General features: G+C 34.6%; 1 protein-coding gene and 2 non-coding genes across 13 annotated transcripts; 2 read left to right on the top strand and 1 right to left on the bottom strand.

Moving 5' to 3' along the window:
- Positions 1–19,178: 19,178 nt before the first annotated feature.
- On the bottom strand, positions 19,179–106,151 carry LOC145694440 (zonadhesin-like). Of its 11 annotated transcripts, none has more exons than XM_081770666.1 (14): positions 105,993–106,151; positions 101,015–101,179; positions 100,315–100,347; positions 95,043–95,228; positions 84,157–84,189; positions 79,503–79,667; positions 78,466–78,498; positions 73,154–73,339; positions 62,197–62,229; positions 57,546–57,710; positions 56,509–56,541; positions 51,417–51,602; positions 41,411–41,443; positions 19,179–19,348 (listed from the first exon to the last, which is right to left on the bottom strand). In XM_081770666.1, the coding sequence occupies exons 1-14, from the start codon at positions 106,096–106,098 to the stop codon at positions 19,335–19,337; spliced, it is 1,371 nt and encodes a 456-aa protein (XP_081626792.1). In that variant the 5' UTR covers positions 106,099–106,151; the 3' UTR covers positions 19,179–19,334. The 11 variants fall into 11 exon arrangements, with proteins under 11 accessions (XP_081626792.1, XP_081626791.1, XP_081626802.1 ...); XM_081770665.1 differs by lacking the exon at positions 19,179–19,348 and adding an exon at positions 36,841–36,989; XM_081770676.1 differs by lacking the exon at positions 19,179–19,348 and adding an exon at positions 36,841–36,989 and having other exon boundaries at positions 101,085–101,179.
- TRNAQ-UUG (transfer RNA glutamine (anticodon UUG)) lies at positions 56,917–56,991 on the top strand. Its single transcript has one exon. It is a non-coding gene; the product is annotated as a tRNA-Gln (tRNA).
- Positions 78,874–78,948, top strand: TRNAQ-UUG (transfer RNA glutamine (anticodon UUG)). The gene has a single exon. It is a non-coding gene; the product is annotated as a tRNA-Gln (tRNA).
- Positions 106,152–118,337: the final 12,186 nt, after the last annotated feature.

Genomic DNA, 118,337 nt, shown 5'->3' with positions numbered 1-118,337 from the left:
AACTTTGTGGAACTACTACTCTATAACCATCCCCAATCTGGCTCTTCGTTTTCTTTAACAAGATACCATCTCTTAACATATAAGAGTCAACTCTTTCTTTCTTTTTTAATTTACCTATGATTTCTTGAAGATCTTTATCTGACTGTTGATGTGTTTTTAAGGGTTCGTTTAACAACGGCAATTTCCAAAAATTTACAAAACTTAAGTTAACATTTTTACCATTATCTTTTATAACCTCAGCTGTATTAGGTTCGTTAGTATAAAATTCTACATGATTTCCTATTCGCGACAGAAAATCTGCAGCTATGTTAGAGCTCGTCCTAATATGGAGAATTTTGAATTTAAACTGGGAAATTTTCTCCATTAAAGTACCGTACTTCCTTTGCCGTTTAAGATTATGTAGTAACCAAGATAAAGCCTTCGAATCCGTGTAAACTACAAAGAAATTATGCAAATAATATTCAAAACGTTCTAACGCCAAAGATAAAGCCTTCGCCTCCAACTCGTAAACATTCTTGCTCCAGTCTGATGGTGGTATGGCCTTTGAAAACATATGTACCGGCATTAATTCGCCGTTTTTATTATACTGAGATAATATAGCACTGTAGTTTTTCAAGGAAGAATCACAATGAATAACAAAACTTGAATTCATATCCGGGACCTTAAGGATTACCTCGTCACAAAACGCATCTTTAAGTTTTTGAAAAGCATCATCGTGTTCTTTGGTCCATTTAAATGGAACTTTTGCAGAACGCATCTCCTGTAAAGGTGCAATGAGTTCAGCAAAGTTATGTACAAATTTTGAAAAGAATTGAAAAAATGCACAAACCCTATTCAAGCCTTTCCTATTCTTAGGTTTTGGTAGATTTTTAATAGTTTCAAGTCGGTCCTCATCTATGGTCATCGTTCCACGTTCAAATTGAAACCCTAGATATTTTATTCTAGTTTGAAACAAAAGAGTTTTAGAAGGTGATACAGTTAATCCAGCTTCCCTGAACCTACTTAGAACTTCCTCAACCAGTTTTTTATGTGATTCTAAGTCAGGTGTAATTATTAACACGTCATCATAAAATATTTCTAAGTTATCCCCAATCAAGCCGTCTAATATTTTTGACATCAAATAACTCAAAACATGTGGTGAAGTTGATAACCCCATTGGCAGACGTCGAAATTGATACATCTTATTTTTAGTTACAAAAGCGGTTACCTGTTTACTATCCTCAGTGAGCAAGCACTGGTAAAAACTTTTCTTGAGGTCAATCTTTGAAAATATATGGTTATTTGATATGCTAGAAATAACATTTTCAAGATTGGGTAACGGAAAGTTCCGTGTAATTATTTTCTTATTCACAGAACCGTAAGCCACGACTAATCTCTTACTGTGGTCCCTATTCTGGACCAAAAAGCATGGACTGGAAAATGGAGAAGCATTAATCTCTTCTACCACCCCCTCTTTTACTAAATCTTGAATAAAATTATCTAATTCTTTTTGTTTATAGTTTGGTACACTATACGGTTGTAACTTAACTGGAGTTTTATCAATTAATTCAATTTGATAATAGAAATCCTTCACACATCCTAAACGATTCGAAATAACATCTGAAAAAGAAGTTACTAGATTATTTACATAATTTTGTAATTCTGGATCTTGAACTAAAAGTTCCGAAGAAACTTTATAATTACCTTCTGAAGGTGCTCCATTCTGCCCCGAATCAGTAACCTGAAGCACCTCTTGATCCACATAGGTTTCCAATTCAGCAGCCAATTGTTGTTCTCCAAGCGCCTGCTGTTCTGATCTGCAAGTCTGATTTTGTAAGGTTCTAGGGAATCGAGCAGCCTCCTCAGCCCCATTCGAGCATGCTGGAGTGGGATGGACCACGCTATCCCTAGAAGATAAAAAGTTTGTCCGAGGAGTAGACTGTTGCAGGTTAGATGGGGGATTTATAGGAATTATTAACTTCCTAGCTTGGATTTTGTAAAGTCTGTTGGACACATCTATCACTGCTTGATATTTTCGATGGAAACTATTTCCCAATAAGAGATCAAACTCTGAAGATGGAACTATATAAAAGTTTTCAGATAACTGTTGAAAACCCATCCGAAAATATAAGCGAACTCGTGATTTAACTGTCACTTGTTGATCTCCAAGACCTACAACTTGTAAACTAACATCTACTTCTCTGATTTTACACTGTTTTTGCAGATTTCTAAAGAATGTTTCACTCACAAAGCAGGACTCACTCCCTGTATCTAGGATTGTGTTAACTAATTTCCCTTTTATATATGCAGGCACGACCAGAAGATCTCTATTATTTTTATTATATTGTGAAGAATTTATAGTTTGGAAACCAGATTCATTCACCAATGACTTATGTTCAAAATTTCTACCAACAGTACTGTTCCTTTTTCGAAAACGTTTGTTTGAACCCGAAGAACTAGTCAGAATATTTTTCCTAATGACACCTGTATTACCTTGAAATTGTTCACTACCTGATGACGTATGAGTATTGCTACTAGAAACTATTGCATTTTGATTTTGTTCAGGATTTCCGTCTAAACATCTACCTTCTACCAAATTTACCGGTTTACTATTAATACTAGGTTGACTAATTACATTACAAATAGCTGTTTTATTTGTTATTCCCTTATGGGGATTTTTATTCACACTACCCATTACTGGTCCGACAGCATTTCGCAGTTTGTAATAATCGCTACTGTATCTATACATATTATCAAAATGTAAAGCTGCGTCCTCAATCTGTTCAAAAGTCATCGGTACCCCCCTACAGTTGAAAAATTTATGAACCATTGGACTAACCATATTACAAATTAAGTTACAAATAACTGGTTCTTCGAAGTTCATATCCAAGACATGTATTAATGCTAATTTCTCTTCCACAAATTCATACAAGGTTTGATTTTCCCTCATAACTCGGTAAACTCTAAACGCATAAACTGTGTTCTAGCCAAAGGTGAGATGAATTTAATGACAAGTAGTCGACAAATGTCTCCCCAAACTGAACCTGTACCAATCATTGACTGTAAAAGGTAATTAAATTCCCCTTTAGTACGCGCTAAACTAGCTATTAAAATTACATCACACGGTAAATCTTTACTACGCATTATTTTGTCAAGTTTCAAAATGAATTGGAATGATAATTCTGTATTTGTACAGTCTACCAAAGGTAATTGATTAGTCTCGGCCAATAACAATTTATACACCCCTTCGGTTGCTAATTTATTAAAATCAAAATTCAAATGCTCATAACGCATATTATGTCTGTGTACATTTCGTCTATCTAAGCCAGGAACAGAGGAAGAACGTATCCGTGGCCTCCCACGATTTGGTTCAACAAAGTTACTATCAATATTTGACTCAGCATTACGAAAGCAAGGATTTTCAAAAGCTACATAACCTACAAATCCTTCTTCACTACTCGAACTACTACGTTCAAAATTATCAATATTTTCATAATTCTGCCTACTATCCATCTTTCCTGTAGCCAGAATTCAAAATTATCCGTAAATTCTTCTCCTTTTACAAACAACAAGCAAATGCGCAACAACTCATGCCAACTTGTGCTAGGTGCACCCTTAAAAATTTTCCTCTCACAAATTTCTTTTCTTCTCATATATCTCCTGTATATTACTCTGCGCTTTTATTTTTTAACATTACATTCTAATTTAAACAAGTATATAGCCAAAACAAGTAGCACTTGAAGATTGGAAAGTTGTAACGTTGTAAGCTCACACATACAACCGTGGTCCCGTGATCAACTTGTCCACAGGTAAAAGTCAAACCTTGCCCAATAAACAGACACAATTCCTTCCTTTACCTGCATACAAATCAATCACAAGCACACTAGTCGAGTTAGATTTCCCCGATTCTTGTTTTGGCAATTGCAGAGTAAAAACACTGAAAAATAATATGTTTTTTTTTTCCTTGTAGCAATCAAGCTTATTTAGACTAGGAGATATATGTAAACTCTCAAAATTCAACTTGAACAATTTATTATAAACAAAATATATATATAACAACAACAAGAAACTTCCAAACCCCGTAGCAAAACGATTAAATACTGCAATTACTTGAAAAACTTTCCAACAAATGAAAATTCGAACGATTAACATTTAATTTTTCCAAAGTTTACGAAAGTATCAAATTCCTTGAACATTAATTTATCAAAAAGAAACGTTAATAATTTCAAAGATACAATATTACCCGTATACACATTTACTATTTCCATTTACTGAAAATTACTACCATTCCGGCACTCAGTGACAATCCGGATCCACGTGTGAATTAATTTTTCGTTTTCTTTCCCCAAAACTTACAATGTTTCTTGGTTAGGTTAGGAATTACCAGTAATACGTCCACTCGGGTTTTTACTCGTTTATTCTTATGAAAATTCCTACTTAAATATTCTCCCATTAATAATTTTTGAGTTGGCATAATATGTGCTTATTGGGATCCGAACCCAGCATGCGCGATCCGAACCAATATATAATGGGATCCAAACCCAAGAATTGGGAGTCCCATGCACTGCTCTGAAAAATAACGAGAGGACGAATAAATTTCGAATCTCCTTCTACAGCCAAAAGAGGTTAAATAATTCGTCCTCACTTTATTCCCCAGGACAGTACTAAGTACAAACTCAATACTCAACTTTAGTAGAAAATAGCACTCTACTTACCAAAAAACACCAGAAATTCTTTACATATACAAATAATCAAAATATTCTTAAAACACGCTAATTGAAGCAATATTATTCATGTAGTATTAAGCCAACCTTAACGTAATTCCAAACCCTGTTCTTCGAAAGGGAATTTCAATGTTATAACATACGGAAAATGAATTTAATTTAATTCCCCAGACTTCAAACCTAACCCTTACCTTTTCAATCTTCAAGTGACCGAGTTGCTGGGCAAACCCACCCAGCAGCTACAGCCACAAGTGCTGCCATCTCTTGAGATTCGAGGGAACTCCTCGTAACTAGCACTTATAAGTGAAGTGGAAGGGCATCTAGTGAGTAGAAACCGTATTACTTAACTCCTACCTTTACATCCAATATACAAATATAATTCCATCAGAAATCCTTTTTTTTTTCTTTTTTTTCTTCGAGGGAAACGCTAATATACGTTACAAACTGCTTAAGTGAAAGGCCAAACAGAAAATTCAAGAATCTAAAAGTGTCAACAATACACAACACATATTTCTGTCGATGACACTTAAACTCGAACCAATTCAGCATTTGTACTTTTGTTTACATATTCAACTTCCCCATTTGCATAAGAAATGTAATTTTTTCGAGAATATGCAACAATTTAAAATTTGTTGTTCAGTGTAATCGATCCTTCCACCTCGTTGCATAGTGCAGATGTGTATACCCACTACGTACTCCGGTAAACAGAGACAGAACATATAGGATCATTTGTGTAATACCAGGAGCGGAATGGAAAAGCTTTTAATTTTTCAATATATACATGATAATGTGCCATGTGCATTTGCTTACAAACACTACTTCAGGCTCTTGTTTGTAAACATCACCACATACATTTATTACATGAGAATACTAGAAACATCAGACGACGGACCACTGGTTTCTCTTACAAAGCACATGATAAATAAACAGCAGCAGCGCCAACACCACTTTGAACATCTACAAATTCAGAAGCAACCAGCGGATCTTCATCAGTTCAATTGTATCCCATCTACAGACTTGCAGTCGGGACTGGAAGTACCCCCCTTTCACAAGTACTCTTCCACAGAATGGATAAAACATGAGAAAAAAATTCTGAGCAACTTAGAATTCGAATTTGAAGATATCGCACTACAGGTGGCCGAAGTTTCCTAAATATTGAAATGGCCCTTTCTTGTTTATCTGAATGGAATATACATTGAATATACAAAAATTGACGATAATTGGACAATATTCTGAGTTATTTAAAATTCGAATTTGAACATGCTGCTGTGCTAACTAACTAACTCTATGGCCTATGGAACACGGAGGTTTAATGCCGCGTTCAAAAAAGCTCTCCACTGACTTCTATCCTTAGCTAACTGCATCCAGTTTCTACTTTGTATTCAAATCTCTACGAGATGCATCTTAATATTGTCCTCCCATCTGCGCCTAGGTTTTCCTATTGGTCCTTTTCCGATTGGTCTTCCAGTCAAGACTTTGAAAGCGTTTCTACTTTCTTCCATTCTAGCTACATCACCCGCCCACCAAAGCCTTCTAGACTTGACGACCCTAACAATGTTGGGTAAACTATATAAATTATGTAGTTCCTCGTTATGAAGTTTCCGCCATTCCCCATTCCCGTTCCTCTTGGGTCCGAATATTCGTCTCAGGATCTTGTTCTCAAATACTTTCAGTCTATGTTCTTCCCTCACAGTAAGTGACCATGCTTCGCAGCCATACAGAACAACAGGCATAATTATCGTTTTGCATATTTGAAGCTTAAAATTCCTCGACAGAATTCGCGACGACAAGAGATTTTGAACCGCATAGTAACACGGATTCCCTGCTTTTAGTCGACATTTAATTTCTTCGTGAATATTTTCTTCTGTTAATATTGATCTTAGATATTTGAAACTATTCACTTTATCAAAAGTATTATTTAATATTTTAACGCATCCATAATTTGCTATATTCCGATCTCGACGCACTTCCATGTGTTTAGTTTTCTCTGCATTTACTTCTAAACTCATGCCCCTGAAAGCCTTTAATAAGATTTCTGCATTTCTTTCTATTGTTCTCCTATCATCACCTATTAAATTTACATCATCAGCATATGCCATAACCTGGCGAATACCGTTCAACTCTAGGCCCTGGTTGCTATCTTTGATTTTCCTTATAGCGTAGTCCAGAACTAAGTTAAATAATAATGGCGACAACGCATCTCATTGTTTCAGGCCATTTTCGACGTGAAAGGTTGTGGACAAAAATTTTCCTATCGACTTTACTTTGGGATTCATTTAAACATATCTTAATTAATCTAATCGCACTTTACTTTGGGATTCATTTAAACAAATCTTAATTAATCTAATTAGCTATATCGGTATTCCAAGTTCTGTAAGTATTCTGCTCTACAGGTCATCGAACTGTCCCAAATTTTTCAATGGCCTTTCCTTGTTTATTTGAATCGTACAAAGTTTTTCTTGAGTGGACAAAATGGACAAAAATTGGACAAAATTCTGATCTACTTAAAATTCAAATTTGAAGATGTCACACTACAACTAAATAGACCCCTTGGTTTTTAACCCTAATATAACTGGAGTGGAATGGAGAGGTTCCTACAAGCCCTCACGTAGCACGCTATTGAGAAGTCCTTCCTGAAACCGTAGGCAAAAAAAAAATCTATTTATTTATTTATCCATAACCCTACATTAGGGAGATGTATATTAGTATTTGCGAAGACTATTGTCAAATATTTGAGTTTCGTAAATAAAATGGTAGTGGGAGTCGATTTCACTTATTCAACCTAGTTCAACCAATAAACGGTCAGGAACAGAATTTGGCGAAATATATTGTAAGGACATATTAAATTAGGAGTGTGATCATACCCACAACTTTTTATACAGATTAAAAAATCATTTGTTCTTTTCGTAAATAAACAAATAGTTCACCCTATTGTTTTCCGTTCTGATTTTCATATTGTACCACTTTTTCCGCTAGTTTTAATTTTCACCCACAATTTCTTGTATTATTGTCGATAACTAAATTATGGAACCATGTAGTGTTTTTCGATAATTCTGTTTTAGTCCGAACACATATGTTCTTTGACGAAGTCATTACATTACCACGATATTGCATACAATGCGCACTATAGCTAAGACACATTAACGCGAAGAACATAAAAATCTAACAAGTTAAGAATTTAAATAGAAATCGTGATACATTTTTTAAAACCCTTAATATTTTCTTATATTATTGTACAATTGCTAGCTCGACAATCATTATTTTTTAATTCTACATACATAATTGTGTCTTTTTATTTCAAAATCGTTTGCATTACTGTGTGTATCTCGATTAGCGCTCATGTGTATTGACTTTCGGGCGCGAAATGCTACAACAGAAGAATAAAAATGCATATATTTATGTACACAATTACTTAAACTTATATGAAATACTAGCTCTATTTAGTGTTATTCAGAAATAAATTAAGATAATATAAACATGTTAATGTTCTTTGTTGCTATGCCAATTTTTCTACAAATTCTCTCCCCCTTAGCAATAGTCACCTGTTTATTGATTAACGAAGTTTATGTTTAAAGGTAATGTACCCCTTGGTAAAGGTAATGTACCTCCTCATTCTCAAAGAGTATTCGTTAACTAAATATACACATTGAACTAGAAGAACACTTTACTGTTAATAATAAATCCTAATCGTTAGTTCGTAAATACCTAATCGTTAGAAAGGTGGCCAGTCATATCAAGTTAATTTTCAAGTGTATTTATTTCATTTTTTCCAGCTAATGGATTGTTTCCTAAAGTCATTTTAGTTAATGCCAAGTCGGCGAAATAACATTTTAATGTTATCTAATTCCGACGAATTTAAAATGCCATTCCCTTGGATCTTGCATAATATAGACGCTCTATATACGTAATAGTAAAAATGAAATATGCCTTTAACAAAAGTTATTCTAAATAGTGATTATTGTTATGCATCGAAATGAAACGATGCAGTTTGTTTTAAAAAATAGTTGCCTTGACACACGTGCTACGCATGATTTTTTTTTCTTTTTAGGGAACCAATAAGAAATAAAACGCTTATAGTATACTTTTCAAATCTTTAGTATGTCATACATATATGTTCATATATAGGCTAGTCCTTGACAAAAATTAATCAACTTCTTTTGTGCCATTTGAATGTAATTTGTTCACCTTTGAACACCAATGCTACTAAATACATAGAAGAGCGTAATATAATAGTAAATTGTGTCTATGATTTTAAAAATGAAAAATTGTACAGGGAGTCTCAGGTATTTGCTACCTGATCGTATGAGCGTTAGCTGAATCAGCAAAACGACTAATTTTTTAAATGGAATCTGTTCTGATTTCATCGATACGGTACTACAATGGGCGGTATAATCAACTATCAGGTCAAGCAAACATTTTCTATGCAAAACGTTGTGTAGATCAACCACCAAAATCTTAATTTGCTTGTCAGATTAAGATGTTCATTACAACAAAGCCTGTTGAGTATATCTTCTGCATGGACGAACGAGTGTTCAACATTGTACATGAATAAATGGCCAATGAAAATAAACAATAGTTAATTTTAAATATTACGCTGGTGTTATCTTTCATATTTTAATCATAACATTGTACTCTAATGTAAGTATAAATTTATTTTGAGGGGTAAGTTTGCTTATATATTTAATTATTTTTTTACAAATGTATTACCTGAGGTTCAAATTGTTAGATCTTTTAAACCACGTGTATATAGTGTGCAAATCCACAGTGCCTCCACCGAGAATCGAACGCTGCGCTACACGGGCAAAAATTTCGGTTGACAAAAGAGTGAAAGTTATGTTTCATAAAACTTAAATACGTGTTTCACCGTTTTTGTTTTCCCGAAATTCTCAAAATATCTTCAAAAGATCTAACTGTTGCAAGTGAGCAAAAATAAAATATTCTTTGTATTTACGTTTGCTAATATTGATACTGTTCAAAGGCATCCCCGTGGGTCATTTTCCCGTTAGCAGTAGTGTAGGTAACATCGTTGTGATGTAAACTATCCTCTAATGTTCTTTTAGACACTGCGATCAATCTTTTACGTAACTTGTGTACGCCCAGTATAAACTGGTTTTATTTTTAATACTAACAAGTGTTCGTTTTGTTCAATGCTAACCTCCGGAAACTACTGTGTGAATTTTATGTCAGCATAACAGGTAATCACTGGTTAAATAATACTTTACGGTTATCACTGCACATTCTTGAAGCTATTCTACTTCAGATCGACGATTTCAGCTTGCATTTCAAATTTAAATCTCAGGAGAATGTGTATATATTTCTAAGTCACCAACAAGAATAAACGGATTTCCTACATCAAAATGTAATGAGAAACCAGATCAAACTCTGGAACTGCTGAGAATAGAGTCTTGGTCCGACCAGGCGGAAAGAGCTCGTAATACCCCACTGTTCGACTATTCCACCATACAGACAGCACAATATTTCGTGAGTGCACAGCTGGACTTTAGTTTGTGATGAACAGGTCCAGGTGACAAAAAACAATGTCTGGTTCGTTTGGGAGTGCCGTAGAGGAACCACGCTTCTTCATCAGTGAGCAAATTATTAAAAATGGATATGTTCAGGTGCCGAGACTGCAAGGAGAATGTGGTTTTCACACGTTGTTCACTATTGGATGCCAACAATATGTGTGGTTACCTACTTGCTTAACTTTTCTGATCTTGCTATCCTATGACGATGGTGTCTAACCGTTCCAGCGAAAGCAAGAAACCTTTCTGCAAGTTCGTCCTATGCAATACTACTGTCCTCCTCGATGGCTGCTTTCAGGAACTCGTCATCCACCACATGTGGCATCCATTGCGAGGTTCATTCGAAAGTCTCGTATTCCAGAACGGAAATACTGAAACCTTTACTGACGGTTGTGTTCGTTTACGACATTCTCCGCAACATGCATGGCATATGCAGCATATACTCACGGCAAGCGACAGCTTACGTTTCCATTTTGAAGTCAAACACTCGAAAAAGTTATTCGATATCTCCATTTCTTTTAATAGACAAGCTATTATTATAGTATGTGTGCTACGTTTCCTCTATTACTGAAGGTCATTTTCTCTGTGATCACGTGATTAATGGGACGAGATTATATATATATATATAGCCTGTTATGATTTATCTGCAGTAGAAGATCAACTCACTAGAAACAGAAGAAGAGTGGCTGTTTCAGTCTAGGCAAAAACGTTTGTTATAACGAACACGAATAATGAATTTTGCAAGGGATTTCGGGACAAACAAAATCGTAAAAAGTATATTGAGTTATGCATTCGTGGTAGTAAATAAGTGTAGCGGTCAGACTGCCCATCCATAATAACATATCTAAAAGCATGTTCTACGTTCTCAAATAATGGTTTCTCTTTAATGTTTAATTACTTATCTATAGTTCGTTTCACACATTTCCCTTCTGCAGTAAAAATTATTAATTTAGTGTATCTTGTATTGCTTGCATTTACTCTATTTTGTCAGAATAAATATTGTATTATTGTATCTACATTGAAAAGGCATTATATGTTTCTATGTGATATAATATGCATGATTATATGTCAGTAAATAAATTGTTCCGAATCATCAAAATTGGAGCAAAGTAATATTCATATTAATATTCATATTAGTTATCTTTTCGCGAGTTACGATATGATAAGCAAATTATGGATACGTAATCTATCTACTGGTATCACTAAAATTTAATTGCGGAAAGGAAACGATAAAATCATCTCAATTAAACTATCAAAATCATCTCCGAATGTTCTATAAGACAGTATATATTCAACGTTCCATTACATAAATAATATCAACATTTTAATCACATTACGAAATAATACTTTTCGCAACTCCGGATGCACTTTGGATCAAACAGTACTAATCTGGCTAAAAATGTTGTTATTCAGCATATTCCTTTTGCTTACAGATGCATCTAATTCACTCGTGTATTGTCTTCGCTCTAGGCCATAGCAATGTCTGCTATATCATCACTGGTATCGTGAAGCACAAACCCACTGTCATTCTTATCATCAGAAACTAGCACTTCTTCTTGGCTGTTGTCGAGTCTCTCGTCTACTGTGGCACTTAAGTCATCATCAGAAGGTTTCATCGTCCTTTTCACACCACCACATTACTACGTGAAGAAAGCTAGTCTGAGAAAAGAACCTACTCTCAAATGATAAATAAGGTATATATTTATAATGATAAGACACTCTCTACATTCATGGAAAACAGTTTCCTGCAATATTATTGAAAAGAGCAGAAGGAAGTAGAAACATAGCAATTAAATACCCAAAAGATTGAAACACTTGTGAACTGATGTTGCCTAAAGTATATTTCAACAAAAATGAACTGGACTTATGTTCCTACTGAGAAATGGCTAATACCATCTGGTGAACAATATTTCAGTGTTTATATTGAAAACTTATGTTCAGGGATCGTACAAACTAAATAATTATAGAAGTAAGTACAGTACATTGGTGGGACCGAAAGACCCCACTTATAGAAAAGAAGGATATCGATAAAAAAAAACGATTGTTTTTCAGAAATTTCAAACAAATTAGAGAAGTATCTCTACAGAAAAGAAAGTACTGCAGAGATAAAAGTCATTAAATTTGGATTTTCTATGTTAAATAAACAGGAAGAAAATCAGCTTTTGGTCCAGGAGACTTAGATATGGATCCATCTGTTAAAGGATAAGATAGAACCTATCATTCCTATTCTCTATATTTTGTTCGATAGAAATCAATATTTAAATCGGACGTAATAGTACATTTCAACTATTTCTGGATTCGGTAGAGTGTTACGGATGTTGATGATATCTTTAACTAAGACGTTGATTTTATAAAAGAATGTCCATTAATATTTGTTATCTTCTCTGTTTCGTGCCAATCAATCCAAAATGAAATGAACATGCACGAAATCTTACAGAACAACTATATCAAGTATGTAAATGTGGGATAAGGTTCACAGAAAATCAAATCGTATATTAATTCTTGGATTCTGTATTGCATGGTCAAACAAGTCTTTCTTTTCTTTTATTTACTGGGCATTTTCGTCATCGTACCATTCACCGATTTCACTATATTTAATAAACATTAGAGAAAGTTTGTATGGAACATATTCGGGACATAGTTTTCTAACTTAGAGGAGGTGAATTCGCTGTCATTGTCAGGTTTCCTCTCCAAACAATATTAATTTATAGATTTGGGATAGCTTCATACACATATTCCATCAAAGTATCAGATTTCTTACCAAAGTTATCGTAAGACACACTTTTTATTTATATTCTTGATTGGAGAATACATTCACTCTTATATTCACGGCTGATTGTGAACCGAAAGGTTGGAGACGTGTGAAGTCCAGAAATATATGTCGTATATTGTATATATCAATAACATCGAATATAAAGTATGTTGGCGTGCCCCATGATAAATCTTGTAAAATATAACCGATGTGAATGAAACGTATATTGAACCGTCCTACAATCTTTTGAAATAGCACTGCTGTTTTAGACTGTAATAAGCATAACCGTGTTAGGTGTTCCTCATGTAGCAAGTTTTCACATACACATACAAAACGCTCTAGCCTTACTAACTTCGTAGAAGAAAAGTACTTGATTTTGATGGAATCCAGTGTATATTTTGTTTATTGCATCTCAACCATTTGTATTAGTGAAGCTTGACGCGGTAAAAAAAAATAACTGTTAAACCCAACTCCAACCTTTGTTAAAACCTTTGTTAAAAAAATAACTGTTAAAAAAATAACTCCAAACCTTTGAAATTTTCTCATTCAAATACGTTGATTAAAAAAATTTTCTCGATAAGTTTGACAAAATTATCAGATTCTGACGCAATATGACATATTTTCTTAAGTATTTACTACAATAGTTTGACTAAGGAAATTAGATTAAAGGCTATTACCTTCACCGTACTCAGAAACCAAATTCCGTAATAACCCCTGAGGAAATTATTCCAATTTATAGCCGTTAACAGGTTATATATAGGTATTTTCTGGATGTTTGAAGGGCAGAAAACCATTCTTCAATTTATATTTTATTCATGCAACAAAATTCATCCTTTTGCTTCGACGGAAATAGCGAACAACCCGACTTCTCTACCACAAGCAGGAATGAATGAACCTTTCATTGTTCACCAATACATATATGCGAAACATTATTTCACAGGGAAAATATTTTAGTGAGTAAGAAAGGCAATATTCATTTTCTGAACTACAAGTGTGAGAATTCTGCTTCAACTGTCTAGACAATTCAGTGTTTCTTTCTTACACATTACTTCCAAAGACTAAGTGTTTTCATCGATTACTTATGAAAATACTAACAGCACTGGTGCCCTGAGCGACTGTCTGGCATCAACTAATATTAACAATCACCTTCTTATCTCAAAGTTCTAGACTTGAACTAATCTAGTTTTTTACATTGTGGCCAGTAAACTGTGTATTAAAACAAATTTTGTTAACATTTGATTTCCGTGTAGATACAGGTTGTTTAAACCAGACTGCATTTTAAAATTATCTGCCAATCTGCCGATGTCTATGCCAAGTATCTCAATTCGAGGATCTTACTCCAATGTCTACGTAGAAACTACGCTTGTTCTGTTTGTTATATAGTTACATGAAGAAAAATACGTTATAACATAGTCGCACAAGGACTTTATTAGTGACTAGCCCTATTCATTGATTCCCTGGTCTTTCAAACATATGCGTATATGTAGCCATCGGCCGCTATAAACAATGTGAATCTCTCCATTGCGACCGCAAGCATTTATTCTATTGATATGCTGTTGTGAATATTTTTTGTTGGATTAGCAAAGCCATACACTCGATTCCACTTTGTGGGATTGCCCCGTACTACCCCAAAAGTGTTGACTCTTGTGCGTTATATTTTATAAGTGTTTTATAAGTTTTATAAGGCGTATTTGTTGTTAATGGGATGTGAAATGTGTTTACGAGCATTTTCAACACTTATCAAGGTGTTCAATTACCGCATGTATAGCAGTGTTTCGTGTTGCCATTATTTCCTCCAGCTTAACTATATTTCATATAGTACATCTATTTCATAAATATATTATTACTTTACTCAATATGTTTTCATTTCATATGTCAATAATGTCTGCGCGCGTTCCGGTCTGAGAAATTTCCTGGATGTCCACAAGGATTTTGAGACGAGACATCCGAATCTCTTAGTATTTCATTCTTGTTTCATTGTAGATACATGAGAACGACCAGGAAACATTCTGTAATTCATTTCTGGAGTTGTTCTTCAATGTTTTAACCAGATAAGATGTTATGGGTGGACGGCAGGAGCAGAACTGGACAGCGGTTAGAATTTTAAACAATATGTTCTATATATACTATTTTGACGATTTTCCTTTACTAATAAGGTAAGTCAAGAATGGAGATTAATTATTCCAAATCGCGGGTAAATCCCTTTGTTGAGAGATGGCAAGATGTGTTAAGTGCGTTAGTAATGACAATATGTAAACATATTAAAAGAAGAAACAATTGTATTCACTGTGCTTTTTTATGTTCGTTTATATATCTTTCAGAGGATTATATTAAGCATCCGTTTGTATTACTAAATTATATATATGCGTTTATATTAATGTCATTTTCAGGGAAAATCATGTTTGGTATTAAAGTACGTGTCCAGTGGTACATTTTGGTTAATGATTTATTTGCGGAATTGACTTATAATTTAGGCAAGAGAGTGTTTATATGTAGTTAGGCCTGGTCCGTTTCAAGTACGACTGCGCCATTTGTTACATGTACAAAATTTCTTATACCCTCTGCAGTTGATAATTCAACAAGAACTTTGGATACAACGTTAGGCTTACTAAATAGGCCTAAATACATATAAACACTCTCTTGCCTAAATTGTAAATCAATTCCGCAAATAAATCATTAACCAAAATGTACCACTGGACAAGTACTTTAATACCAAACATGATTTTCTCTGAAAATGACATCAATATAAACGCATATATATAATTTAGTAATACAAACGGATACTTAATATACTACTCTGAAAGATATATAAACGAACATAAAAAAGCACAGTGAATACAATTGTTTCTTCTTTTAATATGTTTACATATTGTCATTACTAACGCACTTAACACATCTTGCCATCTCTCAACACGCTTAAAAAGTATGTTCGCCGGTAAAATTTCTAATATATTCGATTCTGGTGCAATATTTCGTATATTATTTCTCAACTTTCATAATCATTACCATTGTTTGGGTTTAAAAGAAATGAATAAAGAGATAATGCTAATGATATGTTATTTTTTATAAAACAAGAGAACCATTTTGAAAATATACTGATATTTTGTGGGAAAATATTTTTATACAATTGGATCTATAAAAATATATCTGGATTTAACTTTCGTAGACATATATTCTGTCATCAAGAACTGTTAGTGAATTTCTCCTAATGGGGATAAAGTGAGCCATACTATACTGTGTCTAAAGTTCAAAATTACCAAAATACTTTGGGCCGGAAATTAGTCAAGCACGAGGAAAGAATTTATGCTTCTCCATTTAAAATTCAATTACCAGTGTCGTAAATTTATTGAAGTTTTATATAATGTTCCTTAAAAAAATACTATATCACCCCAGAACGTTGGGTGTACTTTCTTCGGGATTCGGAATGGGAGCTACTATTTTGGGTTAATGGTAAGGGGTAAATTCATTACAACTTTTAGCATTTAGCAAAGTAACTTCATTCAATATTTGCTATTATTGTCATTGTTATTATTATGATTCCTATTATTATTATTATTATTATTATTATTATTATTATTATTATTATTATTATTATTATTATTGCTAACTTAACTGCACAAAAGCTATATATTCACTTCTCTTGTAGATCCAATTTGTACTTCGTGTTCCCATTTCTGCGGGATCCATCTTACTCTTTTACTCTCCCGTCTCTGCCTAGGCCCTTTTAGTGGTCTTTTTTCCTATGGAGTTTCCAGTTGAAACTACGAAATCGTTCTTATTTCACTTCTCTTTCTTTATTACGAAAGTGTTAAATTTTCTCATGTGTGATGCATGCTATGCAGCACAGTTTATTCATTAAGAAACATAATCATCATTTTTAAAACTATATATGAAACGGAAAAAGAGGCTTAATTTCTAAAATACACAAATGTACGCTTTTTCCTGGCAGAAAAAAATTTCTGTCACAAGAACAACAGAAACTGTTTCTGAAAGGTAATATGCTATGAATCCAGATCAATTTGCAGAATTCCTTCATGGGCCTCAGTTTTCGTGTTGAAGTGTTTCTGGTGCTTACGTATTATATGTATTTGCCATAAAGACATAGTATCGCAACAATAGTTTCTTACATAAAGGTTTTAAAAATCGGCACTAGTGCACAAAGGGATCAAAGGAATGAACAACATAGAAATAAGTAAGAATTAAGAAATTTAACTAAACAAGTTTCCTAACCGATTTCCTGCGAACCTTTGCCTGAGAAAAGTGCCGCAGTAAGATCCAGCAATAGTCAGACAACATTGTTACACTCCACTTTTCTTGATAACACTTTTCTATTTCAGAGATACCCTGGTAAATGTTTCTACCATGTTCGTCACTAACGGTACCAAGGTTATCCAGGAAGTGGACAAAATGGTCGTTGAGAGAAAACGAAGTTTACGTGACATGTTACATCTCATACGGTGATACGATATCACTAGTTCATATACAATATCACCATAATTCTCTGCCTCATCGTTACCCAAAAAGGTCTTGCACACTTACAAAGGACAGCCTTACCATTTTCTCAAAATCATTCAGCATCTCAACAAAATCTTCATCACTCATTAAGTTACGGTTCTACAAATATTTCTTCTTTTATTTTAGCATCACTGGTCTTTGGGAACTTCTATCGCAAGTACATGAACGCACGCGATGTTTGGTCCATACCTTTCAGAACGTTTTTGATAAGTAATATATAATTAATTTATACAAATCAATTATTGTGCAATTTTCAAATTGCAAAATACTAGGATGTGAATGATTCGTCCCTTGCTGAATTAATACACATATCCTTAATAAATGTAGCTGGTAACAATTTAGATCCTTTGTTAATGACTGAGGAACATCAATTACAGAGCTTGAATAGGTTGAAATATGATAATGGGCTAGGTCTTAGGATGAAATAACATCGGTTTGTAATAGGTCCTCTATATGACAGTGGACCAGTTGCTCTCATATCAAGTACACTGAATACCTTCCTAAGAGTCAATTCATTGCAATGAACTACAGCAGGTGTCTTTCAAAATATGATTGAAGCTTAGAGATTATTCAATTTTTGTTATCCGTATTCACAGGAGTTACATCACAAATCACCGCACGTAAAGTCTCTGTAGATTCTGTGCGTTCAATAACACACTTATCTCATGAAACACATTTCGAAACACAACAAAGCAAGCTAACTTTGTCATCTACAAACAAATATGTAATGAATTACTTTTAACACATTTTCGTTTGTAACTGGATATAGTTCCGGTTTGACTTAGTCTGCAAATCTGTACCATTATACTATCACAGGTAGCAGTTCAGAAAGCGTATACAATATGTACTCCACATCAGCCTCTAATTGATATAAAACCCATCATTTTAAAGTAAAGTTGGTCCCCCTGGACAGTACTTAAATGCACAGTTCTTTTATTTCCCACTATCAGGATGACTTTACTATCAATTTCTCCGTGTTTGGTTACCCCACCTAAGTGTTACCAGGATTCAACCCTCCTTTATATATATTACTTTATCATTTAAATCTGGTTACAAATAATACTTCTCGCTCTTCTTTGTGAACACCACCACATGGATTTACAACACACCTAGTGAGAGTACAGCAAACATCAGATAACGGACTGCCAGCACGCTACTGAGGATTCCTTCCCGAGACCTTCAGGTAAAGAGACACCTTCATTTATCTGTAGCCTTACATTAGAGAGCTGTATATTAGTATTTGTGAATATTATTTTCAAACATTTGAGGATTTGCAAATAAATTGTAGTGGGAGTCGATTCCGGGAACTCACTTGTTCAATCTAGCTGCACCAATAAACTGTAAGGAACAAAATTTGTTTTGTAAGAAAATTAATTGTCTTTCTAGTAAGTACATAAATAGTTTATGCTATAATTTTATTTTCTGATATTCACGTTCAATAATTTTTTCTACTGGTTTTCATATTCCCCACAATTTCTTCTATATTCTTGATAATTAAATTACGGAATCATGTAGTTGTTTCGATATTTCTGTTTCTGCGAGAACATACATATATTCTCTGGCCAATTCATTAGGCAACTCAGATATTGCATACCCTACGCACTGTAGCTGCGATACATTAATATGTCATTAATATGTAGAACATAATAATCTAACAAGTGAAGTATTCCAATGAAAAGCATGATACATTTTGCAAAGTCTTTAATGTTTTCTTATATCATTGTACAATTGCAATCTCGTGAATCATTGTTTTTTTAACTGTCCATACATACTGTGTAATTTCATTTTAAAATCGTATTTGCCTTATTATGTATGTCTTCATTAGCACTCATGTGTAGATTTTCAGACTCCGATTGCTACAACAAAAAAATAAAAATGTATACGTTTATGTATACAGCTACTTAAACTTATATGAAATACTACTAATTAAGAAAATTTTAACATGTTAATTTTCTTACTTGATATACCAATTGTTTTCCAAATTCTTTTTTTTTTTTTTTTGCAATAGTTTCCTGCGTAATGCTTTACGAAATTTATGTTTGCCAACAAATTGCTCGGAAGTCCTAATTCTCAAAGACTATACGTTAACTAGATACACCCATTGGAATACAGGAACACTTTCACTATTAATACTAAATCTACTCCTGAGTTCGGAAATACCACAAAATATCATAGGGGCAAAATTTTCGCCAGTTCATATCAAGTTAATTTTCAAGTACATTTAATTTATTCAGTTAACAGATTTTTCCTACTCACTTCAATTAATCTCTAGCAGTCGAAACAACATTTTAACTTTATTTTGATTCCGACCAATTTAAAATGCTCTTCTCTTAGATCTTGCATAATAATGAGGCTATATTTAGTAGGAAAAATGAAATACGCCTATAAGAAATGTTATTGTAATTGTGATCATTGTTATGCAAAGAAATGGAATGTTGCGGTATGTCATCAAAACAAATTGCCTTGACAAACGTGGCACTTTTTTGTTTTAGCCAACTATATATATATATATATATATATATATATATATATATATATATATATATATATATATATATATATATATCTTCGTAAATAGGCTAAGCCTTAAGAAAAGGAATTGTGCTTGTCTTGTATCATTCTAATGTAAGCTGTTCAGCATTGAACATTGATGCTAGAAGAACGCAAAACTGTGTAATGTGAAAGTGTTTCTTTGTTTCAAAAAACGAACAATTGCACAGGAAGTTTTAGTTATGTGGTACCTCATCTTATGTGTGTTACCTGAATCAAAATAACAACAGTGAAAGGAGTGAATTTTGAAATGCAATCTGTTGTGATTTTCTCCTTACGGTAGTTCAATGGGCGGTATACCCAACCGTCAGGCCAATCAAATAATGTTATGCTAATAGTAATGTGGGTCAACGAAAGTCTGCGTTTGGATTACAGATTTTGATGTTCATTACGGAAAAGCCTGTTGAGTATATCTTCTGCAGCGACAAATCAGTTTTAAACATTCTACATGCACCATTGTCTAATGAAAATAAACAAAAGTTAAATTTTATATATTACGCATGTGTTGTCTTGTACATTTTAAATCATAACATTGAAGTATCATTTAATATAAATTTCTTTTCAGAGTCTATTCTGCTTATTTAGTTATTATTCTATAAAAGCAATACGTGACGAACGCAAGTTGTTAGATCTTCTACTATATATTTGGTTTGGTTTAGTCTAACGCGACACGCTTGTACCTTTTGTGGGATTCAATCAACCTAGCTATCCAACTGTACCCCTGCGGGGAATATAACCCGGAACAAGGTGTACATATACGTTGTGTAACATCACCTTTTCCCTGTGTAAGTAATGAGAGTTGGCCTGCACATACGATTCCTTTATGAGCAATATGAGAGAGATCGGAACAGAGAATATGATAAGGAGGATAATAGAAGCGGTCTTATGCTTTCAAGATTTCGTTCTGTGCAATACAGTCAACAGTATGTAATAAGGCCGTGATATGGAGTAAGATTCAGTTCGTTTGGAGGCAACGGATGTTAACAAAATGAAGGAAGAGAAAGTTCTTATTTTTGTTCTTGTTAATGTTGTTTAGTAGAATTTAACTATTAGTGGAAATCAAAATGTGAATATAAACCTAAATAGGTGGCTAACAAATGTATGTTAGAGATGTCGTTTGATTTTGTGTGGCATGAAATGGTATAGTGTAATGTTGAATTGGAAAGACGTTTTGAAGAACTAAACTAATGAATTGTTAAACATGTTCCACACGTGGAGATAGAAGTAATGATGTTTAACAGCCTATAGAAACATTAGTTGCTGTGGAAGAGAAATAAGGTGGAATAACATAAGATGATAATAACATATTACTGTCTATTCTTTGGAAAAATAATTTCCTGCAATATTATGGGAAAATGTCGTTCACATACAAACAGAAATACAACAACCAAATACACAAAAAGTCATAATATTGCTATACAGATGTTGCCTAATATATATAGCAGTAAAGATGAAATGAGAATTTATGGTCCTTCTGAGAAACAACTCGCACAATCTAACCAAGAATGTTTCCGTGTTTAAATTCCAACTTTTACCATTCGGAAATCATTCAAACCTAAATAATTACAGTCGTAAGTACAGTATATCTGGGGTCCGAAAGACTCCATTTATGGAAAAAAGTCTATTGATAATACATAGATTTGTTTTAGAAATTTGAGAAATTTCTCTACAGGAAAGATGAACATATTGCAGGCATAAAAGTAATTCACTTTTTATTTCCTATAAGAACGGGGATATAAAGCGAAAAAGAAACTTGTGGTTCAGGTGTTCCCACGTATGCATCCTAAGGTTCAAGCAGGCAAATTATGCGGGAGAAAATTTTAGAAGTGGGTGAGTGAGTTGTGTGTGTTGCTGGTGCGTTTAAAGGCAAGTGAGTGTGGAAAATGAAATGAAATGAAATCCCGAAGTTTAACGCCCCACGCTTATGCCGGTGAGGCTAAAGGAGACGGTGATAATGAGAAATGAGTGAGATGGTGAAATGAAGAAAGTAGGAGGAAACGTTAGAAACCCGAGTAAACCCACGAGCACGGTGTTTGTCCACCACAAAGTACACACAGCGCGAGCTGGGATCGAACCAGGGACCCAAAGCACCGGAGGTGAACGCTCTGCCAATGAGCGCCCGCAATGGAGTGTGGGTTTGAGGGTGATTGCAAATAAGTGTGAATAAGAAAATGGAGGTATATAAGTGTGAGATCACTAATAGTGAGGAATAGAGTGAGAAAGTTTCATTATATCATTTATAAAGATTTAGCATTCCATTATGTAATGTATTTCCACATTTAAGGTCATACCTAAAAAGTAGTTTAAATGAAAAATAAATTCAGAAAATTTAAAAAGTCAGGAGTATCAAAGCTGCACAATAATATTACAAAAAGGACCGTCGATTGTATGAAGATACTGATAACCCATTTGCTGTAGCTTTTGTGATTAATTTTCGGTTTGAACTGTATTTTGTATTCAATTACTACAGCGTCAAATATTATCAAATTGTTACTTTTATTTTAATATTAAAATAATATATTACATTTATTTAACTTTTTTGTACTTCAATTTGACGTAATGTTACTTATTTTCTTAAATGTCTAGATTTAACACAAATGATATAAATTTTCTGGACTGGATTTGGTTTTAGATAGGACCTTGTTAGGTTCGATCAGGTCTATGATGGTGTAAGTAGCCTTCGAAAGGAAACCTTAAAATCAAATAAAAGTTGCGGGCCACAGCTCTAATATTTTCACTACAATTTCTTAAACTAAAGTATGTAATGCTAAAATTTTATTGAAACATTTATCCGTAGAATACGAAGAAGATTATAGTATGTTTCAGAAAATTTAAATCGGCGGAAAACCCGGCCTAAAATTTAACGAAGTAGTTTTTGAGTTGTTCATAAGCTATGTTTCATGCCATGCGTAACGGTTATTATTGAAACCTTTCTCCCTGAAATGCGAATACAATCGAAGGGTGAATGGACAGAGAAAAAAGCGGAATGAACATCGTAAATATATAAAGTAATTTTAGTAGGTAAATTTCTTTAAAATAAAATGAAATGAATTAATTTATATTTCTACGGTTATCCTATTTAGGCTAAAAGATGTGGGTCATAAATTGAATCATTGAGTTCGTAAACCAGTCTCATCTCCATCGAAATTAATTTTACAGAAGAGACTAAACTAAAATCTAAATTGGAGAATATGATTTTTTTTACATATAGTGCTGTTTTCGTTTTATTACCGTTCAATAGGCTTGTTTACATAACATTACATTATTTTGATGACATAATAACCCAATTTGTTTCATTTGAAAAGCAAAATTAAAAATTAGAGATGACTTCTTTTCGTGCAAAACACGAAAATGTACTTTACATTATGATAAAAAAATCTAAATATTATTAATTTTTCACTTCCAGCTTAAAATAAATGTATTATATATATATAACAGATTACATGGACATGCTTATATCTGGTCAGTGTAGTAGTATTAACAGTTAATGAAAAGTTAAACTAAGCCTATAAGTTATAACATTCTTTTAGATCATGGATGTTTCAAACAAACTAAAAGTGTAGATTTAGAAATTCTCTTCTAGAACATGACTATCTGTGGTAGGCTACAAAGAAATTTATTCACAGGAAAAGTCAAGTTGAATGAACTTGAGCACTTTCTTGATGTCTAATTTCTGGTTTAAGTAATGGTTAAATTTAGAGGTTGTGCTTCCTTCACTGGTAATGGAACTACTTCCAGGGTACGTTTTTTTTCAAAAACAGCAAAGCTGAATGTGCATGAACCACCAATGAAATGAGATACCTTAACTACACCAGAAGTAGAGGTTTTGGAACTGCATCTGTTGTGATATGTGTAAGATGACAAAATTGTTGATATGACAAATAATTTCAGTTCTCTCTTAAGGATAAATTCACGAAAACATTTCATGCTGCACTTGAAAATGAAAAATGAAATCTTATGCACAATATGTGCAAAGTAAATTTTTTGAAGAAGCAAGTATGTTTCGGAGGTAATTCGAAAAAGACTCAAGTTATTTCTTGATTTTTCTATGTGTTATGAACAGCATTAAAACATAGATATCACTAATACTACTACTACTAACAATAATATGATATTCTATCTTATCTGCATTCCTCACAGTATCTCTCAGGGATATATTTTTCTTTCTTTGTAATAAATTGTTAACCCTTCACTCTTGCTATTTATGTGTTTCAAAGCCTTTTATCCTTCCATCACTTCTTGTGTACACCATCTAAAACTACTCTTATTTGCATCACTCGTGTTGTGGTAAGCACAAGACAGCATAGAACTCAATAAACTGTTCGGTTCTATGTACAACATCACGACAAATGGCTAACATCTGATGGAGTGTGGTGCCATCTGGTGTCATATTTGCAAGTTTAGTTTCTGAATTAGTCATCTCCAGGTAATGGTATGTTTTCAAACTAAATCGAAATTCAATGTTCAGTATTTTATACCTAGCGGAGGGAGAAGACTTGTTTTCAGCTTAAGTGTGAGTCCACATCGGTTAAGCTGAAAAATGTAATAATCTCAATTTTTGCAAAATGTGGAGATGGCTGGTTTCAAAGCCGTAGGTTCAATTAAAGTGAATACAATAAAGTTTATATTGTTAACTATTTCACTGATGTTCAATTCTGGAACACAATCATCAAATACTCTTGCTATAACCACTAGACCATTGAGAACTTACAAAAATAAATAAAAGTAATTCCTATCAGTGATATTGGTAGCGTTATTTGTAATAGTTATAAAAGTACAAACCAATGATTTTGTTTCTAAACGGCAAAGGCAGAATATTAAATGTACATTTATCCAGGCAAGCAAATTTCAACGTTATGGCTTAAGTTTCAAATACCTTCATATCACGTGCAAAAACCGAATATGTACGGTAAACAGAAACATAGTTCTTTTCTAGGTGAAATTAGATCATCTGATACAGCGAATGCTATGAATACTTGCAACAGTCATACAAAAATGTTTTTGGGACGCTTTCTGAGTGAAAGATTTGATGACCATTCCAACCTCTTCGAGCTTCTTTAGCTTCCTCTTGAAAAATGAATATCTTTTCCACATGAATAATTAAATACTTCAAGGAACAAAAGTATGCCATTATAGCAATTGTAAGAACAATTTTTCCAAAGACAAGTGTTTACAAACTGTTTTAAGTAAAGTGAAAGTGATAGTTTAGTTTGGTTATACAAAATAAAAGTTGTTTCTATTTCTATATCCATGATCATTCGAAAAAATCTAGAAAGAAAAACTTTTACTTCTCAGGAACGAAATTGTTGTTCTCTAGAGAATACAGTATGTCACATGGACTATATCTGGCAATTTCTTTGTCAATTCACACAATAGGGCTGCTGAATACTTTATAATCAGATTACGTATCTCCTGCTTACTATTCTAGTTGAAGTTAACACTTTAACCGAAACACGGAATTTGAGACCCAATGGTTAATTTTAAAACACAATGGTGACACCCCTGGTTGTTCGTCAAAGTTTAAGTTTATTTGGCCCTTTTATTTTATACTTTTATATGTTTTTATTTTATACATGTATATGAAACGCTTAAATACCTTTCAAATTAAATATAACACAAAATTGACTGAGAGACTTATAGGTCTCTCAGACCTCTGTTTCTCATAAAGATACTGAAACTCATGTTTTGGTTAAAGTATTAACATTAAAGGTATATTCCAACTATTTAACACAACTTCAAAATTACATCCTACGAGATTTTATTTCGTTGATGGGAAATTCTTCTAAATCTCACTTACAATCAACCTCATCCCACTTCCTTATAATCTCGCTCAATCACCATCACTCTTAAATATCATTATGCCCTCACCCTCAACCTCACCCTCCATCACACACACACTCATGTCGCCTTACATTGCAGTAAATCATTATCGATGCCTTCATTCTCCCTTACACTCACAATCAATGCACTTCATCATACTCACACTTACTTACCCACACTTTCAATGTAGGAATAATACTTACCAACACTTTCAAATAAGTATCTAAATCTGAATAAACTTTGCAAACTTTTGTAGCTGAGAAAATAACCCTACTCCCAATCGTATACTTCAGAGCTAGAAGTCCCTGTTAATCAATTGCATTTACTACGTTCAGTACAATGCGATGAATAGGTGTTAGTAGAATTCGTATTTTCACAAGTATCGGGAGCTTTTTCATAAAAATCGTAATCACTTAGTAATACAATTTAACACTTTGTAATATGAGAGTGGTCATGTTAGGTAATATCTGCAATATTCTAAAGGCTAAATGAAAATTAACATATTTTAGGTTGATTGCTTCATTCCAATGAAAGTTACTCACATTTTGATTGTTAAAAGAAAATGAAGGGAATATAATCGCCAATTCTCCCTGTAGGAAGTAGACTTAAAGTAGCTGTGTTTGGTCTACAAAATAATAAACTGTTGATTTCGTTCCGTTAAGAAATGTAAAACATTTCCTTTTCCTATTGTTTGGAACGTATTATTGTAAGACTATAAAAAATTCAAGACATTCTTTAATATTACACCATAACTGAAAATGATGACATGTGTGCTACCGAAGATATGTAACTTCACTACATCTACTGATATATTTTTTCTTTCCTTTCTGTCTCTACGTTGATGATATTAACGTTCGTTTCATTTGTTGTTTAAATAAACTGAATAAAGGAAAATGCCATTTTCATGAATGACTGGGAAAAGCCTCTCTCTCTCTCTCTCACACACACACACACACACACACACACATATATATATATATATATATATATATATATATGTAATGTTGAAGACAGTTTGTGAGACATTGTACGAACATTAGTAGGCATATAACAGTGCTTACAGTCAAATTAAAGAAAACGATTCTCTTTTGATTAATTCTGGGTATTCTATTTTTATTACCACATCTTCACATTTATACTCCAAGCCATCTTTGTCCTTGGGTGGACCGCGGTGGTTCAGTGGTAGAGCGTTAGCTCTGGTGCGTGGAGTACCTGGTTCTATCTCAACTTAAGGCAAGTGAAATTTGTTAACAAATAACGTGTGCTTTGGTTTCCTTTGGGATCTCCCGTTCCCTCCCACTTTCTTCATTCCACAATTTCATTAATTTTCCATCGTCCCCTTCTTCTTTAGCCTAGAAGGCATAATCGTTTGACGCAAAAATCAAAGATTTTCTATATCTTTGGGTTACCTCCAAGCATTTCATGTAAGCTCTATGTAGTCAACTCAAACACCTTTTGCTTTCATACTTTCCGGATACGACTCCTGGATATTCCATTCCGTTCAATTTTACTACAATAATATTACCTACTTCGAGGTCATATTTTGTTACAGATGCCGGTGTTGGAACTGGTTTGGCTTCAGTATAGCCACAATTCTTAGTCATGTTTCCTATATGTTCCTAATCAGGATTGTCGATGCTGATGTCGCAGTCACCTCCTGATTTCAAGCGGAATATGTCATCTTCTTCTGATGTGGTGTTTTCCAATACTTGTTTTCGTTTTAGAATGGTGGTCTTGGCTGTTTTTCAAGACGCTCCCCTTTTTTTGCCCTTTTTTCTGATATTTGTTGTTGTCCACAGAAGCACTGGTATTACTAGTAGTGCCGAAAGCAGACACACTTACACTTTGCCCTGATGGCACTTGGAGTTTTTTCCTCCTGGTATAATATAATTAAAATAAACCATACACATTTAAATAGTGGCATATTTGTTGTGGGCAATCAACAAATATCTATTTATGCACTGATCATCAAACACGTGGCTACAGGTTACTTGAGCCCATGGTCTTAAGTAACCCACATTTGCAGATAATGTCTAGCAGTTTTACAAATGGATCAATTAATGAAATATTTAGGGCACTAACAGTCCTAAATTTGCTTTGATACTAAACTAAGTATAAAATGTATGCACTTATCTACAGTTTTAGGCTATTCCTAATATCTGCAGACCAAAGAGCGCAGCATGAAATCCACTTTGGTGTAAAAAAACTTTGGTGTAGATTGCATTAACAGTGACTTCCAAACCTTCCTAGACTCCCCTGCTAGTGTTGTTGCCTACTAGCCAAGCAATGAACTACGTAGTTCTACTGATATTGAGAGTCCACAGAGAACAAAACAACACTTCTTTGTTGGGCTCAATACGGATATATATATGAGTGTGTGTCTGTCTGTTTATGTACCGTTATGGTTTAACTGCAAAAGAAGCCCACGTTATAGAAGCGAGAAGGAAAGAATCTGTTCGAGTGTGGTCAACAACGAATGTTAAACATACACGAGAACTTAAATTCCGAAGCGATTTCGTTCATGCAACATCGTAAAAATATATCACGTTATGCATTGGTGAAAGTAAATAGGTATAACCGTCAGAATACACGCACTGAATGACATTTAAAGACATCTTCTATATCATCAAATAAGGATTTATATTGCATATTTAATTAATTCTCTACAGCTACGTTTGCAACTCTTTTATCTGCTATAATAAAGTTCACCAATTTAACATACATTCTACTTTTTATATTCACTCCATTTAGTCAGGCTCAGAATAAGTATTGAATTTTTGCTAGTGGTTTAAAAGACCATTATATGTTTTTTGTATTATTATATATGACTAGTTACATTGTTCCGCGTAATCAGTTGCAAAATTAATAAACAGAGGAATATTCATATTGTTATCGAGTTGCAATATGTTAATTATAAATCATTGAAACATAATATATATATTCCAATCATTAAATTGTACTTGCGTATTGAAAGCAACAAAAGCCTCTGAAATAATACTGCAATAAACGTATATAGAAAAGGATGTAAATAACGTTCACATATGATATATATGAACATATCTATACTCGTAAAGAATGCGTACATTTGTTGAATTTTTTTAGGTGTATTTAACTTCAATAAAATGTAACACTCATATGTTACAGTAGTAAGTGTATACAAAAGAAAAACGTAATCAGTTAGCGATGAAAAAACTTGGATAACACCAGTCTTCCCTGCTAACGGAGAAAGGCTTTGGAAAATACCATTATGTGTTTCAATCTCAGTCTGATAGCCACAAAATAACGAACACATGACCATAATTTTCATTCCACAATAAACGGTGCACGTCTCACACTGTGTCGGTAATGAGAAAACACGCTATGCTTCCTCACACAGACATGTAAATATGAGCGAGAGATGAGACGGTATGTAGCTCATTACTGCGTATGAAATTTAAGTATTCTCTGAGTGTTCCGTAGGACAATAAAGTTTCCATGTTCAGCTATTTCAACAGCATAAACAAGAGATTTCTAACTCATGATTTGTGAATTTCAGGATGCACATATATACCTCTGAGATGTTCTCAATTTTCTTTCTTTATAATATTTTCTGAATACAGCTTTCTCGGCCTCAATTGCCTTAGCATTGCATTTATGTTTCTCTGCACGTGATGTGTGTAACCCATTTTAGTTTTTGTTATATCTATAGAAATCTTACTTCCAACAATTTTGAATTAACTGAGCGTTAGAATCAAAATAAATTCTCAATTAATGGAGATAATACAGCCTTTTATTTACATAACGTACTGATTACCCACTCGGTCCTTAATTTATAACCGACCTCATTCACAAAAATATATTAATCGTACACACTCTGACTGAAGATTTTAATAAACCCTCATTTTAACACAATCCAGTGTTCCCACATTGAGTACAACATTTACTTGCTATTCTAACACGGAGGGTCTGAGGTTGCCCTTGACAGAACCCGATTTTCAGAGTTTTAAATATAATCAATGTTGGCTGATATGAAACTAATGCCGATGTTAACACTTTCGATACTGGGGTAATTTTACCTTGTTTATTCAGTACCCTTGCTTTCTAGGCCCTTTTTAAAAATTATAGTTCATTGCTAAATAATAATAGATGCACTAAAAATATTGCAAACAAATTTTTGCATTTTAGATTTTAATACGAATGTGTAATTTAGTGATAGAGGAAGGGGTAGTTGGCTACACTGCTGTTTGAAATATGTGCCTTTTGAACTATCGACAAAAATTTGCACAATAGAAAAACAATATTCCCGCCGATTGCGAAGTGCGAGCAGTGACAATGGTGTGCAATAAGAAGCGGAAAATCTGAGGGAATACTTCTGTAAAATTAAATAGTTGTAGAAATAAGATATTCCACTATTTTATTGCAGTCAAACACAGAAAGTTGATCACAACAATCAACCTGCAAAAGTTCGTTTACTCTTCGCTGGATGTCAGATAAATAGTATTTCTTCAAGGACTGAGTCTCAGTCAGAGGTGGATATAAAGGTAAAAACTGGGGGCAGCCACAACCCAGATTACGATACATATATTATGAGTTTACTATAAACTTTCAAAAATATCTAAATAACAGCTTAAATTATTATTGTCACTCAAAACACTTAGGGATAGACCGATCCGCCACTGGTATCGATAAGCATTTAACACGGCTGACAACCATTAATAAGTTACATAGAGACTACTATGTAAAAAAGCGAGTTGGACTCGGGATCCGGCGGTTTGCAATAAACAGACAACCCGCGTCTGACTCGGGCTTAGAATCGAAAGTGTTAAATAACCATTTCAGTGAACAAATAGCTGTGGAAATACCAATATATCCAAGGTATTCTTTCATATATGTACTGTGTTATGCAAAAATGAACTAAGCGCCAAACTTTGAAAATCCACGTAAATGCGACGATTGGTTCCTGATAAGCATTAGAACGTTTGACACAATCGAAAAGAGAGGAAAACCAACACCTTTCCCCCCCCCAAAAAAAAGAAAGAAAAAAGAAATATAATTTCACTTTTGATTACGGCAACATTAATGCTGAACATCAACCTTTATACGTAATTTTCTTAAAAGTATGAAAGTGGCGCTTAGTTCGTTTCCGTAGGACACGGTACGCTAGCAATAACGTATGAGAATACATGGTTAACACGAGCGAATTATACTGCTAATTAGCCATTTATACGAAGTCACGAACAAGATGTCATATTGTGTGTAACCTATCACGTAAAAATATTGGTCGGTGTAGTTGAAAATGGAATTTTGATTGAAAATTTAAATATTTTAATTAGCTATTTACAAAAGAAAATTATTAACGGGTGAAGACTTTTATTAGATCTACATATAGAGAAAGAAGGGAATGATACAGATGATGTAGATGATGAATGTAAATTATTAATATAAACAAGAGAGAAGAGAAAAAGTATAAAAGATTTATTTAGTCAATGTAAGAAGAAATTGGAAATAAAACTTTAAGTAATATAGTGTTGTGTGGAACGAAACTTGCTGATCATTATGAATGATTAGATCACTTTAGAGGTGGAGCACAAAATATTGAAACGCGAGATTTATCCCACTATTTCTTCCTAACTCATCTGGGTATTGTAGGCATGTATTTATAAACAATTGAAATATGACATTAAAAGAGAAAAGATATATAATACGTAATACAGAAGATAAACGAAATAAAAAAACTCAATGAAAACTTATTGACTCTTTAAATTCATATCTAAAGGTTCAACAATGTTAGCGAAAACTTCAGAACCAGTAAAAGTTACTGAAACATTGAGTTTAAGAACAGGTTATCAGAAGAAGAATGATGAGGTTTATAATCATCATTTGCAATGTGTTCAAGTCTAAAACCTGAGAAGAATAAACTCACTCTTATAGGAAAACAGATGATTTTTAATTATACATATATCTCGGATAATTACATAAATATATAAATAGGTCAATAATAATATTGAGTCTGGGACAAATATGTAATTAAGATTGCATGTGAGCTTATGTTATACTAAAGATTACAAACATGATAAATAATTGAGTATTATTCGGTTTTTGTTTATCGGTGTATTCATCATTTAGGGACCCGGATTTAGAGATTAACAGGGTTCGAAGTACATAATGTGTGAACGGTGCTCAAATTTAGACTGCGGCAACAAAGGCAATGACACTAATCACGGAACTAATAGGGTTATTATAATATGTTAAAATAACGTCCAAATTGAAAATGAAGCTAGAACAGATGTGTATACTGATTATATTTTAAACAAGTGGAAAAGAGGAAACGTTCTAGTTAGCAATCATTATTTTCTTTTATTTACAGCATCTCCATGGAAATTGCCTTCAGAGAACTTGGGTAAGGAATTCGTTGACTTTGTTGGCAATGTTTTGTTTGCCTTTTAATGTTGGGTTGCTCCAAAAAGGATAAAATAAATGACGAAGCCGAAATCCTTGAATGATGAAGTTTGCAATTACATCAAACATTTATTTCTAAAACAAAAAACTGTTATAATATTGATTGATGCGTACATTTTGATCATCATTTTCAATTTTCAGTGTACATATGTTTAAAGCAATAGAACATTTTAGAAGTAAAAAAATCATCAGAGAGAAAATATTCCCTACATTGTTCATGTGTTTCAACTCTATGGAAAAATATGTTGTTTTCACGTTAGGTCTTTACGCAGACAGATCTCCAAAGCACACTCAGTGTTATATCTCAAAAAATAGATAGATAGAGGCTCTTCTTGGTGTATATGTTATTGATTAGACTATTGAATGAAGAGAGAAAGGACTCCATTAATATCATCCTTAATGATAACATGCATAATTCATTCTCGGTAGTAAGAAAAGTTTACAACTTGGTTCTAGGTAGTACAAGGTATCAATTTGTGTTTACATAGTTAGAATCTACATTGATAATTATAAACGTCCAGCACGGAGCATTAAAGAACGTTATCAATTACAAAATCATAGCCTATCTCATGTAAGACAACCGCGTTGTTATGAACTTCTTATTTGAATACTTTACATAACAAAATGAAAGGAAAAAATTTACATGAAGACAGTTTGTAGAATCTTGAAGATTTATGTCCATTCTAATGACAACTTTGACTAGTCTTATGAGCATAGCTTCTAGTTTCTCATTTCTGCTAGCTACTATCTCCCTTGTTTATTTTCCAGGGCGTTTAAATTGTTTACTTATAGAATGAAAAGATCCAATATATTTCAGACAAAAATTTTCATGAAAGCTTTATATCTGGAAAACTACATATAGTGTAGCTAGACCCAAAGCATCACTTAATTCAGTACGATGTGCTTGTTCCGTAAAAGATACCAAAATTTGATTCAGGGGCATTACAAACATTTTGTAGCCCCTGATCCAAAAATTGATTATTCGCCAGGATCGCAATCTTTTGATCTATTTTTTCATTCTTACACAATCTTTTGATCCATCTTTTTGGATCATCAATAAAATTTGTTTTTCACCTGCATTCCTTCCTGCTTTCAATTTTTATTTTTGAGTATTTTCACTATTACCTGTTGATTCTAACTTTTAGGAACTTAATCTCTTTCTGTTTATATCTGGAAATCAACTAATTTTATTTACTGTAAGAATTACAATTTTCTAACAATTTAATACGCCTAAGCAATACGCAGTAATACACCAAAAGTGACAATATGGAAAACAAAGAAGTGGATCTCAATTGGAAAGGAACTAATTTGACGTAGTAAATTTCTCTAGTGAGCACCCTCATGAATCAGCGGTTTGCGTACGTGCCTTTCGCGTGATAAATCAGAGTTTGATTTCCGGCGTGAGCTCTTGTGGTTTGGATCACACGTTAGGCTGTAGTCCCACATCTCATATAAACTCGCTACTGAAAGGGACAAAACGCCAAACTACTCAAAATGTACATACTTTGATTAATTCATGATGTGGGAAGTCCTTGACGACATTTTCTATGTATTTAAGATGATCACCTTGTAGCATCCTTTTTTCTTTATTTCAGTAGGTCGTCTGTGGAATCCAAGTTATACTTATTATTTACCAAATAGTACGGTTGGCATTTATGTTTTATCATGTGTGCTCTCAGTACATTTTCTCTCAGCTTTAGTTCACTGTTGGGATACTAGCTTATGAGCATGAATGTCACTTTTCACAGTATATTATGTCTCATATAAGTGCTAAAGAGTGATTCATTTCAGTAAATATACCATGTTCACCCTCAAACAAAGCCTAATTTTAAACATAAATTTAAATATAATTGAATTGCTTAGAGGATAAAGGTGTTATGTGACAAAGTGTACATGTCGCTAAAAGTGACTTTCCCAACTATGTCTGTTAGCATACACTCTTTATTGTCTGCAAATCTCTTCACTGGGACGTGTAGTTACCAAATTGTATGATATGTAGCGTGAGTAACGTATATCACGTGCACGAACCACGTGCATTCAACGTTTTTAAAAATGTAACATAACACCTTTATACTTTCAATTTATCATTGTTTTAGGATCAAACAAAAACTTCGATGAAAATACACATAATTATAAAGCTTAATATCGTATAATATTTCCTTATGTGCTCTAAGTCGACATCTGCGCCAGATAACACAGTGCGAAGTTTGACAATTTATAATGTGTAACTGTGGAAATTAACTCGTAAGCCTGGCATACGTCCCGTAAAAAACAGTACAGTTCCCTTTCTGTTTCCGAGTGTCCCGCGTCTTCGTAAATTTAGTCAGGACAGGCAAATGTGCTATATTTTAATCCCGTCCCACTTCTATCAATATCAGCTTATTCGAAAAATGAAAAATACAAATACTGGCATAGGCTGGGAATCCTGTTATTAGTGAATGAACAAACAATAAACTATAACATGTAACAGCTTCGAGGAAGCTATCACACCAGTTTCTCTGATTTGATAGCGAGCAAGCCAATATACTCGCAGGGCACAGTTGCAATTGTTCATTGCATTAGCCGAAAGCGATAATTAGGTATTATTTTGCAAATAAGAGTTGTATTCAAGACGCTTATTTTGGACTTTCTGTTAAACTTGACAAAACTCCCTTTTGTTGGTATAGAGTTCCACTTAGAGAAGAATTATGAAAATTTACATCTATTTACAACGTTTCATACTACAGATAGAAAATGAAATTTCAATACACAAGAAATTATCTGCTTTTTAAATCTTCGAAATGGATGATACCATTAATTTTCGGCATTTAAATTTCGATTCTTTAACGGCAAAACTATTTTGTGAAACGTAATGGAATTTACAGTTACTTATTGTTAATTAAAATACTAAAAAAACTAATATATATATACATACAAATAGTTGATGGAGAAATGATCCTAATAAATTCAGATTGGAAGCATTTCATATAACAATGGAATAAAACAAAATTAGAAAGTGTAAACCAACTGGCACGGTGCACCTTCCGATTATGATTTTCCCACAATTCAGGCCTCTTGATGCGCATAATACCCCTAAACTGCTCTAAAATGTCTCGGTACACTGTTTGTTTATCATCTGACCACAAATTTATGTGAATAATGCCTTTCCAAACAAAACGCAAACCAACATTACTTTGATAATTGACCATTTTTTAACGCGGTGCGTGATAGAATTGAAAAGCAATTAAAATGTCTGTACTTGTTTTATCAAGAATGTAGCAAAATTTCACACACACGTCCGTCGTTCTTCATGTTCTTTCACTGTCATTGTATCATTAATCCAACGAAAACTTTGTGCTCATACTCAGCTCCTGGAGCTCCAAGGGACATAAACAAGGGACATATTAAGGGACATATACAAAACAAGGCAAATGGCAATTTGTTGTCTCAAACTGCCGCTACATGTGCTCTGCAGGTGGAACACGCTCTCGCTGTCGGTTGGGGCGCTATTTCAAAAGCTCTGCTTCATTTTGAGCACGCCTCGTATTGCGCTTCGAGATAAAAATAATAACATTCTCCATGCAAAATAACGGCTACTTGTAAACTTTGTAATCTAAACATTGTTCTCTAAAAGCAGGCATCGGATTAATTTTAGTTTCTTCTTGTGGTTATATTGTTACTATACATGTCATCAGCTAGCAAAACTCGAGTTCGATTCTTGATGAGTTTCGTGTGGTTAACGTATTGGTCCGCGCGTCATATAGCTTTGATGCTGAAAAGTACGCTAGACTCTAATTAATCAAAAAGAAATCATAAGTAATTTTGAAAATGACAAAAAATGTTAATTCATTTGAAAACAATTAACAATCTTTACTCTTATATTTAAAATTTAGCATACTTAATGTTGATTTCTCTACCATATGTGAACATAATGTCGGCATTTATTTTATTTTTCTTATGTTAATATTTGTAAACGAATATTTTATTTACAGTGATTTTAATATTCTTTTAGTTATTTAAATATGACTACATCAGTATGAGAAATACCTACAGAGAATTTTTTCTTTTCGACTTAGAAAACACGATCTACCCTTTATTGTAACAGGCAAGGCGTCTTTTTTGAACCTACAACTGATATTATTTGTTGGGATACTTTATGTGTATCCATAGACTATATCCATAGAAATCTTTAAGTATTACGTCCCACTGTTAAGCCGGTTAGGCTAAAGGAGACGGTGAAGATGAGAAATGAATGAAACGGTGGAATGAAGAAAGTGAGAGGGAACCCATGAGAAGAACCCCGAGAAAACCCCGAGCACGTTGTTTGCCCACCACAAAGTCCACACGGCGCAAGCTGTGATCGAACCAGGGACCCCAAGCACGAATGACGTAAGCTTCCTTAGAATCGAAATCCTGTCTTGCGAGCTGAAGACACATACTGTAACCATGTAGTCGTGAAAGGGACTTTACAAACATCTCCTTCAGCCAATAATAAAGTAAAAATACGAAACAAATTTTAAGCATATTGAAATTTAAAACTACCAACAATCATATTATCTTCAATGCTCAATATTTTATTTATTTATTGTATTACACAAAACCAGTATAATTATCCTTCATACTTTAATATTTAATAACATTAGGAAATGTTTTCCAGTTGGCACAGTTAGTTTTGTAAGTGTGGTAGAGTCAATGGTCCGTGTGGATTACCTGTAAAGAGAAAATACGTACGTATAGTTGCTATGCGTAGATTGAGTTTGTCAAGAACAAAGATTACAGTTTCTTATTTTAGAACTATTATATTAGACTAGCCGGACTTTCTGTTTTCAGATTGATTCTGTATATATGAAGACGACAGTGACTATGTTTCTGACCTCATAACTCTTGAACCTCCTGATCGATCTTTATCAAACTTTCAGCATAGATAAGGTTCTTACCTAGGATGGCTTTTACGTTTCATTTCGCTTTTACGCCACTACCTAGGGAACAAGGGGAGATATAAAAATTGTTTAAAATGACGGATATTATAGACGAATCTATAGTTCCCGGAGTCGCTGAGATGAACAGTAACACTTTCGATGCCGTTTAAATCCAAATTCAACCAATTACAAATATTTAATTTTTAGAACAAAAGTAATAGTAATAGTAAAAAGTGACTGAATATGGGAACATATCAATATTCAACATTCAATTTACTTATTTTAAAATCTACCGTAGCTTCAAAGATTTAAAAAATCACTTTCTTCGATATGTACTAATTTAATGGTAATATCTTCCATACAAAATTTGGTTAATACTCATCACAATAGTATAAGAAGAGTAGCATTTTCAGTTTTCCTACCTAATATGATTGTATCGTTCTATTAGTTTGAGGTAGTAGTAATTAAATGTCCAAAGATTTTATATCTGATTACAAACTGTTCCTTGTAATTATTCCAGCTAGCATCAAGCTTCCAACATTTTAAATCTACACCACAATATCATCAAGTACACTGCACTAAGAGATAAAGTATGAGTTAATAAACCTACCATATTTTTTTCATAAAAAACAGGATATAGATATTCGACCCTCCCCACAGGATAGGAGCTCTCGAACACAATCCAATGAACAACAGTGATTATGGTTACGAACAGCAGTATAATAGGCGAAAGTTCACTAAACTACAGTTACTTTTCTCTATTCGTTTCGTATAATTAATTGTGCGGACTGAAGATATTTGCAATCCAACTATAAAATAATCGACTTAAAATGACGTCGTATAGAAGTGCTTTGCAGGAAGACAACATGTGAATAATCTCGTTTTATTTAAACCAGTGATAGAATCTACCTTCAATATTCTTCGCGCGTTTAGCAATATTTATTTACATGGATGTGCTTGCCAAAATTACGTTTGTCAGTTTAATCTGATGAAATCTTAGCTGATTTTTCTCTTTGCGTCGTCTGTAATTGTTAGGGCTGAATTTATATATTCGTAATCTCTAGACAAAAGCACAACTGTGTGGCCCTAGCCTCTCGAAAAGATTATTTATAATTATTGTTAACGTATCTAATATATTGCTGGGGAAAAGTCACTCATCTTCTCTGTATTTGTAGATGTAAATATGAAAAATGAAATGAAATCTTTAAGTTTAACGTCCCATGGTTATGCCGGTTAGGCTAAAGGAGACGGTGATAATGAGAGATGAGTGAAATGGTGATACGAAGAAAGTGGGAGGAAACGGGAGTACCACGAGAAAATCCACGAGCAGGATGTTTGTCCACCATAAAGTCCACATGGGGCGAGCTGGGATCGAACCAGAGGTGAACGCTCTACCACTGAGCCAACGCGCCCCTTAGATGTAAATATGTAAAGCACTCGAAGTCATCTTATGTTTGCTTGTTTCTTGACGTTGGAGAGTGTTCGAGATTCCACCAGGTGCAATGGAAAAAGTAACATTGCAAACTTTGCTGTCAACTTCATAGATCAGCTTCGTTGCGTTCAGAGACGGGTACTACTTCTTCAAATTGCAAGAAAACGTGTACTTCAGTTTAACCATTCTTGTTGATACAAAATTGGAACTCTTCACTTGTAACATATTAGGGAAACAACGACAGCTCTTTTCGAATAAGCTGATATTGATAGCAAAAGTTGGACGGGATTAAAATACGGCATATTTGCCTGTCCCGACTAAATTTACGGGGAGGCGGGACACTCGGATACAAAAAGGGAACTGTTCCGGTTTTTACGGGACGTATGTCAGGCTTACGAGTTAATTCCCATTGTTGCACCTCATGAATTGTGAAACTTCGCACCGTGTTATCCGGCGCAGATGCCGACTTAGAGCAGCATAACAAAATATACGATATTATGCTTTATAATTATCGGTATTTTTATCGAAGTTTTTTCTGACCTAAAACAATAATAAATTGAAAGTATAAAGGTGTTACACTAAATTTTTCGAAACGTCGAATTCAGGTCGTTCGTGCACGCGTTATACGTTACTCACGCTACATATCATACTATTTAATGAATACACGTCCCAGTGGGGAGATTTGGAAACGATGAAGGGTGTAAGTTAACAGACATAATTGTGAAAGTCACTTTTACCGAAATGTGCAATTTGTTACTTAATACCTTTATCCTCTAAGCACTTCAATTATATTTAGGTTTATGTTTAAACTTAGGCTTTTTTGAGGGTGGACATGGTATATTTACTGAAATCCATCACTCTTTAGCACTTAAATGAGGGAGAATATACTGTTTAAAGTGACATCCATGCCCATAAGCTAAGATCTCAACAGTGAATTGAAGTTGAGAAAAAAATGTACTGAGAGCACACATGGTAGATCAAAGATGCTAATCGTACTATTTGGTAAATAATAAATACAAGTTGGTTTCCACAAAACACCTACTGGAATGAAGAAAACAGGATGCTGGAAGGTGACGCCCCTAAAGACATAGAAAATGTCCTCAACGACTTCACATATTATGAATTAATCAAACTATGGACATTTTGACTTGTTTGGCATTTTCTCAATTTCAGTAGCGAGGTTATACGAAATGTGGGAGTAAAGCCTAACGTGAGATCCAAACCACAAGAGCTCACGCCGGAAGAAAACTCGGGTTTCTCACGCGAAAGTCACGTGCTCAAATCACTGAGTCAAGAGGCTACTCACTAAAATAATTTACTACGTCAAGTTAGTTCTCTTCCAACTGATGCCCGTTTCTTTGTTTTCCATATTATCATCACATTTGGTGTATTACTACACATTGCTTACGTGCATTAAATTGTTTTAAAAAATTATAATTCTTGTAGTAAATGAAATTAGTCGACTTCCAGATATGAACAGAAACAGATTCACTTCCTGAATTCAGAACCGACAGGCAAGAGTGAAAATTCTCAAAAATTAAACTCGAAAGAGAGAAGAGTTACAGATGTGAAGCAAGAATTTTACGGATGACCCAAAACGATGGATCAAAAGATTGCGTAGGAATGAAAAAATAAATCAAAAGATTGAAATCCTGACCAATAATTAATTTTTCGATCAGAAGCTGCAAAATTTGTCTAGGCCCCTGAATCAAATTTTCGTACATTCCAAGGAATAGGCACGTCATACTAAATTAAGTGATACTTTGAGTTTGGCTATGCTATATGTAGTTTCCCAGATATAAAGCCTACATGGAAATTTTTGAGTGAAATATATTGGATCTTTTGATCCACGAAATTGTAAATAATTTAAACGTCCTAAAAAAATAAACAAGAGAGAGAGTAGCTAGCAGACGAGAGAAGCTAGAAACTACGCTCATTAGACTACTCAAAGTTGTCGTTAGAATGGAATTAAAACTTCCAAATTTTTGCAACTGTCTTCTTGTAAATTTTTAACTTCATTTTGTTACATAAAGTATTCAAATTAGAAGTTCATAAATATGCGGATATCTTACATGAGATAGGCTAACTTTAAATTGATTGCGTTCTTTCATGCTCCATGCTGGACGTGTATAATTATCAATGTAGATTCTAACAATGTAAAAACAAATTGATACCTTGTACTACCTAGAACGAAGTTGTAAATTTTTCTTACTACTGAGAATGAATTATACATGTTGTCATTAACTCTCGCAGGACCAAGCGTCAACCCGTTTCGTGTATACATTTTATAGCCCCCCCCTTAGTCCTTTGGGGGTTAAGGATGATATTAATGTAGTCCTTTCTTCCTTCATTCTATAGTCTGATCAATAACATATGGTACAACGAAGAGTCTCTATATATCTATTCTTTGAAGTATAAAACACAACACTAAGTGTGCTTTGGATATCTGTCTGCGTTAAGACCTCACGTGAAAACAACATATTTTTCCAAAGAGTTGAAACACATGAACAAGATAGGAAATATTTTCCCTTCCGTGATTTTTTTACTTTTAAAATGTCCTATTGCTTTACACATATGTCCACTGAAAATTGAAAATGGCAATCAAAATGAACCCATCAACCAATATTATAGCAGTTTTTGCTTTATAAATACACGTTTGATGTAATTGCGTACTTCATCGTTCAAAGATTTCGGTTTTGTCGTGTATCCTATCCTTTTTTGAGTACCCCAATATTAAAAACCAAACAAAACATTGCCAAAAAAGTAAACGAATTCCTTACCCAAGTTCTCTGAAGGCAATGTCCATGGAGGCGCTGTAAATAAATGAAAATAATGATTACTAACTATAACCTTTCCTCTTTTCCATTTGTTTAGTTAAAAGTATAATCAGTACACACATCTGTTTTAGCTTAATTTTCAATTTGGACGTTATTTTAACATTATAATAACCCTATTAGTTGAGTGATTAGTGTCATTGCCTTTGGTGTCGGATGCAAAATTTGATCACCCTTCAGAGATTATGTGCTTCGAACCCTGTTAATCTCTAAATCGGGGTCCCTGAGTGAGGCAAGCAGCGATAAAAAAAAGACCGAATGATACTCAATTATTTATCATGTTTGTAATCTTCAGAATAACATAAGCTTACATGCAATCTCAATTACATATTTGTCCCAGACTCAATATTATTATTGGCCGATTTATATATTTATGTAATTATCCGATATATATATGTATATTTAAATATTGAACTATAATTAAATAACATTATATTGCAATCAGCATAGAATTGCATATTGGAGATAACGTAATTTTGAGCCTGAATCTTTCTCCCATTATTTTATTCTTTTTCGTTCATGGATTTACTGCGACTGCATTCAGTCAGATTTATATTTTAATTATCAAACTCACTTCCTATACATGAAAATACGAATAGCAACTTTAAGACACAGTACTAATTACAGTTAATTTAACTTATAATTATTAAGTGGGTACGACTCCAGAGGAATACATTTCCAATTTTCCTTGCTCTGACGGACATAACCAGGTTCGCATATGCAACCGCTTGTAGGTGGATAGCACCTCTTCTTTTCTTGATTACAATACGTGTCGCAGCCAAAAATGTAAGGAACTTCTGCCTCTGGGCAGACTGGAAAATGAAAAAAGGGATTGTACTTGAAATGTATTTATATATAAATTACGAAAAAGTTAATAAATAAAATATTTTTCCATGCAAAAGAATAATTGTTTTCTTAAATTACTAGCATTCGCCGGTAATCTCGTCGCCATTTCTATACACTAACGTCAGGATGAAGACAGCGGCTGGCATAATATTCATATAATACCTATATTCATACATACATGTAACAATGCAGAAACGGATGCGTCAATAAACGTATATACACTTGGAATAGTCACAGAAAAGTTATTCTTCAACTTGCAAGTTTATGGAAAGGTAAAGCTGTAACGCAATCTAAAAAAGTGAACTTCCTGTTCAAATGTTTCAAATGGTGGCTAAAGCAAATGTTAAAAATGGTGGCCACTAGCATTGATATACTTCCAAGTATGAGTCTTACTGTTTTCGGTGCCACGTCAGAAGGACCGGACAGAGGGAGAGAACACAAAGGCCGGAGTGAAAACTGCCTCATGGCAAAAGGGCCTGTGTCAAAATGGCTCCGCGTCAAAAGGGCCCGGGTCAGAAGGACATCGATCAAAATGGCCCCGCGACAAAAAGCCCCAAGTCAAGAAACCTGAGATATAGCCTGAAAAACCTCAGAAGTATAAGAATATTTATTAGATGAAAAATATTATGTGGACAGTATCTGATTAATTTGTGTTGAAAGAACATACATGTGGAAAATATATAGGGTTAGTTAAAACTATTATGACAGATCATCAATAACGATTCGTATGGACGGAGGAAAAGTAAATATTGCATATGAATATTGATGCAAAACTGCATTGAATGGGGTATGGAATTCATGGCAAATACTTTGGATTCCTCTATATTTGATAGTACACAATATTTTATGAATAGAAGGGGGAGTTTGACACATCAATTTAGAGAAGAATCTTCGCAGATATGAGAAAAATAACTCTTTTTTTAAAAAAAAATCTATTTTCACTCGTTGCGAGATACGGTGCTACGTTTGACATTTGTAACTAGTAGACCAAAGTATCTGGACAGACAACGAGACACCTACACGCAGAAAAGTAAAAGGTTGCAGGTGTGTGTTGAAGCAAAATCTGCACTGAGTGAGGGCCTGGACATAATGACAGCCATCTTGAATTCCGCCATATTGGTTATCACACAATATTTTTAAATGGAAAAGAATATGTTTGGCACATCAATTTCGGCCTGGATTTTCCAACAAACGAGAATATGACTCATTTTATACCAATCCTCATTATTTTATGAGGTAAGTGTGTATGTTCCACATTTGTGTGTAGTAGACAAAACTATCAGGACAGTAATAATGTGCAAGTGTTGCAAGAGGAAAAGCAAATGCTGCAATTGTGCATTGTTGGAAAAACTGCATTGAATGGGGATGTGGACATTGTTGATCACATGAATATTCAGATATTAAACAAGCAGCTATAAATGTCCCTTAAGTTATTTTATCCCTCCAAGTTAATACAGTTAGTATTTAATAGGAAACACACAACGATTTATAACTTTCTTTAAGCATTTCGGCATCATTGTTACAATTTTCCCGGTATAATGTGGGGAAATATTGTTGCACGCTGTACGTAGAACGCTTTCACCATAAGTCGTACATATTTCCCTTATGTTGCAATTCGTTCCAAATTTTCTCAGTGGTTTCAAAGCCGGTACTGTGGGGTGGGCTTTCACTCAGTTTTGGACAGTTTTTAAACAATCATTTATTTATAACATATACTTTATTTGGAATCAATATCTTGATAAAATTAGAAGTCCAACTAAGAACGTTAAGATTTATTTATCTTATCAGAATTTCATAAATACACACTAACTCTCAACATCTCACTGAACATATATAACCCAAAACAATACACTTCATCGACCGTACTTTACAGTAGGCGGGAAGATCTTGACATTTATCTCTGCATTTACTTGTCAAATACTATTATTCTATCCCCATATTCATGCAGGTTTATATTAAATTTTTCGATAAACAACACAATCCCACCGATTTTTGGCTTCATTTTCGAACGCTCTAGAAAATTTAAGTATCTCATAATACTTAATTTGGATAATACATAGTTTCTTTCTAGGAATTTTACCATTATATCCTTCACGTACTATCTCGACATGGTACGATACACTGAGCAGACAAAACATTGTTACCACCCACCACTATTTGAACGAAGTCGTTGATCTCTACCGAATATTCAAGTCTGCATATTAAGGGCATTCTATTGCTTAATTGTCGTAAACTAACAATTAATCACAAATATACTTACTATTAAAATGAGTTATAGTTACTATTAACATATGTGATAACTTCACAATGTTTTACAAACGCAAGCAAGCGAAAAGAAACTTTAAGAACACAAAGAAGCTCTCTTTATTGGTTGTCTGTCCAATTATTAGTTGCCTGTCTACTAGAAACAAATGTCAAACGTAGCACACACTATCTCGTAAATGAATGGCGGTCGGTCAAAAGTCGGTCCAGATTATCGTTTGTTGGAAGATTCTAGCCAACATTTATGCGACACAAATATCCCTTTCTATTTGAAAATATTGTATGGAATATAAATGTGGAATTCAAGTTGACTGCCATGATCATTTAACGCGATTTTAACACCAATACTAACCTGTAAAAACTACTTTTCCTTTGTTCACTTGTCTCTTTGTTACTGCCGTGTCATGATACTTTATTCTATTACATACATATGTCAAACACCCTGCCTCTTAAAAGGATAGCTATGTGTCAAAAATGAGTTCACATTCTCATTTGTGGGAGTATAAAGCCTAAATTGAAATGTAAAATCACAGACTTTTTCATTAGAAAATGTGCTATCTGCAATATAGAAGAATTCAAGATGGCTTCCATGGTGAATGCACTCCAAATCAACGCAGTTTGTCACCAATTGCAACATTTGACTTTCGTCCGTCCACGCACATCATTATTATTGTTCTGTCCGAATAATTTGACTAACCCTGTATGGAGATCAACATGTATATTTTTACAACAAAATTAAACAGACAATTACAAGAGAATATTCTTCTTATAATGGGTGTTTCTATACTTTGATTCAGGGGCAGAAATGGAATTTTAGAAGTAACGGTATAGTCATTAATAGATATAGTCCGATTTTACTATGTCTCGAGAATACAAACTCAGAGACACGGATAAAAGCAAACCTACATTGAGAACCAACTTAAGCGTTAGCTATTGTTGCAGAACAAACAGCAAACCAAACAAAATTAAGATCACCATTTAAGTTTTTCTTTGTTTCTAATAGCCACTGATATTTTTCCTTCTATTTTATAAACACTTCTACTTACTAAGAGTACACTATCCCCTCGTGCATCTTTGATTTCCACTCCTGTTTTAATTTCAGGCTTTCTAGACATGGGACCATTTCTACCCGGGCCTTTTTTATTTGATCCTTTTTGTCGCGGGGCCCTTTTGAATCGGTTTTTTGACCGGCGCCGTTTTGACGCGGGGCTCATTTGACGCGTGGTCTTTTTGACTCGGGCCCTTTTGTCGCAGTGTCTCTCTGACCCGGGCCGTTTTGACGCGGGGCCGTTTTGACACGGGCCTTTCTGCCCGGGCCTTTCTGACATAGAAAAATTGTAAATATCATCCATCTTTTCTAATTATTCTATCTTATATAAGTTTTTACGTGATTTACACACACAAAAGAAAACTTCTTGTTCCCTTAACGTTAATATAAATCAACGATCTCGAAAAGTAGATCGCACCAATATTTTTGTATATGTCTAATGAATTTTTATCGTGGCAAAAAATGTGAAAGTTGCTTCTTTAATTTGAAGTTTCCAGAGGTCAAACTTTCAGGAATAAACCAATTCCAGAGTTAGGGCAATGTCGGTTTTTAATTTTCTTTTTCTGTTAATTGCTGATAACGTTTCATTATTATAGGTCTCGATATTCACAACAACAATATGCGATTTCAACAATGAAGAAAAACAAAAATGAAAAATCGCCATTCCACGAATTCTTGAATTTGTTATGAAAGTTAAAAAACTAGATTTCTAGAAGCAGCAATACAGGCGTAACTAGAGGGAGATTGAAGGAGGCCTAGCCACCCCAAAAGCAAGGCTGCCCTTACAATTGTTTTACTTAATGAAAGTGTGATAAATTCACCTAAATTACACAAAACCATTTTAGTGGCTTATTTATTCAACATATTTCATAGTAACTATATATACGTTCATCTATCGATCTTTAAGGAGTTTGGTTTAGTAAAACTCCTTAATATACGGGGTGTTTCAAAACAACATCGACAATGTTTGGGACAACAAAATAAGACAAAAGTATAGACAAACCTGGGTGCACAAATGCTTCCTTTAGAAGTTACAATCTGCCAAAAAGATGAAAAAATGAACTTTGAAGATCCATAGTTTCAAAACTATGGGTACTTCTGTACTTGGTTCAAGACTTCACTTAGAAACTAGTATGTACCCTATCCAAACCTCCATATTTTAAAATCATAAGACACTCACACAACAATTTTTGTTAAGAGATGTTGGCTACGAGCATATAATATGAAGTTCTCACGAACTACCTCTATAAAAATTGTTGCAGAATTACAGCAGGATTGTAAAACATTTACTTTTGGATAGGGAACATACAAGTTCCTAAGTGAAGTCTTGAACCGACTAAAGAACCCATAGTTATGGAGCTATGGACTTGTGAAGTTCATTTTTTTTTTCATGTCTTTGGCAGCCTATAACACCAAAAGGAAGCATCTGTGCACCCAGGTTGATCTATGCTTTCTGTCTGATCTTGTTATCTTAAATTGCCCCCCAAACGTTGTCGGTGTTGTTTCGAAACACCCTGTATTTACCTCGTCCGTGTATGTGTTCTTCCGGAAGATAAAAAAATTCAACAACTACTTGATTGATCATTACCAATTTTTTTTTCAAAATATAGAGAATGAAAAGTTATCAAACTAATTTGTTATTAGAATCATCTACTCAAACCGGAAGCGGTTCAAACAAACCATTTCAAGTTTTATTGTTGATCGCTATACAACAAAAACGGTTATAGATCGTGATAAGCGGTATTCTGCAATCGATTAAGCGCCTCAAGGGCACGTATTAATTCTATACGCATCTCTTTGCTAAAACAGCAAGTGGTTCAAATTCATTATAACTTCCTGTTTCAATAATAACTTATCTACATACAGCAGAAACAGTAAAAGAAAGAAGCACCCTACTTAATGAATCATCACAAACTTAGACCAAACTATAGACGATCAAACCGGAAAAATAAACCATTTCCGGTTTTACCATTTATCGCCATAGAGCAAATGGTAATAGATAGCGAAAACCGAAGTGGTTCTAATTCACAATAACTTCCGGCTTCAACGAAAATCGATCCACTACACCTAGAACAGTAAAATGTAAGAAGGAGGGTTCTTTTGGAAGATTAAACGTCCGAAGTATAGCTTTAATCTCATTCGTTAATCTTGTACCAAAACTTGAAGTGGTATAAATTAAACGCTTCCAGTTTCAATACTTATCTGAAAAGAATAATTTTTTTTATATATATATCGAGAAGCAAGGTTACTAGAGAACAGGTTGCCTCTTAACCATGCTGCACGGTCATAGGCTGTCCCGGAATGACGTCATTTATAGACCCGTGAAGCACGCAAAAAATTTGTCGTCCGTTTTTTTCCCACTTAAGAATAAGGAAGAGGGTCTTCGTGTGAGAAGTCCTATACTGAATTAACGTTACATAGTCAACTCATTTTTTTGCTTGCATGCAGAATCAAACTTAAGTGTCTGTAATTTACTACATAGAATAATGATTGGGAACAGAATTTATAATAATAATTGTGTTTTACGATAATATTTTATTGTTAGAAACCTTACCTCACTGGACAAGTTTCCTGAGTTTTTCTCCCGTTTGTCCTGAGTGCTTCCTTCTCTTTGTACAGAAACCCTTTCTGTTTTGCCAAACTATTCAAAAACTTAATTTTGGCATATGTTCTCATTCGCACAAATGTAGTCACTATTTCAGAATTCACATTAGCATTACTCCCACAAATAATCCTCTTTAGACATTTCATGGTATCTTTTCCCATACGCACTGTTCTTCCATGGTCAAATGAAAACTGTTCTTGCATATCTTTTACACACGAAAGCACTCTTCAGTGGGCTATGTGAGATGGCCATGAGACAAGCTTTGAATCAGGGGTGTAGCCAGCACACTTATCTACGAGGGGCCCGGCATTTTTGCGAGGGGGAGAAGACAATTTTCGATTTATCAAGCCAAAGAAAGTGTTACAGTTAGTGACTTTGAGGCCTGAAAAAACCGAAAATTTTTCGTTTCCGTCCGGAAAACCAAAAACATTTTTTGAAGCTTTGGTTTTTGCTTTTTCTCCAAAAATATTATGTACCAAGTAGTTTTTATTATGCTTAACCAAGAACTACAGCTGCGGGCCAAATGTTATGCCTTTGGGCATAACTATTACAATTTAAGCCACTTTGCATAGAACCTATCTACATTCCTTGAAATTTCGCTTAATTTCTTTAAGATTTCCTGACAAAAATATTTATTTATTATTCTTGACTAAAACATTATACAAAATCACATATTAGCATAGATTGACAATTATTTTAAAATATGCCTATGTAAAATATTTTAATGCTTCATATTGGACATGACCCGCAGAGGAATACTGGATCAATCGATTGTAGCAAATGTGGCAGCAAGCTCTACATTTGGTCATTTCTTACACAGAAGAGATACCATACTATTCGATCGGTAAATAATTTAACGATTATTAATTATATGTAATTTGTTATTTTTAAATAACTGAAGCGAGATAATCTGACGATCGTGTTTTAAAAGCTAGTCATTTCGGTGGTCCAGGAAAAAAAATTGAGGGGTCTGGCTTCGGTGCCCCCCGTGGCTGCACCACTGCTTTGAATCGATGATGGTGAAGAGTGATGAACGAGAACATTTTTATTGTACTGATTACTTAAATGAGGGTGTATTTTTGCATATTCTTTATTATTATTATTATTATTTTTATTATTATTATTATTATTATTATTATTATTATTATTATTATTATTATTATTATTATTATTATTATTATTATTATTATATATCTTTATTCTATTCTATTCTATAAAAATTCTGTAATCTTAAGAAAACTGACAAGTTCTTTTAATATATTATCGGGATAATTGTATTTATTGTACAGACGTATAGATTTTAATAGGTATGTATATTTTTATAGTATATTTGTATGTTTGACGGCATCCTTGTTTTAAGGACAATTTTAAGGAAATTGACTAACTATTTTAATGAATAATGAAGTAATTATGTTTATCGAGAAAAGATAGAAGTCATAAAATTATGTATATATTTTAAGATAGATAATGACCTCCTATCGTCGAAACAAATGTATTGTTAATATTAAAAGGAATATAAGATGTGTGTTATAACCCTTAGTTCTATGACTAAGTGCTGTATTTTTGCTATCTGGCTGTTCATGGCACTAAAAATAAATAAATAAATATATTATTATTATTATTATTATTATTATTATTATTATTATTATTATTATTATTATTATTATTATTATTATTGCAAGCCAACCTGCTATATACGCCAGTCCAGCTTCTTCCGTTGCTGATTGTGTCTCAATGGAGAACACTTGAGTTAAGCACATCCTTGTCCTCGGTCATTGTCTTCAGCATTTCATCAGTACGTAGAACACCATATTTTAAAAGAAATTTACTTAAAATAAAGTCTTTAATTTCGACAGTATTTGTGTTTTTGTTAATTTTCAGTACGCCAGGATTATTGTCTAAAATAATCATTCTAATTCTATTTAGTGCATTTAAAACTGTAGGATGATCATAGAGTTCTCAAGTGTGTTCAAAGCGTTTGGTCTACGGGTGACGTATTACGATCTTCACAGACTCCCTCCGAACTTAAACCGAAGTGTTTCGAGGCAACCTGTTCTCTAGTAACCTTGATCGAGAAGCGCTTTTTAGAATCGATTTAGTGGTTCAGTAACTGGTTCAATCGCTTCCGCCCATATTCTATTTAAACTGAAGTGGTAGTAATTAACACTTCAGGTTTCAATATTGATCTCCACACAAGTGGAATAATAACTGATACCAAGAAGTAGTTTTATAACCAATTAAGTTTCTCGATAAACATTCTCTTTCTACTCTAAAATCTTTACGAAAAGCTAAAGTGCTTGAAATCTACTACCATTTCTGGTTACAGTACTGAGAAAATATTTCACCATAAAAACCCAACTCCTTCACACGGTGTACACGTGGTACTACTGCTTGCTTAAACTATCTTATTTAGATTTCTTTCTTTTTGCTTCCAGTTGAAACTCGTACAGTATACAGACTCATATAAAAGAGTTTGGTCATTCCATGATTAATCTGATCTCACTAATGTACTCGTTTAAGTACTAGCCGTCTACGAGAGGAAATATTCGCTAGCATGTAATCTTTCCTATACTGACCGACCTCTATGAGAAGCGCTTGCAATTCGAGCATGAGATAGTTCGACTGAACATTATAAATTGTCTTTATATAGAGACGACAAAGAAATATAGAGAGTGAGAAAAAGATGATTACTGAGAAATATCTTAAACGAAGAAAGCTGAAGGTACAGAAATAAACTTAACTGACACCATATCGTAAGTGCATCTCAGTACAGAGTCGAAAATAAGCCATCTTGACTTTTAAATGCGGAATTACAAATTATGATTTTAGGTGAAGTGGTAGCAATGAATGTTACGAAAAGACCATGAATGATGCACAGAATCTGGTTATTATTATCGATGTTACAAAGAGACCACTCTTCCGTTACAAAGATAACTTCGACCCCAGACTAGATTTCCTTACAGGTCTCTATGTAACGTTTTCGACATCTATCTGTCTGTCTCCAAGTCTGTCTGTCTGTCTATCTATCATATTGTATCAAAGTTCAATTAATATATAGTTTCTTAGAAATGCTGACCTTCATTTTTCTTGGTGGAAAGGGTGCGAATACATGCTCTAGGTATTGAAACTAGGAAACCACAGAACAGAGTATAGGACTTTATCTAATAGAAATAACTAATACATTGTCTTACCACATTGTGATGGTGGAATGCATTTTCCAGTTTTCTGGTTCAAAAAATAACCGACATTACACGTACATATTCTCTTAGAAATAGAACCTACTCCGACGTCGGTCAATACTCGCAAATCTTGACAAGAAATGTCGAAGTCACTAGGATCAGTAGGATCAGTGGGATGTTCATTTTCTCCACATTTAACTGTAAGAAATAATAAGCAAAATCAATATCTTTCGAATCAATTTCTACAGGCAATAATGCTATATCTTGTAGTATTTATATTTTGTAATATATTCATTTTTTACATAATTTTATATTATCTTGACCAAGAGGCTAGGGTCACAATCACATTCACCAGATATTCTTCCTTTATTGTCAGGTCATTTGCAGAAAATTGAGCAATATATATAAAACAAATATTAAGATAGTTATATTTGAATGTGCTCTATCATCGGGCTAAACACTATAAGATTTATGAACAATAGAAGAAGATTAATCTAAGTGATTATTTAAAGGTTACACTATTAACTTTTATGTCTGTTTAAATTCCAATAATTTTAAATTTATATTTTCCACCGAAATGAATCATGTTAATTCTGTAAATTAAGGACAAAATTCCAAAATTATATTTCTACTGAATTACTGAAATATGTAAAATAAGAGGGCTGTACATTACGATTGGTCTTCTGAAGTGTGATAAGAGCTAATAAAGTATTTCAATGTTGCTAGCAATTCCATTGGTTTTGGTATCACAGCTGACTGGAGATAATGCTATGGGATATACCTCCAACAACTTCTTGTCAACATACAAAGATATACACTTTGCATAAAAACATGTGAAACATTGAAAATAAATTTAATCGTATTTTAAACATAGTTGCGAATATAGTGCTTTCAAATCAAATCTGGTAGTCTTAATGAGTGTCGAAACGTTGTCGCTTGCCCTGAGGGAAGAATGTAGACTGGAAATAATAGAGAACAAGATCCAGAGACGTATATTTAGACCCAAGAAGAACGGGAATGGGGAATGGCGGAAATTTTATAACGAGGAACTACATAATTTATACGGTTTACCAAACATTGTTAGGGTCATCAAATCTAGGAGGATCAAGTGGGTCGATCATGTAGCCAGGATGGGAGTAATTAGGATCGGTTTCAAAGTCCAATCGGAAAACAACCATTAGTAAGACGTAGGCACACATGGCTAAGAAAACACTTGGCTAAGGATAGAATTTAGTGGAGAACTTTCGTGAACGCCACGATGAACCTCCGGGCTCCATAGGCTCTAGAGTTAGTTAGTTAGTTAACTACTTTAGTGTAGATTTTTTCTCCCTGGTGGCTGGTAAGGAAACCTTGCATCATTCGAATCACTTTTAGGTAGTAGAAATCTATAGCGGATTTCTTGTACTGACGGATTCCAAGTTTTATGTAATGTTGTTCACTAATTACGTCTGCTGACTGTTCGAAGAAGCAACAGTGAATAATTTTACCCAAATAAATCGCAGTTCTATCACAGAAAAACAAAGCACTCTTCTTAAAAATTCATCCTGGTTCAGAAACGGATGTTAATGTTTGATATTATTTTATTTATTTCCAGTTGTGATTCCGGTTTCAACCAACACGGAGGTGTGATATCCTTTGAAAAAGTCGTAATCTTTTTGATGCAGATTTGGATCATTTCTATAATTCTTGTTTAACATCCTCGTCTAACGTAAGAAGTAAGCAATGTTCGATAAACGTTTCGACATTTAGAAAGAATAAATCAATCTACACTAACATAAGCACTTATAATTCATGATTTATAATTTATAATTTTCGAATGACTTTTCCAACATACAAAAGAATTAGTCTCTTAGGAGCAAATTTCCGTTTTTTTATTATTAAAGTACGAAGTTATATGCTGAATGCGAAGTTATATGCGAAGATCATTTAGCAAGCATTGTTGGGTTATTAAGTCTGGGACGCGGAGGTGAACAAGTCATGTATCCAGTATAAAAGAAAGTAGGAATGCTTTGAAAGTTTTCAATAGAAATCCCTTCTGGAAAAGAACATTAGGGCAACCTATGTGCAGATAAGAGGATCATATTAGGATGGATGTCGCATAAATAGGAATACGAAATGGAAACAGGATCCAGTGAAAATTAACTACATCATTATTAGAAGGAGTACACCGTAGAAAATATTTCTCACTGTGAGAAGCCCTCAAAAGTACATGTGCTAGTTGCTTTCAAACGGAAGCTCCACCGATTTGTTTCAGCCGCTGTGAGATATATTTCTTGATGTCTCTCTGTAGCTTCTTTCGCATAAACAGAATTTGTCTTTACCAGGTTTCAAAAATAAAACTTTTTACAAATTTGATTCTACCACTATTTCTATTAATCAAGCAATCATCGACTGAACTATTTCTATTACTTCTATATGAAATGTATATTGATTCTTATTAATAAGTAAATTCTAAAACTACGTTCTTTATTTTCAATCGGTACATAGCATCTTAATGTCTCACAGCACTTTACGTTACTTGTGCTTTTAATGTTTGGAGTTGAATCCTGGAGGAGCAAGGAAAACCATAATAAAATTACATATTTCGTTACAAAATTCATTAACACAAGCACACGCGCCTATTGTTTGCCGCAATCACACGCGGTACGGGAATTCCATCACTGTGGAAATAACTTCCCATAAATTTCAACTTTGAAGGTATTTGGTTTTGAAATATTAATATATAACTATTTGTTACAAACCTCAAGAAAATGTGTTAATCGCTTTTGTATGAGCCCCGAAAATGCTTTTGCAAATATGTTGAAATTGCGAAGAAATAAGCTATTTTTTAAGAAACATAAGCACACGCGGTGACGAGGATTGCCCACACTTTAGAAATTTATTCCCCTCGTAACCTATAATACTGTTTTCCAAAAGCGGTCTTTATTCCTTCTTGAAACTACGTATGCAAAGGTAGATTATACTGAATGAAAACAGACGAAACATTTCAATGTAAACACCTTTGGAAAACTAATGTATTTGTAGGTTCATCCAAAGCACCGCCTATGGAATTCGCATCACCTTCACGATCTGACATAGGAAATTATGGCTGTGGTGGTTCAGCTATGCTTTCACCAACTTCTTCTCCTCATTGAGTTAAATAGGTCCAAAACCCGTCTCTGCCCCGTTTCATACTCTATTCTAATTACAGATATAATAACACGAGTATAGTATGATCATCAAAAATTAGAAAGGCTTGCACACGCGGTGAAGATCTTTCCCCGCAAAACGTTGTCTTTCCACAACAAAAGTTTACAGAAAACTGAGCGTTCTATTTATACGCAAAAGGAGGCAAACTAGAAAGATACAAGGCACTTGCGATACGAGCATAAAGCTATTGTAAAGCAATCAATTTTTTTTTATTCAAATGCGGGGAATCCCTGCTAGCTCGTGTTAACACTTCTTTAGAGGTGCGAACGTTCAGTCAAGAAGCGAGTTCGCTATGTCTCGGGTGATCTAAAAATGACTCCCAGGGACTCCAGAGTAATATTCTATAAGTCAAAATGAAGCGAAAATTATATATAATATTTTTTTGTGTACTAGTCTGGAGACGCGAATCTCACTATGTGGCAGCGTGGAAGACAAAGCACTATAAAGTTAATCTCCCAGTTCATTAAACAGTTAGATCTACTCCTTGTAGATGGCAGTTAAAATTGATAGAAATTGACACTAAGCATCACCTATTGGCTTAATCATCGTTGTAAGTGATTGATGACTTCGTAGAGCAGTTCTAATTGTTCCAAGTTAGTACGCAATATTACGACATAGTGAATTTTTTATTCCCTTTTTAGGCTAAGGTATTCACCGGTCCGTAAATCATTATATAGCATGTTCACTTTATTTTGTCCTACACAATAGCGCTGTGTTGAGTGTAGGTGCCATTTCTAGAGCACTCTCTCTCTCTCTCTCTCTCTCTCTATGTAAAATTTCACTTGCTACCATTCACGACTTCTATGCCTCGATCCCACATCGCATCAAGGTTGTTCTGAAGGCGAAAGGTGGCCCGACACCATATTAATCTGGTAAGTTGCAATTTCGTTCAGGTGTTTTCATTTTTCTGATCACCATCTGTAGTTCTCCAGATATAAGGCCTACATAGAAATTTTAGCCTCAAATATATTGGATCATTTGATCCAACAAGTTGTAAACAATTTAAACGCCCTGAAAAATAAACAAGGGATATAATAGCTAGGAGACAAGATAAGCTAAAAACTACGCTCATTAGACTGGTCAAAGTTATCATTAGAATTGACTTAAAACTTCAAGATTCTGCAACTGTCTTCTTGTAAATTTTTCCTTTCATTTTGTTATGTAAAGTATTCAAATAAGAAGTTCATAACAATGGAGATGTCTTACATGAGATAGGCTATCACTTTGTAATTGATTGCGTTCTTTCATGCTCCATGCTGGACGTGTATAATTATCAATGTAGATTCTAACAATGTAAAAACAAATTGATACCTTGTACTACCTAGAACGAAGTTGTAAATTTTTCTTACTACCGAGAATGAATTATACATGTTGTCATTAACCCTCGCAGGACCAAGCGTCAACCCGTTTCGTGTATACATTTTATAGCCCCCCCTTGGTCCTTTGAGGGTTAAGGATGATATTAATGTAGTCCTTTCTTCCTTCATTCTATAGTCTAATCAATAACATATGGTACAACGAAGAGCCTCTATATATCTATTCTTTGAAGTATAAAACACAACACTAAGTGTGCTTTGGATATCTGTCTGCGTTAAGACCTCACGTGAAAACAACATATTTTTCCAAAGAGTTGAAACACATGAACAGGATAGGAAATATTTTCCCTTCCACGATTTTTTTATTTTTAAAATGTCCTATTGCTTTACACATATGTCCACTGGAAATTGAAAATGGCAATCAAAATAAACCCATCAACCAATATTATAGCAGGTTTGCTTTATAAATTAACGTTTGATGTAATTGCGTACTCCATCGTTCAAAGATTTCGGTTTTGTCGTGTATCCTATCCTTTTTTGAGTACCCCAATATTAAAAAGCAAACAAAACATTGCCAGAAAAGTAAACGAATTCCTTACCCAAGTTCTCTGAAGGTAATCTCCATGGAGGCGCTGTAAATAAAAGAAAATAATGATTACTAACTATAACTTTTCGTCTTTTCCATTTGTTTAAAAGTATAATCAGTATACACATCTGTTTTAGCTTCATTTTCAATTTGGACGTTATTTTAACATATTATAATAACCCTATTAGTTGAGTGATTAGTGTCATTGCCTTTGGTGTCGGATGCAAAATTTATCCCTCTTCACAGATTATGTACTTCGAACCCTGTTAATCTCTAAATCCGGCTCCCTGAGTGACGAAATCAGCGATAAACAAAGACCGAATGATACTCAATTATTTATCATGTTTGTAATCTTCAGAATAACATAAGCTTACATGGAACCTCAATTACATATTTGTCCCAGACTCAATATTATTATCGTGGCCCCGCGTAGCGTAGTCGCTAACGCTCTCGCCTTTGGTGCGAGCGGTCCAGGGTTCGATTCCCGGTGGGGTCACTCGGTCGAAAAAGTGTAACAGCTTTTTCAGGCCAGCCACCCTGAATGAGATTTTCCTGGGTTTTCCTCATTCCCACCAGTGTGGTACCTAACTTACAGGTCCCAGGCCGCTTCCTTCCTTCCCCAATCCTTTCTTCCTTCCCTTTCCCGGATAGTGTGCTCGCCGAGGGACGTCATCCCTCAAATCGTGAAGGGCTAAATGGCCTTAGATGCCGAAAGCCCAGAAATCTAAATCCTAAATCCCCTCAATATTATTATTGGCCGGTTTATATATTTATGTAATTATCCGATATATATGTATATTTAAATATTGAACTATAATCAAATAACATTATATTACGATCAGTATAGAATTAGATATTGGAGATAATGTAATTTTGAACCTCAATATTTCTTCCAAATTTATTTTCTTCTTTTTCGTTCATGGATTTACTGCGACTGTATGCAGTCAGACTTATATTTTAATTATCTAACTCACTTCCTATACATGAATATACGAATAGCAACTCTAAGACACAGTACTAATTACAGTTAATTTAACTTATAATTATTACGTGGGCATGACTCCAGAGGAATACATTCCCAATTTTCCTTGCTCTGACGGACATAACCAGGTTCACATACGCAACCATTTGTAGGAGGGTAACATATCCTCTCTTCCTGATTACAATACGTTTCGCAGCTCTCAGAATTAAAAGGAACTTCTCCCTCTGGACAGACTGGAAAATGAAAAAAAAATGGGATTGTACTTGAAATGTATTTATATATAAATTACGAAAAAGTTAATAAATAAAATATTTTTTCCATACAAAAGAATAATTGATTTCTTAAAATACTAGCATTTGCCGGGGATCTCATCGTCATTTCTAAACACTAACGTCAGGATGAAGACAACGGCTGGCATACTATTCATAAAATACCTATATCCGTACATACATGTAACAGTGCAGAAACGGATGCGTCAATAAACGTATACACACTTGGAATAGTCACAGAAAATTTGTTCTTCAACTTGCAAGTTTAAGTTTCTGGAAAGGTAAAGCTGTAACACAATCTAAAAAAATGAATTTCCTGTTCAAATAAATGTTTCAAATGGTGGTTAAAGTAAATGTTAAAAATAGTGCTTTCGTGAACGCGACGATGAACCTCCGGGCTCCGTAGGCTCTAGAGTTAGTTAGTTAGTTAGTTTTGTGTAGATTGTTTTCTCTCTGGTGGCTGGTAAAGAAACCTTGCATGATTCGAATCGCTTTTAGGTAGTAGGAATGTATAGTGGATTTATTGTATTTACTGATTCCATGTTTTATGTAATGTTGCTCACTAATTCCGCCTGTTTACTGTTCGACGAAGCAACAGTGAATAATTTTATCCAAATAAATCGCAGTTCTATCACAGAAAAACTAAACACTCTTCTTGAAAACTCATCCTGATGCAGAAAGGAATATTAATGTTTGATATGATTTGATATGTTTCCTGTTGTGATTCCGGTTCCTGGGAACTCGAATGTGTGACATCCTTTGGAAAATTGTAAACGTTTGATGCAGATTTGGATCAATTCTATAATTCCTCTTTAACATCCTCGTCTAACGTAAGAAGTAAGTAACGTTCGATACACTTTTCGACATTCAGAAAGAATAAATTAATCTACACTAAGCACTCTAAGCAATTATAATTACATAATTTATAATTTTGGAATGACTTTTCCAACATACAAAAGAATTAATCTCTTACGAGCAATTTTCAGGTTTTTTGTCATTCATTTCACTTCCTTGCCTTATTTATTTGGCTTTTAATATGCTTTAGTGGTTACTGCTTCACTCAAATTTGTGATGTAGTGCTTAAATATGCAAATTCCTTTCAAAACGGTCAGTGAGCGAAAGTACGAAGTTATATGTGGAATGCGAAGTTATATGCGAAGATCATTTAGCAAGCATTGTTGGGTTATTAAGTCTGGGAGGCGGAGGTGAACAGGTCATGTATCCAGTATAAAAGAAAATAGGAATGCTTTGAAAATTTTCAATGGAAATCCCTTCTGGAGAAGAACACTAGGGCAACCTAAGTGCAAATAAGAGAATCATATTAGGATGGATGTGCCATAAATAGAAATACGAAATGGAAACAGGATCCAGTGAAAATTAACATCATTATTAGGAGTACACAATAGAAAATATTTCTCAGTGTGAAATGTGCTCAAAAGTACATGTGCCGGCCGCTTTCAAATGGAAGCTCCACCAATTTGTTTCAGCCGCTTTGAGACATATTTCTTGATGTCTCTCTGTAGCTTCTTTCGCATAGACAGAATTTGTCTCTCCTAGTTTCCAAAAACAATACATTTTACAATTTGATTCTACCACTATTACTATTAATCAAGCGATCATCGACTGAATCATTTCTATATTTTCTACATGAAATGTATATTGATTCTAATTAATAAGTGAGCTCCTCCGTGGCTAAGCGGTTAGCGTACGCGCCTTTGGCGTGGGAGAACCGGGTTCGATTCCCGGCGGGAGCTCATGTGGTTCGGATTCCACGTTAATCAGTAGGTCCACGTCTCATATAGCCTCGCTGCTGAACGGGACGTTAAACTCAAAATCAACTCAACTCTAATTAATAAGTAAATTCTAAGACTATGTTCTTTTATTTTTTCAAAAGGGTAGACAGCATCTCAATGTATCTCAGTACTCTGTGTTACTAGTGCTTACAATTAGTATTTAATATTTGGAATCCTGGAGGAAATAGGAAAACCATAATAAAATCTTCATTAACACAAGCACAAGCGCCTATTGATTGCCGCAACCACACACGATACGGGGATTCCATCACTGTGAAAATAACTTCCCATGTATTTCAACTTTGAAAATACTTTGTTTAGTTTTTTTTACAACAGTATAACATATGTATCTATTTGTTAAAAACATAAAGAAATGTCTTAATTGCTTTTGTGCGAGCGCCAAAAAATCTTTTCGCAAATGTGTTGATATTCCAAAGAAATAAACTAACATTTTAAAAACATAATCAGACGCGGTGAAGGGAATTGCCCACACTTTAGAAATTTATTCTGCTCGTAAACTGTAATACTGTTTTCCAAAAGCTGTTTTTATTCCTTCTTGAAACTATGTATGCAAAGGTAGATTATACTGAATGAAAACAGACGAAACATTTCAATGTAAACACCTTTGGAAAACTAATGAATTTGAAGGTTCATCCAAAGCACCGACCATGGAATTCGCATAACCTTCACGATCTGACATAGGAAATTATGGCTGTGGTGGTTCAGCTATGCTTTCACCAACTTCTTCTCCTCATTGAGTTAAATAGGTCCAAAACCCGTCTCTGCCCCGTTTCATACTCTATTCTAATTACAGATATAATAACACGAGTATAGTATGATCATCAAAAATTAGAAAGGCTTGCACACGCGGTGAAGATCTTTCCCCGCAAAACGTTGTCTTTCCACAACAAAAGTTTACAGAAAACTGAGCGTTCTATTTACACGCAAAAGGAGGCAAATTAGGAAGATACAAGGCGCTTCCGCTACGAGCATCAAGCTATTGTAAAGCAATCATTTTTTTTATTCAAATGCGGGGAATCCCTGCTAGCTCGTGTTAACACTTCTTTAGAGGTGCGAACGTTCAGTCAAGAAGCGAGTTCGCTATGTCTCAGGTGATCTAAAATGACTCCCAGAGACTCCAGAGTAATATTCTATAAATCAAAATAAAGCGAAAAGTATGTATAATGTTATATGTTTTGAGTACTCGTGTGGAACGCGAATTTCACTATGTGGCAACGTGCAAGTCAAAGAACTATAACGTAGATCTCCCAATCCATCAAATAGTTAGATCTACTCCTTCTGGATGGCAATTAAAATAGATAGCCATTGACATTAGCACCACTTATTGGCTTAACCATCGATGTAACTGCTTGAAGACTTCGTAGAGCAGTGCTAATTGTTCCAAGTTAGTATGCAATATTACGACATAGTGAATTTTTTAATTCCCTTTTTAGGCTAAGGTATTCACCGGTCTATAAATCTTTATATAGCATGTTCACTTTATTTTAACCTACACAATAGCGCTGTGTTGACTGTAGGTGCCATTTCTAGAGCTCTCTCTCTCTCTCTCTCTCTCTCTCTCTCTGTAAACTTTCACTTGCTACCATTCACGACCTCTATGCCTCCATCCCACATCGCATCAAGGCTGTTCTGAAGGCGAAAGGTGGCCCGACACCATATTAATCTGGTAAGTTGCAATTTCGTTCAGGTGTTTCCATTTTTCTGATCACCATCTGTAGTTCTCCAGATATAAGGCCTACATAAAAATGTTAGCCTCAAATATATTGGATCATTTGATCCAACAAGTTGTAAACAATTTAAACGCTCTGAAAAATAAACAAGGGATATAATAGCTAGCAGACAAGAGAAGCTAGAAATTACGTTCATTACACTGGTCAAAGTTATCATTAGAATTGACTTCAAACTTCAAGATTCTGCAACTGTCTTGTAAATTTTTCCTTTCATTTTGATATGTAAAGTATTCAAAGAAGAAGTTCATAACAATGCGGATATCTTAAGTGACATAGACTATTACTTTGTAATTGATTACGTTCTTTAATGCTCCGTGATGGACGTTTATAATTATCAATGTAGATTCTATTACAATGTAGACACAAATTGATACCTTGTACTGCCTAGAACAAAGTTGTAAACTTTTCTTACTACCGAGAATGAATTATGCATGTTATCATTAAGGATGATATTAATGTAGTTTATTCTTTCTTCATTCTATAGTCTAATGAATAACATATGGTACCACGAAGAGCTTCTGTATATCTATTCTTTGAGGTATAAAACACAACACTAAGTGTGCTTTGGAGATCCGTCTGCGTTAAGACCTCACGTGAAAACAACATATTTTTCCAAAGAGTTGAAACACATTAACAAGATAGGGAATATTTTCTGTCCCAAGATTTTTTTACTTTTAAAACGCCCTATTCCCTTACACATATGCCCACTGAAAATTGAAAATGATGATCAAAATATACCCATCAACCAATATTATAGCAGTTTTTGTTTTAGAAATAAACGTTTGATGTAATTGCCAACATCATCATTCAAGGATTCCGCCTTAGTCATGTATCCTATCCTTTTTTGAGTAGCCCAACATTAAAAAGCAAATAAAACATTGCCAACAAAGTCAACGAATTCCTTACCCAAGTTCTCTGAAGGCAATCTCCATGGAGGCGCTGTAAATAAAAGAAATAATGATTACTAATTATAACTTTTCCTCTTTTCCATTTGTTTAAAAGTATAATCAGTATGCACATCTGTTTTAGCTTCATTTTCAATTTGGACGTTATTTTAACATACAATAACCCTATTAGTTGAGTTATTAGTGTCATTGCCTTTGGTGTTGGATGCAAAATTTGATCACCCTTCACAGATTATGTACTTCGAACTCGGTTATCTCTACATCCAGGTGCCTGAGTGACGAAAGCAGAGATAAAGAAAGACCGAACAATACTTACTCAATTATTTGTTATGTTTGTAATCTTCAGAATGGCATAAGCTTACATGCAACCTCAATTACATATTTGTCCCAGACTCCATATTATTATTGGTCGGTTTATATATTTATGTAATTATCCGATATATATGTATATTTAAATATTGAACTATAATCAAATAACATTATATTACGATCAGTATAGAATTAGGTATTGGAGATAACGTAATTTTGAGCCTCAATCTTTCTTCCAAATTTATTTTCTTCTTTTTCGTTATTAATTTATTGCGAATGTATGCAGCCAGACTTATATTTTAATTATCTAACTCACTTCCAATACATGAAAATACGAATAGCAACTTTAAGACACAGTACTAATTACAGTTAATTTAACTTATAATTATTAAGTGGGTATGACTCCAGAGGAATACATTTCCAATTTTCCTTGCTCTGACGGACATAACCAGGTTCGCATATGCAACCGTTTGTAGGTGGATAGCATCTCTTCTCTTCTTGATTACAATACGTGTCGCAGCCAAAAATGTAAGGAACTTCTGCCTCTGGGCAGACTGGAAAATGAAAAAAGGGACTGTACTTGAAATGTATTTATATATAAATTGCGAAACAGTTAATAAATAAAATATTTTTCCATGCAAAAGAATAATTGATTTCTTAAATTACTAGCATTCGCCGGGGATCTCGTTGCCATTTCTATACACTAACGTCAGGATGAAGACAGCGGCTGGCATAATATTCATATAATACCTATATCCATACATACATGTAACAATGCAGAAACGGATGCGTCAATAAACGTATATACACTTGGAATTGTCACAGAAAAGTTATTCTTCAACTTGCTAGTTTATGGAAAGGTAAAGCTGTAACGCAATCTAAAAAAATGAACTTCCTGTTCAAATGTTTCAAATGGTGGCTAAAGCAAATGTTGAAAATGGTGGCCACTAGCATTGATATACTTCCAAGTATGAGTCTTACTGTTTTCGGTGCCACGTCAGAAGGACACGGACAGAGGGAGAGAACACAAATGCCGGAGTGAAAACGGCCTCATGGCAAAAGGGCCTGTGTCAAAATGGATCCGCGTCAAGAGGGCCCGGGTCAGAAGGACATCGGTCAAAATGGCCCCGCGACAAAAAGCCCCAAGTCAAGAAACCTGAGATATAGCCTGAAAAACCTCAGAAGTATAAGAATATTTATTAGATGAAAAATATTATGTGGACAGTATCTGATTAATTTGTGTTGAAAGAACATACATGTGGAAAATATATAGGGTTAGTTAAAACTATTATGACAGATCATCAATAACGATTCGCATGGACGGAGGAAAAGTAAATATTGCATATGAATATTGATGCAAAACTGCATTGAATGGGGTATGGAATTCATGGCAAATACTTTGGATTCCGCTATATTTGATAGTACACAATATTTTATGAATAGAACGGGGAGTTTGACACATCAATTTAGAGAAGAATCTTCGCAGATATGAGAAAAATAACTCATTTTTTAAAAAAATATATTTTCACTCGTTGCGAGATACGGTGCTACGTTTGATATTTGTAACTAGTAGACCAAAGTATCTGGACAGGCAACGAGACACCTACACGCAGAAAAGTAAAAGGTTGCAGGTGTGTGTTGAAGCAAAATCTGCACTGAGTGAGGACCTGGACATAATGACAGCCATCTTGAATTCCGCCATATTGGTTATCACACAATATTTTTAAATGGAAAAGAATATGTATGGCACATCAATTTCGGCCTGGATTTTCCGACAAACGAGAATATGACTCATTTTATACCAATCCTCGTTATTTTATGATGTAAGTGTGTATGTTTCACATTTGTGTGTAGTAGACAAAACTATCAGGACAGTAATAATGTGCGAGTGTTGCAAGAGGAAAAGCAAATGCTGCAATTGTGCGTTGTTGGAAAAACTGCATTGAATGGGGATGTGGACATTGTTGATCACATAAATATTCAGATATTAAACAAGCAGCTATAAATGTCCCTTAAGTTATTTTATCCCTCCAAGGTAATACAGTTAGTATTTAATATGAAACACACAACGATTTATAACTTTCTTTAAGCATTTCGGCATCGTTGTTACAATTTTCCCGGTATAATGTGGGGAAATATTGTTGCACGCTGTACGTAGAACGCTTTCACCATAAGTCGTACATATTTCCCTTATGTTGCAATTCGTTCCAAATTTTCTCAGTGGTTTCAAAGCCGGTACTGTGGGGTGGGCTTTCACTCAGTTTTGGACAGTTTTAAAACAATCATTTATTTATAACATATACTTTGTTTGGAATCAATATCTTGATAAAATTAATAGTCCAACTAAGAACGTTAAGATTTATTTATCTTATCAGAATTTCATAAATACACACTAACTCTCAACATCTCACTGAACATATATAACCCAAAACAATACACTTCATCGACCGTACTTTACAGTAGGCGGGAAGATCTTGACATTTATCTCTGCATTTACTTGTCAAATACTATTATTCTATCCCCATATTCATGCAGGTTTGTATTAAATTTTTCGATAAACAACAGAATCCCACCAATTTTTGGCTTCATTTTCGAACGCTCTAGAAAATTTAAGTATCTCATAATACTTAATTTGGATAATACATAGTTTCTTTCTAGGAATTTTACCATTATATCCTTCACGTACTATCTCGACATGGTACGATACACTGAGCAGACAAAACATTGTTACCACTCACTACTATTTGAACGAAGTCGTTGATCTCTACCGAATATTCAAGTCTGCATATTAAAAGCATTCTCTTGCTTAATTGTCGTTAACTAACAATTAATCACAAATATACTTACTATTAAAATGAGTTATAGTTACTATTAACATATGTGATAACTTCACAATGTTTTACAAACGCAAGCAAGCGAACAGAAACTTTAAGAACACAAAGAAGCTCTCTTTATTAGTTGTCTTTCCAATTATTAGTTGCCTGTCTACTAGAAACAAACGTCAAACGTAGCACACACTATATCGTAAATGAATAGCGGTTGGTCAAAAGTCGGTCCAGATTATCGTTTGTTGGAAGATTCTAGCCAACATTTATGCGACACAAATATCCCTTTCTATTTGAAAATATTGTATGGAATATAAATGTGGAATTCAAGTTGGCTGCGATGATCATTTAAGGCAGTTTTAACACCAATACTAACCTGTAAAAACTACTTTTCCTTTGTTCACTTGTCTCTTTGTTACTGCCGTGTCATGATACTTTATTCTATTACATACATATGTCAAACACCCTGCCTCTTAAACGGATAGCTATGTGTCAAAAATGAGTTCACATTCTCATTTGTGGGAGTATAAAGCCTAAATTAAAATGTAAAATCACAGACTTTTTCTTTAGAAAATGTGCTATCTGCAATATAGAAGAATTCAAGATGGTTTCCATGGTGAATGCACTCCAAATCAACGCAGTTTGTCACCAATTGCAACATTTGATTTTCCTCCGTCCACACACATCATTATTATTGTTCTGTCCGAAAAATTTGACTAGCCCTGTATGGAGATCAACATGTATGTTTTTACAACAAAATTAAAGAGACATTTTCAAGGGAATATTCTTCTTATAATGGGTGTTTTTTTACTTTGATTCAGGGGCAGAAATGGAATTTTAGAAGTAAGGGTATAGTCATTAATAGATATAGTCCGATTTTACTATGTCTCGAGAATACAAACTCAGAGACATGGATAAAAGCAAACTTACATTGAGAACCAACTTAAGCGTTAGCTATTGTTGCAGAACCAACAGCAAACCAAACAAACTTAAGATCACCATTTAAGTTTTTCTTTGTTTCTAATAACCACTGATATTTTTCCTTCTATTTTACAAACACTTCTACTTACTAAGAGTACACTATCCCCTCGTGCATCTTTGATTTCAACTCCTGTTTTAATTTCAGGCTTTCTAGACATGGGACCATTTCTACCCGGGCCTTTTTCATTTGAGCCTTTTTGTCGCCGGGCCCTTTCCTAGCGGGGCCCTTTTGAATCGGTTCTTTTGACGCGGGGCTCATTTGACGCGTGGTCTTTTTGACTCGGGTCCTTTTGTCGCAGTGCCTCTCTGACCCGGGCCGTTTTGACGCGGGGCCGTTTTGACACGGGCCTTTCTGCCCGAGCCTTTCTGACATAGAATAATTGTAAATGTCATCCATCTTTTCTAATTATTCTATCTTATATAAGTTTTTACGTGATTTACACACACAAAAGAAAACTTCTTGTTCCCTTAACGTTAATATAAATCAACGATCTCGAAAAGTAGATCGCACCAATATTTTCGTATATGTCTAATGAATTGTTATCGGGGCAAAAAATGTGAAAGTTGCTTCTTTAATTTGAAGTTTCCAGAGGTCAAACTTTCCGGAATAAACCAATTCCAGTGTTAGGGCAATGTCGGTTTTTAATTTTCTTTTTCTGTTAATTGCTGATAACGCTTCATTATTATGGGTCTCGATATTCACAACAACAATATGCAATTTCAACAATGAAGAAAAACAAAAATGAAAAATCGCCAGTCCACGAATTCTTGAATTGGTTATGAAAGTTAAAAGAACTCTAAGATTAGATTTCTAGAAGCAGCAATATAGGCGTAACTAGAGGGAGATTGAAGGAGGCCTAGCCACCCCAAAAGTAAGGCTGCCCTTACAATTGTTTTACTTAATGAAAGTGTGATAAATTCACCTAAATTACACAAAACCATTTTAGTGGCTTATTTATTCGACATATTTCATAGTAACTATATATACGTTCACCTATCGATCTTTAAGGAGTTTGGTTTCGTAAAACTCCTTCATATACAGGGTGTTTCAAAACAACATCGACAATGTTTGGGACAACAAAATAAGACAAAAATATAGACAAACCTGGGTGCACAAATGCTTCCTTTAGAAGTTACAATCTGCCAAAAAGATGAAAAAATGAACTTTGAAGATCCATAGTTTCAAAACTATGGGTCCTTCTGTACTCGGTTCAAGACTTCACTTAGGAACTAGTATGTACCCTATCCAAACCTCCATATTTTAGAATCATAAGACACTCACACAACAATTTTTGTTAAGAGATGTTGGCTACGGGCATATAATATGAAGTTCTCACCAACTACCTCTATAAAAATTGTTGCAGAATTACAGCAGGATTGTAAAACATTTACTTTTAGATAGGGAACATACAAGTTCCTAAGTGAAGTCTTGAACCGACTAAAGAACCCATAGTTATGGAGCTATGGACTTGTGAAGTTCATTTTTTTCATGTCTTTGGCAGCCTATAACACCGAAAGGAAGCATATGTGCACCCAGGTTGATCTATGCTTTCTGTCTGATCTTGTTATCTTGAATTGCCCCCCAAACGTTGTCGGTGCTGTTTCGAAACACCCTGTATTTACCTCGTCCGTGTATGTGTTCTTCCGGAAGACAAAAAATTCAAGAACTACAGGGTGTCCGAGAAGTTCTTCCCTGAAAACAGAAATTGAAAACTCAGGCTAGATATAAGATAGAAATATGAAACTGGTGTTGAATTGTTTACAAACTATAAAAGTTTTTGTCTGTGTTAGGTTTGTTCTCTTTTACCAAGTCTCAATTTTATTTGTTTTAGGTTTGTAGTACGTAAGTAAGAAGCCCAAGAAGCCATGCCAACCAACCAGGAAAAGGCACAGTGTGTCCTGTGGTACCATGAGACACGATCACCAACCACGGTGCAGAGACAGTTCCAGACAACATTTGGGAGGACTCCACCTGATGTCAAGAGCATTAAAGCCTGGTATGAGAAGTTCAAGAACACAGGGTCGGTTGCTGACTTTCCGAGGTCTGGTCGACCAAGAACCTCAGCAGACACGGTGGAGGCTGTGCGGCAGTCTTTTCTGAGAAGTTTTAAGAAATCGGTGCGCAGGGACTCACGTGAATTACAGATGCCAAAAAGCTCTATCCATGACATTTTACACAAACGTTTATTGTTTCGTGCTTACAAAGTGCAATTCGTTCAGGCCTTGTTGCCCGACGACGGTACACATCGATATGACTTTGCGGTCGAAATGCTATCACGTATTGAGAACGATAATGGTTATCTCAGACGAATTGCCTTTTCCGACGAAGCGACATTCTTTGTCAGTGGAGTAGTGAATCGCCATAATGTACGCATTTGGGGTTCAGAACCCCCCAGGGAGGTCAGGGAGTTCACCAGAGGCAGTTCAAAGGTGAATGTTTGGTGCGCGTTATTGCACGATCGAATTATCGGGCCATTCTTCTTCGCTCATGTGGAAATGTACTGATGTGACCAAAACTTTTATAGTTTGTAAACAATTCAACAACAGTTTCATATTTCTATCTCATTTCTAGCCTGAGTTATCAATTTCTGTAATCAGGGAAGGACTTCTCGAACACCCTGTACTTGATGGATCATTACCAATTTTGTTTCAAAATATAGAGAATGAAAAGTTATGAAACTAATTTGTTATTAGAATCATCTACTCAAACCGGAAGCGGTTCAAACAAACCATTTCAAGTTTTACTGTTGATCGCTATACAACAAAAACGGTTATAGATCGTGATAAGCGGTATTCTGCAATCGATTAAGCGCCTCAAGGGCACGTATTAATTCTATACGCATCTCCTTACTAAAACAGCAAGTGGTTCAAATTCATTATAACTTCCTGTTTCAATAATAACTTATCTACATACAGCAGAAACAGTAAAAGAAAGAAGCACCCTACTTAATGGATCATCACAAACTTAGACCAAACTATAGACGATCAAACCGGAAAAATAAACCATTTCCGGTTTTACCATTTATCGCCATAGAGCAAATGGTAATAGATAGCGAAAACCGAAGTGGTTCTAATTCACAATAACTTCCGACTTCAACGAAAATCGATCCACTACACCTAAAACAGTAAAATGTAAGAAGGAGGGTTCTTTTGGAAGATTAAACGTCCGAAGAATAGCTTTAATCTCATTCGTTAATCTTGTACCAAAACTTGAAGTGGTATAAATTAAACGCTTCCAGTTTCAATACTTATCTGAAAAGAATAAAATTTTTTTATATATATCGAGAAGCAAGGTTACTAGACAACAGGTTGCCTCTTAACCATTCTGCACGGTCATAGGCTGTCCCGGAATGACGTCACTTACAGCCCCGTGAAGCGCGCAAAAAATTTGTCGTCTGTTTTTTTTTCCACTTAAGAATAAGGAAGAGGGTCTTCGTGTGAGAAGTCCTATACTGAATTAACGTTACATAGTAAACTTCTTTTTTTGCTTGCATGCAGAATCAAATTTAAGTGTCTGTGATTTACTACATACAATAATGATCGGGAACAGAATTTATAATAATAATTGTGTTTTACGATAATATTTTATTGTTAGAAACCTTACCTCACTGGACAAGTTTCCTGAGTTTTTCTCCCGTTTGTCCTGAGAGCTTCCTTCTCTTTGTACAGAAACCCTTTCTGTTTTGCCAAACTATTCAAAAACTTAAATTTGGCATATGTTCTCATTCGCACAAATGTAGTCACTATTTCAGAATTCACATTAGCATTACTCCCACAAATAATCCTCTTTAGACATTTCATGGTATATTTTCCCATACGCACTCTTCTTCCCTGGTCAAATGAAAACTGTTCTTGCATATCTTTTACACACGAAAGCACTCTTCATTGGGCTATGTGAGATTGCCATGAGACAAGCTTTGAATCAGGGGTGTAGCCAGCACACTTATCAACGAAGAGCCCGGCATTTTTGCGAGGGGGAGAAGACAATTTTCGATTTATCAAGCCAAAGAAAGTGTTACAGTTAGTGACTTTGAGGCCTGAAAAAACCGAAAATTTTTCGTTTCCGTCCGGAAAACCAAAAACATTTTTTGAAGCTTTGGTTTTTGCTTTTTCTCCAAAAATATTATGTACCAAGTAGTTTTAATTATGCTTAACCAAGAACTACAGCTGCGGGCCAAATATTATGCCTTTGGGCATAACTATTACAATTTAAGCCCCCTTGCATAGAACCTATCTACATTCCTTGAAATTTCGCTTAATTTCTTTAAGATTTCCTGACAAAAATATTTATTTATTATTCTTGTTAAAACATTATACAAAATCACATATTAGCATAGATTGACAATTATTTTAAAATATGCCTATGTAAAATATTTTAATGCTTCATATTGGACATGACCCGCAGAGGAATACTGGATCAATCGATTGTAGCAAATGTGGCAGCAAGCTCTACATTTGGTCATTTCTTACACAGAAGAGATACCATACTATTCGATCGGTAAATAATTTACCGATTATTAATTATATGTAATTTGTTATTTTTAAATAACTGAAGCGAGATAATCTGACGATCGTGTTTTAAAAGCTAGTCATTTCGGTGGTCCAGGAAAAAAAAATTCTGGGGTCTGGCCTCGGTGCCCCCCGTGGCTGCACCACTGCTTTAAATCGATGATGGTGAAGAGTGATGAACGAGAACATTTTTATTGTACTGATTACTTAAATGAGGGTGTATTTTTGCATATTCTTTATTATTATTATTTTTATTATTATTAAGATTATTATTATTATTATTATTATTATTATTATTATTATTATTATTATTATTATTATTATTATTATTATTATTATTATTATTATTATATATCTTTATTATATTATATTCTATAAAAATTCTGTAATCTTAAGAAAACTGACAAGTTCTTTTAATATATTATCGGGATAATTGTATTTATAGTACAGACGTATAAATTTTAATAGGTATGTATATTTTTATAGTATATTTGTATGTTTGACGGCATCCTTGTTTTAAGGACAATTTTAAGGAAATTGACTAACTATTTTAATGAATAATGAAGTAATTATGTTTATCGAGAAAAGATAGAAGTCATAAAATTATGTATATATTTTAAGATAGATAATGACCTCCTATCGTCGAAACAAATGTATTGTTAATATTAAAAGGAATATAAGATGTGTGTTATAACCCTTAGTTCTATGACTAAGTGCTGTATTTTTGCTATCTGGCTCTTCATGGCACTAAAAATAAATAAATTATTATTATTATTATTATTATTATTATTATTATTATTATTATTATTATTATTATTATTATTATTATTGCAAGCCAACCTGCTATATACGCCAGTCCAGCTTCTTCCATTGCTGATTGTGTCTCAATGGAGCACACTTGACTTAAGCACATCCTTGTTCTCGGTCATTGTCTTCAGCATTTCATCAGTACGTAGAACACCATATTTTAAAAGAAATTTACTTAAAATAAAGTCTTTATTCTCGACAGTATTTAAGTTTTTGTTAATTTTCAGTACGCCAGGATTATTGTCTAAAATAATCATTCTAATTCTATTTAGTGCATCTAAAACTGTAGGATGATTATAGAGTTCTCAAGTGTGTTCAAAGCGTTTGGTCTACGGGTGACGTATTACGATCTTCACAGACTCCCTCCGAACTTAAACCGAAGTGTTTCGAGGCGACCTGTTCTCTAGTAACCTTGATCGAGAAGCGCTTTTTAGAATCGATTTAGTGGTTCAGTAACTGGTTCAATCGCTTCCGCCCATATTCTATTTAAACTGAAGTGGTAGTAATTAACACTTTCGGTTTCAATATTGATCTCCATACAAGTGGAATAATAACTGATACCGAGAAGTAGTTTTATAACCAATTAAGTTTCTCGATAAACATTCTCTCTCTACTCTAAACTCTTTACGAAAAGCTAAAGTGCTTGAAATCTACTACCATTTCTGGTTACAGTACTGAGAAAATATTTCACCATACAAACCCAACTCCTTCACGCGGTGTACACGTGGTACTACTGCTTGCTTATTTAGATTTCTTTCTTTTTGCTTCCAGTTGAAACTCGTACAGTATACAGACTCACATAAAAGAGTTTGGTCATCCCATGATTAATCTGATCTCACTAATGTCCTCATTTAACTACTAGCCGTCTACGAGAGGAAACATTTGCTAGCATGTTATCTTTCCTATACTGACCGACCTATATGAGAAGCGCTTGCAATTCGAGCATGAGATAGTTCGACTGAACATTATAAATTATCTTTATATAGAGACGACAAAGAAATATAGAGAGTGAGAAAAAGATGGTTACTGAGAAATATCTTAAACGAAGAAAGCTGAAGGTACAGAAATAAACTTAACTGACACCATATCGTAAGTGCACCTCAGTACATAATCGAAAATAAGCCATCTTGACTTTTAAATGCGGAATTACAAATTATGATTTTAGGTGAAGTGGTAGCAATGAATGTTACGAAAAGACCATGAATGATGCACAGTATCTGGTTATTATTATCGATGTTACGAAGAGACCACTCTTCCGTTACAAAGATAACTTCGACCCCAGACTAGATTTCCTTACAGGTCTCTATGTAACGTTTTCGACATCTATCTGTCTGTCTCCAAGTCTGTCTGTCTATCAATCTATCATATTGTATCAAACTTCAATTAATATATAATTTCTTAGAAATGGTGACATACATTTTTCTTGGTGGAAAGGATGCGAATACATGCTCTAGGTATTGAAACTAGGAAACCACAGAACAGAGTATAGGACTTTATCTAATAGAAATAACTAATACATTGTCTTACCACATTGTGATGGTGGAATGCATTTTCCAGTTTTCTGGTTCAAAACATAACCGACATTACACGTACATATTCTCTTAGAAATAGAACCTACTCCGACGTCGGTCAATACTCGCAAATCTTGACAAGAAATTTCGACGTCACTAGGATCAGTAGGATCAGTGGGATGTTCGTTTTCTCCACATTTAACTGTAAGAAATAATAAGCAAAATCAATATCTTTCGAATCAATTTCTACAGGCAATAATGCTATATCTTGTAGTATTTATATTTTGAAATATATTTATTTTTTACATAATTTTATATTATCTTAACCAAGAGGCTAGGGTCACAATCACCTTCACCAGATATTCTTCCTTTATTGTCAGGTCATTTGCAGAAAATTGAGCATTATATATATATATATATATATATATATATATATATATATATATATATATATAACAAATATTAAGGTAGTTATATTTGAATGTGCTCTATCATCGGGCTAAACACTATAAGATTTATGTACAACAGAAGAGGAAGAAGAATTATTGATCTAAGTGATTATTTAAGGGTTACACTATTTACCTTTATGTCTGTTTAAATGACAATATTTTGAAATTTTTATTTTCCACCGAAATGAATCATGTTAATTCTGTAAATTAAGGACAAAATTCCAAAATTATATTTCTACTGAATTACTGAAATATGTAAAATAAGAGGGCTGTACATTACGATTGGTCTCCTGAAGTGTGATAAGAGCTAATAAAGAATTTCAATGTTGCTAGCAATTCCATTGGTTTTTGTATCACAGCTGACTGGAGATAATGCTATGGGAGATACCTCCAACAACTTCTTGTCAACATACAAAGGTATACACTTTGCATAAAAACATGTGAAACATTGAAAATAAATTTAATCGTATTTTAAACATAGTTGCGAATATAGTGCTTTCAAATCAAATCTGGTGGTCTTAATGAGTGTTGGAACATAGTCACTTACCCTGAGGGAAGAATGTAGACTGAAAATAATAAAGAACAAGATCCAGAGACGTATATTTGGACCCAAGAAGAACGGGAATGGGGAATGGCGGAAATTTTATAACGAGGAACTACATAATTTATACGGTTTACCAAACATTGTTAGGGTCATCAAATCTAGGAGGCTCAAGTGGGTCGATCATGTAGCCAGGATGGGAGTTATTAGGATCGGTTTCAAAGTCCAATCGGAAAACAACCATTAGTAAAACGTAGGCACACATGGGAGACGTAGGCGCATATTAAAATGGATCCCGCAGAAATAGGAATACAAAGTAAAAACTGGGTCCACTTGGCTAAGGATAGAATTTAGTTGAGAGCTTTCGTGAACGCCACGATGAACCTCCGGGCTCCATAGGCTCTAGAGTTAGTTAGTTAGTTAACTACTTTAGTGTAGATTTTTTCTCCCTGGTGGCTGGTAAGGAAACCTTGCATCATTCGAATCACTTTTAGGTAGTAGAAATCTATAGTGGATTTCTTGTACTGACGGATTCCAAGTTTTATGTAATGTTGCTCACTAATTACGTCTGTTTACTGATCGAAGAAGCAACAGTCAATAATTTTACCAAAATAAATTGCAGTTCTATCACAGAAAAACTAAGCACTCTTCTTGAAAATTCATCCTGTTACAGAAAGGAATGTTAATGTTTGATATTAATTTATATATTTCCTGTTGTGATTCCGGTTTCAGGGAACACGAAGGTGTGATATCCTCTGAAAAAGTCGTAATCTTTTTGATGCATTTTGGGATCATTTCTATAATTCTTGTTTAACATCCTCTTCTAACGTAAGAAGTAAGCAATGTTCGATAAACGTTTCGACATTCAGAAAGAATAAATCAATCTACACTAACATAAGCACTTATAATTACATGATTTATAATTTATAATTTTGGAATGAATTTTCCAACATACAAAAGAATTAATCTCTTACGAGCAATTTTCCGTTTTTTTTATTATTCATTTCACTTCCTTGCCTTATTTATTTGGCTTTTAATATGTTTCAGTGGTTACTGCTTTATTCAAATTTGTGATGTTGTGCTTAAATATGCAAACCTCTTTCAAAATACTTAGTGAGTTAAAGTTATATGCGGAATGCGAAGTTATATGCAAAGATCATTTAGCAAGCATTGTTGGGTTATTAAGTCTGGGACGCGGAGGTGAACAAGTCATGTATCCAATATAAAAGAAAGTAGGAATGCTTTGAAAGTTTTCAATAGAAATCCCTTCTGGAAAAGAACATTAGGGCAACCTAAGTGCAGATAAGAGGATCATATTTGGATGGATGTCGCATAAACAGGAATACGAAATGGAAACAGGATCCAGTGAAAATTAACTACATCATTATTAGAAGGAGTACACAGTAGAAAATATTTCTCACTGTGAGAAGCCCTCAAAAGTACATGTGCTAGTTGCTTTCAAACGGAAGCTCCACCGATTTGTTTCAGCCGCTGTGAGATATATTTCTTGATGTCTCTCTGTAGCTTCTTTCGCATAAACAGAATTTGTCTTCACCAGGTTTCAAAAATAAAACTTTTTACAAATTTGATTCTACCACTATTTCTAATAATCAAGCAATCATCGACTGAACTATTTCTATTACTTCTATATGAAATGTATATTGATTCTAATTAATAAGTAAATTCTAAAACTACGTTCTTTATTTTCAATCGGTAGACAGCATCTCAATGTCTCACAGCACTCTACGTTACTTGTGCTTTTAATGTTTGGAGTTGAATCCTGGAGGAGCAAGGAAAACCATAATAAAATTACATATTTCGTTACAAAATTCATTAACACAAGCGCATGCGCCTATTGTTTGCCGCAACAACACGCGGTACGGGAATTCCATCACTATGAAAATAACTTCCCATAAATTTCAACTTTGAAGGTATTTTGTTTTAAAATATTAATATATAACTATTTGTTACAAACCTCAAGAAAATGTGTTAATTGCTTTTGTATGAGCCCCGAAAATGCTTTTGCAAATATGTTGAAATTGCGAAGAAATAAGTTATTTTTTTAAGAAACATAAGCACACGCGGTGACGAGGATTGCCCACACTTTAGAAATTTATTCCCCTTGTAACCTGTATTACTGTTTTCCAAAAGCTGTCTTTATTCCTTCTTGAAACTACGTATGGAAATGTAGATTATACTGAATGAAAACACACGAAACATTTCAATGTAAACACCTTTGGAAAACTAATGTATTTGTAGGTTCATCCAAAGCACCGCCTATGGAATTCGCATCACCTTCACGATCTGACATAGGAAATTATGGCTGTGGTGGTTCAGCTATGCTTTCACCAACTTCTTCTCCTCATTGAGTTAAATAGGTCCAAAACCCGTCTCTGCCCCGTTTCATACTCTATTCTAATTACAGATATAATAACACGAGTATAGTATGATCATCAAAAATTAGAAAGGCTTGCACACGCGGTGAAGATCTTTCCCCGCAAAACGTTGTCTTTCCACAACAAAAGTTTACAGAAAACTGAGCGTTCTATTTACACGCAAAACGAGGCAAATTAGAAAGATACAAGGCACTTGCGATACGAGCATAAAGCTATTGTAAAGCAATCAATTTTTTTTATTCAAATGCGGGGAATCCCTGCTAGCTCGTGTTAACACTTCTTTAGAGGTGCGAACGTTCAGTCAAGAAGCGAGTTCGCTATGTCTCGGGTGATCTAAAAATGACTCCCAGGGACTCCAGAGTAATATTCTATAAGTCAAAATGAAGCGAAAATTATATATAATATTTGTTTTTGTGTACTAGTCTGGAGACGCGAATCTCACTATGTGGCAGCGTGGAAGACAAAGCACTATAAAGTTAATCTCCCAGTTCATTAAACAGTTAGATCTACTCCTTGTAGATGGCAGTTAAAATTGATAGAAATTGACACTAAGCATCACCTATTGGCTTAATCATCGTTGTAAGTGATTGATGACTTCGTAGAGCAGTTCTAATTGTTCCAAGTTAGTACGCAATATTACGACATAGTGAATTTTTTATTCCCTTTTTAGGCTAAGGTATTCACCGGTCCGTAAATCATTATATAGCATGTTCACTTTATTTTGACCTACACAATAGCGCTGTGTTGAGTGTAGGTGCCATTTCTAGAGCACTCTCTCCCTCTCTCTCTCTCTCTATGTAAAATTTCACTTGCTACCATTCACGACTTCTATGCCTCGATCCCACATCGCATCAAGGTTGTTCTGAAGGCGAAAGGTGGCCCGACACCATATTAATCTGGTAAGTTGCAATTTCGTTCAGGTGTTTTCATTTTTCTGATCACCATCTGTAGTTCTCCAGATATAAGGCCTACATAGAAATTTTAGCCTCAAATATATTGGATCATTTGATCCAACAAGTTGTAAACAATTTAAACGCCCTGAAAAATAAACAAGGGATATAATAGCTAGGAGACAAGATAAGCTAAAAACTACGCTCATTAGACTGTTCAAAGTTATCATTAGAATTGACTTAAAACTTCAAGATTCTGCAACTGTCTTCTTGTAAATTTTTCCTTTCATTTTGTTATGTAAAGTATTCAAATAAGAAGTTCATAACAATGGAGATGTCTTACATGAGATAGGCTATCACTTTGTAATTGATTGCGTTCTTTCATGCTCCATGCTGGACGTCTATAATTATCAATGTAGATTCTAACAATGTAAAAACAAATTGATACCTTGTACTACCTAGAACGAAGTTGTAAATTTTTCTTACTACCGAGAATGAATTATACATGTTGTCATTAACCCTCGCAGGACCAAGCGTCAACCCGTTTCGTGTATACATTTTATAGCCCCCCCTTGGTCCTTTGAGGGTTAAGGATGATATTAATGTAGTCCTTTCTTCCTTCATTCTATAGTCTAATCAATAACATATGGTACAACGAAGAGCCTCTATATATCTATTCTTTGAAGTATAAAACACAACACTAAGTGTGCTTTGGATATCTGTCTGCGTTAAGACCTCACGTGAAAACAACGTATTTTTCCAAAGAGTTGAAACACATGAACAGGATAGGAAATATTTTCCCTTCCACGATTTTTTTATTTTTAAAATGTCCTATTGCTTTACACATATGCCCACTGGAAATTGAAAATGGCAATCAAAATAAACCCATCAACCAATATTATAGCAGGTTTGCTTTATAAATTAACGTTTGATGTAATTGCGTACTCCATCGTTCAAAGATTTCGGTTTTGTCGTGTATCCTATCCTTTTTTGAGTACCCCAATATTAAAAAGCAAACAAAACATTGCCAGAAAAGTAAACGAATTCCTTACCCAAGTTCTCTGAAGGCAATGTCCATGGAGGCGCTGTAAATAAAAGAAAATAATGATTACTAACTATAACTTTTCGTCTTTTCCATTTGTTTAAAAGTATAATCAGTATACACATCTGTTTTAGCTTCATTTTCAATTTGGACGTTATTTTAACATATTATAATAACCCTATTAGTTGAGTGATTAGTGTCATTGCCTTTGGTGTCGGATGCAAAATTTATCCCTCTTCACAGATTATGTACTTCGAACCCTGTTAATCTCTAAATCCGGCTCCCTGAGTGACGAAATCAGCGATAAACAAAGACCGAATGATACTCAATTATTTATCATGTTTGTAATCTTCAGAATAACATAAGCTTACATGGAACCTCAATTACATATTTGTCCCAGACTCAATATTATTATCGTGGCCCCGCGTAGCGTAGTCGCTAACGCTCTCGCCTTTGGTGCGAGCGGTCCCGGGTTCGATTCCCGGTGGGGTCACTCGGTCGAAAAAGTGTAACAGCTTTTTCAGGCCAGCCACCCTGAATGAGATTTTCCTGGGTTTTCCTCATTCCCACCAGTGTGGTACCTAACTTGCAGGTCCCAGGCCGCTTCCTTCCTTCCCCAATCCTTTCTTCCTTCCCTTTCCCGGATAGTGTGCTCGCCGAGGGACGTCATCCCTCAAATCGTGAAGGGCTAAATGGCCTTAGATGCCGAAAGCCCAGAAATCTAAATCCTAAATCCCCTCAATATTATTATTGGCCGGTTTATATATTTATGTAATTATCCGATATATATGTATATTTAAATATTGAACTATAATCAAATAACATTATATTACGATCAGTATAGAATTAGATATTGGAGATAATGTAATTTTGAACCTCAATATTTCTTCCAAATTTATTTTCTTCTTTTTCGTTCATGGATTTACTGCGACTGTATGCAGTCAGACTTATATTTTAATTATCTAACTCACTTCCTATACATGAATATACGAATAGCAACTCTAAGACACAGTACTAATTACAGTTAATTTAACTTATAATTATTACGTGGGCACGACTCCAGAGGAATACATTCCCAATTTTCCTTGCTCTGACGGACATAACCAGGTTCACATACGCAACCATTTGTAGGAGGGTAACATATCCTCTCTTCCTGATTACAATACGTTTCGCAGCTCTCAGAATTAAAAGGAACTTCTCCCTCTGGACAGACTGGAAAATGAAAAAAAAAATGGGATTGTACTTGAAATGTATTTATATATAAATTACGAAAAAGTTAATAAATAAAATATTTTTTCCATACAAAAGAATAATTGATTTCTTAAAATACTAGCATTTGCCGGGGATCTCATCGTCATTTCTAAACACTAACGTCAGGATGAAGACAACGGCTGGCATACTATTCATAAAATACCTATATCCGTACATACATGTAACAGTGCAGAAACGGATGCGTCAATAAACGTATACACACTTGGAATAGTCACAGAAAATTTGTTCTTCAACTTGCAAGTTTAAGTTTCTGGAAAGGTAAAGCTGTAACACAATCTAAAAAAATGAATTTCCTGTTCAAATAAATGTTTCAAATGGTGGTTAAAGTAAATGTTAAAAATAGTGCTTTCGTGAACGCGACGATGAACCTCCGGGCTCCGTAGGCTCTAGAGTTAGTTAGTTAGTTAGTTTTGTGTAGATTGTTTTCTCTCTGGTGGCTGGTAAAGAAACCTTGCATGATTCGAATCGCTTTTAGGTAGTAGGAATGTATAGTGGATTTATTGTATTTACTGATTCCATGTTTTATGTAATGTTGCTCACTAATTCCGCCTGTTTACTGTTCGACGAAGCAACAGTGAATAATTTTATCCAAATAAATCGCAGTTCTATCACAGAAAAACTAAACACTCTTCTTGAAAACTCATCCTGATGCAGAAAGGAATATTAATGTTTGATATGATTTGATATGTTTCCTGTTGTGATTCCGGTTCCTGGGAACTCGAATGTGTGACATCCTTTGGAAAATTGTAAACGTTTGATGCAGATTTGGATCAATTCTATAATTCCTCTTTAACATCCTCGTCTAACGTAAGAAGTAAGTAACGTTCGATACACTTTTCGACATTCAGAAAGAATAAATTAATCTACACTAAGCACTCTAAGCAATTATAATTACATAATTTATAATTTTGGAATGACTTTTCCAACATACAAAAGAATTAATCTCTTACGAGCAATTTTCAGGTTTTTTGTCATTCATTTCACTTCCTTGCCTTATTTATTTGGCTTTTAATATGCTTTAGTGGTTACTGCTTCACTCAAATTTGTGATGTAGTGCTTAAATATGCAAATTCCTTTCAAAACGGTCAGTGAGCGAAAGTACGAAGTTATATGTGGAATGCGAAGTTATATGCGAAGATCATTTAGCAAGCATTGTTGGGTTATTAAGTCTGGGAGGCGGAGGTGAACAGGTCATGTATCCAGTATAAAAGAAAATAGGAATGCTTTGAAAATTTTCAATGGAAATCCCTTCTGGAGAAGAACACTAGGGCAACCTAAGTGCAAATAAGAGAATCATATTAGGATGGATGTGCCATAAATAGAAATACGAAATGGAAACAGGATCCAGTGAAAATTAACATCATTATTAGGAGTACACAATAGAAAATATTTCTCAGTGTGAAATGTGCTCAAAAGTACATGTGCCGGCCGCTTTCAAATGGAAGCTCCACCAATTTGTTTCAGCCGCTTTGAGACATATTTCTTGATGTCTCTCTGTAGCTTCTTTCGCATAGACAGAATTTGTCTCTCCTAGTTTCCAAAAACAATACATTTTACAATTTGATTCTACCACAATTACTATTAATCAAGCGATCATCGACTGAATCATTTCTATATTTTCTACATGAAATGTATATTGATTCTAATTAATAAGTGAGCTCCTCCGTGGCTAAGCGGTTAGCGTACGCGCCTTTGGCGTGGGAGAACCGGGTTCGATTCCCGGCGGGAGCTCATGTGGTTCGGATTCCACGTTAATCAGTAGGTCCACGTCTCATATAGCCTCGCTGCTGAACGGGACGTTAAACTCAAAATCAACTCAACTCTAATTAATAAGTAAATTCTAAGACTATGTTCTTTTATTTTTTCAAAAGGGTAGACAGCATCTCAATGTATCTCAGTACTCTGTGTTACTAGTGCTTACAATTAGTATTTAATATTTGGAATCCTGGAGGAAATAGGAAAACCATAATAAAATCTTCATTAACACAAGCACAAGCGCCTATTGATTGCCGCAACCACACACGATACGGGGATTCCATCACTGTGAAAATAACTTCCCATGTATTTCAACTTTGAAAATACTTTGTTTAGTTTTTTTTACAACAGTATAACATATGTATCTATTTGTTAAAAACATAAAGAAATGTCTTAATTGCTTTTGTGCGAGCGCCAAAAAATCTTTTCGCAAATGTGTTGATATTCCAAAGAAATAAACTAACATTTTAAAAACATAATCAGACGCGGTGAAGGGAATTGCCCACACTTTAGAAATTTATTCTGCTCGTAAACTGTAATACTGTTTTCCAAAAGCTGTTTTTATTCCTTCTTGAAACTATGTATGCAAAGGTAGATTATACTGAATGAAAACAGACGAAACATTTCAATGTAAACACCTTTGGAAAACTAATGAATTTGAAGGTTCATCCAAAGCACCGACCATGGAATTCGCATAACCTTCACGATCTGACATAGGAAATTATGGCTGTGGTGGTTCAGCTATGCTTTCACCAACTTCTTCTCCTCATTGAGTTAAATAGGTCCAAAACCCGTCTCTGCCCCGTTTCATACTCTATTCTAATTACAGATATAATAACACGAGTATAGTATGATCATCAAAAATTAGAAAGGCTTGCACACGCGGTGAAGATCTTTCCCCGCAAAACGTTGTCTTTCCACAACAAAAGTTTACAGAAAACTGAGCGTTCTATTTACACGCAAAAGGAGGCAAATTAGGAAGATACAAGGCGCTTCCGCTACGAGCATCAAGCTATTGTAAAGCAATCATTTTTTTTATTCAAATGCGGGGAATCCCTGCTAGCTCGTGTTAACACTTCTTTAGAGGTGCGAACGTTCAGTCAAGAAGCGAGTTCGCTATGTCTCAGGTGATCTAAAATGACTCCCAGAGACTCCAGAGTAATATTCTATAAATCAAAATAAAGCGAAAAGTATGTATAATGTTATATGTTTTGAGTACTCGTGTGGAACGCGAATTTCACTATGTGGCAACGTGCAAGTCAAAGAACTATAACGTAGATCTCCCAATCCATCAAATAGTTAGATCTACTCCTTCTGGATGGCAATTAAAATAGATAGCCATTGACATTAGCACCACTTATTGGCTTAACCATCGATGTAACTGCTTGAAGACTTCGTAGAGCAGTGCTAATTGTTCCAAGTTAGTATGCAATATTACGACATAGTGAATTTTTTAATTCCCTTTTTAGGCTAAGGTATTCACCGGTCTATAAATCTTTATATAGCATGTTCACTTTATTTTAACCTACACAATAGCGCTGTGTTGACTGTAGGTGCCATTTCTAGAGCTCTCTCTCTCTCTCTCTCTCTCTCTCTCTCTCTGTAAACTTTCACTTGCTACCATTCACGACCTCTATGCCTCCATCCCACATCGCATCAAGGCTGTTCTGAAGGCGAAAGGTGGCCCGACACCATATTAATCTGGTAAGTTGCAATTTCGTTCAGGTGTTTCCATTTTTCTGATCACCATCTGTAGTTCTCCAGATATAAGGCCTACATAAAAATGTTAGCCTCAAATATATTGGATCATTTGATCCAACAAGTTGTAAACAATTTAAACGCTCTGAAAAATAAACAAGGGATATAATAGCTAGCAGACAAGAGAAGCTAGAAATTACGTTCATTACACTGGTCAAAGTTATCATTAGAATTGACTTCAAACTTCAAGATTCTGCAACTGTCTTGTAAATTTTTCCTTTCATTTTGATATGTAAAGTATTCAAAGAAGAAGTTCATAACAATGCGGATATCTTAAGTGACATAGACTATTACTTTGTAATTGATTACGTTCTTTAATGCTCCGTGATGGACGTTTATAATTATCAATGTAGATTCTATTACAATGTAGACACAAATTGATACCTTGTACTGCCTAGAACAAAGTTGTAAACTTTTCTTACTACCGAGAATGAATTATGCATGTTATCATTAAGGATGATATTAATGTAGTTTATTCTTTCTTCATTCTATAGTCTAATGAATAACATATGGTACCACGAAGAGCTTCTGTATATCTATTCTTTGAGGTATAAAACACAACACTAAGTGTGCTTTGGAGATCCGTCTGCGTTAAGACCTCACGTGAAAACAACATATTTTTCCAAAGAGTTGAAACACATTAACAAGATAGGGAATATTTTCTGTCCCAAGATTTTTTTACTTTTAAAACGCCCTATTCCCTTACACATATGCCCACTGAAAATTGAAAATGATGATCAAAATATACCCATCAACCAATATTATAGCAGTTTTTGTTTTAGAAATAAACGTTTGGTGTAATTGCCAACATCATCATTCAAGGATTCCGCCTTAGTCATGTATCCTATCCTTTTTTGAGTAGCCCAACATTAAAAAGCAAATAAAACATTGCCAACAAAGTCAACGAATTCCTTACCCAAGTTCTCTGAAGGCAATCTCCATGGAGGCGCTGTAAATAAAAGAAATAATGATTACTAATTATAACTTTTCCTCTTTTCCATTTGTTTAAAAGTATAATCAGTATGCACATCTGTTTTAGCTTCATTTTCAATTTGGACGTTATTTTAACATACAATAACCCTATTAGTTGAGTTATTAGTGTCATTGCCTTTGGTGTTGGATGCAAAATTTGATCACCCTTCACAGATTATGTACTTCGAACTCGGTTATCTCTACATCCAGGTGCCTGAGTGACGAAAGCAGAGATAAAGAAAGACCGAACAATACTTACTCAATTATTTGTTATGTTTGTAATCTTCAGAATGGCATAAGCTTACATGCAACCTCAATTACATATTTGTCCCAGACTCCATATTATTATTGGTCGGTTTATATATTTATGTAATTATCCGATATATATGTATATTTAAATATTGAACTATAATCAAATAACATTATATTACGATCAGTATAGAATTAGGTATTGGAGATAACGTAATTTTGAGCCTCAATCTTTCTTCCAAATTTATTTTCTTCTTTTTCGTTATTAATTTATTGCGAATGTATGCAGCCAGACTTATATTTTAATTATCTAACTCACTTCCAATACATGAAAATACGAATAGCAACTTTAAGACACAGTACTAATTACAGTTAATTTAACTTATAATTATTAAGTGGGTATGACTCCAGAGGAATACATTTCCAATTTTCCTTGCTCTGACGGACATAACCAGGTTCGCATATGCAACCGTTTGTAGGTGGATAGCATCTCTTCTCTTCTTGATTACAATACGTGTCGCAGCCAAAAATGTAAGGAACTTCTGCCTCTGGGCAGACTGGAAAATGAAAAAAGGGACTGTACTTGAAATGTATTTATATATAAATTGCGAAACAGTTAATAAATAAAATATTTTTCCATGCAAAAGAATAATTGATTTCTTAAATTACTAGCATTCGCCGGGGATCTCGTTGCCATTTCTATACACTAACGTCAGGATGAAGACAGCGGCTGGCATAATATTCATATAATACCTATATCCATACATACATGTAACAATGCAGAAACGGATGCGTCAATAAACGTATATACACTTGGAATTGTCACAGAAAAGTTATTCTTCAACTTGCTAGTTTATGGAAAGGTAAAGCTGTAACGCAATCTAAAAAAATGAACTTCCTGTTCAAATGTTTCAAATGGTGGCTAAAGCAAATGTTGAAAATGGTGGCCACTAGCATTGATATACTTCCAAGTATGAGTCTTACTGTTTTCGGTGCCACGTCAGAAGGACACGGACAGAGGGAGAGAACACAAATGCCGGAGTGAAAACGGCCTCATGGCAAAAGGGCCTGTGTCAAAATGGATCCGCGTCAAGAGGGCCCGGGTCAGAAGGACATCGGTCAAAATGGCCCCGCGACAAAAAGCCCCAAGTCAAGAAACCTGAGATATAGCCTGAAAAACCTCAGAAGTATAAGAATATTTATTAGATGAAAAATATTATGTGGACAGTATCTGATTAATTTGTGTTGAAAGAACATACATGTGGAAAATATATAGGGTTAGTTAAAACTATTATGACAGATCATCAATAACGATTCGCATGGACGGAGGAGAAGTAAATATTGCATATGAATATTGATGCAAAACTGCATTGAATGGGGTATGGAATTCATGGCAAATACTTTGGATTCCGCTATATTTGATAGTACACAATATTTTATGAATAGAACGGGGAGTTTGACACATCAATTTAGAGAAGAATCTTCGCAGATATGAGAAAAATAACTCATTTTTTAAAAAAATATATTTTCACTCGTTGCGAGATACGGTGCTACGTTTGATATTTGTAACTAGTAGACCAAAGTATCTGGACAGGCAACGAGACACCTACACGCAGAAAAGTAAAAGGTTGCAGGTGTGTGTTGAAGCAAAATCTGCACTGAGTGAGGACCTGGACATAATGACAGCCATCTTGAATTCCGCCATATTGGTTATCACACAATATTTTTAAATGGAAAAGAATATGTATGGCACATCAATTTCGGCCTGGATTTTCCGACAAACGAGAATATGACTCATTTTATACCAATCCTCGTTATTTTATGATGTAAGTGTGTATGTTTCACATTTGTGTGTAGTAGACAAAACTATCAGGACAGTAATAATGTGCGAGTGTTGCAAGAGGAAAAGCAAATGCTGCAATTGTGCGTTGTTGGAAAAACTGCATTGAATGGGGATGTGGACATTGTTGATCACATAAATATTCAGATATTAAACAAGCAGCTATAAATGTCCCTTAAGTTATTTTATCCCTCCAAGGTAATACAGTTAGTATTTAATATGAAACACACAACGATTTATAACTTTCTTTAAGCATTTCGGCATCGTTGTTACAATTTTCCCGGTATAATGTGGGGAAATATTGTTGCACGCTGTACGTAGAACGCTTTCACCATAAGTCGTACATATTTCCCTTATGTTGCAATTCGTTCCAAATTTTCTCAGTGGTTTCAAAGCCGGTACTGTGGGGTGGGCTTTCACTCAGTTTTGGACAGTTTTAAAACAATCATTTATTTATAACATATACTTTGTTTGGAATCAATATCTTGATAAAATTAATAGTCCAACTAAGAACGTTAAGATTTATTTATCTTATCAGAATTTCATAAATACACACTAACTCTCAACATCTCACTGAACATATATAACCCAAAACAATACACTTCATCGACCGTACTTTACAGTAGGCGGGAAGATCTTGACATTTATCTCTGCATTTACTTGTCAAATACTATTATTCTATCCCCATATTCATGCAGGTTTGTATTAAATTTTTCGATAAACAACAGAATCCCACCAATTTTTGGCTTCATTTTCGAACGCTCTAGAAAATTTAAGTATCTCATAATACTTAATTTGGATAATACATAGTTTCTTTCTAGGAATTTTACCATTATATCCTTCACGTACTATCTCGACATGGTACGATACACTGAGCAGACAAAACATTGTTACCACTCACTACTATTTGAACGAAGTCGTTGATCTCTACCGAATATTCAAGTCTGCATATTAAAAGCATTCTCTTGCTTAATTGTCGTTAACTAACAATTAATCACAAATATACTTACTATTAAAATGAGTTATAGTTACTATTAACATATGTGATAACTTCACAATGTTTTACAAACGCAAGCAAGCGAACAGAAACTTTAAGAACACAAAGAAGCTCTCTTTATTAGTTGTCTTTCCAATTATTAGTTGCCTGTCTACTAGAAACAAACGTCAAACGTAGCACACACTATATCGTAAATGAATAGCGGTTGGTCAAAAGTCGGTCCAGATTATCGTTTGTTGGAAGATTCTAGCCAACATTTATGCGACACAAATATCCCTTTCTATTTGAAAATATTGTATGGAATATAAATGTGGAATTCAAGTTGGCTGCGATGATCATTTAAGGCAGTTTTAACACCAATACTAACCTGTAAAAACTACTTTTCCTTTGTTCACTTGTCTCTTTGTTACTGCCGTGTCATGATACTTTATTCTATTACATACATATGTCAAACACCCTGCCTCTTAAACGGATAGCTATGTGTCAAAAATGAGTTCACATTCTCATTTGTGGGAGTATAAAGCCTAAATTAAAATGTAAAATCACAGACTTTTTCTTTAGAAAATGTGCTATCTGCAATATAGAAGAATTCAAGATGGTTTCCATGGTGAATGCACTCCAAATCAACGCAGTTTGTCACCAATTGCAACATTTGATTTTCCTCCGTCCACACACATCATTATTATTGTTCTGTCCGAAAAATTTGACTAGCCCTGTATGGAGATCAACATGTATGTTTTTACAACAAAATTAAAGAGACATTTTCAAGGGAATATTCTTCTTATAATGGGTGTTTTTTTTACTTTGATTCAGGGGCAGAAATAGAATTTTAGAAGTAAGGGTATAGTCATTAATAGATATAGTCCGATTTTACTATGTCTCGAGAATACAAACTCAGAGACATGGATAAAAGCAAACTTACATTGAGAACCAACTTAAGCGTTAGCTATTGTTGCAGAACCAACAGCAAACCAAACAAACTTAAGATCACCATTTAAGTTTTTCTTTGTTTCTAATAACCACTGATATTTTTCCTTCTATTTTACAAACACTTCTACTTACTAAGAGTACACTATCCCCTCGTGCATCTTTGATTTCAACTCCTGTTTTAATTTCAGGCTTTCTAGACATGGGACCATTTCTACCCGGGCCTTTTTCATTTGAGCCTTTTTGTCGCCGGGCCCTTTCCTAGCGGGGCCCTTTTGAATCGGTTCTTTTGACGCGGGGCTCATTTGACGCGTGGTCTTTTTGACTCGGGTCCTTTTGTCGCAGTGCCTCTCTGACCCGGGCCGTTTTGACGCGGGGCCGTTTTGACACGGGCCTTTCTGCCCGAGCCTTTCTGACATAGAATAATTGTAAATGTCATCCATCTTTTCTAATTATTCTATCTTATATAAGTTTTTACGTGATTTACACACACAAAAGAAAACTTCTTGTTCCCTTAACGTTAATATAAATCAACGATCTCGAAAAGTAGATCGCACCAATATTTTCGTATATGTCTAATGAATTGTTATCGGGGCAAAAAATGTGATAGTTGCTTCTTTAATTTGAAGTTTCCAGAGGTCAAACTTTCCGGAATAAACCAATTCCAGAGTTAGGGCAATGTCGGTTTTTAATTTTCTTTTTCTGTTAATTGCTGATAACGCTTCATTATTATGGGTCTCGATATTCACAACAACAATATGCAATTTCAACAATGAAGAAAAACAAAAATGAAAAATCGCCAGTCCACGAATTCTTGAATTGGTTATGAAAGTTAAAAGAACTCTAAGATTAGATTTCTAGAAGCAGCAATATAGGCGTAACTAGAGGGAGATTGAAGGAGGCCTAGCCACCCCAAAAGTAAGGCTGCCCTTACAATTGTTTTACTTAATGAAAGTGTGATAAATTCACCTAAATTACACAAAACCATTTTAGTGGCTTATTTATTCGACATATTTCATAGTAACTATATATACGTTCACCTATCGATCTTTAAGGAGTTTGGTTTCGTAAAACTCCTTCATATACAGGGTGTTTCAAAACAACATCGACAATGTTTGGGACAACAAAATAAGACAAAAATATAGACAAAGCTGGGTGCACAAATGCTTCCTTTAGAAGTTACAATCTGCCAAAAAGATGAAAAAATGAACTTTGAAGATCCATAGTTTCAAAACTATGGGTCCTTCTGTACTCGGTTCAAGACTTCACTTAGGAACTAGTATGTACCCTATCCAAACCTCCATATTTTAGAATCATAAGACACTCACACAACAATTTTTGTTAAGAGATGTTGGCTACGGGCATATAATATGAAGTTCTCACCAACTACCTCTATAAAAATTGTTGCAGAATTACAGCAGGATTGTAAAACATTTACTTTTAGATAGGGAACATACAAGTTCCTAAGTGAAGTCTTGAACCGACTAAAGAACCCATAGTTATGGAGCTATGGACTTGTGAAGTTCATTTTTTTCATGTCTTTGGCAGCCTATAACACCGAAAGGAAGCATATGTGCACCCAGGTTGATCTATGCTTTCTGTCTGATCTTGTTATCTTGAATTGCCCCCCAAACGTTGTCGGTGCTGTTTCGAAACACCCTGTATTTACCTCGTCCGTGTATGTGTTCTTCCGGAAGACAAAAAATTCAAGAACTACAGGGTGTCCGAGAAGTTCTTCCCTGAAAACAGAAATTGAAAACTCAGGCTAGATATAAGATAGAAATATGAAACTGGTGTTGAATTGTTTACAAACTATAAAAGTTTTTGTCTGTGTTAGGTTTGTTATCTTTTACCAAGTCTCAATTTTATTTGTTTTAGGTTTGTAGTACGTAAGTAAGAAGCCCAAGAAGCCATGCCAACCAACCAGGAAAAGGCACAGTGTGTCCTGTGGTACCATGAGACACGATCACCAACCACGGTGCAGAGACAGTTCCAGACAACATTTGGGAGGACTCCACCTGATGTCAAGAGCATTAAAGCCTGGTATGAGAAGTTCAAGAACACAGGGTCGGTTGCTGACTTTCCGAGGTCTGGTCGACCAAGAACCTCAGCAGACACGGTGGAGGCTGTGCGGCAGTCTTTTCTGAGAAGTTCTAAGAAATCGGTGCGCAGGGACTCACGTGAATTACAGATGCCAAAAAGCTCTATCCATGACATTTTACACAAACGTTTATTGTTTCGTGCTTACAAAGTGCAATTCGTTCAGGCCTTGTTGCCCGACGACGGTACACATCGATATGACTTTGCGGTCGAAATGCTATCACGTATTGAGAACGATAATGGTTATCTCAGACGAATTGCCTTTTCCGACGAAGCGACATTCTTTGTCAGTGGAGTAGTGAATCGCCATAATGTACGCATTTGGGGTTCAGAACCCCCCAGGGAGGTCAGGGAGTTCACCAGAGGCAGTTCAAAGGTGAATGTTTGGTGCGCGTTATTGCACGATCGAATTATCGGGCCATTCTTCTTCGCTCATGTGGAAATGTACTGATGTGACCAAAACTTTTATAGTTTGTAAACAATTCAACAACAGTTTCATATTTCTATCTCATTTCTAGCCTGAGTTATCAATTTCTGTAATCAGGGAAGGACTTCTCGAACACCCTGTACTTGATGGATCATTACCAATTTTGTTTCAAAATATAGAGAATGAAAAGTTATGAAACTAATTTGTTATTAGAATCATCTACTCAAACCGGAAGCGGTTCAAACAAACCATTTCAAGTTTTACTGTTGATCGCTATACAACAAAAACGGTTATAGATCGTGATAAGCGGTATTCTGCAATCGATTAAGCGCCTCAAGGGCACGTATTAATTCTATACGCATCTCTTTACTAAAACAGCAAGTGGTTCAAATTCATTATAACTTCCTGTTTCAATAATAACTTATCTACATACAGCAGAAACAGTAAAAGAAAGAAGCACCCTACTTAATGGATCATCACAAACTTAGACCAAACTATAGACGATCAAACCGGAAAAATAAACCATTTCCGGTTTTACCATTTATCGCCATAGAGCAAATGGTAATAGATAGCGAAAACCGAAGTGGTTCTAATTCACAATAACTTCCGACTTCAACGAAAATCGATCCACTACACCTAAAACAGTAAAATGTAAGAAGGAGGGTTCTTTTGGAAGATTAAACGTCCGAAGAATAGCTTTAATCTCATTCGTTAATCTTGTACCAAAACTTGAAGTGGTATAAATTAAACGCTTCCAGTTTCAATACTTATCTGAAAAGAATAAAATTTTTTTATATATATCGAGAAGCAAGGTTACTAGACAACAGGTTGCCTCTTAACCATTCTGCACGGTCATAGGCTGTCCCGGAATGACGTCACTTACAGCCCCGTGAAGCGCGCAAAAAATTTGTCGTCTGTTTTTTTTTTCCACTTAAGAATAAGGAAGAGGGTCTTCGTGTGAGAAGTCCTATACTGAATTAACGTTACATAGTAAACTCCTTTTTTTGCTTGCATGCAGAATCAAATTTAAGTGTCTGTGATTTACTACATACAATAATGATCGGGAACAGAATTTATAATAATAATTGTGTTATACGATAATATTTTATTGTTAGAAACCTTACCTCACTGGACAAGTTTCCTGAGTTTTTCTCCCGTTTGTCCTGAGAGCTTCCTTCTCTTTGTACAGAAACCCTTCCTGTTTTGCCAAACTATTCAAAAACTTAATTTTGGCATATGTTCTCATTCGCACAAATGTAGTCACTATTTCAGAATTCACATTAGCATTACTCCCACAAATAATCCTCTTTAGACATTTCATGGTATATTTTCCCATACGCACTCTTCTTCCATGGTCAAATGAAAACTGTTCTTGCATATCTTTTACACACGAAAGCACTCTTCATTGGGCTATGTGAGATTGCCATGAGACAAGCTTTGAATCAGGGGTGTAGCCAGCACACTTATCTACGAAGAGCCCGGCATTTTTGCGAGGGGGAGAAGACAATTTTCGATTTATCAAGCCAAAGAAAGTGTTACAGTTAGTGACTTTGAGGCCTGAAAAAACCGAAAATTTTTCGTTTCCGTCCGGAAAACCAAAAACATTTTTTGAAGCTTTGGTTTTTGCTTTTTCTCCAAAAATATTATGTACCAAGTAGTTTTAATTATGCTTAACCAAGAACTACAGCTGCGGGCCAAATATTATGCCTTTGGGCATAACTATTACAATTTAAGCCCCCTTGCATAGAACCTATCTACATTCCTTGAAATTTCGCTTAATTTCTTTAAGATTTCCTGACAAAAATATTTATTTATTATTCTTGTTAAAACATTATACAAAATCACATATTAGCATAGATTGACAATTATTTTAAAATATGCCTATGTAAAATATTTTAATGCTTCATATTGGACATGACCCGCAGAGGAATACTGGATCAATCGATTGTAGCAAATGTGGCAGCAAGCTCTACATTTGGTCATTTCTTACACAGAAGAGATACCATACTATTCGATCGGTAAATAATTTACCGATTATTAATTATATGTAATTTGTTATTTTTAAATAACTGAAGCGAGATAATCTGACGATCGTGTTTTAAAAGCTAGTCATTTCGGTGGTCCAGGAAAAAAAATTGAGGGGTCTGGCCTCGGTGCCCCCCGTGGCTGCACCACTGCTTTGAATCGATGATGGTGAAGAGTGATGAACGAGAACATTTTTATTGTACTGATTACTTAAATGAGGGTGTATTTTTGCATATTCTTTATTATTATTATTATTATTATTATTATTATTATTATTATTATTATTATTATTATTATTATTATTATTATATCCTTATTCTATTCTATTCTATAAAAATTCTGTAATCTTAAGAAAATTGACAAGTTCTTTAAATATATTATCGGGATAATTGTATTTATTGTACAGACGTATAGATTTTAATAGGTATGTATATTTTTATAGTATATTTGTATGTTTGACGGCATCCTTGTTTTAAGGACAATTTTAAGAAAATTGACTAACTATTTTAATGAATAATGAAGTAATTATGTTTATCGAGAAAAGATAGAAGTCATAAAATTATGTATATATTTTAAGATAGATAATGACCTCCTATCGTCGAAACAAATGTATTGTTAATATTAAAAGGAATATAAGATTTGTGTTATAACCCTTAGTTCTATGACTAAGTGCTGTATTTTTGCTATCTGGCTGTTCATGGCACTAAAAATAAATAAATAAATATATTATTATTATTATTATTATTATTATTATTATTATTATTATTATTGCAAGCCAACCTGCTATATACGCCAGTCCAGCTTCTTCCATTGCTGATTGTGTCTCAATGGAGCACACTTGACTTAAGCACATCCTTGTTCTCGGTCATTGTCTTCAGCATTTCATCAGTACGTAGAGCACCATATTTTAAAAGAAATTTACTTAAAATAAAGTCTTTATTCTCGACAGTATTTAAGTTTTTGTTAATTTTCAGTACGCCAGGATTATTGTCTAAAATAATCATTCTAATTCTATTTAGTGCATTTAAAACTGTAGGATTATCATAGAGTTCTCAAGTGTGTTTGGTCTACGGGTGACGTATTACGATCTTCACAGACTCCCTCCGAACTTAAACCGAAGTGTTTCGAGGCGACCTGTTCTCTAGTAACCTTGATCGAGAAGCGCTTTTTAGAATCGATTTAGTGGTTCAGTAACTGGTTCAATCGCTTCCGCCCATATTCTATTTAAACTGAAGTGGTAGTAATTAACACTTTCGGTTTCAATATTGATCTCCATACAAGTGGAATAATAACTGATACCGAGAAGTAGTTTTATAACCAATTAAGTTTCTCGATAAACATTCTCTCTCTACTCTAAACTCTTTACGAAAAGCTAAAGTGCTTGAAATCTACTACCATTTCTGGTTACAGTACTGAGAAAATATTTCACCATACAAACCCAACTCCTTCACGCGGTGTACACGTGGTACTACTGCTTGCTTATTTAGATTTCTTTCTTTTTGCTTCCAGTTGAAACTCGTACAGTACACAGACTCACATAAAAGAGTTTGGTCATCCCATGATTAATCTGATCTCACTAATGTCCTCATTTAACTACTAGCCGTCTACGAGAGGAAACATTTGCTAGCATGTTATCTTTCCTATACTGACCGACCTATATGAGAAGCGCTTGCAATTCGAGCATGAGATAGTTCGACTGAACATTATAAATTATCTTTATATAGAGACGACAAAGAAATATAGAGAGTGAGAAAAAGATGGTTACTGAGAAATATCTTAAACGAAGAAAGCTGAAGGTACAGAAATAAACTTAACTGACACCATATCGTAAGTGCATCTCAGTACATAATCGAAAATAAGCCATCTTGACTTTTAAATGCGGAATTACAAATTATGATTTTAGGTGAAGTGGTAGCAATGAATGTTACGAAAAGACCATGAATGATGCACAGTATCTGGTTATTATTATCGATGTTACGAAGAGACCACTCTTCCGTTACAAAGATAACTTCGACCCCAGACTAGATTTCCTTACAGGTCTCTATGTAACGTTTTCGACATCTATCTGTCTGTCTCCAAGTCTGTCTGTCTATCTATCTATCATATTGTATCAAACATCAATTAATATATAGTTTCTTAGAAATGGTGACATACATTTTTCTTGGTGGAAAGGGTGCGAATACATGCTCTAGGTATTGAAACTAGGAAACCACAGAACAGAGTATAGGACTTTATCTAATAGAAATAACTAATACATTGTCTTACCACATTGTGATGGTGGAATGCATTTTCCAGTTTTCTGGTTCAAAACATAACCGACATTACACGTACATATTCTCTTAGAAATAGAACCTACTCCGACGTCGGTCAATACTCGCAAATCTTGACAAGAAATTTCGACGTCACTAGGATCAGTAGGATCAGTGGGATGTTCGTTTTCTCCACATTTAACTGTAAGAAATAATAAGCAAAATCAATATCTTTCGAATCAATTTCTACAGGCAATAATGCTATATCTTGTAGTATTTATATTTTGTAATATATTCATTTTTTACATAATTTTATATTATCTTGACCAAGAGGCTAGGGTCACAATCACCTTCACCAGATATTTTTCCTTTATTGTCAGGTCATTTGCAGAAAATTGAGCATAATATATATATATATATATATATATATATATATATATATATATATATATATATATATATATATAAAACAAATATTAAGGTAGTTATATTTGAATGTGCTCTATCATCGGGCTAAACACTATAACATTTATGTACAACAGAAGAGGAAGAAGAATTATTGATCTAAGTGATTATTTAAGGGTTACACTATTTACTTTTATGTCTGTTTAAATGCCAATATTTTGAAATTTATATTTTCCACCGAAATGAATCATGTTAATTCTGTAAATTAAGGACAAAATTCCAAAATTATATTTCTACTGAATTACTGAAATATGTAAAATAAGAGGGCTGTACATTACGATTGGTCTCCTGAAGTGTGATAAGAGCTAATAAAGAATTTCAATGTTGCTAGCAATTCCATTGGTTTTTGTATCACAGCTGACTGGAGATAATGCTATGGGATATACCTCCAACAACTTCTTGTCAACATACAAAGGTATACACTTTACATAAAAACATGTGAAACATTGAAAATAAATTTAATCGTATTTTAAACATAGTTGCGAATATAGTGCTTTCAAATCAAATCTTGTAGTCTTAATGAGTGTTGGAACATTGTCGCTTACCCTGAGGGAAGAATGTAGACTGAAAATAATAGAGAACAAGATCCAGAGACGTATATTTGGACCCAAGAAGAACGGGAATGGGGAATGGCGGAAATTTTATAACGAGGAACTACATAATTTATACGGTTTACCAAACATTGTTAGGGTCATCAAATCTAGGAGGCTCAAGTGGGTCGATCATGTAGCCAGGATGGGAGTAATTAGGATCGGTTTCAAAGTCCAATCGGAAAACAACCATTAGTAAGACGTAGGCACACATGGGAGACGTAGGCGCATATTAAAATGGATCTCGCAGAAATAGGAATACAAAGTAAAAACTGGGTCCACTTGGCTAAGGATAGAATTTAGTGGAGAGCTTTCGTGAACGCCACGATGAACCTCCGGGCTCCATAGGCTCTAGAGTTAGTTAGTTAGTTAACTACTTTAGTGTAGATTTTTCTTCCTGGTGGCTGGTAAGGAAACCTTGGATCATTCGAATCACTTTTAGGTAGTAGAAATCTATAGTGGATTTCTTGTACTGACGGATTCCAAGTTTTATGTAATGTTGCTCACTAATTACGTCTGTTTACTGTTCGAAGAAGCAACAGTGAATAATTTTACCCAAATAAATCGCAGTTCTATCACAGAAAAACTAAGCACTCTTCTTGAAAATTCATCCTGATGCAGAAAGGAATGTTAATGTTTGATATTAATTTATATATTTCCTGTTGTGATTCCGGTTTCAGGGAACACGAAGGTGTAATATCCTCTGAAAAAGTCGTAATCTTTTTGATGCATTTTGGGATCATTTCTATAATTCTTGTTTAACATCCTCGTCTAACGTAAGAAGTAAGCAATGTTCGAAAAACGTTTCGACATTCAGAAAGAATAAATCAATCTACACTAACATAAGCACTTATAATTACATGATTTATAATTTATAATTTTGGAATGAATTTTCCAACATACAAAAGAATTAATCTCTTACGAGCAATTTTCCGTTTTTTTTATTATTCATTTCACTTCCTTGCCTTATTTATTTGGCTTTTAATATGTTTCAGTGGTTACTGCTTTATTCAAATTTGTGATGTTGTGCTTAAATATGCAAACCTCTTTCAAAATGCTTAGTGAGTTAAAGTTATATGCGGAATGCGAAGTTATATGCAAAGATCATTTAGCAAGCATTGTTGGGTTATTAAGTCTGGGACGCGGAGGTGAACAAGTCATGTATCCAGTATAAAAGAAAGTAGGAATGCTTTGAATGTTTTCAATAGAAATCCCTTCTGGAAAAGAACATTAGGGCAACCTATGTGCAGATAAGAGGATCATATTAGGATGGATGTCGCATAAATAAGAATACGAAATGGAAACAGGATCCAGTGAAAATTAACTACATCATTATTAGAAGGAGTACACAGTAGAAAATATTTCTCACTGTGAGAAGCCCTCAAAAGTACATGTGCTAGTTGCTTTCAAACGGAAGCTCCACCGATATGTTTCAGCCGCTTTGAGACATATTTCTTGATGTCTCTCTGTAGCTTCTTTCGCATAGACAGAATTTGTCTTCACCAGGTTTCAAAAATAAAACTTTTTACAAATTTGATTCTACCACTATTTCTATTAATCAAGCAATCATCGACTGAACTATTTCTATTACTTCTATATGAAATGTATATTGATTCTTATTAATAAGTAAATTCTAAAACTACGTTCTTTATTTTCAATCGGTACATAGCATCTCAATGTCTCACAGCACTCTACGTTACTTGTGCTTTTAATGTTTGGAGTTGAATCCTGGAGGAGCAAGGAAAACCATAATAAAATTACATATTTCGTTATAAAATTCATTAACACAAGCACACGCGCCTATTGTTTGCCGCAACCACACGCGGTACGGGAATTCCATCACTGTGAAAATAACTTCCCATAAATTTCAACTTTGAAGGTATTTGGTTTTGAAATATTAATATATAACTATTTGTTACAAACCTCAAGAAAATGTGTTAATTGTTTTTGTATGAGCCCCGAAAATGCTTTTGCAAATATGTTGAAATTGCGAAGAAATAAGATATTTTTTAAGAAACATAAGCACACGCGGTGACGAGGAATGCCCACACTTTAGAAATTTATTCCCCTCGTAACCTGCAATACTGTTTTCCAAACGCTGTCTTTATTCCTTCTTGAAACTACGTATGCAAAGGTAGATTATACTGAATGAAAACAGACGAAACATTTCAATGTAAACACCTTTGGAAAACTAATGAATTTGAAGGTTCATCCAAAGCACCGACCATGGAATTCGCATAACCTTCACGATCTGACATAGGAAATTATGGCTGTGGTGGTTCAGCTATGCTTTCACCAACTTCTTCTCCTCATTGAGTTAAATAGGTCCAAAACCCGTCTCTGCCCCGTTTCATACTCTATTCTAATTACAGATATAATAACACGAGTATAGTATGATCATCAAAAATTAGAAAGGCTTGCACACGCGGTGAAGATCTTTCCCCGCAAAACGTTGTCTTTCCACAACAAAAGTTTACAGAAAACTGAGCGTTCTATTTATACGCAAAAGGAGGCAAACTAGAAAGATACAAGGCACTTCCGCTACGAGCATAAAGCTATTGTAAAGCAATCATTTTTTTTATTCAAATGCGGGGAATCCCTGCTAGCTCGTGTTAACACTTCTTTAGAGGTGCGAACGTTCAGTCAAGAAGCGAGTTCGCTATGTCTCGGGTGATCTAACAATGACTCCCAGAAACTCCAGAGTAATATTCTATAAGTCAAAATAAAGCGAAAATTATATATAATGTTTTTTTTTTTTTTGTGTACTAGTCTGGAGACGCGAATCTCACTATGTGGCAGCGTGGAAGACAAAGCACTATAAAGTTAATCTCCCAGTTCATTAAACAGTTAGATCTACTCCTTGTAGATGGCAGTTAAAATAGATAGAAATTGACACTAAGCATCACCTATTGGCTTAATCATCGATGTAAGTGATTGATGACTTCGTAGAGCAGTTCTAATTGTTCCAAGTTAGTACGCAATATTACGACATAGTGAATTTTTTAATTCCCTTTTTAGGCTAAGGTATTCACTGGTCCGTAAATCATTATATAGCATGTTCACTTTAGTTTGACCTACACAATAGCGCTGTGTTGACAGTAGGTGCCATTTCTAGAGCACTCTCTCTCTCTCTCTCTCTATCTCTCTCTCTCTCTCTCTCTATGTAAAATTTCACTTGCTACCATTCACGACCTCTATGCCTCGATCCCACATCGCATCAAGGCTGTTCTGAAGGCGAAAGGTGGCCCGACACCATATTAATCTGGTAAGTTGCAATTTCATTCAGGTGTTTCCATTTTTCTGATCACCATCTGTAGTTCTCCAGATATAAGGCCTACATAGAAATTTTAGCCTCAAATATATTGGATCATTTGATCCAAAAAGTTGTAAACAATTTAAACGCCCTGAAAAATAAACAAGGGATATAATAGCTAGCAGACAAGAGAAGCTAGAAATTACGCTCATTACACTGGTCAAAGTTATCATTAGAATTGACTTCAAACTTCAAGATTCTGCAACTGTCTTGTAAATTTTTCCTTTCATTTTGATATGTAAAGTATTCAAATAAGAAGTTCATAAATATGCGGATATCTTACATGAGATAGGCTATCACTTTGTAATTGATTACGTTCTTTAATGCTCCGTGCTGGACGTTTATAATTATCAATGTAGATTCTAACTATGTAAACACAAATTGATACCTTGTACCACCTAGCATAAAGATGTAAATTCTTTTACTACGAAGAATGAATTATACAAGTTATCATTAAAAATGACATTAATGTATTCCTTTCTTCCTTCATTCTATAGTCTAATCAATAACATATAATACCACGAAAAGCCTCTATCCATCTATTCCTTGAGGTATAAACACCCAGCATTGAGTGTGCTTTGCAGATCCGTCTGCGTTAAGGCCTCACAGGAAATAACATATTTCTCCATAGAGTTCAAACGCATGAACAATGTAGGGAATATTTTATCTACTAAGATTTTTTCTACTTTAAAAATGTCCTATTGCTTTACACATATCTCCAATGAAAATTGAAAATGGTAATCAAAATAAACCCATCAAGCAATATTTTAGCAGTTTTTATTTTAGAAATAAACGTTTGATGTAATTGAGAACTTGATCTTTCAAGAATTTCGGCTTTGTCGTGTATCGTATCGTTTTTTGAGTACCCCGATATTAAAAAGCAAACAAAACATTGCCAAAAAAGTAAACGAATTCCTTACCCAAGTTCTCTGAAGGCAATGTCCATGGAGGCGCTGTAAATAAAAGAAATAATGATTACTAATTATAACTTTTCCTCTTTTCCATTTGTTTAAAAGTATAATCAGTATGCACATCTGTTTTAGCTTCATTTTCAATTTGGACGTTATTTTAACATACAATAACCCTATTAGTTGAGTTATTAGTGTCATTGCCTTTGGTGTTGGATGCAAAATTTGATCACCCTTCACAGATTATGTACTTCGAACTCGGTTATCTCTACATCCAGGTGCCTGAGTGACGAAAGCAGAGATAAAGAAAGACCGAACAATACTTACTCAATTATTTGTTATGTTTGTAATCTTCAGAATGGCATAAGCTTACATGCAACCTCAATTACATATTTGTCCCAGACTCCATATTATTATTGGTCGGTTTATATATTTATGTAATTATCCGATATATATGTATATTTAAATATTGAACTATAATCAAATAACATTATATTACGATCAGTATAGAATTAGGTATTGGAGATAACGTAATTTTGAGCCTCAATCTTTCTTCCAAATTTATTTTCTTCTTTTTCGTTATTAATTTATTGCGAATGTATGCAGCCAGACTTATATTTTAATTATCTAACTCACTTCCAATACATGAAAATACGAATAGCAACTTTAAGACACAGTACTAATTACAGTTAATTTAACTTATAATTATTAAGTGGGCACGACTCCAGAGGAATACATTCCCAATTTTCCTTGCTCTGACGGACATAACCAGGTTCACATACGCAACCATTTGTAGGAGGGTAACATATCCTCTCTTCCTGATTACAATACGTTTCGCAGCTCTCAGAATTAAAAGGAACTTCTCCCTCTGGACAGACTGGAAAATGAAAAAAAAAATGGGATTGTACTTGAAATGTATTTATATATAAATTACGAAAAAGTTAATAAATAAAATATTTTTTCCATACAAAAGAATAATTGATTTCTTAAAATACTAGCATTTGCCGGGGATCTCATCGTCATTTCTAAACACTAACGTCAGGATGAAGACAACGGCTGGCATACTATTCATAAAATACCTATATCCGTACATACATGTAACAGTGCAGAAACGGATGCGTCAATAAACGTATACACACTTGGAATAGTCACAGAAAATTTGTTCTTCAACTTGCAAGTTTAAGTTTCTGGAAAGGTAAAGCTGTAACACAATCTAAAAAAATGAATTTCCTGTTCAAATAAATGTTTCAAATGGTGGTTAAAGTAAATGTTAAAAATAGTGCTTTCGTGAACGCGACGATGAACCTCCGGGCTCCGTAGGCTCTAGAGTTAGTTAGTTAGTTAGTTTTGTGTAGATTGTTTTCTCTCTGGTGGCTGGTAAAGAAACCTTGCATGATTCGAATCGCTTTTAGGTAGTAGGAATGTATAGTGGATTTATTGTATTTACTGATTCCATGTTTTATGTAATGTTGCTCACTAATTCCGCCTGTTTACTGTTCGACGAAGCAACAGTGAATAATTTTATCCAAATAAATCGCAGTTCTATCACAGAAAAACTAAACACTCTTCTTGAAAACTCATCCTGATGCAGAAAGGAATATTAATGTTTGATATGATTTGATATGTTTCCTGTTGTGATTCCGGTTCCTGGGAACTCGAATGTGTGACATCCTTTGGAAAATTGTAAACGTTTGATGCAGATTTGGATCAATTCTATAATTCCTCTTTAACATCCTCGTCTAACGTAAGAAGTAAGTAACGTTCGATACACTTTTCGACATTCAGAAAGAATAAATCAATCTACACTAAACACTCCAAGCAATTACAATTACATTATTTATAATTTATAATTTTGGAATGACTTTTCCAACATACAAAAGAATTAATCTCTTACGAGCAATTTTCAGTTTTTTGTCATTCATTTCACTTCCTTGCCTTATTTATTTTGCTTTTAATATGTTTTAGTGGTTACTGCTTTACTCAAATTTGTGAAGTAGTGCTTAAATATGCAAACCCATTTCAAAACGCTCAGTGAGTGAAAGTACGAAGTTATATGCGTAATGCGAAGAACATTTAGCAAGCATTGTTGGGTTATTAAGTCTGGGAGGCGGAGGTATAAAAGAAAGTATACAGTATAAAAGAAAGTAGGAATGCTTTGAAAATTTTCAATGGAAATCCCTTCTGGAGAACATTAGAGCAACATAAGTGCAAATAAGAGGATCATATTAGGATGGATGTGCCATAAATAGGAATACGAAATGGAAACAGGATCCAGTGAAAATTAACATCATTATTAGGAGTACACAGTAGAAAATATTTCTCAGTGTGAGAAGTCCTCAAAAGTACATATGCTGGCCGCTTTCAAATGGAAGCTCCACCGATTTGTTTCAGCCGCTTTGAGACATATTTCTTGATGTCTCTCTGTAGCTTCTTTCGCATAGACAGAATTTGTCTCTCCTAGTTTTCAAAAACAATACATTTTACAATTTGATTCTACCACTATTACTATTAATCAAGCGATCATCGACTGAATCATTTCTACATTTTCTACATGAAATGTATATTGATTCTAATTAATAAGTGAGCTCCTCCGTGGCTAAGCGGTTAGTGTACGCGCCTTTGGCGTGGGAGACCAGGGTTTGATTCCGGGCGGGAGCTCATGTGGTTCGGATTCCACGTTAATCAGTAGGTCCACGTCTCATATAGCCTCGCTGCTGAACGGGACGTTAAACTCAAAATCAACTCAACTCTAATTAATAAGTAAATTCTAAGACTATGTTCTTTTATTTTTTCAAAAGGGTAGACAGCATCTCAATGTCTCACAGTACTCTGTGTTACTAGTGCTTACAATTAGTATTTAATATTTGGAGTTGAATCCTGGAGGAGGTAGGAAAACCATAATAAAATCTTCATTAACACAAGCACACGCGCCTATTGTTTGCCGCAACCACACGCGGTACGGGGATTCCATCACTGGGAAAATAACTTCACATGGATTTCAACTTTGAAAATACTTTGTTTAGAAATTTTTACAACAGTATAACATATGTATCTATTTGTTAAAAACATAAAGAAAATGTCTTAATTGCTTTTGTGCGAACGCCAAAAAATCAATTCGCAAATGTGTTGAAATTCCAAAGAAATAAACTAACGTTTTAAAAACATAATCAGACGCGGTGAAGGGGATTGCCCACACTTTAGAAATTTATTCTGCTCGTAACCTGTAATACTGTTTTCCAAAAGCTGTCTTTATTCTTTCTTGAAACTACGTATGCAAAGGTAGATTATACTGAATGAAAACACATGAACATTTCAATGTAAACACCTTTGGAGAACTAATGTATTTGAAGGTTCATCCAAAGCACCGCCCACGGAATTCGTATCAACTTCACGATCTGACATAGGAAATTATGGCTGTGGTGGTTCAGCTATGCTTTCACCAACCCCTTCTTCTCATTGAGTTGAATAGGTCTAAATTCCGTCTCTGCCCCTTTTCATACTCTATTCTGATTACAGATAGAAGTAACACGATTATAGTATGATCATCAAAAAATAGAAAGGCGTGCATATGCGGTGAAGGCCTTTCTCCGCAAAACGTTGTCTTTCCACAACGAAAGTTTACAGAAAACTGAGCGTTCTATTTACACGCAAAACGAGACAAATTAGGAAGATACAAGGCGCTTCCGCTACTAGCATATATCTATTGTAAAGCAATCATTTTTTTCTTCAAATGCGGGGAATCCCCGATAGTGCATGTTAACACTTCTTTAGAGATGCCAACGTTCAGAGAAGACGCGAGTTTGCCAGCTCTGGTGTGTTCTAGAAATGACTCCCAGACACTCCAGAGTAATATTCTGTAAGTCAAGATAAAGCGAAAAGTATGTATAATGTTATATTTTTTGGGTACTAGTCTGGAGACGCGAATCTCACTATGTGGCAGCGTGGAAGACAAAGCACTATAACGTAGATCTCCCAATCCATCAAATAGTTAGATCTGCTCCTTCTGGATGGCAAGACATTGATAGACATTGACACTAGCACCACCTATTGGCTTAATCATCGATGTAACTGCTTGAAGACTTCGTAGAGCAGTGCTAATTGTTCCAAGTTAGTATGCAATATTACGACATAGTGAACGTTTTTATTCCCTTTTTAGGCTAAGGTATTCACCGGTCTATAAATCTTTATATAGCATGTTCACTTTATTTTGACCTACACAACAATAGCGCTCTGTTGATTGTAGGTGCCATTTCTAGAGCACTCTTTATATATATATATATATATATATATATATATATATATATATATATATATATATATATATACAAGGCGGTTTTTTTTAAGTAAGATCCGTTTGAACGTAAGTACACGACGAGAGGTTATTTAAAAAAAACTAAATGTATTTTCAGAAAGTGCATACTTTCCTTGCCAAGTTTGTTCAAACACTTATCATACCTCTCAACCAATTTCAAAATACCCTCTTCATAAAAACTTGCCGCCTGCTCCGATAACCAAGGGTTCACTGCCGTTTTCACACCGTTTCGGGACCCAACGGGAGCACAGTTTCCTAAACTTTAGGTGTTCAGAAACAATTTTGTAAAGCACTGATCTCGACACACCAGGAAATTAGTTTGAGAGTCCTGTCACGAACATTTTTGAATTATCGTACCCACTTACGCACTTTGATTGCACTCATAACAATATCACCGTACACTTCGCAAATCTGTCGATGAATTTCTCCAGCAGACAGGTTTATTGCTGACAAAAACCGTATCACTGAGCGAACCTCGCACGCGGCTACCGACTTGATAGTCTCAAACATTGTGAAACCACAGAACACAACCGTACAGGTCAGCTACAGAGCTGAAACTGAGCACAGTTGTTCCCGAGGCATGCCTCTGCACGACGCACACGCTCGTTGCGGTATGCGCGCGAACTACTAGTGTCAACAACAAAAGGGACCTTACTTAAAAAAACACGCCTTGTATATATATATATATATATATATATATATATATATATATATATATGCAGGCTGGTAGGGAACTATTTGTACAAACTTTGGGAGCTGATTCCCGACTCCGAGACTAGCAAAAAAGTGCTTTGAAACTTTGGTCAGTGAGGGATATTTTCGGCTATATAAGGTGCCGAAATCTTGGGAAAGTGAACTTCAGAGGGATGTAATTCAAAAACAACGCAACGTAGAGAGCGTGGTATAGAATATGACACTCGAAATCATACCTGCTCGATTGAAAAATGTATGTTTCAAACCCCGGAAGATGTATGCGACGTATTCCCCAAAAGAATTTACGGATTCCCTATAAAATGGCAAGTAATCCTTATGTTCCGTTGGGGAATCCCTTGCAGAAATGAGGTTTGAAACATACATTTTTCAATCGAGTAGGTAAGAATTCGAGTGTCATGTTCTACAATGCACTCTCTACATTGCGTTGTTTTTGAATTACAGCCCTCTGAAGATCATTTCCCCACGCTTTCGGTACCTTATATCGCCGAAACTATCCCTTACTGACCAACGTTCCACAGAACGTTTTGCTAGTTACGTTGTCGGAAATAAGCTGCCGAAGTTTGTTCGAATAGTTTCTTACCACCCTGTGTATATATATGAACAAAGTATTACCGATAAATGGAAGTAAACTTACGATAATACATTGAAACATAAATCTACCTACCTTTTTCTGCAGGTAATAAGTCAGATGGTCGAGGATTTCCAAGCACAATCAAGCTGGAAGAAGCGATTAAGAGGTTCAAAATTGTGCTCTTAGCTGTGAACGCCATGTTCGTTGAATAGATGAAGCATCAGATGCAGAATATTTATATTCTTTCAAGACAACTAAATTCCAATAAGAAAACCATTAAAATACCATAGAAAAAGAATTTCTTCCTCTTCTTTATCCTTAACACTGTAGTAATATTTTAATGATGCATCCAAGGATTTAATGACCTTGACAACAAATATCACTCATTAATATTTTCGTGTATTTAAAAATATTCCCCCAGCACATGATAAGCCCAGTGGCATCAGAATATTTTGTTCATATCTACCTACTTAACATTGAAATCTCACACGGAGATGTTTGTTTATAGTTTTGAGTGTCCTAACATCTATTACCTGTGATACTTATTTATCATCTTTCTTTCGTGTTTGTCACACACCAATAATAATAGACTACTAATATGTCCTTTGAATTCCGAAGGAAAGAGATAATGCAAACTTCCAGTCGCTGCAATACTTCGAATTCTTTTGTCATTTTGTGAGTCTTATTGGTATTACAGAGTGAGATATACAACACTGTACTGATAGTACGTTGATCAGTACGTTAGATACTCGACATTGGTCTCAAGAATAAGTTAATTTTTAATTACAGTAGGACGTTTTCTCGTCCGCCCTCGGCTGGTCCTCCACTCTGGTTAATCCGGCCCTCCTCAGCCGAACTTGTGCCGATTCGTCGTTGGCTCAGTTTATCGTTTACGGCCGTCGCGGCATTGTTGTTTACTTGCTGTTACCACATATCCGCTTCAGTGCTCCGTGATCTCTTGTATCGTTTCATTCGTTGTGCATATATTTTCCATTGAACTGTAGAGTTTTTAGTGCTTATTGTTCATTTGTATCTAATATAGAGAACAATAGAGTCATTTTTGAGTTCAAAGATAGTTTATTTTACTGTAAATCCGTATTTTTCTGTATTTTCTGATAATCCGACCTTTTTTCGTACCGACCATGCCCCCAGTCTCAAAGGTGACAGATTAAAGGGGTTCTACTATATATTTTTCTGGAAAAGATAGCAAGATCAGTTGTCTCAGCGAAGTTCTTTAATTGATTTAACCTATTAACTTGTTGACTCATAACGGTGGAATGAAGTAAGTGGCAGGAAACGGGAGAACCCCGAGAAAACCGACGAGCACGGTGTTTGTCCACCACAAACTCCACACAGCGCGAGCTGGGATCGAACCAGGGACTCCAAGCACCGGACGTGAACGCTCTACCACTGGGCCACAATGCCCCCTGCTTTTAGTCGCCATTTATTTTTATTTTTTTGTGCATATGATTTTGGTATTTTAACATTGAATCCATATATTTGAAAGTACTTATTTTAACGAAAGTATTATTTGATATTTAGACCGATCCATAATTTGCAGTAGTATGATCCCGGCGACTTTAATATATTTTTTTTCCTGCAGTCACACTTTATGGTACTGTATCGTTTAAAAGACATGGTATTACGTAGCTCTTGCAAACCGTTCAGCAGCAATACATTCTAGGAATACAATGATAAAATTATAAGTACTTTTCCAAACTACAAAACATTTATTAACTTTTCAATATTTTCAGGTGTTCCTCTTTACACTTTTTACTAGTGTTTATTTCTTAATTTAATTTGTTATATGTAATAGTTATTTTGCAAATAGTATTGATGAAATTCTTATTTTACAAAGTTTTCGAGTATCTATATATTAATGAAATGACTATTTCAGTAATTCATAACTGACTGCTCTTTGCCGTCGCGGTTTACTGCTCCCATTCTTTCCAAATGGCATGGACAAGACAAGGAGCAAACAAAGAACTTGCGCTAATGAAAATGAAAGGTGTTATACAAACAGGAACATAGTGCACATAGCAATTATTTATGGGTTCTCAGGTAATCAACCTACTTATACATAAACTGCCAACATTTATTTTATTCCTGTCTCCCACATAACTGCTCCTCCTTTTGCTCTAGAAATTCTCCATGCTGTCTATATAATTTTAAAGGAGCACACTGAGAAAAATCCCTTATCCGAACAGTGGTATATTGTACAAATATACGGAATTCTTATGTTTGTAACTTAAATCAGTGCGGAGCATACGTTATACATATGCAACATACATTCTCCCGCTTAGGTTCATCATGTCGTTGCAGGATTTATGACATTTCACAGCCTTTATTATATAACATACATATACGCATGTTACATACGTCAGTCATACGTTACATACGTCCATCTGTATGTGGGATTCTGACCGCCTATGTACAGTTCTTTCATTCGTACGTTTATTCGGAACACTTGTACGGAAAATATGTATAAAATATAAATTTTTCAGCTATACGTCTGCTGTACGTTAAGTTCAGAAACTACATAATTTACACGTGTAACCTACGTTTTTACGTACACCACATAAGTTCTTTACTCAGAGCATGTTCACGTCATTCAACAGCCAGATGGAAATACCTGAGTTAATAAAGAGTAAACGAAAATTGCAGACTAATATCACAGCAGGTATTTTGTAAATATCTTTGAATTGATTAATCGTCACTTTTAGTGTTCCTCATTGGCCATTAAATGCTCAATTTGAGAATTAGTTAGCATTACTCATACAACCGACATTTCTTTTGTCTTATCCTATCCATTTCAAATAAGTACGGATTTCTTTTATTCTTTCTTACTATGGCAATTCACAGAGACACAAGGAATCAACTCGCTCAAGAAATAAATATTATAAGAAAACTTTATATTTTGTTTACACTTATCCTGCAAACAGGATTGACGGAGGTAGTATCTTATAGTGGAATGTAAATGTAAATAAACCTTGCTTGACACGTCAATATTGAAAATTAAGACTTTCTAGTTACTTGTGTAATTTCTTTGGTTTAGTGCTCGATTTGTATTATTCCCTTAGCCAACAGCAAGCCTGTGTAGGGGAAGACATAATATTTGGAAGGTGTATCTGTATTGAAAATGAATTGAACTCAATGTTCATTCAATGTTTTCCCACTGGGAATCAAACCAAGTACTTCATCAACAAATGGCTCAAGCAATCTTCATTAAAGTAGAGAGTTGGTCGATAATCTAGTGGTTAGTGTTACGTAGTTGAAATTACAACTTAATAGATAGCTCTATTTAGATCAACTACTGCCTCACTTGATCCCTGAATTAGTAAATGCTAGGCAAAACGGTGAATTATAACGTAGGGACTACCATGGCACTAGTGTTTGTTGGCAATTATTCGGGAAAATAGTCAATTATAACGAACAAGTACCGTACCTTAATAATTTGGCTGATGTTCAGTAGAGGAACCAATTACAATATTTGTGCTGGCTTGGCAATTGAGTTTGTTAGCAGATACTCGGCAACGTAGGTAACGGCGTAGGAGCTACTTTTGTAATTGAGTTGATGCTCGGGAAAGCAGCCAGTTACAACGTAGCGAGCTACCTTGGTAATTGAGTTGGTTAGTAAACAGTAAGCAAAGCGGTAAATTACAACGTAGGGACTACCATGGCACTTGAGTTTGTTAGTATTGCTCGGGAAAATGGCCAATTATAACGAACAGGTATCTTAATAATTGAGATAATGCTCGACAGAGCAACCATTTGCAACATTCGTGCTAGCTTGGCAATTGAAAATGAAAAAAATGAAATCTTTGAGTTTTATGTCCCACAGTTATGCCGGGTAGGCTAAAGGAAACGGTGATGATGAGAAATTAATGAAATGGTGGAATGAAGAAAGTGGGAGGAAACGGGAGAACCCCGAGAAAACCCACACACACGGTGTTTGTCCACCACAAAGAGCTTGACAAGTGAGTCTCTTAGTAAATGCTCGGTAAAGCAACCAATTATAGCGTAAGAACTACCTTGCCAATTGAGTCGATGCCCTGGAAAGCAGACAATTACAACATAGGGGGCTGTCTTGGTAATTGTATTGTTGAAAAATGCTCCTCAGAACTTCCATTTGTATCGTAAGGGCTACATTGGCAATTGAATTGTTTGGCAAATGCTCTTCAAAACTTCCTATTACATCCTAGGGAATAGAATGGCAATTGCGTTAATGCTTGGGAAAGTAGCCAAAATAGGGGTCTACTTTGGTAATTGTGTTGGTTAGTACGAGTTAGACAAAGTGATCAATTACAATGCAGAAACTATCATGGCATTGGAGTTGATTGGCAATTGCTCGGCAAAGGTTTCAATTAAAGTGTAGGAGCTACCTTGACATTTGAGTTGATGCTTGGGAAAGCAGCCAATTAGAACGTAGGGAATTGGCTTGGTAATTGAGTTGGTTAGTAATTGCTAGGCGAAATGTTCAATTACCACATATGAGCTAACATGACATTAAGTTAATAAGCATATGTTCGGAAAACTGGCAAATCAACGTAGACCAATGTTCGCAATTGTATTTTCTAACGTTTGTTGGTCCTAGTATCTCTGATATTGGGATGAGCAGTGTTTTTTTTGTTTTTTTTTTTTGGTATATTTCCTTTTGCTCTTTGGACTGGCAATTGACGTGAAAGTATATAGCTGAAGGAAACTATTTTTAATTTTAAATTGTTTTATTAGAAAATTAGACTTCTATATTCTTCAGGGTAACGTCCAGAGAATTTTGAATTATACCCTGTACAATATTTAAACGTGAAAAACACTGCCAAATTAATTAAACTTCCAACAGTATTATTTTTGATATTTTTATTACTATACATAATGTATAAAAATTCTTCTGTACAGAAGGAATATGGGATTAAATCTTTATTTCATAACTGAAATATGTTTTACTCGAGCCTATAAGTAGCAGCCCTGCAAGGAAGAAAGATAAAAAGAGTTACAAAATCAGTTATATTACAAGCTTTTGGTTAAAAGAGTTCACTCCAGTACCGACAATTTATCGCTATTACATTTTTAGAGATACTAATTCGTTTATTATGAAGGAAATAGCAGGGTGTCCAAAACGTCCTTTACCAATCGTGCTAGAACCTTGCAGATCAAAGATTATCTTATATAACATTGTAGGAACAAGGTATGGTAACGAGGATTATTGTTAATGTAGGTGCGCTAACCATTGGCCATTTTGGTATCCACCGTTTTAATTTTAGATCCACTTTTAAATGAAAAAAAAACATATGTTATTTCATTATGGACTAAAATTTTACTAAAAACTCAATGGTAAAAATCAGTTTCCATATACTTTCATTGGAAAAGCTATATTGAATCGAAAATTGTTAATAATTTATTTGATTATGAAGGCGAAGGTGATGCGTCAGATGCCACATTCAGATTTACGAGATGACCTGAATCCAAGAGAGCGTCTACTAAGATGGCTGACGCTAAAGTCTCTAGTACCATAAATATTTTCCTTGGGATAATATTGTCATATTGTATTACATTGTAGCTTTTTCTGACCTATAAGTTTGTAGCATGGTTGTTAGGAATTCTTGGAGGCCCCAATATAATTTCTTCATTAATTACTTTCACAAAACGTACGCCTAGTAAGTAGAATGTTAAGAAAAAAGTATATATAAGGTATAGTACAAATATATTTCTTTCATTTTCTTAATTTGATCAAAGTTTCCTCCCAATGAAGTTACTAACAAGGAAAAAGCAAGCTTTGGTAAATGAAATTCGAGGGCATTTTCTACAAGAAGATAGTGCACCTTTAAAGTGTTCATATTCCAAGCTGGAAGAGCGCAATGGCCTAATATAGCAGAGAAAGAGCGGCTTAAAGTTTTCGATTCGCCACACATGTCGTACTTTGCGCAAATTTCTTAAGTAACGGCTTGGCAGAATTAGTAGCATCTGTAACTCACGTGCCAATAAACGAAGTGAAATGAAATCTTTGTGTTTTAAATCCCACGATTTCCTAGAAATAAAGTAGCCAATTTTAGCTAGAAGTAAAATGTTAATTCACATTATGCTTGTAATGAATTAAAACAATAGAAATATTCAAATCAGTTGTAAAATCTTTCAATGTTCCATGGTAACTAAGAACATTTTATATTCGATTGTAGGTTTGCTTCTCATTTAGGCTTGTCCTGTAAAGAAGTGTTATCTATACAATTCTTGTAACGGTGAATCGATTTCAAGAATCAGCTTGTCGTCGATGTCTCTTCCAGATTTCTCTCTCTATAAAAGTTAATATTGAAACCGGAAGCAATAATAAATTTCAACTACTTTCGATGTCATTGCATTGCTGCAGCTGGAGATCGTATGTTGTCTTAAAGCACTGAATCGATTGCAAAAAATATGTTTGCCATTATTTACTATCGTTTGTGTTCTACAACGATGAACGTTGAAGCTAGTAATCGTTGATTTCTACCAATTCCGACCTAAATAGGAGGTTAACGGAGGAGTTAACCTAACCTATTATTGAAAAGGTAATTCGATTGCATAGAATTAGTTACATTCACATGAAAAGTTCTATGTGAGTTGGAGGGGCAACGCTGGATTCTAGTTACAAAGAAGAATTTATGGTAGAGGCAAGTAAACCCTTAGATCTTGATACTTCGAGGTAAAAATTGGTTATGTTCTGTCGCGTAGTATAGCTTGACTTCAAATTTACTAGAAATGTAAACTTTTAGGCAATAAATAAATGAAAGATTGCTTTTTTAAAAAATTGCAGTTCTTTTGGTTGGTAACTCACAGTAGGATTTAAAAACGCTACAGTAGCTTAAAAGCTTCATAAATTTGACGACCACTGCTTTAAATACTTAATAGCGTTAATGCTGGCCCAACATGTAAATGAAGATCAATCAAACAGTATACCAGTTCATATAAACAAATTATAGCATGGACTTGCTTTATTCTGTTAGCACATAAAACCACCGTTTCCCCGGTGGTTTGTTATCAAACTAATCATTTATTTATGAATTTAGCTGTACTATATTTCATTATTTTTGTCTCCTAATTTGTCATGAGAAAATAGACATCAAAAGTTCTGAGCTGTGTGTATTAGAAACTAATCAGGTTAATACGTAAAAAACATTAGTTACAAATATAATTTCTGTTTTCTTCTTTTACCTGGTAATTGCACACGAAAAGCAAGTTTGCCTAGTATGATATTTACTTGGAAGGATATATATATATATATATATATATATATATATATATATATATATATATGTGTGTGTGTGTGTGTGTGTGTGTGTGTGTACTGCAACGTGCTCTCCTTGCAAACTCCAGTTACTTTGCACGGGGCACTAGCAAGCTAATTCAATTAGATTAGGACACATTTTTACCCGCAGCAAGGGAAATTATAGACGTACCTATTAATAATAATAGTAGCAAATAATAGCAATAATACTCTTACACAGGAAAATTGTATCAATCATATAATGCAATTCTAAATTTGCGCACAAAGTAAATCTTGAGAAATAAGATTAAATTCTCTTTTCAAATAAACTGTTTATAAACTGTATCAAATTTAATCAGAATGAGGTATGGATAGTCTCTCCATACAAGCAATTAATAAGGATTGTATAATTCTCTCTTCAAACAAGTGACTAGCATTTACGGCATCCAGACCCTAAAGCCTATATATACAGTTTGATATCTTTATGTTTCTTAATTATTTCAATAGTGGGCTTTTTGATTCAAATCTGACTGCTTGAATACATTACTAATAATCCAAATTATACACTCACCTTTCTTCACCTAAGCTGAAACGAAGTATGTCTACTGAGATCGACCACAAAATACAACTCTGACGATCCAATGAAAGCACATACATTATTTCATAATATAAATTCACTGACTGTAGAAATATGAGGCATGTTCGTATCATACAGACAAAAAAATTTCAATTTACTTCTCACACTCTCAGAACTCAATACAGTCTTAGCAATGAAGTCTTATTACAATGCCCATATGACTTCACGAAATGGTTTAAGCTTTCCACCCTTCCAAGAGTCAAACTCCCGCTTTAATTATTCCACTCTGAATGAGGTAAACGTCAGGAATACCTGAAAGAAACGGATGGAATAGCTAGATCATAAACACACCAGATATAGTGCTCACTTTCCGGATATCCGGGTTGCATAACTAACGCACTTCATTCGAAAGGAAGAAGGAAAGAAGAAATTCGTAACAGCAATACGGTGCTATATATATATATATATATATATATATATATATATATATATATATATATATATAAGTTAACACGTGCAATTTTTTCCCACGCTCATAAGCTAGAGTAAAACCTGCATTGATGAACGCATTAGTTGACAGTTAGAATTGGGGGTGCCGTAGAACTCAATATCTAAACATAATAGCATAAATATTAAAATTCATCAGCCTTAAAATGCATTTCTTCTTCTACACGGTTCAAAGACTTACAAAAATAACTGGAACACTTACCACACTAGTTTGTGGGAACACTTTCAGTGAGTGGGAATTCCAAACTTTTTTTTCTTTATGTAACTAACTTTAACAATAGCTTCTCACTGACTTCTATCCTTAGATCCAGTTTCTACCTTGTATTAATATTTGTGTGGAATCCATCCTAATATCCTCCCATCCTCAGTTTTTCTAATGGTTATTTTCCGATTGGATTTCCAGTTAAGACTTTGAGAGTGTTCCTACTTTCTTCCATCCTGGCTACATGACCTGCCTACTTGAGCCTCCTAGACTTGATGACCCTAACAATGTTTGGTAAACCGTATAAATTATATAGTTCCTCGTTATTTACTTTCCGCCATTCCCCATTCGCGTTCCTCTTGAGTCCGAATATTGTTTCTTTTATAACGACTATTTATAATTGTTTTATAAACAAACCACAAAATGTAATGATATTATTAATAATAAGCAAATAGGAAGGCTCGAATGTTGCTAAGAAGCAAATATTCACCGAAACTTAGTTTCGACTCGACAATAATGTTCCAGAATTAACTTTCGTGGCATACCGGCCAAACTTTTCTCTTGCTCTTGTAGGGCAAGTTCCGTTGTAAAGTAAATTCCCAAGGATTCCAATATGTTTTTAATACACAATCACTCAGTTAGAAAGCTCCAAAAAGTGTTCTAATTTCACACTTTGAAAACATGGTAGTCTTATGTAAAATTGAACCACGTATATTCACTTTAAGGAAAAAACAAGTCTAATTTTAGATTTTCTGGATTTTTCTCGTGGCTTATCGTTAACACACACGTCTTGGGCGCGAAATACCTTGCTGCGATTCCCGGTAGGAGTTGGTTTAGTCCTATTCCACATATAGCAACAGGCACACGTCTCCTATAACATATATATAAGGATTATAAAACGACGTAATTAACATCCATTATAATTACTAATCTCATACTGTATCTCACACACACACCACATACGTGCACACGGAGAAAGCTCACAGAGAGAGAGAAAGAAAATCAACAAGCGTAAGAACAATTTGAAATTTAAACTTCGTAACATCATCAGGACGTATAGTGTAATGAGTTCAGGATAATTTGTTGAAAAAAAGGTAAACTTACATATGAAGCTGTGAAGACTACTAGCGCCAAGTGTGGCAATAACGGAACTAGATTTTCAACTGTAATCGACAAGGAATGACCAGCTCTACTTTTAGACTGGTCAGCAAACCGGCTTAATTCAAATTCTGAGTTATACTAAGTGAACGAATTGTTTACTGTATTAAAGAAAAGTATACTTATTGTGAATTATATACGAGCAGTATTATACGGTTGCTGAGATACGGTTGTATTCTGCCTTTATGGTTATTGAGCAAAGAGTATTTGGAAATGTATCATAACAAGTTAAATGTCGTATGTTGAAAGTTAACTATTATTTGGAAATATGCCTTTTTATTTGCTATTCAATTTCCATATTCATATTTTCTGTATAATATTGAGAGTAATATTCTATAATATTCTATATATACCGAGATATTTCTGGTTATAATATTTCGAAATAATTTGTGGAAACATTATCATTTTCCTCATTTGAAAGTTCCAAGTAATAATGAAATAGCGTTTTATTGCCTTAAGTTTGAAATTGTCTGAATTCCTTTGCAAATAGTTGACTTTTTGGGGAGATATTTATGAAATCGATATAGAATATTTGTACAGTACCGATCATTTTTTCAATTCATCTATTATATGACAAGAAAACGGAATGCTTAAATGGTACTAACTGTGGAGGTGTGTTATATACAGTAGTTATGCCCTGCCGGAAAATGACGAAGTTGAGTATTCTAAATTTCATTTAGATAGCTTAACGCGTGTCACAATAGACTGCATTATTTAATTTGGACTATAAATGCGTTACTTCAACCATGTATGGGATAAAATTATCTAGATTGTCGAAAATGTCTACATGCACAAAATTTAGGTCACTAATACCCGATATCTACTTCTTCTTTCTTGTAATTGGATTCCTTCGGTTTTCAATTTAGCGTCCCATTCAGTATCGAGGCTGTATGGTATTTGGACGTAAATTTATCATGAGAGTCGTGGTTTCCTGCCGAGGATCGCACATGCCAAAGGTGCGTACGGTAATCTGATAGTCAAGTGAGAGTTTCCTCTTTTTGTGTACTCAATTTGGATCTCATCCGTGAATATGCGCTGGCCTTCTTCAATGGTTTCCCTTCAATGAACGTCTCTTAAGATTAGATTCATATGAAAATTCAAAGTTGTTGATATTAGTTTCTTCCTTTCCTGTAGCGACCACGGTGGCTCCGTCTTAAAAACATTCACTTCTGGTGTATGGTGTCCTTGTTTCGATTCCAGCTCGCGCCAATTGAGTTTTGTGTTGGACAAACACCGTATGTGTGGGTTTTCTCAGGATTCTCCCGTTTGCTACCACGTTATTCATTCCACCATTTCATTCATTTCTCACCATCCCCGTCTCCTTTAACCAACACAACACATCTGTGAGACGTAAAACTTAACGATTTCATTTTTGCTTTCCTGTAAATGATGCATTATTTACTATGATTTACTGGGTATTTGTTTTTCCTAAACAGCTACTAGACATAGGGCATAATATAGAACGATGAGCTGTAGTTTGTTTCTTGGCATCATGAACGTCTGGTGAAGAACAATGTGTCTGTAGGTTTTCTACAAGTTCTTCCAATTCACCATTTAATTTGCAGGAAACAATTTAAAAGAGATTAAATTACATAGTATCCGGCTACGGCGGTCTCGGAATGTTTCCTTGTGTTCCATTGAACTTCGCACAAAGAGAAACGCTATACAATGATTACCGATAACGTCAATATTTCGACGTTTGAGTGCCGACTTTATTTTTAAAATTTGTAGTTTGACCTGTTGTTCGTCAATTGTGTTCCCAAATATTTAAATTCAGTTTCTAACCTTTCGCAGTGTTTTGGTACATCGTACACTCGAACGCAATAAGGACACAAATTATTTCCACACTGGAACATTATTTGAAATACAAAGGTCGCTCAGTTCAATCGACCGAGCCGACCCGACCCGTGACCCGAATTGACTGACCCGACCCGAACTGTGATTGACCTGACCCGACAACCCGACCCGAGCTGACCCGACTGACCCGACCCAACAACCCGACACAAGCTGACCCGACAACCCGACCCGAGCTGACTCGATCCGAGTCGGGTCGGATCGGGTCGGGTCGGGTCAACCCGATCCGTTTGAGAGCACTATGGTCACGACACTGCGTGAACGCCAAAATGCACTCTCATTGGAAATTAAACCCGGACCACGTGTACCGAAGTCTTACACGTTAACCACTAGCTAGATCAAGCGGGCGATTTGTATATGCATCTTAATGAATGTTTGGCACTTTTGAGGTTTGGTTATTTCTTTTTATAACTGATACCGATGTCCGACGTGGGAGAATTTTTTTTCTTGCTTTAGTTCTATGTGGCGAAATTTTTCTTCAAGGTCAGTGTTCTCACCTGCTCGGACGGCAGGGGTCTTCTCGGAAGGCAGTATAGCAAGAGTCTCTTGGCGGAAACAAAAGGAAATCGTTTAACTACAATGATAAGGGTTGAGGAAACAGGAGAACACCTGTGATTTTTTCCAACCCTTCAACTTTCATTCCAAACTAGGTTCCTATGATTTTGGGACCCGCGCCACTTTGAATTTTCTTTCTCGGTAATTAAAACGTATTTTACAGTATATATAGTTGCACGTAAAAAGATACATAATATGAATTTTGTAAATTAAAATTTAAAAATACAGTATGATATTTAATTATAAAGTACTAATTTTATTTCATCACTTTCAACTCAACAAATGAAATTCAAACAATTCGCTCCCTGGGTCTTGCAGGCACGTAGCCAAGGGGGGTCCGGAGGGTCCGGA

The sequence above is a fragment of the Thermobia domestica genome, chromosome 9 (genome assembly GCF_964235325.1).
Source record: "Thermobia domestica chromosome 9, izTheDome1.hap1.1, whole genome shotgun sequence".
Classification (NCBI taxonomy): Eukaryota; Metazoa; Arthropoda; class Insecta; order Zygentoma; family Lepismatidae; genus Thermobia; species Thermobia domestica.
Note: the sequence above shows the minus strand (reverse complement) of the source record. Positions and strands in the feature narration are given on the sequence as shown.

Excerpts from the sequence above, each read along its gene's own strand:
- LOC145694440 (XM_081770665.1), bottom strand. The coding sequence starts at position 106,098 with ATGGCGTTCACAGCTAAGAGCACAATTTTGAACCTCTTAATCGCTTCT. Across the intron at positions 101,180-105,992 it reads CTTATTACCTGCAGAAAAAG|TCTGTCCAGAGGGAGAAGTT; the intron begins GTAGGTAGATTT and ends TTCATTTTCCAG. Across the intron at positions 73,340-78,465 it reads ATTGCCTTCAGAGAACTTGG|TTAAATGTGGAGAAAACGAA; the intron begins GTAAGGAATTCG and ends TATTTCTTACAG.